Below are 143,709 nucleotides of genomic sequence, written 5' to 3'. Positions count from 1 at the left end.
CCCTCTGCTTTTGTCTTTTTATAGTCCCACAACTTAACTGTTTTGGTTCAGTCTTATGTCTCTCATCAGCCTTGTTTCCAGCAGCAGCTAAATAAACCCACTGTACACTACCTGCCACACACTAAACGACAGACAGACAAAGTTAGCGAGTAGCAAGAGAACATAGTTGAGCATTTAGCAGCTAAAGAGCCAGATATTTTCTCAGGAATTGGTGGAGACCAAAACAGAGCTAAAAAGAGATTTGTTGGGTGGCCAGAAACATGACTCTAAATGAATGCTAATGTTGCTCTGTGTCTGCTGGATGTGTAAATAGGTAACTGTTTGCTAATAGACTAAACAAATTGACTTTTTATGTTGATAATATGTCAATGTTGGCTGTTACTGTTTGTACTATTCCTGAATTCTAAAAACTGATCCACTGACCAAATAGCACAAAATATGTCCATATCTGGTTGATTAGACCTGTTTCTATTGAAGAATAGCACTGCTAATGAAGCACCGCTATACTGGTGACAAACACATTGCATTTCTTATAATTTCTTCACAATAAAAGCATCATGCCAGTTCGCCAGTGGAAAGCTTTTAATGTGAAGCATCAACTTAACACAGCCCTGATATGGCGAGCATCAGTAAACAGTAAAATAAGGCTGATGTACACAGGAAAGTACACAGGAGTGAAACTAAACTCCAAACCACAGAGACTCAGGTAAATACGGAGCCCCCTAAAGGTCACGGCGAGAATTATTTTGAGGACTACTTTTGCGTTCCCTCGCAATAAATTTTGTGTTTTCTCGCAATACTTTTCTTCTTCTATTCCTTCTGAGCCATATGTGTATTTCCGCTCAGCTGCTCCCAGCGCAACGCCCCAGTATATCAGCTCATTGAATTTTACTTTGAACTGGGCCTTAAGTATGCTGATATAGTACTACTGCTCAATAGGCATGCATGGTTATGTAATTAAACTTGAAAGTAAACTTGAACAAATTCTTAGATCAAGAGGTCTCTCCAGAAGAAAGCAGTGTGGTAATCTGCAGGATGCTGTTGGTTTCATTTGTGAACAGTTACTGTCCTCTGTTCTCTGTACTGTACCCCAGAGGGGTTTCACTGAAGAAAAGGAGACGGAGGTGATGTGCAGTTGAATCTACCTCATAAAGGTAATGTGTTGTAGGCCCATTTGTATGAGTCAAAAAAGCAACAAATAGGCACGTGACTGAAATGCTGCAAACAGAGTCTGTGGTTGTGTCACAGAAAGAGCAGACAGCATTGAACTAGAAATGAGGTTGTCTGACTCAGTGTCTTCGTTTAAGTCTCTTCTCAAAACACATTTTTATCTGAAAGCAGATCCTGATTTTACCTGAACTGGCTGTTAATTTTATTGCTTTTGTGTGTTTTATGTATTTATTTATATTTCATCATTCACTGTGGTATTTTATTTCTCTTGTTGTGAAGTACTTTGTTTTGATAAGTACTCTATAAATACAGTTTTATTATTATTATTATAACTACTTGCAGAGATACATCAGGAATGCAGACCAACTGCAAGTTGGAAAGCTTGACGCAAAAGAATTGCGAGAGAGCGCAAAATATTTCGAGATAATGCGAAACATATTGCGAGGGAATGCAAAAGTAGTCATTAAAAAAATTCTCGCCGTGACCTATAGGGGGCTCCACAGGTAAAAGCTACAAAAGTACTGAGAGCTGAACACAGAGAAACGTTTAAAAACAGAGTTTTCTCTCTAGTCTCCAACACAGACACACGAGTTTAGCTGGAGACTGTCACGGGCTGGGCGTAGTCCACCGTACTACCAAGCAGGATCACAGCACAGCACCGCAATCCCCTGCTGTTAGGCTGTAGTGGAAACACTTCATCACGAACAACGCTAAAGCAGACGGACCCGGGCTCATGGAAAAAACACTATAAGGCTGCCATTATTCTATATTTACCTTATCGCGAGCAAATTCCATGAAAAGACAAAGGCTGAGTCTGAAATCCTTAACTAGTCATTGTTTAGTCCACTTTTGTGTTAGCCATTTTGTCGTGTCAAAAAGTCTAGTGAGACTATTCAGTTTAATCAAACTATCGTATAATGCGTCATAAAAAGTAGTGTACAATTGATGGTCAGTAGCTGAGAATCAACCATCATTCATTGTGAAGTCATGGGGGGAAAGGCCCAATTTAGACGGCTTTAGGATGAAAGGAAAGGAATAGACCTGAGTAGTGTTTGTTTTTTATTTTGACACACTATATAGTGCGCCACATAGAATATGTGTATATAGTCAATAGTGACTAGTGAATGAGTGAATGATTTCAGACACAGACCAAAAGCAACAAGTCTGTCTCTCAATACTTTCCTACTCTTTCTGTGGCACTTACTGTAGCTCCACACCCATTCGTTACCAGTGAAGATGCAAATCTTTAAAAACTGCTCACAAATATAAAGTATTGTTGTTGCATTTTCTTTTTAAAGGCTCAGTAATTTCCTAAAACAGCTGGGCACAGTAGTTATGAGAAAATGTTACTCCAACAGGAGCAAATAGTGCATTTGTTGGGGACTATTTTGCGGTGGATTAATACACATTTGGGGCTCTAGTGAGTATTTCCGGCAGCAGGACAGTATGTGGAATTGAGTCAAAATAAACTAGTGTGAGTGTACATGGTAATAAAGGAACATGTCACCCAGTGCAACAGTGTGGCTCACTGATGTGTTTTCAATAGTTTTTGGACAACAATGGAGCTCTATGGCACACAAGAACAAAATATATCAGCTGTTGGTGGAGGAGGAGCATGTGGGAAGCCTCTCAGAGTGATGGTGACAGTAAAGAAGGTTTACGGGGGGAGGGGCTCAGGGGTCAAAGGTTATGAGGAGTATGACACCGGGTCACTTCTTGTAAGTGAATCAATGTTATAGATTGGAATGATGCACAGTCACTCTGAAGACACGCTGAGATGAAATTTTGTGGTTTAAATATCCAGTGTATTTTAATGACCCACATTAAGATCTTTCTGTTTTTGCATTTCTTTGTGTTTTGCCTATAAAGTTGTCATTTTTGACAGTATTATCAAGTTTCAAATTCCCAGAGTCAGCACAACCTCAGATAATGATATATATCACTCAATAAAGACTTCTATTCACTATAATAGGGGATATTAGCCCATAAAACAAAAAAACTGAACTTCAATTTTTACATATTTTATTGAAAACAGCACTGAAAACCATAATAACAAAATAAAAACTCAACATAGAAAGTTGCAGACATTTGTTTGGGTGGTTTGAAGATTCTAGCTTCTTGTGTTTGAGTTATGCCCATTTTTTGGGCAGTGTCCATGGGTGTTTTTGGCCAGGAATTGTCATTGTTTTCCCCCATCAAAACACACTGTGTTTACACTGTAAAATAGTTACAGTAGTATTTGGTTTATTTCACATACTATTTACATCCACCCTATACTATACTACAGTAATAGTCTTTACCATGCTATAATGATTAGTATTGCTTACAACGAAAACATACACACACACACGAGATATATATATATCTTACAGCACAAATAGTGTCCTAGTGTGTAAAAACAATATATCTGCAATCCAAAATCAAAAAACACTATTTTTTCCCTACTCTATAGCCTACATAATACATCACAATGTATTTATTTCATAATAGCATTACTTACTTGTCCTCTTAAGGATTTATAATCACGAAATTCCTTGGGCACATCATTGTCACTTCGACAGCTCCTTCAACATCTCCTTCAGACATGTGACTCTTACATCACCAACAAAGATGGTGGATAAGAACTGATCGATATACAGACAAAAAGAAAGAGCAAAGCGCTGGGCAGAGGGTGAGATTATTCATGTTTTGTTTTTTTTTTTTACAACTTTTCATATAGGTTTTACAAACGGAAGTAAACAGTTGAGGAGTACTGACGCTTTAAAGACAATAATGATATTTGGGAGCCTATACGCCCCTGTGGGTGTCAGAGGGTTAATTAATGATGTTGGCAGGGGTAGCCTCCCACAGCGTGAGTGGACATTCTATAACATCCTTTCAAAATTCTTATGACTCCATCCCATACAGTTCATAAGAGTTTTTTTCTCTTTTGTTAATCATTTCATACTGGATGAATTACGGCCTGCAGTTCCATGGTTGGGATAAATGAGAATAATGTTGATTAAACATACATCACAGCACCAGACGCTGCATTGATTTAACACCACTCTGAGGAAATTAGGACAGGTGCATGTGTGTGACAGAGAAGCATTAGCATTTCAAAGGGACTATTGATTCCTGCTGGCTGGAATAATACAGTGGCTGGAATAATACAGTGGGTGGTAACCATTTGAGTCTAATACTATTTATAAATCTCAGTAAAGCTAGTGATGTATTTCACCAAATACAATGTTTGTCATTTAATAAAATCATTCATGCTGACAGTCTGTTAAAGTGACTTACTATATTTCACATTTGCTAGAAAAAGGATCGTAACTATGGAGACACAAAGTCTTCTACAGTAAATTAATAAATAAGACATTAGGAAATCATCATATGAGTAAATACAGACAAAATATAGAACTGTGAAACTGGATTAAAAAAAAATCTAAATTCAGCTCATTATTATGAAATGTTATGTCATCATCACAGAATTCATTGCAGGTCATTTTTGTTCAATTCCAGTGCTTTTTATTTCCAAATGTTTTTTTTTTCTCTCCAAAGTCTGTTTTTATTTCACAACACCCATTTCCCCCATGTTTTATTTCATGATACCACTTTTTCTCTCAAGACAAACATTTGTCTTGATTGTAGGACAAAGCAGTATCAGATTACAAAGATGTAATGAATGCCTCTGTCAATTCACTGTTGGATTCTAGTCACTATGCAGCCTTCAGATTTATCACCAGCTATAATGCTTATACACATTAACTGTGTATTATAAGAGAACATGTGCTGGTTTCAAAGACAGATCCACTGGTGCTCCTACATTTATATAGGTATCTCTCAGGTTTCGTCACATTTACATTTTACAGTTACATTATGTCAGATTACAGCCTGCACTCTCACCCTGCTCTTGTCTGTTTGATAAAGGACTTTTTACATGGGCTGTTCCATTTTCTTGGTGCAAACTAATCTGACACTAGTCAATTTAAATGATCTTTAACATATAGTCATGGGAATTTCATGAGCAAGTGCAATAGTCTTCATGTGTAGCTACTCCTTTTTGTGTGTTGGTTTTATGTTGGATTATGTAACATAACTACTGTATAATGACTATAGTATAATGTCGAGACCAGGACTCAGATATTTCCATCTCACATGACGATCCTTCTAAAATTAAGATTATATAAAACAAATAAATTAACACATCCATAAAAGTATCACACAAAGCGTGAAATTTTCCTGTCTCTTCCTGTTACTGTTTTCTGGATTCTGGATTCAAATGTGGCCAAAAAGACCTTTAGCCGGCAAAAGTCTTTAGCTAATAAAAAACGTAATATTTTACTACTACTGAGACATGCCTTAACTGTTACTCCCCAATCATGTACCTTGATCATTCACATAGATTCACATCAACAGTATTGAACAGACATTTCTATTTAATTCTCATAGTTCAGATGATGTTAATTATTGAGGTTTTTAGAAATATTAAAACAAGTGACATCTGACTAAGATCCCTGCATTTCTAAAACACTGCCACTTGGCCTAATAGCAATTTTAGAACCATGAAATAGGAGTTGCAAGTTCTATTCTTCTTCATTTGTATGTGTGTGGCGTCTCCTAAATACGTCAACATTTTGAGAAAAAACATTCATTAAAACATTACACCGTGAGATGACTAAAATAGAGCTGAAATAATGATCAAATAGGGGCAGAGCGGGTCATCCACTAATCACAGCGTTGGCAGTTCGATCCCCCTGTCCACATGTCGAAGTGTCCTTGGGTAAGACACTGAACCCCATTGGTGTGTAAAGCTTTGATAAAAGTGGTATATAAATGTCTAAATTCAGACCCAGGGCCAGCCAGAGTGTAAACTGTGACTAAGGCACACAGTTGACATTCCAGATAGAGAAATTTTGACTTCCAATAAATACTATTTGCATACTGTATTGTAATGTTTATAAGCAATGCCTCGCTTCTGTATAGTTGTCGGAGAATTATCATTTCTACCACAATAATGTTTCAGAGGACTCATTCAATTTACATTCTTGATGTTTCACCTTTCGTAAAACCTGAAAGGTTACTGTTTTTTTTACTGTTTTGTTCTATCTTCTGCCTCTATATATATTATCATCTTTATTACTATTAGCATTATTATTCCTATCACTATCATTCCTATTATTATTATTTTATTAATATTACCACTACCATACATTATTACTATTTTAAAATTCTAGGTGGAATTTGCATTGTGCTTTTTTGTCTTTTGTACCCTTGACTTAAAGTTCCAGTGTGTAGTACTTAGCTGTGAAATTCCAGTTTGCAACCAATACCGCTCGCATCACCCTCCCCTTCCAAGCATATAATAGAAACTAGGGTGGCCGCAAAACTCGCAAAAAACGCGTACGGCCCTATCTAGAGCCAGTGTTTGGTTTGTCCTTTCTGGGCTACTGTAGAAACATGGCGGTGCAACATGGCGACCTCCGTGGAAGGGGACCCGCTCCCTATGTAGATAAAAACGTCTTATTCTAAGGTAACAAAAACACAACGATTCTTATTTTCAGGTGATTATACACTAATGAAAACATACTTATAAATATTATATTCCATTTCTTCCTAAATGTTACACACTGGACCTTTAACTGATATTGAGATAAATATACGTGCCTTTATATAATCAACAATTAACATCAAAAATGAAGGCATTAAAACACAGTGCAAAATGTCAAAGACTGAACAGTTGTGCTGTGATGACACTAGATTATATTTGTGTTTTTGGGGAATCCAATATAATACAATTTTACATTTAAACTCAACCGGTTGCAGTTAAATTCCTGTAGTAATGTAAAAAAACAAACAAAAACAAAACACATCTAGTTAATAATAATATAATTACCCTTCATAGCCTGATAGATAGTCCTGGGTTGAGTTGTAAGGGTCAATGCGAGTACTGACAGCAGGACATTTTTATGTCAAACTATGTCAAATTGAAACATGACAGACTTTTTTTCTTTGAATTCAGAAATTTATTATCATCATCATCATCATCATCATCTACCATATGTGACTGACAGAGGACCATCACCTTCAGTTTTTTTAACCACTTCATACATCCCAAGTTAAACTGCTGTTATACAGTGATTCAGCAGAGGTTTCTCAGTCTGTTCAGCACACTCAGTGCATTTAGTTTTTAAAGATATCGTGTGCAGTTATCCAAGCATCTGTAGTGTCTCTGCCACTTATTAACATTAACATTTCCAAAGTCAATCTTAGTTTTAATCAATCTATGAATGTTTTACAGAGGTCAAATGACATACAGGTAACAAAGAAACCTCAAAAACAGTTGAGTGGCTGTTGAATTATATGTGTACCACTCACACAAGTCGTTAAAGACTCTGGTGCAGTTTGGGCTGCTGCACCAGAGTCTTTATGGAGCCCCATTGAGTTGCCCTCTGCTATGATCAAAAGATTTAAAAAAAAAAAAAAAAAACCATCAAAACCACCTTAAAGTATACAAAACTATTAATAGAGTAGTTATTGTTCTTTTCCTCACATTATTTGATTTGAACTCTACACACTACACAGCTGTCACAGGAAAACTTGTCAAATCACTAACCCTTCAAAATTATACGTCATTTGTTCTCATTTATCCATCATAAATAACTTATGATAGTTATCTGAAGCCAAAAACATGATGAATAAATGATATTACAAGTTAAGTTTGTTAAGGGCTATAAACAACATGTCAACAGCAAGTAAGAGAGTTCAAACTTTCAAGTCAAACTGAAATTAAAATTATTTGTTGCTAAAAAAATCTGTATATATGTCTTTGGTGACTGACGTGTGCACAAAATTGTAATTACTGAAAAGAAGAAATTTGTTTTATTTATCTTTTTGCAGTTACAGCGCCCTCTACATTGGAATTGTTCAGGAAGCTGAATTTGTGGTTTTTGACTGATGATGTCGATACTGTAATTTGATTGGTGCAACATCTGTGTGGGCGGAAACTGTATTACTTCAATTTTAACTGCCACACAGGTAGTTAACCAGTTGGGGATCCACGTTGTTCGCATTTGCTTAGTAGGCTACTATCTATGATTTCAGCACTCCCTACGTTACACTGTGTCATGATTCAAAGACCCTGTCCTTTGTCGAATGTGGAATGAACAAAGCACTCAGTGTGCAGGAGTTTGACAGTGACCGAGCAGGTGGTGAAATAACATGAACTAAAGTAAGTTCTAGTGGGAATCAGTGTTAATGTTAGCAAGCTAACTAGCTTCCACTTACCGAATGGACTACAAAACTCAACAAACTAGTAGAGCACCATGGAATTTGACAGCACGTCGCCTAGCAACACCCATTCTCTGTTGTCACTCATCCATCTATCCATTTCTATCCTCTTTTGAAAAATGTGCACAATAGCTGCAGTATCATTGTTAGTTGACATTTCCTTACACAAAAACTTCAAATTCCAGTTCAACTTTAATAGTGTGAGCTAAACACTGTTTAGTTAAGCTGATACTGTGGACAAACAGAGAACCACCCTATTACAGTTTTGCATATTTTATGTGAGAACTGATGTGTCAAACGGATGTTTCTGTGCTCTTGTGATCACAGTGCAGGGTGTCAGTCAGTGAAGCTCCATGCAGACACAGTCGCAACAACCCCAGCCTGCACCAGAGACTGGGGCTGCTGCTCACACATGAAGCAGAAGAAATTATAACACCGCTTCAAAAAGTCTAACAAGTGGATCACACAGATGTCCATTCAAAGCACATCTGAAATTATGCTTGGTGATAAAAATACTGTCACACGCTGTCTGTAATGAACTCCAAAGAGCAGAAATCCAAACAGTTCAAAGTCACAGCAAACACGAGGAGAGAGGAGAATTATCAGCTCCAGGGTTTCCATGGAATGTCCTTGAGGAGAAACTCACAGTCCAAAAGAAGAGTAAAGAGTGCTGATGACTTCTTACGTGATGTCCTTCTGTCTGGGTGGCCTGTGAATGTTTCTGACCACACACTTCACCATCCACTCAATGCCTTCATTCACTCCATCCCTGTATCAAAACAAATTAAATAAGTCATTTAGCAGCATTTTAAATCTTCTGATCAAGGACATAAAAAGGACAAACCCCTTAGATCAACATGGCAGAGCATTTTTAACAGAAAGGTCTCTAGTTTTGCCGTGGTGTGGCATAGTGGTATGTGCTGGCAAAAAACAGCAGTGGTGGTATGTGCAAAGCAGGCGGTAACAAGACCGAAAAGCTGATTAAGAATAATGAGCTGTGTGGGTTGTTCCTTTACCAGCCATCTCAGCTACTGATACCATAAACCTCATCACAGTTTAACAGAAGTTTATCTGTCAGATCTATCTGGAAAAACACTCGCTCCATCAGCTTAAAGTAAGCAAATGTGTCCACTACGCTGTCTTAGTATCTCATTTTATTAAGTGGCTTATTTAACCAATGCCAGTAACACATGCACAAAAATAACTTTGTTATTGATTATGCCGAATATATTTCGTGAAGGCAACAGGAAGTGTGTTGTCTTATTCAGTAGGACTGCATGAAAACTTAAAGCAGTATGCATTTGGGAAACACTATGAACAAAGAATTAATCATTTAAAAAAAGAAAAAAATCTAAAGCAGTTACTGTATAATTTCAAGTAGGCATGCCCTGATCGTTATCACCGATATTCAGTAAAAATATGTGATTAATGCCTTCTAGTCACCGATCGCGAAAACCGATTGAGGACGCACATTGTATTTGTTTACTGGCGGATCTTGACCTCTCCAATATGGCGACCACGCAGACGCATAGCGACCTCTCCAATATGGTGACTGTGCAGACGCATCGTGGTGACATAGCAGCAGGCTCCCTTCCAGTCAGGATGGCGGCGACGCTAACGAAAACGGGGATTTATTCATCTCGTATGGTGTCTGACTGTATTGAATCATATATCAGTTAATCTGCAGAATCTCCGGTTCACGTTGAGACCAAACGTTTCTATGGATGTCAGTTTTTGAGCCACGAAAAAGGCCGAAATGTGGCCTACAACAGACTAGGTAGGACTTGTTTTATCCTAGCAGTTGTTGACGGCTTGCGGCCCCAACCAGCTGGTTAGGAGGAGTGAGGAGTCAGAGGTCGGTATAAAACCGAGCAGTCAAAAGCCAGCCGCTATAAAGATCAATTTCTAGCCATGCAATTTATGTTATGACTTGAACAAAACTTTGGACTTTTACAGCACTTTGTTAAAAAAGGGACTATTTTCAAGGTATTCCGGTACTTAATACTGCTATACCAGCTGCTATAAAACAACAAAAACGATCGGTATCGGCCGATACTCACAGATGATCGGCAATCACATCGGCGGCAAAAAAACATGATCGGGGCATCGCTAATTTCAAGCCATATTAAATATTTCTATAATATCCGTCACTAAAATATAATGACTTAGTGCATAACTTTAGTAACTTTACTGTCAGCTTAAAATTGTTGTATTCTTGTATTTAAGTTCTAACTACTTTAATATTTTAAAGTAGATTATATTTCTCTGTTATCTATGGATAGCCATTTCCACCAAGGAAAACAAAACGACTGAAAATTACATTATTAATATAAAAAAATACTCATGGTAACGAAAAATTCTGAGATACTGAGGTCAAATTTTGACTAGAGTATGAGTTTTTTGTTTGTTTGTTTTTTAAATTATCTTTTCATGCCTAAATTGTAAACTCAGACCACAACAACATGAATACATGTAAAATATAATGGAATCCAATCCAGTAGCAACACAACATACTAACAATAATAATAAACAAACAAAAACTACTAACAATACTATCTTTCATTAACTTCTACTTCAGATATCGAACATTGTAAACTCCACAAAGGGCTATTGTACTGATTATATTATTTGACAGGTTGCTGTTGTTGCACACACTCAGTGTACCATTTAAAGTGGGGGAGAGGGGTATGCGATTCTAATCCAATCCACGTCTTTTTGTCAAATTCAGCGAATATCTTGTCACGGTCCGCTAGCTGTCCGTTCAGTGTGTGGGCTGAAAAAAAAACTCTGGTGTTTGTACACAGCCCTGGCTCTGTAAATGGGAAATAAACAAAGTGGCTCGGACCGAGCCACACAACACTATACGTTATATGACTTGCCCGCGGACATTCAGCTTACTTTCTAGTTTGCCAAGATATGCCATTGTTGTGATGTTAGCTATAGCAGCAGGAGAGTTGTGAGTATCGCTGTCTGGAGCTGCTGTGCTGGCTCTGGGAAACCGTCTCGTCTTTCTGGCTGTTAGCTTCGCAGCAGCAACTGCAGGGACAGTTTGCTAACACACAACCTAGCTAACGTTAGTTACATTACCTGCTGTATCGTTGTTCGCTCTATATCATGGAATTTGTCATGGTATTGGATTTCTCCAGAATCGCATACCCCACCTTTAACGCAGTAGCAGTCTTACCCTGTGAGGGCAGTACAAGGTTGGACTAAACAATCTCTCTTGCCAATCTTCGGGGCAGAGTCGCTGAAGGCTGTTTTAATGTCCGGCACAGACAAACAGTTCTGAGAACAGAGCAGACACAAGACATGACTGAAAGCTGCAAAACAACAAGAGCACAGCAATTATTATCTCTAATATAGTTTTTGTCTTAGTAAGGGTGACTCGGGCCAAGCCCTGAGGTGACGCCTTCTAATTGCTGTTACAGTTCAACAAACAGTTCCAAAAATGTTCAATTTACAATTAAATAAACAGCGAGAAACAGCAAATCCTTACATTTGAGAATTGGCATTTTTGCTTGATATATGACTGAAACAAATTATCAATAAAATGCTGGCTTAGTGTGAATGCAAGGTCAAAACATAGAGAATAATCTTTGTTGTTTTAAAATGAATCTGCATTAACCTGAACATGGTCTTAGTCATTTAAAAAGATCATACAGTACCGGTACATCCTGCTTGTTGGCCAACACAAGGAGGGGGACACCTTCTAACACCTCACTGCTGATCATTTTCTCTGGAGGAGACAAGAGTGTAATTATTGATTCAACAACTAGAAACGAGTGTTTCTATCATCAAAGAATAAAAAATACCTTCTGATAAAGGCTTTTTTCAGTTCCCTATTATGTTACTGATCATTTTCTTGCACACACAACAAAGCCAACAAAATTCCCTTTTTTTTCCCCTATCCCTCCACTGCAGCTCAACACTGAAACACTGGCCTGCGAAACACAAAGAGAACATTTAATACTAAAAAGATTTTAACTTTGGAAGATATCCATTTGATTTGACTGACTCAGACTAAATCCTCATATAAGCTTCAGATAAACTTTGGAATGTATTTTTTCACAAAACAAGGACTGTGGATTTTGTCCCCCATCACTTCCATTGAAAGTGCTTTAGGAAAGGATCGTTTAATGGCTAGTATGAACAGAAGGAATGATTACAGGAAGCAAAACCAGTTTCAATGTACATATGGACACCTGATTATTGTTTTAAGACAGACTTGAAAAATTGTGAACCTATCCTTTGAGGGTTGTTTTAATCACAGGTACACACACATTACAGAGCATAGGGTTACATTGTGTTTTACTCACCAAAGGCCTCCTTTGATTCTGACAGGCGCTCTTCATCAGTTGAATCTATCACATAGATGACTCCATGGGACTCAGCATAGTACTAAATATAAACATGAAGAATACAACATAGGACATCAGAGCAGGCTCCTGGGCTGAAATAACCATCCATCTCTGTCAGTCAAGATAACTTTTGGTACGAAGGTTGCCTTCAGAACCAGATGACTTATTATATTTGGATGGGGTATGGGAGTAGGTGTACATGTTCCTGATAATCCATTAGGCTTGGGTAAGGGCAAGGTATTACGATATGCCAGAAATCCTGAAGGTATGATTTTCACTACCGTCAAAAGTACAGATGCTCCTCCTTCTATTAAACCGGCGCAGGTGTGTGCCCCCCCCCTTTCAGCTGGGAGATATGTGCGAGTGGCGAGTTTGCTACGTTCCACAAACTCTCTTAGCTTTACTAGTCTAATAAAGTGCACATATTTTCCTTATTAAATCAGAAAAATACAACCGTACACCTTCTGAACTCAAGTTTGTCTCTTTCTCCGAACTAAGACTAGCTTAATTGCCTTGTTAACTCATCGTAAAACACACTTCATTCAAACAGAAACGTAATAAAACTCACCAAAACCATCTTGGTTAGTCTTTCCACTGTTCCAACAATCACCAGCTCTGGTTTGGTCGAAATAAACCCTTAATTCAACATTCAAAGCTTCATTGAAAACCTCAATAGAAGCTTCGAATGTAAAATAACGACATTTGGTACAGCATTACTAAGTAGGCTAATTGGATATTGGACAACATTGTAGGCTAGACAATGTCATACATGCTCCAATGACTTCTATCACCAGTAGCTCAGCTTTTATGTTTTTGTTTTGTTTTTACATAAATACGGTCATATACCGTATACCCCGGTGAAATGTCAGGAAGGTATGAAGGCATGAAAAAATAGATACCGCCCAAGCCTATAATCCATATATACTTCAGTTACTATTTTTACTTGCAAAAGACCAGTATACAGCTCTAGTCTGTCTCCAGGCTGTCAACTCAGCGTCACCCCTCACTTGGCTCTTCCACAGGTTCTTGACATAGTCACCAAACAGGCACCTGGTTGCTTCCCTTTGAAAAGCTCAGGGCCATGGCTGTGTGCAGCACTAAAGGAGGTCGGGAACCTTTGCATGGACAAGCCACATATACACAGCTGCTATCCTAACCTCTGTCTAAGTGAAGCATAATCTCCACAGACAGCTGTTTAAGTCACACAAATCTCCTGCTGTTTATACACTATGTTCAGAAATGATTAATAGTAACTGTAATGATCGATCCAGTCTCCCAGTGATGCTATGAGTTTTCTGGTTTTCTGGGGAAATAAAATCAATGAATCTTCCTGTATAATTCTTATGCAGTTTACTTGAAAACTGTTTATACCCAGTAAATGTCTGATATCAGTCAGCCTGATAACAACAGCAGCTGCTGTCCTTTCAGCTCCTTGAGAGCTACTACTGACAGAAAGACAGCAGCTTCTGAGGACAGAGACGGCCGAACAGAGGTCTAAGTCGGTGTGGATTGAATGGACAGAGTGCTACAGTAGTGCTTACGCACTGATAAATTCTCGCTTTTACTGTAGATTCCCAGTAGGGCCCACTGAACTTCATTCTAATGCCACGAACTTGCACTCTTTGGCTCAGCTGTCTGGAGGAAACCAAGTTCCTACTGTGCTCCAGTCACTGCTTTAAAAAAAGGAAGCAGTTGCTGATTTCATTTCATTACAATATCCAAAAGTCTATGATGATGAGGTGCTTATTGGTGAAATTTCAGGTCATCCATATCCCTCATTTAACACATGAAAGCTGACAGCCTGCTCTCACCTGATTAAAATCTCGTTATACAGTATTATGACTTAATTATTAAAATATTGTTTGTTTTTTTGGAAATGTTTGACTTTGGGCAGTTATATGGTAAAAAGGTAGAACAGGGTATATAAAGTAATTCTGTCTTAGAAATGGGATATTCCTCCGCTCTGCTGCAGAGCCTTCAGCCCAAACATGAAGTGCGTGTGTCAGTATGCGGCTGGTGAAGAACACCCCTCTGGATATTGTTGGTACGTAGTTTTTAACTCACTTTGTCCCACAGAGACTGGAGCTCCTCCTGACCTCCCAGATCCCAGAACATTAGACGAGCCTTGCCCACATCAATTGTACCAACTGTGAAGGAAAGTGTCACATCGATAAGAAATGAGCAGCGGGAGGAATCAAGCACCTACTGCAAATTATAAGACAAGGCATCAGGTGATCAGAGTGTAGCAGTGAAGTGGAATGAAAAAGAACTGGCTTGAGTTTGTCTTTCAGAAAGCAGCTATGCAACAATATGATGTTCCCTAGTAATGATTAGTGTAGCAAATTATAATTAATCATTGCAGTTAGCCATTGAAATAACCCCCTTTAAGTATCACAATTTGATTGACTTTGGCCACAAGTAGTCATTGCCCACTCATCGGCCAAGGAGCTTGAATTGAACCCTGCTACTTTTATTCCAGGGTAGTCACTGTTTGGAGGAAACAAGCTCATTACTCTTCATGACAAGCACAACTGAAGACATACTAGAACATTCACTTACTGTTCAGACCGACTGTGGTTGTGATCTTCGATAAATTCATTCCCTTATAGTTCTTACTGAACTTTGTTTTGGTTTGTTCCAGAAAGGTCTGCAAAGAAAGACAACAGTGAAATTAACAGACAAGTCAAACTAGACCCATTTACATTCAATGATTCATATGACATTGCATAGGCTAATATGTATATATACACACAAAGTAGGTGACACTTCTGACTCATGAGATAAGGTCACAAAACTAAAGCATACCCAATGAAACGATATTATAATATATATTTGATCAAAGGGGCTTTATTGGCACGGGAAACTGACGTTTACATTGCCAAAGCAAGTGTGAAATAAAAACAGCAACAAAAAATGTAGGCTCCTACATAAACTGAAGAATTGTGATTTTGCTGTTAGAAATATATTAAGGTCATGTTAACAGTCAAGGATATTCTGAGTAGAACTCCACTGGGTTTCTATACAAACCTATTTACCTAATTACAGAAATGACTTATTGTTTTATCACAGTTTTAAAAAAAGAGGGAATTTCCTATGCATTACAATGGAGATGAGTTTATGTTTATTTGTTTTTTTAAAAGGCAGCCAACAGTAAAACAACTTCACATTCTATAAAGACATATTTAAAAGTAATCACTTGCTATCCAGGAATCTACTGTAGTTTTCGGGGGGCCTACAGACACCAATTTACATTTTAGGACGTTTAAGGTGGCATCACATTTAAACAAGATATATGTCATACATGATGTGTAACATGATATCATTTCACTAGGTATGGAAAACGTGAGAATTCATTGCAGTTAACTTTGTGCAAGTCGTTGCACGTCCGTCTGGCCGCTCCAATTACCGGTACCGTAACGTAATTGTATGAACAGACGCGCAACAACACACGAACGGTGGCTGGCTTGATCGCAGTAACTTAGAGAAACCGAGACTGACAGACGACAAAGCCACATAGGGATGAAAGCAGAACGACGCCGAAAATAACACAATCGACGCTAGTGTTAGTGTGGACTAACGAGTTTACGCTAACTAACTCAATTGTAACGTAATAACTTTCAAATTATAAGATAACTTAACTACCGTTTTCCCAGCGTTGTCCAGTCCAAGGATCAAAACGCAGTATTCATCCTTTTGGAACATGTACTTATATAATCCAGATAATAAAGTATACATCTTGGAAAAAAAATCGTAAACACAAGTAACTGTTAGCGTACTTACTAACTAGTCTTGCCAATATTAGCTTGATAACATAGTTAGCCTACATATGAGGCCAAACACAGCGACACACGCCGCTGTGGCTTCATTATAGTCAAAGTAAATAAATACGTCTATAAACACGAGTGAATAAAAATCGTAGATGCACAAAATACGTCTGTAAAACTCGTCGTTTGTAGCTATCTACTCCGAAGCGCTACAACACAGAAGTGACGCTACGTGTAATCTAACCAGGAAGTACGACTGTAGGAATTGTGGGAAATGAAGTAAACAGCGTCTCGTTAGGCCTTTCTGTTAACAAGCTGTAAATTCAACTCAAACTGCATTTCCCAGAAAGCATTTCGGAGCTTACGTACGTTTCGTGAAGCGTAATGACGTTAAAGGAAAAATCCACCCTAAAATAGAATAGAATTTTTTTTTTTTTTTCCAGCTGGAACTCAGCGCATTAAGACCATGATTAAGACATGAATGTCATCCATCAGCTGATGCTTTTTGGATCATGACAATGAGTTTGTGACTCATTCGAGGGACCATTAATCTCTATGAAGAGATATCTGCATATGAATGCAGAATCTGTTCGTAATCCATTTGTAGGCCGAGTAGTATTGACCAATCACGTTTGAGCAGGCTTTGTTTGCATGCAGGTCAGTGGTCCGTGTGGAGAGCAAAAGAGGCGGAACGCATTGGCCGAAATGCAATGCCGGATTATTATTAATAATAATAATATAAACTCGAGGTTATATATACGAAAATACTTTTTTGACTTACCTAAAATGTATGTTATGTATTTGGGCCTGAATGGCAGCTTTTAAAGGTTCACATTCTCATACCATTTTTTTCTTTCATAGTAAACCAGGTGCTTTACTTACAGTAAACATAGGCCGTACACAGCAACTCCACTCACTTAACAAATGGAATAGAGTGAAAAAAAACATTGACCAGCATTGAAATAAATCTTACAATTATAATGGTTAACACCAAAGGATGTATTTTAAAGGGGCATCCCACCAATTTTACACGTGAAATTCAGCTTACGCATCATGAGCTGTACTGCTCAGCCTGTGAAAACACTTGTGTAATGTCGTCTGTGACTCTGGAGAAGTATTGTCCGAGAGAACAAGACCAGACAAAAAGCCAAAGCTGAGATAACCCTGATGACATCATCAGAGTTACTGTAACTCAGCAGGAGCTTGAGACTTCAGATTTTTAATAGAAAACCTGCTTCACAAACTTGTCTGGGAATTTGGACAAGGGCATTTTTTGCAAGAAGTGAAGGTCTAATGAAAATATGGTATTTGTTGCATTATGGGAAATGTAGGATCCAGTGTTTTTGGATCTTGGCCTGTACTAGGGACTACACGTTTGGATATCTCCATCTCTGCTGTTTAGATTTTTCTTTTTTTCATCTGTCTCTTTTGAGACCCCCAACCTTATGGAACTGCAATACTAAATTGCTAGTTTCCACCTTTAAGTAAGCAATGATGCTAGATGAGGTGTCTTGATATAAGAAAGTAGGTTAGAGGCAATGAATGTTTTGCTTTAAAATGTAGATGTCAGATTTTACATTCTATCATTTAACTTATTGATGTGTCTTCCTTTTCACAGTTTCCATTATGTCCTTTCTTAAATTTAAGGACCTACAGCTGGTATGCCATACAAGGCCCAACTAATGGACCATAATTTGAGTTCTGATTGACCAGCAATTATTTTTTGGGTTTTGAAGAGGAGCCTCTCTTGTCAGCTGTCCAAAGCAGGAAGCTTATAACAGGAGGGAAATTAATTGTGAAAAAGAATATGATAGGAAGACACATTAAATAAAATAAATAAAAGGAAACTTCAAAGCCGTTTTTGTAAAACGTACACATTTGTGTATAATTTAAAGATAGAAAAATAGAAAGATAGAAAAATAAAACAGAATCTTTAACTGCATATTCAATCATCATTTTAAATATATATATATATATATATATATTTATTTATTTTTTACCAATAGTTTTGACACTACAGGATCAGTTGAAATTGTTACTAATGTCATTAAGTAGACTTCTCTGCTAAATGTAGCTATGTAAATGTACTCAGCATGGTCAGTGGGACCAGAGATCAATCTGCTGGGTGCAGGGCCCAGGGCTGGCAGGGCCGCTGACTGGAAAACCAATTAACTTCCTTGGGTTGTAGCTGTTATATCATGGTTGCATAATATCTAGAAAAGATCTGGAGCTGTCTAGTGATCAGGTCATGAAATTAACTTCAGGGGCACACAGTTGGTGGAGTCAGTTATGTTTAGACTATTTGATCCAAACATTAAAGATCAGCCTCTTACGAAAATATCCATCAAAAGGAAAAACAGCATCACACCATTCCTAGAACATCCAATGAACTATGGCACACAGATCTTAAGAAAGGAAGTGTTTTTTGCTTTTCCTGATGATTTACCGTATTACCCAAGAAATGTAGGTATGGAGCAACTGCAGTAACAGATTTTTTTGGCCACCTGGGGGCAGAGGAAACAAGACAGTGACATATCATCACCTTTTAGGTCAATATGGTGAACTTGTTAGCAAATAGTTACTTATTTACACGTCCATCAGTTACAAAGAAACACTCTTATTCATGTAGGGTTGTGTTTGTGTCCACCTGTAAGTCCAATATTCACTCTTTTTTTTAGCTCTGTTTTTGGTCTTTACCAACTCTTGAGGGAAATATCTGGCTCTTTAGCTGCTGAATGCTCCACTATGTTCACCTGCCAGGTGGGCTGTTGCAGATTCAGGTGATAATTCCCTGAGTGAGCCCTTTTACGTTCACATTGTTCTCACATTGTCATTTGATACATTGTTATCATAAAAATATTTATACTAGTCGATTTAACAATGTTAAATCAAACCCTATAAATAGGAGCATATATATTTAATGTGAAAGGTGACGCTTGTAGTGACAAACCCACCGATTTGTCACCTAACTCATACACTTCCCCTCAGCTCTACAGAGCTGCAGTGCAATGCAGCACAATTCACTTATGTTTATCAGCTTGCCTTGCTAAGTAGTGAAATATTTCAAGTATATGTTTATGTAGTTTATACAGTGCAAACAATAAATAATCCTGAAAATGCTGATATCAAGCTTACTTAAACCTTTGACCAGTACTGTACATGAAAGGTAGCACTTAAATTAAAAACTGGTAACTACTATGTTAGCATTGTTTTCAGTGTAGCGTGAGCTGTGGTGGGCTGTCACTTGATTTTGACCACCATGGAGGTCAAAAGTCTTAACACCGATGAAGTCCAGGTACTTAAACACACACAAAATCACACCCATAGAGCATAGAAAGAGGTGGCATTTAAGCATAATGTGATCATGTAATGGTATAGTGCTGTAGACCACTGTGTCTATTTTATGTTGTGTTTATGTTAAGTTATTCCCATGTAAGAAAGGCATGGTATTGAGACAGTGCACCTGGCTGTCTAAGCCTGTCGCTATCTATCGGTGGTGGTGCTGAACCATTCCTTAATCGATGCATGTAGCGCGCTGCATGCTGTCTTTGGTGCTGAAACAAAGTGGCTTCACTGTATGTTTTCTTCAACATAGGCTTGCTTGGCTTAATAAGAGACAATTTTATGTTTATGGACAGGATATGATATGGATATATCAGCTATTTTACAGTGCCGGAGTGTCCCAGCTGGTAATAAATGCACATAAATAATGCAATGTGATAACTTCTGTTATGAATTGGCGCTATATATATAAACTGAATTGTACTTAACTGCTCCTGATGTAACGTAGATGGACAAAAACAGGAAAATCAGGCGGTCAACAAAAATTACGGCTCCCCGTCCCTGACTCTCAACAACCTGGCCTCAGGTAAGTGCTCACCTTTACAGACATACGTGCACGTGCACCTGCTCCCGTGAGCTCCACCCCCTCAGCACCAGACCAACCCACACACATGCAGCAAACACACAGTGCACCCATGTTCTGTCTCCTACAGTACCTATGGTACATAGTGAGAGAAATTATAATAATTTTCTCAACATGTGTCTTGATTCCTTGACCCAAATATTGACTTGTCCAGCAGCCATCTTTGCTTACTTCAATGACTGGAAATGCACCCTGGGAAACAAACAAAAATTCTGTTTCACTGTACACTGAGAAACTATTTTTGTAGTGTCAAGACAGAACAGACTTGACACTACAAAGAGATTAGAAAAAAAACAAACCCATGGTATGTTTTGTTAAACAGCCTCTCAAAATTGTAATTCTATTTCTTTTTGAGGAAAACAGCATTTCCTTGACTCGAATGTATTTATCAATGCAGTGATTATATGAGAAGCACAAACTGTGACTAACATTCACCAATAATACAAAAAAATGTAAAGGAAAATGTAAATATGTTGTTTTTTATGTGTCATCAAATTGAATGTAGCAGAAAATTGCTGCTCACCCCCATTGCTTGGAATGTCAGACAAAAGGCTTGTATTTGCATTCATTGCAAGCAACACAGCTTTCACAGTGCATCGGTTTACTTTTTTAACAGTAAAACAATATCAAAATTCCATAAACAAAAAGTATAAGAGTAGTAAGCCTCAGCTTGAGCATCTCATGTAAACATAACTTTCATATTTGAAACCTTTAGACTGATTTTTAAATTTAAGCCACAGAAATAAGCCACTGTTTTAGTATAAGTATATAAGCCTTTGAAAAATGAAACAGGTTAAAATGGGAAAAAAACAAACAAACAAAAAACCTAGAAACAGAAAACACAACAGAAATTGAACAAATTGATTTTAGATGTTTTAGTCTATACAGTATCAAAACAATAATAAAGCACATCAGAGGTTCCAAGAGCCAAAAGAAAAATGCTTAATTTGCTGGATCAACACTAAAAACAACAACATTTTACTAGATAATTGAATTAAATATTAATAGATTTTTAATGTGGTTATTATTTTGTTAATTAATTATACTTGTAATAACTGATTTCTTTTTGGCTACGTGGGGGTGGCGGAAACAATTGTCAACACAACATATCATAACCTTTTCGCAAGCAGTTGCTTGCATTATAAAGCTCGGTAAAGCCGAGAGTAGCTGCAGGATCAGACGATAATTCTCTGTAAGTTCATCACTACGAGCAACCCCTTTCACATTTTTACATTGTTTTCACATTGTCATTTGATATATTGATATTAAAAAAAAATAGTGATTATAGCCGCTTTAAGCAAAAAAAAAAAGCTCCTCCAGATCCTCATGGGTACAAAACCTGAAACTCACAACTGTGCAATTACAACCAGTATTCCACCACCACCACCACCACTACTACTAAAGGCATAACATTGCTTGTGAAATGGGGGGGCACAATAAAGCGGGGGGTCTGGGAGCCCTTCCCCCAGGAAAAAAAAGAGTATTTGAATACCATTTTCTGCATTTCTACATGCTTTTATCATATTCCCCTAATGGATGTTACACCCTAGACTACTACTCTTGTAATTCTGCTACTAATAAATGTAAATCCTGCAAGTAATGTGTACTTGCAAAGAAGGCATAGAATTAAATGTCATATTAGCGTCAATTTACATTTCAAAAGTTACCTACGCTGACTTAAGTAGGCAATAGTCTGTCAAAATACCGGCAAGTAGTCATTCTTTACAGCCAAACCATCAACTTGAGAAAACAGTAAAATAAAACTGTTCCTCTGCAGCCATTCTTGATTTCTGTCAGAAGATAGAGGAGTTTCATTAGGAATTAACAACAGGGAATCAACTCACTGAGATCCATCGTTCACCTCTCCGACAGTAAAGTCTTCAGCCTGGGGTTTCTGTTCAGGTACACACAAAGAAAGTGACTAGCTAGCTGTTTGAACAGACATTACATTTTAAAATGTACATTGTAGGTAGGCCTCTACATCTTTTCCATGGACCAACTGTTACCTGTTCTTTAGGTCAGTGAATGATTTGTAGAAGCTTTTCTCATTCCACTCATACTCAGTGATCTCATTGGCATGGTTGATGATGGCGAAGGCATAAACCAGGTGAGTACAGAGGAAGGGGTCCATGTTTTCTGGCAGGAATTTCCCCACACCAGTTCTGTAACGCGACCAGTTGGTAAAATAACATACCAGTTTGGCTGTGGTTGCTGGATCAAGGAAAAAGATAAAACATAGCTTTGCACACAGTACGAAAGATTAATCAAAATGTGATCTCCTATTTCTGTTCTTAAAATGTGTTGCTTACCAATCTGAATGAAGAACTGGAGAGCCACTACAAGAAGCTCAATTCACATGTTATTACAGTTGAATTAACTGCCACATTTAGCAACAACAAATACAGTAATGATAGAAATATAGGGAAAACACATGCCGCGACCCGGCCCCGGATAAGCGGAAGAAGATGGATGGATGGATGGATGGACATGGAATTTCTCACCAATTATGCTTGCTATTCCTGTGTTCATCTCAGCTATTTGTACTATCTTCCCAATGGGAATCTCCCACTGTGTGGCACCTCACACTCTTTATGCTCACACTGTGGGACAGAGACAGAGAAGTATAAAATGTATACACAGAGTAACGTCACTCCAGTCTTACATCTCATATTACTATGAGTCACATGGTATAGTATTCAAGTGCTAAATACTTTTGCCTACATAGTGATGGGTGATGGCACAAATATAGTCATAAAATCTTAGTATATTGCAGGTAAAAGTGGCATGACCAACCCTTAACTGTCAAACTGTGTAATTTTAAATATAGCTTAGTTAAATATATATTTAAATATAGCTTAAATATAGCTATAGTTTGAATATAAAATTTTTCACAGCTGATGTTTTTCTCCCTTAACAGGAAGGATTGGATCAGGACACCGATCCAGTCCTCCGCTGTCCTCCACTTATTTCAATTTGCGTGACCTACTTCCAGTTTCACCTAAAGCATTTTTAACATGAAACCCATATTTGAAACTCAACGCCAAACTGTCCCTGCATCTTTTAATCTCCATCAATGTAATGATGATATGATGTTGCTGATAGTGCTTGACAGGCACAGACTGGCAGGACAAAGGACATGTCATGCTGAAGTGTTATGCTTTTACCTCAAGCCTAAAGTTGCTGGATGAGCGGCAAAGACAGTGGAGGATGCACAGAAAGAGTTGTTCTGTTGCTTTGTCGATTTCAGTGTCCTTTGTTTTAAAATGGAAAATCGTTGTTTGAATTTTGAAGGAAAATTCTGCTATATCGAAGTCCTCTGTCTCTGCATCCTTTATAACAAAATGGCAAGGTACCATTTCAGTCTTCTGATGTCATCTGAGGAGCTCAGTTACAATGTGGAAGTGTTTGAGTCACACCTGAACACACAAGTGAAATGAATGGTTTCCACAGCCGATGTGTTGTGTGGAGATGAGCTTTGGCAAATCCCCTCATGTGCCTCTATGGGCTGTAACACTGCTCACATTTTACATTGTAGAGAGAAATAAGGACCTTGCTGGAGATTTAACAATTAAGACATTCTCTGCTATACTCTTCAAGTATGTTTTAAAAGAAGCAGAGCTGTTAATTAAACCTGACCTTAATTTAGTGGAATATTCACATTTAAATCTTTGCATTTAGCTCACAACATGCACATAATGAGGCAATAAGCTTTAGCTCGTACACTTATGTCACTCATCTCAGTGAACATGAGGTCTGCACTGATATGTGTCAAAAGTTATTGTTATCATTGTGAGGCAATGCAGTTTAAGTGCAAACTGACTTGAAAAGCCAAGCGTACCATATGGAAATTAATGGAAACCAGTGGGTGCCTTTAACAAAAGAAAAAATGCACTAAAATTTCTAAAACATACTAGGATGGTTTACAAAATGCAAAGCTCTTTCATTGTGTTGCATCAGGGGGGCTGGGTTTCAGTTCCTTCACTGTTCATTTATTGTACTTTTTATCAATTCAGTTTATATTTTGCTAATGTCAACAACCACTATTTATGTTCTGAGAATGAGAAACCTCAAGATTCAAAACTCTCAATTGACCTTTGCCACATTTATTAATCATAAAAGTGCTTCCACAGCAGCAATTTCTGTACAATGCGCTTTTTCCAGTATACACAGTGAGAGCGATATACACATCTGTGCACCAAGTTGGGTTATTTCACAGTAGAGCTGGGTTTCATAATATTGTGATCATACTGTGTCCAGATTCACAGCACAAAGAATATATCAAAACTTTCATAGAAACTTCTCAAACTACTTCTGTAGCGTAATCCACTTCTCCTTTGCTCCATATGTTCAGTATGTTCCAAATGTTCCTCAATTCACCAATTGTTCACCAACAATTTACTAAATACGCTAAACTATTTGCTGTGGAGCAATTAGAAGCCAATAGCATGACACAAAATAAGTGTTTCGAACATACAGAACATACGGATCAGTGGTTTCTATGAACATATTGATCCTTTTGAGTCTGGGTTGCCAATGGACTCCATTCTAACTGTTGACTATAGCTGTTGACCTCTGTGAAGGTGCAAGCAGAGTAATGTTTTGAGCCTACAGGGTTTGGTATTCAAAAAATATATTATTCCATAAATGTTTAATTGGCATCATGTGGTCAGTGATGCAGTGACTCTTTGTACATACACTAATAATTAATTTTGATAATAAAACTGAACACTTATCAGTAACAGGGACACCTTTGTTATCTGTGACCTCTGGAAAGTTAATTGGACAAAGTCTGCTAAATCACTTTCATACTATAAATGAGTGTGCAAGGTTCCCTTCCTGCACCACTCTCCTTACAAAATTGTCTTTATTCTGGACTGAACTCAAAAGAAGTGCATTAAAGTTATTACTGAGTCCTACCCCCCCCTCACCTTTCTTATCTCTTTCGTTTTCTGATGGCAATGTTATGCTCTTTGTTATATTTATTCTATTATATATCAAGTTATGTCCTCTTTGTTTGAAGTGATTTCTTCCCCGCAGGGTTGCATCTTCTGATGCATCAGTTTGCATCAGTAGCAATTTCTATATCTTTGAAAAGTAGCATTTCAAGGGGAAGCAGAAATTCACGTTTTCAGAGTTGAAATAGTTCCTGTCATGAACAGAAATGGGAGATCACGTTTTGATTAAACTTTAGTACTGTGTGCAAAGCTATGTTTTATCTTTTTCCTTGATCTATCGACAACTGCTACTACAGTTGTTGTTATTGGCTTGAGTCTGGTTCTGTCCAAGGTTTCTGCCTCTTAAAGGAAGTTTTTCCTTGCCACTGTCGCCAAATGCTTGCTCATGGTGGGATTTGTTGGGTCTCTGTAATTAATATTATAAAGAGAACGGTCTAGACCTGCTCTATAGGAAAAGTGCAACTTCTGTTATGAACTGGCGCTATATAAATAAAATTGAATTGAATTGAATTGAATGAACCATAAAAACCTTTCTTCGGAGAATCAGTATCAGGCTAAAAGTGTTGTCTGGAGTCTGTGGTTTCTCACCACTGTTCTGACTAACTAACTACTGTAAAAAATCAAACATTCAGTGCTCAATAGGTGACTGACAGCATTTTATGTAAGAGCCTGGATTACTTCCAAAAACGTTTTCTCAGCAATAAAAACCTGTCATGATGCAGACTGTATATTCATTGTTTTTTTGCCAGTGAACATCTGTACTTTGTTGGTACTCAAAGCTGGGACTCAATGATTTCACATTGTTAGTCAGCATTTGTACTCAGCAAAGTAAGGTATTAAAAAAGCATTGTTTTGGTATTGGTACAAAAACTAGGATATCATACTGACACCTGTGCTGAAAAAATTGTGCAGAGCTCTACAGTTAAAGGAACAGTGTGTAGGATTTAGTGGCATCTAGCAGTGAAATTGCAGTTTGCAAGCATTTCAAACTGCTCACCCCACCCTCTTGCCAGTGAACTCGTGGAGAACGCGAAAGGCCCTACCTAGATGTTTGGCTTGTCCATTCTGGGCTACATTAGAAACATGGTGGTGCAAAATTGCGGACCCCGTGGAAGGGAACTCACTCCCTCTGTAGATATTAAGGGCTTATTCTACGGTAATGAAAACACAACAATTCTTATTTTCAGGTGATTGTACACTATTGAAAACATACTTATATATGTTAATATTATCACCATATTCTGCAAACAGAGCCCCCTGAACACTGAACATTTAAAATGTGTGGGTACATGTAGGATTGTGGAACAAAGTAGCAGATTTAAATGATGAGCCAGCACTTAACAATTTGTACCGAAGTACTTCAATGCTTTTGTTTACAATCTGCAATCTGTTACAAATTTAACAAGGAAATACATTGTAACTATACAACATTAACGATATTTACTAATTTAGGTAAATGTTTGTATTCACAGTGGATACAAGAGAACTTCTGTTTAATAGCTGACGTTTGCATCAGTTGTAATACACATTGTCTTCACTCCTGGCTCAGGGCCAAACGCAGCACTTGCAGCTGTTATCAAAGACAGATCCAGTTCCACATTGCCTCTCGTGGGTGATGCCACCAGCACACATGTAGAAGTTGGCCCTGTTGTCTGGGTGGGCGTACAGGCCGTCAGGTTTGCCGTTGCAGAAGCCGGATCCTGGGGCATGGGTGGTGGTAGTGGTGGTGGTGGTGGTGGTGGTCGGAGGGGAGATGGTGCTAGCACCGGGTTTGGGGGTGGTGGTAGGGGGCAGTGGGGGTAGCTCTGAATAGTAGAGGGAGAAGAAGTTTGAAGCAGAGAAATAAATGTCCATTAATGTTTGTCTATAATGTCTATATATCTTGACTTGTCTTGATTAATGAATAATCTGGACAGCACTGTACATTACTTTATTACTCCAATAAATTACTGAGAGGGTGGGTCATTCTCAAGGTAAGGCTGATTACAGCCCTCTCAAGATGGTATTACAAGCAAAATATTTTGAATATGCATGGTGGTAATTTTTTTCAATTCAATTCAATTAAATTTTATTTATATAGCGCCAGTTCATAACAGAAGTTATCTCATTGCACTTTTCCTATAGAGCAGGTCTAGACCGTACTCTTAATAATATTAATTACAGAAACCCAACAAATCCCACCATGAGCAAGCATTTGGCGACAGTGGCATGGAAAAACTTCCTTTATTTTATATGGTAAATGACTGTAGTAGTTCATTATATGACCCATCGTGTCATCTAAACTTTATATGCCCTTATTACAGAGATACCTGGTGTCCAACTTGGTGACAAAAATACCTGATGCTGATTTAAATTCTGAGAATATAAAATTAAACTCAGTGGGAATGTTTAATATGACAGCCAAAGAAAATTACTCCTATAGTCAAATAACTTTAAAGGAAAGTTTATATACAAATGCCTTGGACTTACCAATATCAAGAAGTTTGCGAAGATGAGCCAGCAGAGGGTGGCTGCCCTCTCCGCAGAATCGTCCAGCAAAGTCATCCAAATCAAGGGCCCACACAAAGGCACCACCAAACTTCTGCTCCTGCAGGTAGCGCACCTATTGAGACAAAAATTAGTAGAATTTGGTGTAAATACTTTGGATATGCTGTGAATGTGTCAAAATATAGAGCTGATGTTCCACCTACCTTGATCTCATAGCTCTCCCTGGTGTCGAATCCGACCCACTCATTGTTCTTGGTGGCATAGGGAACTTTCTGGTCCTCAATCCACTGAATGGTGGTGCCCTTCACAAAGCCACAGATCTAGACCACAGACAATATCATAAGGTTTATGTAGCTTTACAATAAATTTGTACTTAGTCTTTTCACACAGGCCATTAAATGCCAATGTAATTTATATGTACTGTACATCATATTTTAATGGGTTTACTCCAGCCTTATCTAAACTGTACCTCATAGTAGGACCAGAATCCAGCTTCACGTGTGAATGGTCCGGCTGATGCAGGGCCACTAGCTGGGTCTCCAATGCCAGTGTTTGATGATGTCAGACGGAAGGTACGACCATAAGCAGCGAATCCCATCCTCAGCTTCTCCACTGGGGCGCCGTTGTCTCTCCAGTACTTCATGGCATAGTCCTACAGAAGTTGATGAAAGAGGTGAAGTAAAAAGGTATCCTTCAAGTAAATTTTTCTTCAGTCCCCAAGTACTTACAGTGTTAAAGTAGATGAGGTCACCAAAGTCCTGGGATCCACGAAACAGTGGGCTGTTGTGTCCAGTGTACTGCTCCCAAGTTCCATGGAAGTCGTAGGTCATCACATTGATGAAGTTCAGTTCCCTGGAGATAAGGAAAAACAGAAATTGCCATTTCAAAAACCTTTGCAGAACTCCCAGTTTTCTCTCTCAAGAGGTATTCAAGGCAGCACACTCACTTGGCAATCTCAGCAATCTCATATCCACCATCGATGGTTCCCTTTCCAGCAGCCACTGCAGCAGTTAGCATGAGCTGAGGCTTGCCGGTGGCCTTGGCCTCAGCTGCATAGGCAGCAACGAGTTCCTGCAAATACACACCAAAGAGGAAGTAAGAAAGAAGTCGACATGATGTAAACCATAGAACAGTAGCTATGAATTGCAGCTAGAATTTCAAGCAATAGAAATCTGCGCACCCTGCAAAGCAGAGTGAACCTCTGTTTGTCCTCAGGAGGACTTCCACGGGCACCAGGGTACTCCCAGTCCAGATCCAGACCATCAAATCCATGAGTCCTCAGGAATTTGATGGAAGACTGGATGAATGTCTGACGGTTAGCTGGGGTGGACACCATGATGGAGAACCTGCAGTGAAAATGCATGTTACTAACACGACATCTTCTCTCTCCCATACTTTTGTGCTTTCTTGTCTCTCTCCTCTCCTGTCGCTTTCAGCACGTATTTCTGCCTCCAGAGTCTGGATCGGTGATGGTGGGACACCTGCTGCCCCCCATGTTACTGCTACTACAATTGTTATTATTAGTCTTATTACTATTATCATTATTATTCCTATCACTATCATTCCTATTATTATTACTTTATTAATATTAATATTACCACTACTATTACATTGTTATTATTTTAAAATTTTAGGTGGAATTTGCATTGTGCTTCCCCCCATATGTAAACATTTTTACATATGAGCTTCATAGCTAGCAAACCTCTGTTTAGTTATCTATTTCTAAACTTACAGTAAAATAAGTAGAAGCTAGTATTACAAGTGCTGTATGTTAAAGATACTGTAACAGCAGCTAAATGTGCCTGCTGGCCAGTTAGCTAGCTGCCAAAAAAAACTAAAACTGCTGCATTTTGTCACAGATAAGACTTCATTATACTTTCAGGATGTTTTAAGAATGTAATGGATAGAATATTAGTAACATAACTCTAAGCACTCTGTATTTGTGTATAGGCATGTGTTTTTATGGTTTAAAATGTTACTCACTGTCTTGAACCAAAGTTCCATCCACCAACAGCCAGCAGAGTCTTCAGATGAGGATTTCTGGAAACAACACAGAGGGTAGGTTAAGACTATATAACATTTCCACCACACTTTGTTCAAACTTGTAATTGCTTGTAACAGGTTACTAGAAAAATGCATCGTTTATGCTCAATTGGTGGATTTACATTTTACAGCAGGGAACATCTCTGAGCTTGAGTTTCAGCATAGTCCCCATTTCAGCAAGCATTACCCTGCTGCAAGGCACTCAACTTCTGCTAGCTCCAGAGATACTGTAGCTTAGCCTGACCTCTGACCTCTACTGTATGTGATACAAGGGTATCTCAACTCTGGCCACTTACTTGATCTTCAGGGCATTGAAAGACTTGTAGAGGACGTCATCATTCCACTCGTAAGTAACCAGCTCGTTGTTATGGTTGATGATAGAGAATGCATAGATCAGGGTGGTGCACAGGAAGGGGTCCACATCCTGTGGCATGTACTTCCCCTCACCAGGTCTGTACTGGGACCAGTTGGTGAAGTAACACACCAGCTGGGTGGCAGATCCTGTGTTGGAGTAAAGGAACATTAAAGAAGCATTGATTCCAGTAATTTTATATACTAGTGAAAATCCATATGAAACTGTGCTAGTTGAACAAAAAGTATTACAACTTACCCAGCTGGCATATCACCAGGCATAAGCCTAAGGAATATAGAAAAGAAAGGATGAGAGAAACAAAAACACACAATCTAAAATAAAATAAAAATATTAGTCTGTTAGAGAAGAGTAATATATACATATAGCTCAAAATGAAGATACACACCTGCTAGAATTGTGAGCCTGGTCATCTTGAATTCACTTCTCACAAATTCACTGGATTACTATAAAGACAAAAATGTAACCAGGGTCTATGATTGAAGTAAAAACAAAGCTACTATTCTCAAGATAATCACAATTAAAAATAATAACTTAGAGGGATAGTTTTCCCTTACAAACACACCTTGGGATCAGATGAGAGAGCCAAGAAACAGCAGCAAAGTTTGGACTTTTATACAGTTTATTGTTCACAGAGAAAGGAGGAGGTGTAGCAGCCTTTGATAAATTGGGGCAATAAATGTCATGATTATTAGAACATGTTTTGATATGATCCTGCAAAGTCTGAGTCACCTGTAGACAATCATTTACTCTGTTCACAGCATGCACTCAACACATGAACCAATTGTAATTTAGGTCAGTGTACATATCACTCATTATCATATTATTATCAGCCAAATTACAGAGTCCTGTGGATCATAGTTCTGATATTTTTCCTTCATTTGGATTCTTATTGTTACTGTTGTCATGGAAACTTGACTAGAGATTAAAATAAATAGATTTTAAATAGATTAATCAATTACATTCAGTCAACTGAAAATTAATATTTGATCATTAAAAAACAATTAATAGTTTAATTATCCAGTAAAACCTAAAACCTAAACATGAGCTGGTTCCAGCCCCTTTTTCGGTTTTGTTTTATTGAAATGAAATACCTGGGTTTGATTGTACTGTTGCTCTGCCAAAACAAGTAATTTGACAACATCACTTTGGGCCACATGGTGGTCATTATTTTACACATTTGGAATAGTGAATAACTGATTAATCATAAAATTAAACATGAAACTGAGTTAAAGGTCATGTTATCACATGCGTTTGTTCTAAATCTTATCATTATTAAATTAAACAAATTTAAATGTGTGAAAATGAACATTTTACTGTAACAACTGTGAGAACTTTTTTAAAGATGTTTTTGGCATTTTGCCTTCATTAGATAGTTTACAGTAGAATAGAGATACACTCAGGAAACATGGGGAGAGAGAGGGAGATGGCATTCAACAATGGTACTGACAGGAATCATACCAGGGATGTTGTGTTTACAGTGCATGCTATGTATTTTAGACCACTCACCAGGAAGACCTGGAATGTTTTATTAAGCAAGAGTTGTGCACTATCAAATAATAAATAAGTTAATATATTGACATTCATTAATAAATTAATTAATAAGCAAGAAAAACAAAAAAAGTGACTGCAACTGATTAACTCATCACATTTAAAATCATCACATTTAAAATGAAAGTAAACAAGAAATGAAGTAAAATAGAAAATATTCACTATTAGACACCTAATATGTTTTGACTGACTAAACAATAATAATCAAAACAAATGTACATAAACTGAGATGCATTATGAAATAACTTGGTTTACCTTGATACTCTCCTGAACTAGTTCCTAGATTAACAGCTTTGATTACTTTATCTCTTTCCTTTGTTCGACCATGACCATTGCTCGAGATGTTCCACATGGCAACTTGTTTTTTCCCTCCTCAATAATCCTCAGCTGACTGGCTGGGGCATTCTGGGACACAGGGAGGTGTGATACAGTCACGAAGAAAAAGGGGAAAAACTCAAACGTACAGGAGGTATGTGAACCCCTTCACAATCTGCAAGGCCCAAAGATATTAACTTTACAATGGTATGACATGGCTAAAAGCAGAAGCTAGTGATGAACTAGTAACATTTCAAATGATTGTCAATTAATTAATTAAAATCAATTAATTGACAAGCATTTAAATTAATTAATTAATTGAAATATGTTATGTTGCAGAAATTTTCTTCATCGTTTGAAATTGATGTATTAAATCAACTCTATGGTCATGAGTGTATTATGCAGTTTTGTATGATATAGGGGCAACAACATTTTGTCAGTGATAAATCTACATATTTGACAAATTCATTTAAAAGTTATATTGATAATATTTTATGTAGAAATGTTTTTTTATAAAATACATCCACAGAGCTTTTAGAAATGCGTGGAATAACAGTATCACTTTTCCTAAAAAAAAAATGTATTATTGTGAATTCATCTTTTTAATATTTTTGACGGGTCCAAAATGAATGTTTTGTTTATCTCTGTGTGAGATGTTTGACATTTGGTTCCTGCTTCTAACAAGGTTTGTGAGCCAAGAGTATAACAACTTTGGTATCACGTGGTATAGTTGCCAGTTAGTGTGGAAAACACGGACACTGACATTAGCACATATTAACCCATAAAATTAAATTTCCACATATTTAAACAAAATAAACAACAACTACCAGCAGTCATAGTCCTTACAACCTTAACTAATGTGTTGTCACCGCTTAGATTGTCAAAATTAGAAAAATAACAGCTTCAATCCCTGAGGAGCATTAGTGACGGTTACCTAACGTTGTAGTTCTCTCAAACAATTTAACGTATCAGACCGGATTTAGAAGTGGGCCAGAGTCCAACGTAACTGATGGCCCGGGGCCAGTACAAGTTTATGTAGGGCATGTTGATTGTAGCGGACTGGTCTGCTTATGCAAAGACGGTCGCTGTTCTTTAAGTACAGAGTAGAAGTGGGATCTTAGTATATTACCAGTGTGGCATGTCGAAGGTAAAGTAATTAATTCCAAAATACTGTAAATCTACTCATTATACTGTACTGTTTAGACCCAAAACGTGACTGTTATTGAGGGTGTCATCTGATATAGCAGTCTAATGTTAGCCCTATTGTGAGACACTTCGCCGAGGGTACTTGTGGCAAGCTAGCCATGTAGCCAGCTGCTTTAAGCTAAACAGCTACAGTACTCACGTTAATATAAAAATCAGAAAATACTGACATGATCATACAGTCGTCCTTTCTCCCTGTAGCCATTGTTGCTTTTTTTATAATGCGCTATGAGATTTGTTTTCAGTAAAAAAAACTTTGACTAATGTTAGGTCAACACTGCGCTAACACTAACACTAGCTAACGTCAACTTTTACTGTAGCTGTCTGTCTAATGTCGAGCACTGTGGGTTTTAATAGCATCCCTACAATACTGTACTCTTTGATTGAATTAAAATAAAAATATTTATAATGTCTTATAGTGTAAAGATAACTGAAATGTCATTTTATGATAAGTGTTGCAATTCAGGGCCCCTATAATTATTAAATTATAGGAAAAAAGGGTTACCCAGGGATTCCTGTGGAATGAGGTCCCAGTTTGGGTTCGGGAGGCAGACACCATCTCCACATTTAAGAGTAGGCTTAAGACATTCCTCTTATAGTTAGGCTTGGGTGAGTCCTGAACCATCCCTTTAGTTATGCTGCTATAGGCCAAGACTGCCGGGAGACTTTCCATGATGCACCTCTCTCCTCCTTTCCCTCTCCATCTCCATCTGTGTGCATTTTTATCCCATTAATGCATGTTACTAACTCAACATCTTCTCTCTCCCGTAGTTTTGAGCTTTGTCCTCTCTCCTTCTGTCGCTTTCAGCAGGTACTTCTACCTCCGGAGCTGCAGAGTCTGGATCTGTGGTTGTGGACCCCCTGCTGTCCCTGTGTTCCTGCTCGACAACTGCTACTACATTTGTTGTTATTGGCTCCATTACTATTATTGTCATTATTATTTCTATGATAATAATTCCTATGATTATTTATTTATTAATATTAATATTACCACTACCATTACGTAATTACTATTTTAAAATATTTTAAAAGTTTTTTCTTGAATTGAATATAGTTACATGTTGCAAAATGAATTAATTACTTTTTCACAAAAGATTCATCACTTGATTTTACTGAGTTTGAGTCTCACTCCACTCGAACATGAAATATGCAGGTTGTGCAACGAAGTGGCAACCACTGGAATGGAATGGAAGGGAGGAGGGGGAGTGCGTCATCTAGTGGCTGGATGTTATCAATGTTATCAATAGCACCTTTAACTATACCCCATTAATAATTTAGTCTAAGAATTTATTAAATGAAATTGTTAATACAAGCTTATGACAAATTGCCATCTAAAGTTACCAGAGCCCATAGTGATGACCTGCCTATAAACCTGCTTTGTCTGACCAGCAATCAAACCCAAAACCCAAAGTCCAGGATATTAAAGGTTCCCTGTGAAGTTTTAGACCTCTAGTAGCACTATGGAGCTGTTTTTCTATAAGTGGGTCCCAATTTTATTTATTACACAGGTGATGCCACATACGGTTTTACCAATGGTGTCATACTATTCCACTGATCAACAGGTGACAGGTGGTGGTGACATGCCAAGATATGCAGCTGTAAACAATGTTGGATTTAAAATACTTTAAAAAATTGCCTTTGCAAATGTTTTATGAGGAAGGAAATGCATGTTTGTTGTCAACATGTTTGTTAAACCTCAATGATACACACAATAAGTTTTTGGTAAGTAACAATGAATGTAAACATAACTTTTGTTTGTTTACAAGAAAACTCCACAGGGCACCTTTAAGTTTAAAATGATATGAAATGGGTAAAAGCAGCAGAGTGTAGCTGCATCACCTTGAAGCAGAGCCTATAGCCATACAGCTGCAACACCAGGTGCTGCTGCATAAAACTGCATGCCCAATTTGATTTGAATTTATTGTATACACTTCCCATCTGTCCATTCACCTGCAGTAGCTACTGCCTGCAGCTTCCAGTTCCTCCCAACCTACCTTAACAAAAATGTTGCTAGCAAACTACTGCAAAGCCTTCTATTGCAATGCCCAGAAACAAAATGGGCTTTCTATTTGGGTATGTTTTCATGATGTGCTTTGTTCCATAGCAAACTATCTTGGCATTCTTTATATGGGGAATATTACTCTCAAACTGCATTCCCCTTAAAAGAATCATCTTAAACCTTTGGGGATTATTGATTCAAGGCAATTAGTGAAGTGGTAAAGTGGCCCTTTGAAGCAAAAATCTCTACACAGCATTAACAGCAGTGATCTGAAGGTGTTTTTATTGCTTCCAATTTCTAGTTCCAAGCTGTTTATACAGTGTCGAAGGGCATGTGTGATATGGTGACAGGGAATGCCAAATACAAGGAAGCATATTCTGTCAGGCAATCATCAGAGATAAATTATCTCCATGTCTTTTGGCAATGACACACCTATCACTTGCCCGAATATATATGCCAGGATATGCTGTTGATATTTTACTATTTTACAAATGAGCAATGCTGTAGCCTAAGCCCAATACTACTATACAATTCTGCATAGACTATTTTATGGTGTATGAATTTTCCAGTTTGGGAGCCTAGCAAATCTATGCCAATTCTGCCCTGTCATGGTTGATAAAATGCAAAGGGTTGGTCCTTGGTTCATTCGAACCTGCCTGGCTTCAGCAAATGAAGCAGCAGAGAAACTGAAAAGGCAATATCATAGGGCAGTGCAGTTAAGAGCTTCAGGGGAAATCTACTACCATTGTATGAGCTCATGGTTTGTGAAGGGCGGTTGAAAAATCTTTACATTTCTATAAGTATACTACATTTCAAGCAAGCCTGCATGATACAGATCAGGCGGCAAAGGCCCTATTATCTTTGTGAACTTTTTACGAATGAATCACATTTTTGAGGGCCTAAAGGTGCTCGAAAAGTTGTGAAACTTTCCACACTCATCAGGACTGGTGAAAAATGTGATATTTTATGGGTTAAGAAAATTTGGGTGGCACATGTAAAGCTGCTTTTCCACCAAAAGTACCAGGAACTTTTATAAAAGGTTATTCAGCCCATTGATATGTGCGGAACACCACGATTCTACACCATTAACATTAGCAGTTGGCGTTAGCATGTAGCTTTTGTCTAGGGTAGCAAAAACATAACAGTTTGCGGTTATAGCATTTAACAAGCATCATGTGGGCCGTATGTGATTTACCTTCAACCGACTGGTGTCTTCTACCATGGCTTCAAGAAGGCCGGCCTGTGACATCAATCCAGACGGTCAAACCACCGCTGCTCCGCCAGTTAGAGCTTGACCAATCAGAAATGTTCAGCACAGCAAGCCCCACCCCGAAAATCCCAGTACTTCTGAAAAGTACTACCCCCTGAGCCTGGTCCTTTTGGGGGATAAAAAATGTTCCCAATACTTAATTTAGACCATGGTCCCTAGTGGAAACGCAGGGACTTCCTCCAAAGGTTCCTAGTCTCTGGGGAAAGTTCCTGCGGTCGAAACGCAGCTTAAGCTTAAGACGAACAAAAAACGTCTCTTAGTGACATGACCTAAATCCATCAGGAAGTCGGCCATTTTGATTTAATATTCGTATTTTTGGCGATTTACTGGGGTCGTACTTTGACAAACCCGTCCCAGACCATTAATCTGATCCACCTCAAACTTGGATACCATATATAATAGACCTTCACGATGAAAAGTTGCTCAGCGCGTGAGTTTTCGTCGAATGGTGTGGCCGTTATGGGGTTGCGAATTTCGATGTTTTGCCATGAAACAGGAAGTGGTTTGTAACACACCTATACATGGTCCAATCTCAACCAAACTTCGTATGTATGATAAGGGTCCCGCCTGTAACACATCTATATGACAATATTCAGTTATTGTCACAGGAAATGGCATGTTTTACACATTGATTTACTCCAGCCAACAGGTTGACTTCATCCACTTCAAATGTTGTCAGAAATGGACTTAAGACCTAGGTGATGCTTCTTTGTAAAGATTGTGAGTTTTTGGCAAACAGCCTTGGCGTGGAGGCACGGCTAATTTCGATGCTTTCTCATGACACAGAAAGCTGTTGTAACTTCACTTTACATTGTCCCAGCAGCCCCAAATTTCACTTGCTTGATAAGAGTCCAGGCCTGAACACATCCACATCCCCAAACTGAGTTACAGTCATAGGGCCACCTACTGACAACAAGAAGTCCCCCTTCAAAAATTAAGCCCCTCCTTGTGGTTTCACCCACTTGGCACATGTAAGATGCTAAGATCAACAAAAAAGTCTATTAGTGACATGACCTAAACCCAACAGGAAGTTGGCCATTTTTAATTCATTTTCACATTTTTGGCAATTTATAGGGGTCATATTTTGACGAACTTGTCCTAGACTTTTAATTAATCTGATCAACTTCAAACATACATAAAACAGGTTGCAGATGAAAAGTTATCAAACGCTTGAGTTTTTGTCGAACAATGTGGCTGTTAAGGGGTGGCGAAGTTTGATGTTTTGCCATGAAACAGGAAGTGGTTGTAATTTTACTGTACATGGTCCCATCTGAACCAAACTTCACATGTATGATTAGAGTCCCGCCCTGAACACATCTACTGTATATGACAATATTTAGTTATTATCAAAGCGCCACCTACTGACAACAGGAAGTCAGCTTTATGTGACAAACATAATCCAATTTTCATCGATTTTACATGGTGTGGTCTACACATATTATCCAGCAAGTGTTATTAGTGTGTGTTCTCTAGCGCCACATAGTGGACCCATCATGCATGGAGGTGCGAAGGCCCAATCATCGCTGCTTGCAGCTTTAATTGCATACTGGATTTTTTAATATTTTGGAACCTGCACTTTTTTACCTCCATACTTGCTGGCTTGCTTGCTTCTTCTTTGCCACCTTTTGCTGGCACATTGATATGCTTCTTGCTGCTTTACTGTACCGCCACCACTGTCAATCAGTGTAATAACATGAACCTTTGGCGGGATTGTGTATCATGCCAGATGCCACCTGTGTGTTTAGTAGAGTTTATGATTCCACTTGTCATTTTTTGCCAATAATTGCCTTTACTGCTGTTAATTTAGTTTATGATTAGTCATTTGTCTATTTTAATATCATATTATTTACTAGTTTACTTTTGTAAATCTTGTTTATAATGTATTATTTTTAGTTTCTCACTGGGACTGCTGTGTTGTGTGTCACATGAGCATCCTCTGCAGGGCCCCTGCAAACTTGAGGGGTGTGCCCCAAACTACATTACCAGTCTGCTATATCCTGCCCCTGTGGTAGGTTGATCTGTAATAGATAAATTACTTCAATAACATTGTTTTTTGTTGGCAAAAATGTGTTTTATGAATGCTGTATGTTAAAGAGGGCTTCGAATTACCAGCAAATGCTTTTGTGAAAATTTGGTTAATAACTTGTTGTCATTGGTTGAGGTCACCACACTGGCATTGACTTTGCTAGCTTGATTGAAGATTCATAAGAAATCTTTGTGGTGTAACTTGCTAACCAGCAGCTTAATTATTTTTTTCCTTATTTTAGTATTTTCTGGAGCTTGTTACCAAAAGGTTTGCTGTGGGAGACAAAATAGTGTTCGTTACCAGAATAAACAACTGGTTGGAGCCAAAACGTTTGTGCCCCATCCATCACACAACCTAAGAGAGAGTAAACAACTGCTACACATGCATATGCGTACAAACAAAATGGGAGGGTCATTCACCAAAACAACGGCCATGACTCTATGGTAGGTCAGCTTAGTCGCATCCTCTGTTGACTTGCTAACACTACGGAAAACAGACTGGATAACTTCCCACCTGGTAGATTCTATCTTATCAGACTACTTTCAACAATTTTAGAATGAAATCACCAAATGAGGTGGAGTCAACTTTGCTGCAGTGACTACATTTCCAAACCAGGAGAGGGTGTCTAATTCCTGTTTGAACCCCCCAAAACAGCATTTAGAGATTTAGATCTGCATTGCTGCCAACGTTCATACTATTGATAGAATTCTCAATATACAACATATAGAAATGTGTAGGGTAAGGTGAGAACATATTTTTTGCTTTTAATTACTTGTCAAACAAATGTTTGATTTGTCATAATACCTTTATTCTGATTGAACATACACATTTCAAATATCACTTTTCACTTCTAATTTACCAGCTGTTTTCTGAACATCACAATGTTACAGATTTTTATAGTCGGCACAAAAATAGATATTTTCCCTGAGGCATTCAGCTTGTAGAGTCAGTACTGAGATGTCAGTCAGTGACAGTCCTCCACTAGTTAACACTTAGGGCCACACACAGCACTTGCAGCTGTCTTCGAAGACAGTGCCGACTCCACACTTGCTCACATAGGTTCGTCCGCCTGCACACACGTAGAAGCTGGTCTTGTCATCCGGGATGGCATACATGCCGTCGGGCTTGTCTTTGCAGAAGTCGTGCGCTGGGATAGGGATGGTGGTCTTGGTGGACGGAGCATTGGTGGTACCGCTGGGTTTGGGGGTTGTGGTAGTGGCTGGTGCTGTGGTAGTAACACCGGGTTTCTTGGTTGTGGTCAATGGAAGTGGAGGCATCTCTGTGAGAAGTGGACAAAACAGAAAGCCAACATTATACCACAAGGTCAGTTTTGGAAGCATATGGCTTGTATAAAGGGTACCACTCTGGTTCCCAAAAACCTGCCAAGAACTTAACATTGCTCATGATAACTTCATTATTCTTGTCTTACCTTGACAAGCTGGGAATATATTCGCTCATAAAAAAGATGAGAAGCAAGACTTACCAACATCGATGAGTTTGCGCAGATGGGACAGCAGAGGATGGCTTCCCTCTCCACAGAACTCTCCTTTAAAGTCATCCAGATCCAAGGCCCACACAAAGGCACCGCCATACTTCATGTCCTTCATGTACTGGACCTGTGTATTGAACAAGAAGACAAATAAACCACAAAAGTAAGGAAGAATACATCCTATCTCTTGAAATCCACCCTGCAGACCAACCCTCAGTCTGTAATCCCTGTGTATTGATGTCCCACCTACCTTGATCTCATAGCTCTCCCTGCTGTCGAATCCCACCCACTCATTGTTCTTGCTAGCATAGGGAACTTTCTGATCATCAATCCACTGAATGGTGGTGCCCTTCAGGAAGGTGCAGACCTGAAAGACCACATTAAAGATATGTCATTGGATTGTGCCATGGCCCATCCCTTCTACTTGTGTTGGTTTTTCATTTTTATTTGTTCAGACTGTACCTCATAGTAGGACCAGAATCCAGCTTCACGTGTGTATGGACCAGCTGATGCAGCACCACTAGCTGGGCTTCCAATGCCAGTGTTTGATGATGTCAGACGGAAGGTACGACCATAAGCAGCGAATCCCATCCTCAGCTTCTCCACTGGGGTGCCGTTGTCTCTCCAGTATTTCATGGCAAAGTCCTGGGAATAGGAATGGAGGGGATGAAGGATACAGACACTGGGCCTGGATTTCTTTATGCATACAGTAGCAACTGACAGTGCTTGTCAGGAATCAAAGGGGTATTCTAGCAGATTTGATATTGCGCTTCCATAAAGTGGGGGGACTTGTGAGAGATGAAGCAGCCGAGGACAATATATCCTGACTTTTTTCAGTCTCTACATCCCCAGTTTGTAAGGTTGTGTTCAGACCGACAGTAGCCTGCGGAAAAAAACCCTCAGCCCTCTCATTCACTTGAATGGAGCCAGTTGGGCGGCGCGCGTGGGGACTGTGCAAAAGGAGAAGGCAAAAACAATGCAGGGTCATCTGGCAAAAAAGTTGAAACTGGCTCAACTTTTAAGGCAACTCAATGTGACGTCATCCAGCAAGGCGCTGTGCAGGCCAATCACGTGTGTGTGTGTGTGCCCCTCCCCGCAGATGATCACACAAAGCGATCCTTTTAACTTCATTGCTGCCCTGCGGAAACACAAAGCTTTAAGTTATAAATTCATGAGGTTAATATAAAGATCAGCTCTTTATTGTGATTAGAAAAGAGCAGAGGAGCAAAATCGCTTGTTGACTGACGCGGAGAAATGCACTTCTGGTGTGAACAGCCAGGCTACTGCTCGCAGGCGAAATGACCTAGTGTGGCTCTTCGCAGTGCTTCCACCTAACGTGTGTTCCCAGCGTTAGCCTACATCTCCTCCACCAATGATGTGCAACAGAGTGATGTGTGCAGGCATACCTGCTGTTGCGGTCCGATTTCATCCTGCGACTTTTGGAAGAAAGCAATACCACAGGGAAAGGGGCTGTGACTTTTTGAGGTATCATCTATGACATGATTAGAAGAATATGTTTGACTCATAATATATCATGATCATAACAACATGTTATAAAAACTAATAGTAATAAAATATAAAATAAAAATATAAAAAAAACATGTCAAAAATCTGGTGGGTACATGCCCCAAAATTACAAAGTAGTCCACCAAGAATGTGCGCTTGCTTCACACATGGAGTGTGTCTGCTCGTCTCTCTCGCTCTCAGAGACAACTGACAAATATGTGGAGTAAGTAATTTAAAATTCACAAACAGCAGTGATACTACATCTAATAAATATAGTGGATGGGCAGATCTTTATATTTTATCGGGGGGGGGTCACTCCAAGAGAACAGGATTGAGAGGGCCAGAGAAATCAAAATGGTTGGCAAGCATGGGATATTATTTATCAAAATCAGATCATTTACATCATATATAATATTAATTTTTATCATTTATAATAGATTATCAGTGTGTTTTCCGCAAAAAAATAGACCAAACTATCGCTCTCTGTCTGAACAGCCCTATTGGTTAACATGGGTGCCGAAAGGAAGCGCCTGAGCATCAATCCCTTTTTCAAATGTGTGAAATGCAATTAGGAAGTGAACTTGGAGAGAGTTAGGGATTCCTTTTGGAGTCTTGCAAAAAGACATTAAGGTAGGATGAAAATCCTACACTTTGGTATTATTGCACCCCCCCACCAGTAGGTGTGGTTACAGGTTATATGTACTTAGGCTAGTGGTGATGAATCTTTGAAGGAGGCTGAGCAGTTTGGAAAATAGGTTCCTACTGCTCATTCTGAGCTTTTATTGGTAGTTATTATTATTGGCATTGTGTTTGAAAATACAGCTCTTATCATGTATGCCCCTTAAGATTTTTGGGTGAGGCAGACAAGATTTAGCTCTTTTTCAGAAAAGTGGCAGCAGTGTAGAAGCTAGTGTGGACGTGAGTGAATAATTGAGTGTCATCAATAACCATAACAGCACAAATAATTGACATGAAAATCTCTAAATAAATAGCCAGATTTTTCCCTAATATAATGTGTGTGTGTGGGGGGGTTACTGAGCTACAAGTTTTAAAATAATCCCCCCAAAGTCTTTGAATATATATGTCGAATTGCAGAAAATTGCGTCATTCTTTTTTTTTCTGGGGAAAGACTGATTGATTTATGGATTACTGTGTCATTCGTGCTATAATAATGTTCCATAGCACCACTACATCTCTTACAGTGTTGAAGTAAATGAGGTCACCGCTGTCATGTGAGCCGCGGTACAGTGGGCTGTTGTGTCCAGTGAATTGCTCCCAAGCTCCATGGAAGTCGTAGGTCATCACATTGATGAAGTCCAGATGCCTGGAAATGCATTTAAAATACTGATTAAGATGAGCCACTGAGCCAACCTATCATCAGAAACAAAGACTAAAAATATCAACCACAACAAAAGAATCTGCAGTACTTGGCAATCTCAGCAATCTCATATCCGGCATCAATAGTTCCCTTCCCAGCAGACACTGCAGCAGTCAGCATGAGCTGAGGCTTGCCGGTGGCCTTGGCTTCAGCTGCGTAGGCCTCAACAAGTTCCTGCGAATGAAGATAACTGTTAAGACACAAAATATAGTGCTATTAATACATCTGTTCCCTATGGCTCAAGAGTTCATGACCCACCTTGCAGAGCAGACTGAACCGCTTCTTGTCCTCTGGGGGACTTCCACGAGATCCAGGGTACTCCCAGTCCAGATCCAGACCATCAAATCCATGAAGCCTCAGGAATTTGATAGAAGACTGGATGAACGTTTGACGGTTGGCTGGAGTGGACACCATGATGGAGAACCTGAGGAAATTTGGTTAACATGAAATAGGACTTAGTAACATCATCCTGAAATGCATCAGGGCTGTTTATCATGAATTTGACATATCTCATTCTTCTATTTTTGTCCAAATCTATGTTATATCATGCATTTTTTATGTAAACTAAGCTTTCATTCCGTATTCAACATTTGGGGTTGAATATGAACCCAAATTTGATAAACAAAGAAGAAATACTCACTGAGCTGAGCCGAAGTTCCATCCACCGACAGCCAGTAAGGTCTTCAGACTGGGGTTCCTTTAAAACATATATGTGGTTTGATGATTTGTATAATGCCGAATATTTGAGTTGAAAAAGGTTTGTTTATCACACACAGTGTGTGTATATGGCTAAAATGGGATTTTGAAACACACATTTAAATTTTGGTCATTAACACACAGATTTAAGTATAAGCTGCAGTAGCTGGGAGACTATTTCATACAGTGGAAAGACAAGTTCTTACTTGCTCTTCAGGCCATTGAAAGTCTTGTACAGGGTCTCGTCATTCCATTCATAGGTAATCAACTCATTTTTGTAGTCAATGATGGAGAAAGCATAAATCAGATGAGTGCACAGGAAGGGATCCACATTTTGGGGCATGTATTTCCCAGTCCCAGGTCTGTACTGGGACCAGTTGGTGAAGTAGCACACCATCTGGGAGGCAGTTGCTGGAGATCAGTGAAAGGAAATTTGTGGTCAGCATTGCAGGTAATCTCAATTATTTTCAGATACTTTAAGACAGCTAGCTCAGTCAGTGTCAACACAAACTTCAAAGTGTGGTTGTATGACCATGTCACAAGTTTTACTCAAGTGTAACTTACCCAGCTGGCACATCAGCAGGCACAAACCTAAAGAGAGGTCAAAATTAGAGATGAATGTTTTACATTGCAGAATGGATAGAATGGATTAATATATGAGGCACTGAGGCCTGATGACTGTTTACCTGCTAGAACAGTGAGCTTGGTCATCTTGATTTCAAAGCTCACAACTTCAACTTCTTTTTTTCTAGACTATAATAAACAGATTTGTCAAGGAAAAAACAAAGACAAACAAAATGAATTAAATATGATTGCTTATTCATTGGAATTATTAAGATGTATAACTTGACTGTAAGTATTATAACTCAAAACATATGGCCTATAAAACAACACACAACAAGTTAAGTGCTTCAACAATAACTCCACTAATGTCAACCATCTGGCTTCTCTGGGATCTTTAGAGATTTTTGAACCAAACAATATCAATCAAAGTTATTTTAGTAACCTTAAAGAGTTCATATATGAATGTAACTAACTGTTCCACATGGTGTCAGCTAGTCATAATAGCATAACCTAAATTACACTCAAAATTGTTCTTAAAAACATAATTTTACCAAAGAAATGTCTCAGTGATTAATATCTTGAACTTCAGTTTGTTGACTTTCAGTCTACTTTCCCTGTAAGCACAGTCTATTGTTTAAGCCCCAGGTTACAGGCGTAACATTTCCAGTCCAGCTCTAAACACAACTGCAGTGCTTTTTCCCAATTTACAGGAAACACTGTGTATACTTTTGTCTGATTTCATTTCCTAGAAAAAAAAAATAACTCAAAGGAAACTGAATCATACTAAACTGGAGCTGAATCTCTACAGTCTACACTGAAGTAGCTCATGGAAACACAAAAGAGGAAAAGAAGAAGGGATACTGAGAGATTCCCAGCACAAGCTTACCTTGAGATCTCAGATGGAACCAATATGTAGGAGTTTCCAGCTTCTTTTATACATCACACCACTGGAGGAGCGGGATATCAGTCTTCCTCACATATCACGAAAGGGAGGTGGGTAATAATGATGTGTTCTGTATATTGTAGGTACAGAATGGGATAAGATAAGTAACACCCAACCTGAACTGACAGATGATGATAAGCTGTAGTATATGGTATAGAGACAGTGTAACATTTCTGTACAAGATATGGGACTCAGTTTATGTCATGACATGACTTTGACTCAAGCTGCTCAGGGCTGTTTACTCCTAGAGAAAACTTATACCCTCAGCAATGTCCTTGAGCTGTCCAAGGACATTGTCATCTCACAATGACTTGTTTCAAATGATCCATCTTCATGCTTTACTATTCTTCTCTGATGGTCACAAAGAGCTGATGCAGTTGTTTATGTGTATTAGCAAAGACTGCAACTGCAGCATATATTAAGACGTGTAAAAGGCTCACTAATACAGTTTCATATAAGACTGGGCTGGTACATGGCATCACTTTTGTTTTTACATCATGATGGGGTCAAGAAAACATGTATTACACAAAACACATCATAACATGTTACAGTCAATTCATATTGTTAGATAAGCATACAAATGTGTGAGGCCCAATTAACACTGAAAAGGCAATGAGCACCTTTTCAAAATTATTCTTAAAACAGTAGGGCTATTAATGGAATTTTGGCCACTTGGAGGCAGCAGAACAATTAACAGACTGTTGATATGGTGAACATGTTAGCAAACATTTGCCTACTTACATATCCAGCAGACACAGAGCAACATTTCAATTTTTGGAGTCGTGCTTCTGTCTACCTGATGAGTCCAATATTCACTCTTCTTTTAGCTCTGTTTTGGTCTCCATCTCCAACTCCTGAGGGAAATACCTGTTTTTTTAGGTGTTAAATGCTCCACTATGTTCACCATCTAGTTGCTGACTATGTCTGTCTGTTGTTTGGTGCTGGGCAGGTACCATACAGGTGGTTTATTGGAGCTTTTTTGCTGAAAACAGCTGCCTGCTGCTGCCCTAAATGGCAGTGAGAGTGAATGAAAACAGCAAAGTTGGAGGAACGTAACACCAAAACAATAAGTTGAAAGAAATGCTCCGTAGAGCTGAGGGGAACTGCAGTTATGTGATAACTATCACTACGAGCGACTCTTTTGGTCCATTGTTCATACAAAAATATCGATTAGTGCAGATTTAAAGGAAATTGGCGTTCTTTTCAAGTGTGAGATGAGCAGATCAATATCAACCTCACGTTTGTGTGTTAGGACGTCAGGACGCTAGTGGCGGGGGGAATAAGCTGGTGGCAGGGGGGAAACAGCTAGCCTGGATCTGTCCAGTTCAAAAACATGTGAAACAACTGTGATTTGAGATGGAATAACATGTTAGAGCTATTTCGGCAACCAGTAGTTTACAGTATTTCTGTGCAGCATCTCTGGCTGTAACACAGGCTGCTAGATTCACCTGTTCACCTGATTACCAAACAAGATACAACGTGTTAATCAGTGAGCTTTAGCGGTGTAGGTTTCTTTCTTCACATTGGACAGAGACAGGCTAGCTGTCCTGTTTCTAAGTTAAGCTAGGCTAACCACCTCATGTCTCCCGAGTAGTTTCGTATTTTACTCACAGATATGAGATTGAGATCTCATATCTCTCTTATGAAAGAGAGTGAATAAGCACATTTCCCAAAATGTGAGCTATTCCTTTGATGCAGATTTCCACTGGCAAATCTTTTCCTTCTCCCTAGGACATAAATGGAAACTGAACAGTCCAAGGACATGTAGATAATCTGAACAATGATCTCTGGCTTTCCTTAAATGCTCAATGCATATCAATCAATTGTACATAAAGTTGCTGAAGTGTAAGGTTTGGAGCTAACATCTAGATTACTTTATCTCTCTTTTGTAGTCAGAAGCTGAAGAACATTGAACCATTAAGAAGCCTTCTTATTAGTCGCTAAATATTGCTGTGATAACGCATTGGAGCACAAATAAATGATTAATCTTTCTATTGATAACAGTTATATAACTCACATTTGCGTGCGTTGGGTGTGACACTGTAGTCTATTTAACATGGTTTTATATTTTTCAGAACTGTTTCATAGTGAACAGCCACCAATCACCTTATCACTGGAGTGGGAGTTCCTGCCTCATAAACACTCTTTGTTCACGTTTTCATTTTTGATATATACATCCAAAATACATACAAAACAACAACTCTAGACTCCAGTGTATGTCTAAGGAAAATCAGTTTTAAAAGCGGCTCCATGGTATGGAGATTATTAACTGCCATAAATCGACACGCAGCTTATATGGACATTACCACTATAGCCTGTGCAAAGTCCCTGCTATGTTAACTGTCTCATGCCCTGAAAAAGCAGACTAGTAAAACACCTTCACACTTCCATAGACGTAATCATCAGAAAATCTAAAGAGCTCATGCAGGCCTCACTAGAATAACTGGAGTCATACTAGCCTGTATCCCGATCAACAATCACATCCTGCGCAGCATGGGCATTTTGTGCAACAGAGTCAAAACTTTATTATTGCACCATTAACCCTCATCCTACCAACATATTTAACACTAATTATAACAGAAAAAGAAAACAATCATATGAAGTCATTAGGAACAAACTGATTGACAAAGTCATGAAAAAGTGGAATGATAGAATAAAGCACTGTGAGATATGACAAAAAGTATACTTCTGGGGTCTGCGGGTACCCCAGTCGGTAGGATGAGGGTTAACTAATAAGTGTCTTTGTTTAACCAACACATTACACATAACACTTTTTTTTTTTTTTTAAGTTTTCAGGTTTTTGTATTATAATGGTTTCTCCTACAACTCAGGTGTTTACATGCTGCAATAAGGCCTCACTCATGGTTGCACTCTGTATTGTAAATCTAGTCACTGACCTTCCCTGGCCAGGGGGTCCAGTCTGGGACTGTTACAAGATTCTGTAAGAATTTCCCTGGCCAAAATAGTGATAACCCTGATAACAGAGCACTTTGAACAAAGGCTTGCACAGCATTATTCATTAAGGTCACTATGGTATGTTGCAACACTAATGTTACATCCATTGGTTAAATACTGTCGATGTCAGGATAAATATACATTAAGTCTGAGAGTGCATTAACCGTCTTCCAAGAACAAAGTTCTCTTCTTAAAAACTATCCTGAACTCTCTAGATGAAACATTTACTTTGGCATGTTCCACAGTGGTGTTGGGTTTTGGTGGGGGGGGGGTGAAATGATTCTATTCCACAGCCACTATGAATGATTTTTAAGGGCAAAGTACAAAATTCTAAATCGCATGGAATAAAAAGTTTAATTTTATTCATTCATAAAAGCCTATCAATTACAGTGTTTGTATCATCATCATCCAAGACCATTATGGACTAATAGAAGAAGGGTTTGGCATATTACCAAAGAGTAAGCTACAATGTGATCAGAATGTCAAGTTAACTTTACAAAGTTCAACACTATCAACATAGTAAAACATTTCTGACCTGCTAAGAGTACCTCTGCCACTTCAACAGTATTTGTCTGGTGTTTCCTTTGTCTTAGTTAAAAAATTGCTGTAATTTCCGTGTATGTGTGTGAGCAGCCTAGAAAGTAATTACAATTACAAAAGAAAGTGATACAATTGCACATCATCAATCGCTGAACTGTTCATCATCATGAAACCAGCCTCTTGTGGTTTATCACTTAACAATAACAACGTAACAATCTTTTAAACAAAATCGAGAAGCATTGGAAAATGTTTCAAGAGTATCTGAGAGGTATTTTTCAAAAATAGTACTGTACCATCTGGCAATTCATTAAAACTTGTCTGTCTGCTACCACAGCCGCATACAGATAACTATTTGTGCTGTTAGCAGTTAAAAGCTGGGAGACAATCAAAAAGAGGTGAGGGAAAATTGGGCATCCATGTCTTACACCACGTGATGTGTTACATTGTGGGAATGTGCTGCATTTCAGTAACTGAACTGTAAATCCACTTTAAAATAAAATCATGTACAACTCAATTAGATGCCATATGATCATGATAAAACTATCACTATCAATAAGGCAAAAAGGTAATGACACACAAAAAAGGTAATGTTAAAATAGAGCTCAAGAACAAGAAGACCTTCACTTCAGGAGAGAATATCAATACGAGTAGTCTACATTACACAGCTCTGCAGAAGAAACGAAACTGTGAATATCTGGTTGCAATCTGGTTTCAATAAAAAAAAAACTTTTATCTTTTTTCTAATTTTTCTTATATCCCATCCTTATTTTTCTTAAGGATGGGAGAGCTAAAATCCAAAATGAATGAAGAGAGAGGAGAGACAGGGATGATAAAAAAAAATGTGGCCATTTAGCAAAACGATTACACCTGAAACACAAACTACCTAGTGACAGAATATGATCCCATCACTCATATACCTCCGAGACACGTGTTGCCCCCACCCTTCTGTGCGGACACACTGACAAACATAGGACTCACTAATGCAGTGAAAAGGACAGTTTTAATAAATTCTTCAATGAGCTTTGAAATGAAAATAATGATGGTCAGCAGGATCTGAGCCAGATTTTCTCAGAAGAGGTTAGGATAGGCCAAAAAAATCATTCAAACCACAACATGGCTTTCTCCTTAGACGCTTGAATGATAAATTCATTCCACTTGCAGATAGTGTTGTATGTAACACATGAGTGGATAATCCTACAAGAATCAGTGTCTTTCATGTGGCAAAACATTATTTTCAGCTAAGAAACATGATTTTAATCATAAAATAATGTTTTGTCCTGCGGCTGTGGCTTAGTGGTAAAGTGTCCACCAATCAGATGGTCCCAGCTTCCTCCAGTCCACATGTCGAAGTGTCCTTGGGCAAGACACTGAATCCCAAATTGCTCCTGAGGGTGTGTGAATGATTAGGTAGTTTCTTTGGACTGATGAGCAGTTAGCATCTGCCATCAGTGTATGAATGTGTGTGAATGGGGTGAATGTGATAAGTAGTATGTGAAGCGCTTTGAGTGGTCGGAAGAAAGGTGCTATACAAGTACAAGTACATTCCATTTACCTCTTATAAAAATCTTTGTGAAAAATATGATAGCTCAGTCAGAGACACATATGTCAAAAAATTTACCAATTTATAGAAAATTGTTGTACAGTTAGATTTGATGGGAAAGGCTCTGCTCTTAGGGTGCTCTTAAAGCATCCGAAAAGCAGGTAGGATTCTGCTGGGAGAACTAATCCCCATTAATAAGCAAATATATGAACATGAACTCTGTGGAAGTACAGTAGCTTGTCAGACAGTCTGTCCTGTCTTCCCTGTGTTAACAGCAGCTAAAGTTACACTGAAAAAATACTGAAATTAGTAGTTCATGAATAGGCCATAATTCATCCATGTGTTTGTACTAGTTTATGGATAGTTGTTAGTTAGCTAGCTAGTTATTATTGCTAACAGTTAATTTTAGTTAGTTTAGTTTATTGCAAGCTAAACTGCTAAAGTGCAGAAGTTCTTCTTCTTCTGGTGTTTTTGGTAGTTACCAAACATCTTCAGCTACATTACCACCACCTACTGGACTGGAGTAGTAGTGACTCTTATTTAATGTTGTCTGGGAAAACAAAGACAGATTGCAATCACCTTCGTGATCTTGCCAACAGAGAAGCACGCATATATGCGTCTAAGTGTAAACAAAAGTATATTAGACTAGATTTTGTCCGGATCCGAGACACTTGAAATGACAAGGTTGGGGATATAATGAGAAGTGTCAGGTTATAATGTCCATGCCACACACCTGCCACTGAATGAAGCAACTTGTGCTCTGCCTAACACTATGCTCCTGTCACAATGATTTTATTTGGGGTTTTCATCCCAGCACATCCATTTTATCCATACCTTACCTTACCCATTGTTAGAAAGCCTGTGGAGAGACATATACAAGAATATAATACTGTTGAGTGTGTTATTGTGGAGTGGATACAAATACTGGAAACACACCAGCAACCTTCACTTGAAACTAGTAAAATGAAGAGAAAATGTTCACTTTTCTTATAAAACACAAGAATGAAAAGTAAATCAGGCATATCTTTCATCAGGTCATGTAATGACAAGGTTTTGTTTATTTTGTTTGGGAAAGCAGTAAGCCAGCTGCAAAGAGCAATTTTCTCATTGGTTTACTTTCAGTTCCAGATGTAACCCAGCACCATGAGGTTAATCAGTGCAAGCTGACACTCTATGAAAGGATTTCACTGAAATATAATTCACTGTCTTATGTATTAATGGACTGTGTGTTTGTAGTTCAGGTTTCTGTGGCTCATGGCCAGTCGCAGCACTTGCAGGAGTCCCAGTAGATGAGGCCAGGCTGGCAGTGTTGCAGGTAGGTGTTTCCCCTGAAGCACTGGAAGTAGGTGTTCTTATCAGCTGGGTTCTCATACAGGCCATCGGGGCGGCCACGGCAGAAGTCGGCAATGGGGTCCCTAGTGGTAGTGGGGGCTGGAGTGGTGGTGGGCTTTGGGGGGAAGCCTGCAGAATCAGACATGGAGAAAGAAATGTTATAAATAGAATAAACAGAGGCTAAACCAACCTTTTCTTGACTACAAACTGCACCAAAACTGAAAAATAAACCTCATTTTTATTATCAAATACAGAAGAAGACAAATTTAATTAAATTTAAGTCAATTAAATAAGAAAGTAAAGGCCATCACAGTGAGTGGGAATGGCTTTTTAAGGTAGCTGAACTACGGTATTTACCCATTGACATCCTGAGGTGGTTGATGAGAGGATAAGTTCCAAGTGAGCAGAAGGATCCACCAAAGTCATCCATGTCCAGAGTCCACACATGAGCTCCTCCCAGGCTGTTGGCAGTCATCCATTGGGTCTACGGGACGACCACATCAGTAACAAAGGTGATTAAATAGCAGCAGCTACAGATCTATGTAATAGACCTAGAATGGAGAAATAGGAACTAAAAATACTAGAAATAAAAACGCTTGTTTATTATTTCTCTTTCAAAAACAGTTCAGATAATAAATACAAGAGCTTTACAACTTTTGATCACAGATCACAAGAGTGGGAATTTGTTGCCTAATAACATTATTATAACTGTAGGTAGTAATGGTTACCTTGGAAGAATAGCTGCGCATGTCATCATAGCCTACCCAGGCACTGCCATAGGTGGCATAAGGAACCTCCTGTTCAGCGATCCATTTAACAGTAGCACTAGAGATGAAGTCACAGATCTGATAACACAGAAACATAAACAGAGTTTCATCAGACAACACAGGGGTTGGGAGGGAGATACTCTAAGTTAAACTTACCGTATTTACTGATATAAATAGGCTACTTAAAGGAAAAGGCAACTCTTGTTTTAACATTTAGAATTTTGGATCTGCTTAGTCTTTCAGAGGTGTATTTTCTCCTTGATCAAATGTAGATGACTGCAAGTCATATTGATGTCGAGTCATGTTGTTACAGCGGAGTGGAGTAACTTTAGATATGTTTAGGTATAAAAAACAGGCAGGCGTGTCAGTTCCTCAGCATTTTAGGGGCAGAGAAGAGGCAGAGATGCCAGTGTTTTCACCAACAGTAGCAGCAGTAACCCCATTACTTCTTGTGTTCTCAGTTCAGTGTGTTTCTTTGATTACAGACATGCCAATGGGGCTTAACTCGCACAGTAATGTGTGAGATTTTACATTGTCATTTTAACATCAGTGCACACAGATGCAGTGGCCATTATTGGGGAAATATTGACTTTAAACACAAACTTAGCTATGCATTTTATGAATGTGCTGTACCTCATAATAGGCCCAGAAGCCGGCAGTGCGAGTGTAGGGTCCAGCGTCTGCGGGGCCATTAGCTGGTGCTCCCAGGCCAGTAGCTGCACTGCGAAGGCGGTAAGTTCGTCCGTAGGTGGTGAAACCCAGCAGCAGCTTCTGAGCTGGTGCTCCCAGAGCCAGCCAGTGGGATACAGAAGAGTTCTAACAAAAAGGACAAAGGAGATAAATACTAGAGTATACAACTAATATTTTTGATATTAACATTATCAGATGCCTCTCTGGAAATTAAAAGGTTTGCCAGTACTGCAGATACAACTGTGAATGAACAGCTATCTCTACAACATTCAGCTCATTATTTAGGTATAAAAGTCTAGCAGCTAAAAAGGAGGAGTTGGAGACCAAACCAGAGCTAAAAGGGGAGTGAATACTGGACTTATATTCAAATGCTGGATAGAAACATGACTCCAGATGAATGCTAATGTCACTCTGTGGCTGTTGGATATGTAAGTAGACAAATATTTTCTAACTAACACTTGATATCTATATTCAATATTATATCACGACTCATTATCCCAAGTTTTTGAGAGACCCTCTGTCCCCTAGTGGTCATAATAGTTAGTGTATCAACCCTAAATGTTGTTCTCATCAGTGAGATAAAAGTGAGATCTTAAACTGCATTTTGGACAATTTGACAATAAATAGTCAAATTAACACATAGACTAGTTTCAAAAAGTGTGTGTAGTTTACAGGTGTCTGTCTTTTGTGTCTTTGTGTGCGTCTTACGATATTGTGATGAATGTGTGAGCCGGAGTCCACAGAGCTGCGGTATAGTGGGCTGTTGTGTCCAGTAGCTGCCTCCCAGTGTCCATGGAAGTCATAGGTCATGACATTGATGAAGTCAAGGTGACTGTTGATTTTAAAAGTTTTTTTTTTTTTTAGATCAGCAATAGAAGTTTCACCATTGGTGAAGGACATAGTATACAGCACATGCAAACTATTTGGTTTAACAGTAAAGGTACAATTCTTTCTAACTGTGAACAATAAGAGGCACATTGGTTTAGAAAAGTCCAGTGGTCTTTCAAAGGCCTGTCCCATCAGTGAATACTGGTCTCATGTTCATATTTCCTACCAGATGTCCTGATACTGACACCCCTATCTGTCATTCACAGTAAGTAGGGCTGGGTATCATGCCTGTGTTTCACTACTGATACCAAACCTATACTTTTTTGGATACCTTACTTTTCTCAGCATAAACGTGCATTGAGTCCAGTGAAGTCAAACTTACGGTGCAATCTTGTTGACCTCATAGGCTCTGTCAATGGTGGGACGGAAAGCAGCAACGTTGGCTGACAGAAGCAGCTGAGTTTTCCTGTTGTCTTTGGCATCATCCTCAAAGGCCTTGGAAAGCTCCTGTAGGCAGAACAAACAAAAATACATCCGATCCTCCACATCTGAATGTTTCTGTCTGTCTCCTACTACCACACTAGTCTTTTGATGAAGACTTGGAAGAATGATGCATCTCAAAGCACTTTGGTTGTTCAGTCCTTCATTGTGTAATATCAACATTTGTATTGCATTTCTCTTTTTTTTTTAGTCCAGACTGAAAAATCTCAACTATTGGATGGATTGCCATGAAATTTTGTACAGATATCAATGGATGAACCCTAATGACTTTGGTGATCTTCTAATTTTTCATCTAGCGCCATCAGCGGCTGAAATACAGTATGTCATTATCTACTAAATGGACTGGCACCAAATTTTGGACGGATATTCAAGTTTCTCTAGTGGATGAATCCTGCTTTGATTATCCTGTAGTGTCCCCATGAGGATTCATTGTAATACCTTTGGAGACCTCCTGACTTTTCATCCAGCACCATAATCAGTTAAAACATTTAATTTGTAATGATATTCCCATCAGCCTCAGCTGTACTGTCATTGTGAGCATGTTAGCATCCTGATATTAGCATTTAGCTCAAATCACCACTGTGCGTAATTACAGCCTTACAGATCTGCAAGCGTGGCTGTGGGCGTGCCTTGTTAATTTGATCATTCGTTTGTCCCACAGTATCAAAAAGTAAAAGTGAGTACATTTTTTATTATTCTAAATAATGCTGTAGCCTCAGTGAGCTGGAGGTTTTAAAATTTGGTGGTGGTCTTTAAAGAAACTGTGTGGCAGATAGCAATGCATATGCCCCCATGGATCCAGCATGAAGACACTGAGATGAATAGATTGAAAGTTACATTGGATTGCACCATTTTTTCACAAACAAAATCTTATGCCATGAGAATAGTTTTGAAAATGCTACAATCACATAAAGGTTCAACACTAATGGCTTTTAGGCTGGTTGAAATGCACAACAACATCTATTGAATGGCAGAGGAAACACTTGGATACACCACTAATTTATAATAAGTATTATTGAAAAATTAAGTCCAGGCTAACCATGACCAGCAGAGTGAACTTCTCCTTGTCCCCCGCAGGGCTGCCATTCTGTCCAGGATATTCCCAGGCCAAGTTCAGTCCGTCAAAGTTATGGGTGCGCAGGAAGCTGATGGCTGACCTGATGAAGGCTGCACGACCCTCGGGCCTGGCAACCATGGCGATGAATCTGGTGGGATGTGTAAAAAAAATCTTGTGGCCTCCATTCTGGTAATACAGTGGCAGAGGAAGGTTTCTGTCCTCTGAGTAGAATGTGTGTCAAGGACATTGAGTATGTGTGTGGAAGACCGTGAGAACTGGGATAATATTTTAACTTACGGGCTCATTCCATTGACTGTGCCTCCAACAGACAGCAGTGTCTTCAGTGCAGGATTGCTAATAGCAGAGAGAGAGACAAACATAACCTTAAATGTAATTATCACATCATTAAACGCGTCATCTTCTCTCTCCCGTAGTTTTGTGCTTTCTCGTTTCTCTTCTCTCTCCTTCTGTCGCTCTCAGCAGGTATTTCTACCTCCGGAGCTGCAGAGACTGGATCTGTGGTTGTGGGCCACCTGCTGGCCACGTGTTCCTGCTCGAAAACTGTTACTGTTGTTATTGGCCTTGTTACTATTATTGTCATTATTATTCCTATGACTATTATTCCTATTATTATTACTTTATTAATATTAATATTACCACTACAATTACATTATTACTATTGTAAAATTCTAGGTGTAATTTGCATTGTGCTTCCCTCTCCCCTACCCCCCTTCTCTCTCTCTCTCTCTCTCTCAACCCAACACGGCAGATGGTCGCCCAACATTGCATCTGGTTCTGCCCAAGGTTTCTGCCTGTTAAAAGGACATTTTTCCTTGCCACTGTTGCCAAGTGCTTGCTCATGGTGGGATTTGTCCTGCTCTATAGGAAAAGTGCAATGAGACAACTTCTGTTATGAATTGGCACTATATAAAAAAATGTAATTGAATCCAACAACACATAATTTTACCTATGCTGATGACATGACTATTTCACCACGTAACCCATTGGCCTGGAAGTTTTAAACTTATTGATTTATTGCAGATAAATAGTGATGGGACTGAGGTCTTACTATAGTTCTAAGACCTAAAAGCCCATAGTTAAGACTCTTCTCTGTTGCACACATTCCTCCCGAGGGCTGTGAAAAAATAAAGAAACTTGGGATTGTTTCTGATTCTGATAACCCTTAGCTCCACATATTAATATTTAACTCTGATTGTAATTTAAATGTGCAATGTGTAAGAACTGAGACTACGCTCCACCTGTCATATTCATACTCCCAAAAAATAGGGTGCAACACATCACATATCAGGTCATAACTGCTGCTAACTGCTAGCTAGTTAGCTCAGTTAGCTATGCAGCTAACTTAGCTGTCCTTGCATCCAATTTTTTTCAGTGGCCACTTGCACAAGAAAAATTCCCCTGCAGCCCAGAAAGCTTTTTCCCCATAGGCCACTACTGTAAAAGAGACGTCTGTAAAACTGACTGGTCACCTCGAACTGACCTTTTCTATAATGATTTTTTTTTGATCCATAGAGGTTTTATATTTGTAAAACTCTCCATGAGCCGAGAAAAGTGATTTAAAAATCTGTGACGTCATCACAATGTAAAGACTATGGGCCGAGCAGGAACTCGAAGGCGGGGCCAGTGTGAGAAACACTACTGCGCATATTCAGTGGGCCGCATACCCCCAAAGTAAACCTGGAAAATAGAAACTTTTTTTGCCATATGCGCCAGGCTAGCAATTCTCATTGGACTGAATAGGAGCCAATTTTGGGTCCAGTATCTCAACACGGGCTGAGCTACATTATCAGACTATCGTCTCTTGAGGTACCAAGTGGTATTATGAGACAGGACGGGCTGGGGATCGGTTTGCATGCTAACTTCAGTAGATATCTCTGCAACACAATATTCAGTTCATTCATCTTTATATATATCTATATAAACATTGCCACTATTTTCTTAGATGCTGGATAGATATTCTTCACCTGAAAACATATCCAAAGGTTATTTTAGATTCTCCAGTTAATTTAAGTATCATAAATTTAACTTTATTACCAACTGATCAGATTACTCTAATTGGCTGGATTGCAGCTAATCAAGGATGCAGCTGTCTGTGTTACAACTCACACTATATGACTGTATTATTGCAGTCTTAGTGTCTCCACTGGCTGCCCGTCACACTATACAAGCGTTTCGTAAATGACCTTGCTCTGATATGCTTGTTAGCTTGTTAGCCTGTTAGACCACTCAGATCATTTGGTGCTAGGCAAAGAAAAGATCTCACGCTTATAGTGTTTGACCTCGCAGAAATGAAGCAGTCTGGCTGCTGACCTGAGAAGTGTCTCTGTATTATACTTATTTAAAACCTAAGACAGTTTTTTACAGTGCCTACAGAACATTTAAATAATGAATATGTATGAATATCTGCTAGTGCGGAAAATGCTTTTAGATAAATTAGTATGAAATGTGGACTATAAATAAATTTGAACTTGAATTTGAAACAGGTCAGACTTGTGCAACATCAGGAACAATTTGAGAGTGGAGGTTGCAAAGTCAACTACATTTTATGTTGTAGATTGTTGTCCCAAGCTCTCATGTACTGCAGCTCATAAAGTAATAACAAATTTTACTATCTACTGTGGTGTGTCATTTGTTGGCCCTTTATTCATTCTAAGACTGCTGACTGAATAGCTGATATGGTGATGGTTCCTCCCTGGACACCCATACAATGCTAGATACAGATAATGCAACATAATTTTAATGTTAGGCTTGGCCTCACAATGGTCTAAACGACAGGACTTTTGGGTCCCAAGGAGAAGAAGAAGAAGAAAGAAGCAGAAGGGGTCACGTGAGAGTTTTCTTTGATATTTGATTCTATAAAAATGCATTAATTGAATTAGAAATGTATCGTTATTTCTATATAATCAGTTGAAAGATCCCTCCATGATTTTAAAAATAGAACATAAATGTATGCCACATTTTACCTGATGACTTGACATTAATGTGTAGATTAAAGTGTTGGGATTTAAAAAATAGGATTCCAGGCTACAAATAGTTCTGTTCTAAAAGCCAACCCACCTGGACAAGAGTACAGCTCTAGGAAAAAGAATTGAATATTTGTCTTGTTTTGGCTTGAAAAAAAAATTAAATGTTGAATACTAGGCACTAAACACTATGTGTGTAATGTTATCTTGAATAAACCACATCAGCAGAATGTTGGTGTCCATATTGGCTGACTGTACAGACTGTGTTAACTCACACATTCTTGAGGCTGTTGAGCTTGCTGTACTGCTGCTCATCGTTCCACTCGATGGGGATGATCTGGTTGAAGCTGTTGATGGTGGCCAAAGCGTAGATGACATGTGTGCACAGGAAGGGGTCGATGTTATCTGATGTGAATTTGCCAGTACTGGGCCTGTACTGGGCCCAGTTGGTCATGTGGCACACCAGTTTACTGGATGACGCTGAGTGAAGACAGTAAGATATCAGCATTGAGACTTTAAATGCACTTGCGTTTGTTCTGAAATTTTGATCATATTAGTGTGAAGAAGAGCCAGTGTCTGTTGTCCTACAAAACTAATGCTTACCGATGTGCAGAACGAGCAGAATGCCCACAGCTGCAAAAAAACAGGAAGAGAAAACAGGAAAAGAGAAGATGTAAGACTTGAGGCATTATAGACATACCATGTAAATACATACATGTCTAAAAAAAGAAAAACAGGGACCTGGTGTGCAAATTAACAACTACAATTAAAATTGCTGCAAGAAAAAATAAATATATTCATCTGGTAATTTTAAACAACATCCGATTAGTACAATATCTTTTTTACTGAGAGTGCAAAAATAAAAAAACAAATGATGTTATATTACCCATTTAAGCAATTGTATTTCTCAATATCATATATCTGCAAGATTTAAATGTAGGATATTACTTAGATACTAGAGTTAGCACACATTTGAAATTTGTGAAACATGAGATAAATACGATGAATAAAATACTAAACTGACATTTTATTCAAATGTTCAAGACGGTTAGTAGCTAATTTCAGAATAATTTTCAATTTCAGGCTTAGTTTTAACTGCTTATTTCACTTATGCCTCAGGTCAGCAGGTGAATGCATGAATGAATGAGTGAATGAGAAGAGGTCTTTGTATAAGCTCTCTGCTTCCTACCTCTCTCTCCTGGAGTTTAAAAAAATGTACTATATATAGAAATATACTATGTCTATATAAAGTTCTTGCCGTCTTATTATGTGTATTTATATATATATATATACACACATATTTGTACTGTATATATACAGTATTTGTGTACACATAACTGGTATATCAAATAAAAAAAAATGAATGAGTGAATGCTATTTACCTGTGAAAAGTCTCGCCATTGTGCTCTCTGGAGATCCAATCAGTTTTCTGCTGCAGCAGTGAACCTCTGAATGATCAGAAAAAATTCACAAGAGACGATGATAAAATACATGAAAAACAGAAGCAGATATCATGCAGCTACTACTTAAACAATTAGTAAGTTATGTGATGGCAGCATTTCATATCATAGTAAATTAAATGGCTTCAGGTTTTCTTCTCAGACAGAATAAGCCATTCTAAGAAATCACTTTAGTCAGATGTCTTACGATGGACATTTGGCACTATTTATTAAAATTGTATATGCTAAACAAATTTTCAAAACAATAATCCTTAAATTAATCAATAATGAAAATTATTCTCATCTACTAATAATTTTAGTACAATGTAACCACTATTCCCCTTTTTAAAATAAAATATTAGCACATGAAGCAACTTGCAGATAATTGCTAGTTGCATACGACACAATTCCAAACATGGTGACAATCTCATTACCTTTCTTCAAGAGGAACAGAAGCAGAGTCCAAAGCGCAGTGGAGTTGGGTCAGATTTATATTTGACTGATTAATGACTAATAGCTGGTGTCAAAGTGCAGCTGATAAGGGCTCAGGGTGGCGGGTGTCTGGCTGACGTGCCTAATAACCCCACTTCCAGGTAAGATTGGGCGAAGCCATGAAAGAATTAGACTTGCTTTGAAATGAGCTATCAGTTCAACTTCTACATCACATCTACTGTAGTGATAGTGTAGTGAAGTGTAATCAGTGTGCATCTGCATGAATAGTCTAGCTCTGTCAAAAGTGAAAAAACACGTTGTCTGCCAACTCCAAAGCTGTCTTATTTATTGCATATGTTGCATCTTTTTAGCTATCACACTAGTCACCAATCCATCCAAGAGTCATCTGGGTTTGTACAGAGGCAACCTCACTATGTGGACAGGATTTCTGGGATACAGTGTCCAATCAATGCAGCTGTTGATGTTTATCAATTAGCTCCAATGCAACTGATCCCAAAACCACAATGTCTCATATTCGATTTCTACACATTTTAAAAACACTAACAGGAAACGATGCAAACTGTGGACCCTCGGACGTCAATATAAGTGCGACATTAGTATGCCACTGTCAATTAAATCCAAATTCTATTTAATTCAACTTCAGTTGTATTTTCTTCTTCCTGGATCAGTCTCACCACCATCCACAATTTATTAAAAAAAAAATTTAAGCTGTAAATATCGACCCCATTTTCTTTTGTGCATCCTATTGTGGGAAAATAGTGTCCATGAATAACATAATCAAAACATATATTATATTATATCAAACATATACAATATTTTATAGTATGAACTATATATTTTCTAGTATGAGCACACACCATCTTCAAAAACTGCTTAGAATAAGTATGTAGTATGGAACTACTGATAATATTTGCCTTGAAATTTGTTGTTGTTGTTTGGATATTCATGGTCCTCTAGCACTACCATCAATGTTACCTTTGACCATGGATGAACCCTGATGATTTTGGTGACCCCCTGATCCTTCCTGTAGTGCTACCAACATGTTTAATTGAGCACAAGAAATTGGGCTAGTTGCATTAATTTTCTGCACAGGATGAACACTTTTCATTTTCAGTTGGGCAGTCAACGTGCGATTTTATTAATCTTGTATTTTGTGTTTTTGTGTGTCACACAACACGTTTTAATCTGCACAGCCAGAAGCTGCGATTTTTATGCTCACACTATACAGATCAACTGAGAGACCACGATGTGGAGCTCACACTGACCATCAGCATATAACCCCCAGTTGGTTATGTCCAGTCATAATTCCAATGAAGTTTATTCAAACAAGATGGCTGCGTCCTCAATAATGACAAAAAGAGAGGGGCAGCGTTACTTTGTGCAATTCTACTATATCTACTTACGGAAAGTAAGAATAACGTGGAACTGCAGGTGTCTGGAAGATGCAGACAATATGATGTCTGTTCCGCAGTGAAGTTCAATTGTATATCACAGCAGTCTCAGTCAGGACTAAAGTTTTAGCCAAAACATGTGTAATACTACTCCAATCGTATTAAAACATGCTCACTACAGTTGATAACAGATCTTTTGACAGCAGCCATGAGAGAAATCAGACACTGCTCAAACTGCAGAACCTGACAGAAATCCATCAGATTGTCCGAGAGCCAGATCGTTGACCGTTCAAACTGCATGTCAAACGACAACCGATTCAGACATTAGTCGGGGACGACCAATTCGCAGCTAAAATCTGGTCGAATCCGTATAGTGTCTGCCTGTCTATATGTAGTATATCTTTCCTCTCGTGCCACCCTCACAGCAAAATGTCAACAGGACCTGCTGTGATCTATGTGGGTAGTTAATCAATAAACAGGATTGTGAATGTAGTAAACATTGTAGCACACATTGCTGAAATACAATCCCAAGGTGTTTATTTTAAATCATATTTACAAGTAGCACCCCTCCATCACATTTCCATTCAATCACAATTTTAAAAAGGCCCAAAGGCAACATTATCCAGTGCATTCAGTCAAGCCATATGAAACAGACTCGCTGTTACCACCTTAAGTGAGTGATGTAATCAGTCAGTCCGCCAGTCCATCAGCCAGAACATTCAGTGACTGAGCACCCAGACATGGTGAAATGACTATATGGCTCTTCAATGAATACTAAAGGCATTGAGAAAACACTTCTTACAGAGTAAAGCACAAAAACACAAAACCAGGACATTATTCAATGGTTCTGAAAGCATTTCCAACTTCTGATGAAGCAGCTGTGTGAAGCTCAACATTTCTGAGTGAAAGACAGTGATGTTGATTTAAATTCAGGTTTGGACCAATTTTGTTTTTGAAGGCTGATACCAATACTTCAGTACTGAAACAGACAGCAAACCTAGAATCAGTATTTAGACCGTTATGGGACACTAAAACCAAAGCCAGAGTATTGAAATGATTGTAGGCCCAGAGGTAGACTATGCTGAGATTAGTCTGCTCCAAATATCAGTACACTGGTATATTGGTCTAACCCAAATTTAAATCTCAGTTTTTACTAATCAAAGAACATGTGAGCAATAATAATAATGTGTCTACAGCTAATAGCCTACAAAGTACAAATGTTTTGACATTTGTGATATTTTGCTTTCCAGTGTTCATAGAAAATTATATTTCCTTAAGTTTGCCTAATACATTGTTTTTTCTACACCCAAACTAACATAAGTTAAATGATAATTTAAGAGCAATATTTTGGTGTTAAGTATGAAGCACGTGGTGAAAAGTTACATTTTCCTGACAAAATGAAGTACATCATTGTACAATCAAGTGCAAGTGGCCTATCATTCAACCACTTGCAAAGTATAAAATGAATACTGAAGTAACACAAAAATGTTTTGGTCGTCCAGAACATTACAATGTTTAAATACAATACAACAACAACCCCCCCCATAACAATAAAAGAAGAAAAGATAATTTGGATCTCCTATCCAGAGTTAATGGGTAACAGTGAAGATTGTTCACACATGCCGTCTCTCTTTAGTCTTCTTTCAGTTTTTTTCACGAGTGTATGAAAAACACATCCATGCAGACCAGAAAACAAACTGGTGAATCTGTATCCAACAGAAAAATCCTGGAGTTTCTTAAGTGATTCACCAACTTCTGATGCTTTGGCTTTGGACTAGTCTAAGGAGCAGGTGAACTGAAAAACATGGCGGCCGTCTGGCAGCTAATTTGTAGACACTGAGGACTGTAAGTAATGAACAATTTCTCAAGATTGAGGTCAAATCATCCAAATTTAACTTCATCAGAGTGGTCATAACATTTAGACTGGCTGAAAACTACAACATGCAACTTGCCTGAAATGTGTTTTTTTATGATGTTGGGATGTTTTGGGGGCTAGTAGAATTTGTGGGCACATCATATTGTGTATGTGTGCCAGCAATAAGCCTTTTCTGGTTCAGTGGTTCAGCTACTGATATTTGAGAGTTTAAAACAATCCAATAAACAAACATTTTGGATAAGAGTGCCTTAAATTTGATATTTAAAAAAAATGTGAATTGTAAAAGAATTGTTATTCATCTGTCATCATATGCACAGATAAATATATATCTGCAATAAGCTAGTATTAGCCAATATACTGGCCAGGCCGATTTATCGGTTCAGATCAAATACAAATCCTTTCTCAAGGAGATGCTGAATATTGTAGCTTCAACCAAGAACTATGATATTTGACGGCAATACTGCCCCTTTGGTTTACATTTATCAAACCGCAGTGGTGGCTATGCTAACAGCATTGCTATTCCCACAACAGATAAATAAAACTACTTTGTTAAAACTGCCATAAAATCATCAACCACATGTCACAGCTCTCCTCAGTGGATGGAGTTTGTTCAATTGTCACGTTCCACACTTCACATGTCACATGACAACTGAACTCTCTCTACATGCGCTGAGGAGATACGTCTGAAAGCTAGTAAGTGGACCTGGAGTTTATTTTCTTTAATTTCAAACTACTGTTTCACGTTTTACTTTGTTAAGATTTGGAATAGATTAATAATTGAATAAAAAGTAGACTGGGCTTTTTGTGTTGGCAGCTACAGAAAACCAAAACCATGTATTACACTTTTTGCTGACTATTGGACGACAATCTAAACCCAAAGCATCAGTTACCCTTTAACCTTATGTTAAACTGTTGGCAGCAAACAGTTCTGAGCAAATCAACCAAAAAATTAAGGCAAAAACAACAAAAGACACAAATTCTAAGCACTTGATGTCTATCTTTGACACGCTGACCAGACCTGACCTGGACAGGATAATTGTGGACAAAAGAATACCACCGGAATGAGGTCACATCCTTCCCGTAAACTGTAGCGAGCCGGACAAGTTACATAAGAGCTGATAGATGCTGACAGGATTACAATGAGGACGATATATGACACTGTTAACTGTACTCTCTGATAACCTTGGTGACCAACTCTTTCATCTCTACCAGTGATTCATACCTCTGGCCCCAGGCATTTTATATCAACCTACTAGCACAAAAGCAGCTGCAATAAACCCAATAAACACTTAACAGAAGCAATTTTACTTTGTTGTTGGAATTATTCAAAGAATGCAGGCACAAACAATGTAAAAAGAATCAAATACTCCCCCAAAATGAGACATAAAAAATAGAAAATGTAAACATTCATTTGGACCAGTGGCATATTGTATCTGTAGTTATAATTACAGCAGAGACAAAAATACAAACAAGCATAAAGACATTAGCAGGAGCTAAAAATCAACAACAAAAAGTTCTTCAGTGCTTCTGAATGAGTGACCCTTATTCTGTGTCCACACTGTGAGCAACAAGACCAGGCAAGTCATGTCAAGTTCAGTTGGGTAGATGCTCAAAATGTGTGTTTTCAGAGAAAAGGGTTAGAAACAAGAAACATGAATGTCGTGTCAGTAATATTTGGGTTACCAAGCTGGTTAATGTAGAAAAGAAATTGTAGATGCAATTTTACCATTGTTTTGGATTTGAAGCCATGCAATGCAAAGTAAAGACAGAAGAAGTAGTCAAGGTACAGAAGCCAGGATCTACCAGTCCAGGGAGCAAATGGGGGTGATGCTGCTTTTCTGGAGAGTTGAGGCAAAGATGTCTCCTGATACAATGGCATGCGTCCACCTGCAACAACGCGCGTCAGGGCACCACAGATGTGTGGGCTTACATGGAAACAATGGGTACGGGTGTCTTGATGCGCGCCCAGTGTGGGTTGCCCTCAGCTCTTGCTAGATAGTTGTGTTAACTCAGCAAATCAACAAAAAAAAATGTATTTATTCCCTGAATACCGAATCATTTTTGGGACTTAATGAGGATTTTGATATTAGATCTTTTTTGTGATCTTGTGCTGATGATTGTACATCATCTAGTATGTTGGGTTACTAATTGTGTTCTGATGTTGGTTTATTATTTTGCATTTTATTGTTAGTTAAATAAAGCTGTATCATTTCTTTAAACATGTTTTGCACTATTGTTGCGTGTCCAGATGTTCTCAGTAAGAAGGATTTATTATATTCATCATGTAACTATATTATTCCTTTTAGGGTTTTAAGTATTAAATTACATCCTTTTGATTGATACGTAACTGATATCTTTGAGTTTCATGTTGTAAACTGATGTAAACTTCGATGTGTACATTTTACACTTCTTTGCGTCTTAGAACATTTCCACGACATTGTCAAAGTCATTTAGACTGACAACATTCCTTTTTGTGGATCAGACCAGGGCAGTGTTGCAGAGAAAAAGCTCCATTTGAAGTCTGACTTAGCATAGATGTGGCAACTGCAGATCACATGATTTGAGAACAGCTGGTTTGAACTTTTAAGCAAGTCTATGTAGCCATCCTATTTTAATTCCAAAACAAAGACAAGTCATTTCTCTCAAGGGCAATGTGGTCACTTTTGTCATTTCCAATACTGGAAAGCTGCATTAATAAATTCCAGGTTTTTCAGGATGTGGGGAATGCTGACTGTACAATTATGACAGAATATACCACACAGTGAAAAATGCATGAGGAGCTTAATATTTTAGGTGCAGATCTTTACAGCTCACCACCCACAACCGAGACTTATCAGCCAAGTTGCTCTCAGTGTGAACAGGCAGACAGCCATCACATGTACACAAGTTATATACACTGATTCTATGAATAATTTACACCTGAAGTCTGTGTCTCACAAGCTACAGTTTGGAGGACGCAAGTATGAGACGCGTCAGCCACAGATGTAATGGTCCACATAAGGCATGGTTTTACTGACACACAAATACACAACCAGACAGGGCTGCCCTGCTCCCCCACCCCTTTCAACCCATCCAGACTTTTTTTTAAAAAGACCCTCGTTGTTTTTATTTTTTAAATGAAAACTGAAACCCTTCCTTCCTTCCCCACCCTTTCCAATCCCTGCAGTGCTACAACCTTCCCCAACCAGTGGAACCCACCCCAACCCAAAACACAGACTGAGACACAGGAGGGCTTAAGTTTCAAGCCATTAAAAGTAAAAAGTCCACCGACTGGCTGAGATCACAGGCCTGACGACGACACAAGAGTGTGTAGAACCAAGACAGTGAGGAGGTGGAGAGGCTGAATGGACGATGTGAAGGAGGCCTCATTCTGCACCATCATACCAGTTCCTATGAGAGAGAGAAAGAGACAGTATGTAACAACTCAATTTAAAAAACATAAATATTTCCAGCCCTGATAGTCTGCATCTCACACCGTGAATCAGTACACATCATAAGTAACTAGGGCTGAATATTAAACCTCAGTACAATACCATATATAAGTCTCACGGTCCTGTATTTGCTTTAGATACTGCTGACATATTTATGAGCAACATAATAGATATCCTAATGTTCCTGTCGCTAAGGTAACATGGCCTTGGATCAATAATAGGCTTCAGTCTCTGAGGAGGGGTTACTTTTTCTTAATTTACCGCCTACTATAACCTATAACTAAAAGTATTAGCTGTCATCCCATTGTAGAGTCATCACCATACTCACATTTCACACATGTCCGAATTTTACTTTCCAATGTGCAGATTAAAAATATTGATGTGGAAATCCAACAGATTGGTAATTAAAACCATGTCCACAGATTACTAGACTGTGCACCCCTCCTGCTCTCTGTGATCACCTATACTGTGTTTTAATACAGCTGAATTCACAATATTGCTAATCTCATTTGCATACTTTTCTGTTTCTGTTTCATTGTTGCAAATCAGGACTGTTTTATGGCATGTTGGATTTACAGGCTTGTTGAATTCGTGCAATAAAGTACCTTCATTAGTCAAGTATTTTCTTTGCTGGAATAACAAAAAACAGATACTTGTTTGTTTATTTTATCCATATAGTTTCTCAAATGATTTTCCATGATAATTTACAATATCACCATATATATATCGATATCAATTTTATGCCTCTATTAGATACCGACAGTAGGGAGATGACAAGAAATGAAGGGAGAGAGATGGGGAATGACATACAACAAAGGTCCCTAGCCAGATCTCAACTGGGAACATTGCAGTTCATGGTCAGTGACTCAACCAATAGGGCGCCCCTGTGATAGGGGGATTTTTATCTATATTGCCCATGTCTAATGTACCGTGTGACCATAATACATCCATGGGTTAAATGGCTCAGTCATTACAGGGCTTGGTTTTCAGATTTCTGTCTTTCAAATCTCACTTTTTAAACCAGTATTGGAATACATACCACATTTTGGAGCTTCAAGACTGCATCATTCCTGCTGTATTTGTATGTCTAACACTAACTACTGTGGGGTGATTTAAACAAACATAACAACATGCATAGCAAACTAGTATCTTGAGAACTGCCACAATAATTTTCTTCCACATGATACTAGTATATCAGCTATTAATGACAAACATAAACATAAACATAAATGTTTGTGTTGGTGCCAAAGTAGAACCTGTCTCGGCCACAAGTGACATGAATAAAAAATATAGGTCATCTTAGCCTGAGAGCAATGGAGTGCTGTAGGAGTGTTGGATCACGGGATTGTGGGCACTGTGACTTGTGGTGCAGATAAAATAATTTCAATTTGTCAATATTTCTGTAATTCCTCAAAGATCAGTTAATTTAAGCTCTACCAGTTGCTTTCCTATCATCACTGACTATTTCACTCTCTGTTTATTACTCTAAAACATCACTGTCACTCAGAGAAAGCTTTGGTGTGTGTTTCTTAGTGTCTCACCTGAGTCCCGGGACACAATAATCTCGTGTGCTGGCCCGTCCCCGCCCTCTCCCCAGGACCGAATCTCCAACACAACGTAACCGTTGTCTTTTGGCAGCGGCAGGCTCACTGACGTCTTTGCCTTGTCCAGAACCTTCAACGCTGTCTGGCCCTCATGTTTGTACAGAACCTGACACACAGAACGCAGCAGTTTAGTTCAGACCTCAACATTGCAACATACATTGAACTTCTTCTCCTGCTACTCGGTCAGGGCACCGCTGCAGATCAGCTGTTTGGCCGCATTGTTTACACCAGGGAACAGCTGATCGCGCCGCAGCTGAGCGGCATGGCGCCCAGGACAACCGATGTCTCCACAGAGATCTGGAGGAGGACACACCGAGGATGCAGAGGTGGAACGAAGCGGCGAGGGAAGAGAGAGGGGTGCAGACAAAAGAGACTTAAGAACAAGAGATTTAAGCCGTGTCTGCCTTCTCTCGTCATGGCCAACGTGAGATCGCTGGCGAATAAAATGTACTTCACTCTTACTTTATTTTATACTTATACCCACTTGGTACTTATTTTATTTTCTGACCTGTATTATAGTGTATTATATTTTTTGCTTAGTACTTCTATCCCTGTGTGCACTGACGTGATAGTGAGCTGCTGTAACAAAAGAGTTTCCCCTCGGGGATCAAACAAGTATTTCTGATTCTGATTCTGAAAAGGCATCTTTACAGTTAGCATCAGATCAGTGATTTTATTGATTTGTATACTGCAATGTCATTGTTTGTGTTCAAGTCAAAGGGCCATTGTTATAGTAGTTATCTTTAAATGATCATGTTTTCCTCATGCATGAGCTGGTACAAGGCTTATAAACACGATCTTTGATTTTTTTATACAGTCTTTTTATTACTTTGCATATCTCACATGCAGCGGAGATTACAAGTATCGTGATCTGACATTGCAAAAGCAAATCATCAGTCAGCATTTCTCATGCCAAAGCTATATGAGGGTTATTATTATTTAGCCTCTTAAACGGAAAATTTGGCAACTTTTATGTAGATGTCCAGTCAGTGTTGATGGTAAATGTAGTCAAATGAAGCAATAAATTCCTCAGTGCAAGCTATATTAACGGAGAGTTCTCCTGCACTGCCAGTGGAGCCGTGCTGGCAGTGCCTACGTGTACCAGGATGGAAGCTTCGGACGCCCACACTCACCCAGCGGGCTTCCGTAACAACAACAGAGCTTACCGAGTCTAGCTGCGCTTCCATCGTGGATATCACCACAATAACCGCTTCTAAACCAAAAAAACTTTGCCACTGCACATGTTCGAGTGGAAATCTGAAATCTCCGTATTAGCCTTGGCCTCACTGCCCAGCGGGCCTCTAACGTTGCAGCTTTATGGTCTGAGCAAGCGAGCTGCTGGGTGCTAATCAAAGTTACACAATGTTGCCAAGCAAATGAATTCCTGCAGTTTGACCATTTCTTTTTCACACATAGCTATATCGTTACCTTCAGGGCAATATTTCAGGGTATTTCTGCGATAACGATATTCTTGACGATATGATAAAAATCCAGAAATATATATATATATATGTGTCTATTGAAAATATAATATATATTTGAAAGAATACATTCGATTGTCCACTAGTTAATCGATCGCGGATGGTGCTGTTAATATACCTGAGCGGCCCGATTAAGTAAAGTCTATGTGTGGGAAACACTGATTGATCTTTTGTAACCAAACCACTGAAGTCGCTCCCCTTTTTGGAACCAACTCCTCCACCGTGGAGCCAGTACCAATGTTACTTTCGCTTTCAGCGATGCTTGTTGTTGCTGTGCATAACAGTACGACGTCATTACGTCAACAAGTCGGACTGTTGCCATTATCATGATATGATTTATTTTATTATATTAAAAATTATACAGGTATTATCTTGAACAATATGATATGGCACACCCCTACGTCACACACACACACACACACACACACACACACACACACACACACACACACAAGCGAGGATTGGAGCAGAACAGGTTTCCATATAACAACAATTCTAAGCTAGCTGAGCTAGCGTTGCAGTAATAAAGTTCCACAAAAAGCAACAGTTACCGGCATCCAGCCTACTACTCTCGTTATTTAGTTGGCATCAAATGAGGCTTAACGTTCACACAGTTTCTCTCAACTGTCAATATTACATTAGTCCAACATCGCCCAGATTACCACCCTAGCCTATAACGTTAGCTATTTCTTTGTTGCCCAAAACATAGCATTAGGTGACAAAAATCATCTGCCCTCTCAGCCCTGCTGGTCTTGGTTGTCTTTTCCAGTTTATCTTCAGGATCCTGAAGGTCTCCAGCACCCCTCTGTCCAAAATTGGAGTAAAACTTTCATGCATAGTAACGCACGCACGGGGGGTTCACATCGGCGACAGCATTGCACAAAAACTGCCCATGTTGAAATTTGAAATTCATTGCAGCAGAATTACTCAGTTTCTGTTTGCATCGAAGGGCAATTTGAGCGAAGGCACCACCAGTCGATGTTTGCTCTCTGCAGCTCAGGTTCTGCAGCCATATCCTCTTGCACGGCTGCAGCTGCAGTGGAAGCCTCAGCCTCTCTCCTTTTTCGCCCATATACTCGAATAAATATGGCTGAATATCCGAGTCAGCCAAAACACAACATCCTCTGCACACATACATATTTTGGGATGCCATTTTCGCTGTTGTAAACGTAGCTAGTTTGCAATACAAGCAAAGACAAAAAGGAAGTTCTGTCTTTGACTTTAGCTTCTAGCTTTGGCATCTAGCTTCATGGTAGCTGGAAATCCAAGCTGAAATCAGCTGTAGTTCTTCCGTGCCTCCAACTATGTCACTGTCACGTCAAATGAAGTCGCTGGATGTAGGAAGAACTACTTGGCGAACTCCGCTTTCTCGGTCAATATAGCATGCACTGAGGAATTTATTGCTTCGATTGACTACATTTACCATCAACACTTACTGGACATCAACATAAAAGGTACCGAATTTTCCTTTTAACATGAGCATCACATGATCATGTGATCATCACACATCTTGACAGCTAAATTTGTGTGTACATTCTTAGTAATATAATATCAAGCTACATAGAGCCCTCAAAAATGCAATTAATTAAATACACCATGATCTTCAATCTGATTTTTCGCGTTTTTAATGAAATCTGGTCTGACAAATGTTTTGAGTGTGTATGTGTCCATACATAACATACAAGTCAAGTCACAAGTCGCCAAGGACACACAGTAGCAGGTCAAAATGCAAGTCTTTCAAGTCTGAATGTTAGATATTAAAGTGACACAGCATCTGAACGGTTTACGTTCCTGTGTAAATAGTGATTTTTAAATACAAGAGGCCAAGTCCTAACAATAGACCTAATAATCAAATATTCAAGGCGTGCAGTTATTTATGCAAGGATTGCCTGGTATTGACTTATTTATGATTGATTGCTCCAAGATTTTACCAGGTGAAACTGTAAGACCTGAATATTTTTGCATGGTCTCAAGTCATGTTTCAAAGAGGCCAAGTCTCACAGCTGTCTCTCAAGTCTCAAGTCTTCATTTTTATCATTACAGTCTGACTCCAGATCAAGTGTCATTGACTTAAGCCAACACTTTAGTAAACTACTACCTGAGAACCCTTTTAGAGAACAATGCAGTCAAACATGCAGACAAACACATATACACACACTTTTAGCACTTACTTTGTAGCCCAGTACAGCAGACTCATTGTGCATGGCCTTCACATGGTCCCACCTCACCGTTACCCATGAGCCATCAGTCTTCCATGACACGTTGCCTGGACGACGATTAGGAGCTGTAAAGGAAACACAAGCATATTTTAAAAAAAAAAAAAAAAACAAACTGATAGCCACCACTAAGCCACAGGGGCGACTGTGGCTTAGCGGCAAACCAGAGCACCAGCCAGTCCTTGGGCAGATCTTCTTACCACACATCTTTTGCGCTGTGGCTTTTTGTTTCCTTGTCTTTTCACATTTTCATTCATCCACACTACTGACTTTACAGATTCATCCCATCTATTGGTTTTTGTCTATTTTGATTATTTTGTTGTAAATAAATTACTTTGTTATTTAGTTTACCCGTGTGTCTCCTGTTTTTGCTGCAGTCTAAGAGCCGGGCTGTGACAGTATAGAGATATGAGGGGTATGTTAGGACAGGTCTATGTGTACATGCTGACGTGGCTCCAGACAGAGGAGTGAATGCTGCTCGGAAATAGAGATCATGTCTAGTACCTACTCTTCTTCCTGAGTACTGAGAAGACCTACTGGTTGCTACAGCTAAAAGAGATAATCAATTTCTGCCAGGAGGAGGAGTGGAGAAGGAGACTGCATGGGTCATTTAACCTAGTTGTATCACTCATAGGATCTTAAAGACAGGACATGCATGAAGAGATGACTCCTGTGTGTGTCTGGGTGTGTTTGTGCATCTGTGTCTGTGTATATGGAAGTTAAATAATGACAAAACTACAGCAAGTCAAAAACAGCAAAACAGAATTGTAAATGTAGCAAAGTGATGGGATTTAAGCTTGTGCTTCAGAGCTGCTCTTTAGAGCAGCGTTAACTCCACCAGATGCCGTTACTTCCTAGTGCTCTAGCAGCTTTTTCTTTTGAGTACCAAAATTATAACACTGTTGACTTTTAGTTCTGGCTCTCTTTTTGTTGACACTGATTATTACAAACAGGTATAAGCATGAAGTCATATGGACTGATGGGTAACTCATTGATTGGGGAGAGGAGAAATCAAACTGCAGTGACTGACAGCAGGTCATGAGGCACTAAACTGAACATTATGTGTTTATTTATTTTCTCTGGCTTTCTCTGTCACAAAGACCTCATGAAGAAACAGGTGATTATGTCAATTATTAGTCTAGACTGAGATGAACCTCATTTGTCATAAATAAAGACAGACAGATAGGACGAATTAGGAAATTCTAAAATATCGGTACAGAGTAGGACTCAAACACAACACACATTTGTTTTAACCAGGGAAAATCCCTGCACTCACCTGTGGACGCACAAATGAGGTACCATGATTACTGATCCTGGGTAGATATATATACACAGCTTATACTGATCGCTTCCTGATGACAATAAGCAGCTGGATTTAACAGTAGTTTAACTTTTTAATTTGAGCCAAAGTTACATATCTACAGTCATACAATCCTGTGGTTGGTTTACTTTCACATCACAAACAAACCGAACCAGTCCTAGTCCAGTTGGAAGCAGACACACTTTTTCAAGTGGTCTCAGTATGGTTGTTTGGTCCATGTATGACTGACAACTTTCACAAACGGAAAAACGCGCCAGATTCCATCTGAACTGATTTAAACAGGTAAGCTATGAAAGCACCCTTATTAAATGTGGCATACTGTGTGGGATTTTTGTTAAGTGCACAAATGTTCAGACTCTTGCCCTCATTGTTGCTGAAGGCTGATTTCCAACTAAAAGCAAACCAAAACATTTTTTTAAAATAACTTTTTCTGTGAATTTGTCCCTTTCTGCTCATAAATCTTGACTTGCAGATTTCTTTTTTGCTTACTGAGTAGTTTTGTCCTTAATAAACTTCCACACATGTGACTGTGTATGCATGTGTGAGTGCTGCATCCATACGTGGTTTCCTGGTGGTGACGGTGGTGCGTGGTGAGGGCGGCCCGGTGCCGGCACTGTTGTACGCCAGAACGGCGACGTGGTATCGAGTGCTGGGCCGAAGTCCAGACACTCTGGCTGTTGTTTCCAGTCCTGCTGTCCGCACTCGGTCTGCTGCCGCTTCCCGTTCATGCTGCCGCCAGTACCGGATCTGAGGACACACATCATGTCAAAAAGACATTTACAAACCTAACCTGAAACACTGCATATGAACCTTGCAGTGCCAGTACAGATTTAAGATCAAACACCCTGCTTCATATTCAGAAATCTCCTCACATTTACAGCAGCAGATGCAGCAAATACATCGATATTTTATATTTGTATTCTGTGTCTCTGTGGTTGCAGTGGCTGTCTAATGAGGTCATCCATTTTCATCAATAAGGGAAAATGAAACTGATTATCTCTACTTTACCAACTAGCACTGAACGTGTTGAGTATGTTGATATCAGCCATCCCGGCACTAATAAAGTAATACATTTGTTAAGATCTTGGGGATCAAAACAATAAAAGTTTATAAAGTAAGCTAGAACTATGTCAGCTTGTGGACTAAGAACAGCTAATAAAATGATTAGAACTTTATGGGCAGGTCAGAGGACTATGTACAAATAAATATCAAATTTCTCTGTACTTTGTAAAACTGATTGGTCTGTATATATGACTTCATCAGGTAATTTTTAGTCCCTTTGAATATTGCTGTATCGCTTTTTTTATCCTATCCCATCACCTCGTATCCTCTGAGGATGCCATTGGCGCTGAGCTGCTGGACAGGCTCCCATGAAACCTGGATCTCAAAGGCGGTCAGTGGCGCAGCACTGATGTTTGATGGTCCTGCTGTTGGCTCTGTGAGGAGTCAGTGAGAGGTCAGGAGGTCAGAATATGCAACATACTTCATGATGTACACTGTGTCTTTATATTTTACAAACAGAGGCAAACTGACAGCCATGTTCATTTAATATCAGTGAATTCATAAGTGAGTGGCCTGTGGTCAATCTACTAAAAGATGTGGTTGCCCTCTAGTGGTAAGAGCAGGCAATGCAGTTGGAGACAGTGCATTTCTATCTCTGACAGACATAAAACCATTATTGATGATCGACAATAAGCTTATTGAATGTATTCTCCTCCACTTATATTATTATTGAGTAACAGGATTTCAGTGAGGAGCCAGATTGGGGTAATTTATGGTCTAATCTTAATATAATCTAATCTAAAAAATCTGGTTCACCAACTCATTAATTATAAAAATTATTATCCATAGAGCATAAGCTGCACCTTACAAAAGATTCCAGATGGAACTGCAACCCAGCTACACCGTTACCCTTTTGCAACTCTGACTCTCCAGGAATATTTCTTCACATGTTCTGGGAGTGTCCAGGGGCTGCCAATTTTTGGAGTCACATTAAAAGAGTGTTAGCGGATCTTATGGAAATTGTCAAGATACTCAATCTTTGTCTTTGTATTCTTAATGATGATTTTCCTATTAGTCTGAAGTTAACACAGTGGCAAATGTTATTTTCTGGATTTTACGGCTGCCAAGAAAACAATCTTAAAAGATTAAATCGAATATCTGTATGCAATCACTGTGGATAAATGTACTGGACATAGTAAATCTGGAATGTACGACAGCAAGACTGAAAAACACTCAACCTGTTAAAGTCCAGGCCTGGCATTCCGTATCGAGGAATATTTTAAGCTTCATATCGCAGAGGAACTGCTTGTGATCTGCTTTATTTTTGTTAATAAAATTTTGGAGAACTCCTGTTTATGGACCTCCTTAAACATCATTTTATTTAAATTGTCTATTGTCCTTCTCTTTGTGCTGTTATATGTTTTCTTTCTGTTTAATAAAAAACATCACTGAAACTGCTGGGCAGTAGTGCAAATTATTTGTGAGTAAATGTTTCCCAAATAGAAATGATTTGGACAGCCCACCCAAATAGATCAACCCCTACCCAAAAGGAGTTTGTACTTTTGTATTATTTCTTTCTTTCAAAAGTCAGCTTGTTTCACAGTGACTCACCTTCCTCTGCAGAGTGGACCACAGCGATCTGGCTGAAAGGACCTTCTCCTCTGCGGTTATAAGCCTTGATCTTCACCTCGAAGGGACTGTACGGTGTCAGGCTGTCGTTGTAGTGAACATATCGGGATGACTCCACGTGAGGAATACGAACCGCTGTCCAAGATATTGTGTCTTTCTTCCTGAATGCCAGGATGTAGCCAAAGCCATCACCATTCTGGTACTCTCTGGCCATGGGCTGGAAGGTTCAGCAGTAAATTAAGATGTGAACCTCTACAAAGACAAAAGGGTTCTAACATCTGACACAACTGCCTAGCGTGTGTGTGTGTGAGTGAACGCTCAGGGCTGTCCCTGCAATTCAGGGCTCTCTGACAAACGTTTTCATTGGACGTGCATTAGGAAGAGATCTCTTTATGATTACAGCAAGAAAAAACTATTTCAATGTACATATGGGCATATGAGTATTCTTTTAAGATAGACTTGTGTGAACCTAGGGACTCCTAGTGGAAGTATATAAAAAACACAGTGGTAGATGCTATAATCACATGAAAATTCTTCATGTAGATGAAGAATGTGACCTAACATACAATGACTAATGAAAGACGCTATCGAGATGCATATTGGAAAGTGAAGGATCCAGGGATTTTGACCATTCTAGGGACTAAAGTCAGGATACCTGGGCCTCTGCTGCTTCAAAGTGCCACTTTAAGTGAATTAGCAATAAATTACAGCTTTGTAACATTATCGATGGGGTGAGAAAAAAGCCTATATAAATGTCAAGTTAGCAACAAAAACTACAATTAATTAAAGATTAGATTACAGAAATTAGATTAGGCAATAGTCTACACACTGTTAGTAAGTACTGTCATTGAAATTGCTCTTTTTTATGTTGCATCCACTCACCGTCCAGGTAACAATGAGTTCATTGCGGTCTCCTCCTCCTCCTCCAAGTCCACTGGGGGCCACTGTGGGAGCTGAGGGCCAAATATACAAACACCAGATGATATACATGATATAATCCATAGACATGGATCAGTGGAAAGTAATATGGGTGCAAAAATCCCTTCAAATGCTTTCAAAAGATACTGTGCTTTCAGTTCCCTCACCACAAACCAAATCATTTTAGTTGTGTTTGTTAATGTCTGAGACTGAAAGGATGATTAAATGTGAAATACTGTACAAAAAAATGTCCAAGGATAAATGGACTTTGTTTCCATCTTATTATCTATTTGTTTGGTACATGCAGACGGACATGTATTAACAGAATGGATATAATAACATTTAAAGGGACAGTTCACCCCAAATCAAAAAAACATACTTTTCCTCTTACCTGTAGTGCCATGTATACATCTAGATTGTTTTGGTGTGAGTTGCCGAGTTTTGGAGATATCGGTCGTAGAGAGGTCTGCATTTTTTTAATATAATGGGACTGTATGGCACTCGGCTTGTGGTGCTCAAAGTGCCAAACTCAACAGCAATGTCTCTTTCCAGAAATCATGACCTGGTTACTCAAGATAATCCACAGATTTGTTGTGAGCAGTAGAAAGAAAATAGTTCCTAGAAAGAAGTGAACTTAACAGACCTCTGTAGCCCACTCTGCTTGAGGCTAGCGACTACATTAGCCATTTCTAGCATAACGTACCTAAAACTCCGACCGAATTGTCATCGGTCGAGTAGCATTATGCAGACGCCAGGTTTTGACAAGGAAGAAGAATGTGTGGAATACAAAAGATGATATCTCTGGATCTGCTGCATCAATTTTGATCCTGTTTTCTTTTTCATTGTTAGTCTGACAGTGTTATATGACTGCAATGCTAAGTGGAGTGCCCTTTTAAGACAATAAGAAATTCAGAGTTATGTCAAAAATCTGCCAGCTGGAAGGACCAGAAACAAAGACAAGATTTTGTACTGCCACATTTTACATGTATTATAATTTTTATTTATATTTAGCAGTTTTCATGCTTCTATTTGATCCTACTCTGATGAACTTCAGAATAAACCTATAACTCTTGTGCTCAGTAGGCGATTTATTCATTTTTAATAGGGGGGATGGCGGCAATATGAAGCGCCACTAGGAGACAAAGCACAGAGCATCTTTTGAGCCGGTTAACAAGGAGGACAGATTTTGGTCATGTGCTGCCTACTGGATGTGACCTGTGGCTCCTCACCTGCTTGCTGTGTGCGGATGGTGTGTGAGGGCATGCTGGGCTCTCCGCTGCCCAGGATGTTGCTGGCGATGACCTGGAATTCATAATCCACCCAGGGCATCAGTCCCATCACACGAGCCGACTCTGCGTTACCTTCGATGTTCACCGGGTCTGGTGTATAGTGAGGAGAGGTGTGTTTATGTTTTTTTTTTTTTTTTTAGCAATTTAGTCTATAAAATACAAAAAACTAATGACAAAATGTTCATAACAGATTACCACAGCCCTAAAATAATTTCTCAAAGTATTTATTTAGTCTGACTTCACATTTGAAAAGCAGTAAATGTATTTTTTATATACTGATCACAAGATCCTACACACCTGTCCTCATCTTCTTCCATTCTGATGAGAGCGCTGATCTACCCATGATGACATATTTGCCGATGGGACTGTGGTTATCGTAGCCACGACTCCACCTGAGCTCTACTGATGTCTCAGCGACGTTCTTCACCAGTAAACCTCCAGGAGGTCCCGGGGGGCCTGGACACAACACAGAAATGTTACTGTTTGACCGAGTAAATGAAATCATTTCTATCTCGCTGTGTATCTATTAACTACAGCAACAAGATTTTGATCAATACTCCATAATTGAAGATGTCCAGATGATTCACAGTTAGCAGTGAGCACATTTCTGCAGCTAGCTGATCATTATACAGTGAACAGCAGTAGAAACAGTGGTACAATCCACACAGGCTGGAAGTTACTACACCTATATAGTTCAACATTGCACTTACTGCAAGAACAACTGTGACACACCGGCATTTCTCCACAGTATTTCCATTTACTTTTCCTACATTTTGATATAAGTATCAAATATAGTAACTGAAGATTTTCCATTCAAAGCAAACAGCAAGATCATAAAATGTGATCAGATGTGACACCTCTACTTGCTCCTGATAATCGGTTTAAAGTAAAACTTGAAGGCTCTGTCATTTTTTGGAGTAACTCTTCTCTTAAAATGTGATATATTGCCAAAGTTTAAACTATTAAACTGCTAGTTAATGTCACATGGACCATCTACAACATTCATACTGCTGACACACAGAATAAGTACTTCACTTTTGATACTGACCACATTTTACTGTCATGCTCCTGCTTCTTTTACTTGAGTATATAATTTAAATGATTTGGATGGTCTTCTTTTCACAGCATGTTATTTATCTATAGCATCTGTGTACCTCACTCCACTACTATACAAGAGTGCCACATGGTACACTGGTTGCTTCTACAAACCTTACAATTCCAAAAATCAATGCAAATTCTAATTTCCACATAATTTATACATGTTGATGGTTGCAATTTTTATCAATCACTTTTTCACATAAAATATTCCAATTCAGAACCAGTGTTTGCCCTCAATAAATTAATTAATGTTAACATGTCTGTGACTTTTTGTCACAGTTGTCTCATCAGACAGAGCTTACTCCCACACTGTGTTTGGCCCCCCAACAAGTCCCACCAATTCAAAGTAAACCATGTCTTTCTCTCTTCTGACCTGATACATCAAACTAACCAGGAAGTGCTGGGAGCACTACACAGCCTGAGAGGCTCTCAGGTAAACCTGACAGGCTGAATTGAGGGCATGGCCATCAACCTTGCTAGTTATCGTTGTACAGACTAACAGCTCTAAAATGACTGCTCACCAACATCATATTTATCTACCACAACACTATATTTTTTTCCAAAAAAAAAAAAAAAAGTAGCCATTGGTATGATGGAATATAATAGGGAAATGGGATCAAGAGCTGGAATCAATGATATGTTTTCACATGGACTTGGTTTATAATCATTCTCCCTGTATTTTGTAGGATTGCGCGACTGAATTTGTTTTTAATTTCTTTGCTTTAAAGGATTTTCTTCTCATGTTTCTGCAATAGTAAATGCAATGGTCTTGAGAAAATGACATGCATCTTACCTCGAACCACTAGTTTAGCTGAAGCTGAGGCGCTGTCCACCACAGTCTGAGCTGTGCAGGTGTACATCCCTGCCTGACTCAGCTGAGCATTCACAATCAACAGGTCCCCAATGTTTTCCTTCTGAAAGGGCACAGACACATCAATAGAAAGAACAAAGCAAATGAGTTAAACACTCTGTTAGTCAGGAGTATAACAGACAGAAGAAAATACACTGAACAAGGGCTGCATGCTGCAGCAGAACATTATAGTGCTGACCATAACTAGCTGAGGTGAAGATTACAGGAGATCATTTTCAGCTAGACCCACAACCAGCTAACAGCAGCGTCTTATCACATCAACATTCATTAAACATTTAGACATGAAGGAGCAGGAACATGTAATGGATAGCTAATCTCATTTAGGAGCTTAATTCTCCCTCTCTCTGTGCTCAGATACCGTGAAATGTTCCACTTGCTGTTCTAAACTGAACTAATTCAATAGTTGTAAAATATCTTGCATGTAGTGGCGTGGTCAGTTTTGTCTTGCTGTTTAAGAAAATGCTGGGGGAACATTTTGTCTATTTTGGTAATGTCTCTCCAATCTTTGGTGTCAGTGTAACAGCATTTACTTTTGGCACCAGATCTCCAGAAAATAAATACAGGTGAAATCATATTAGCATATTAATGAACAAGTAAGGGCAGCCTCTACCAGACTCTGCACTGCATTTTATTTGGACTTGGAGGGAAATCTAGAGCTGTTCAGTACATGAAGGAACACATCTTTAACACCAGATGCTCAAGGTGAACTGAATCATCACTGTCACAGACTAAATCAGTAGTTGTTTGTGCTTGAGCATGTTATTTCCTGGTTAAAAGCCACAGAAACAATTATGAACCAATAACGAATGTAGATAGTTTTGTACTGAACTGAATTGAACAGTTCAAACCAGCAGCAGACTGAACTTACAATAAGAGATTAAACTACAGACAGTAAGAAGCAGCACAAGCGTAAGTCTGGTGATATTCTATATTTTTCTTATTGTCAACAAATTCTGAAAAAGCCCCAAACCAACAATGAATGCATCCTACTAACAAGTATTGTGTGTGTATTCAAAGTCTTTTATATCTTATTCCTCTGTGCCATAGAGCTCCATTGTTGTCCAAAAACTATTAAAAACACATCAATGAGTCACACTGTTGCACTGGGTGACATGTTCCTTCATTACCATGAACACACACACTGTAGTCTATTTTGATTCAGTCCCACATACACCTTCCTGCTGCCCCAAATACTCATTAGAGCACCAAATGTAGATTAATCCACCACTGAAAATAGTCCCCAACAAATGAACTATTTCCTCCTGTTTGAGTAACTTGGAAAGAGTAAAAGGCCAATGGAAACACAGAATCACAAAAAACTCCACTGTGTTTATCCTCTTCAGTAAAGCCAGATACAGAACATTTGATCAAAGAAGGAGCAATGTTTTTGCAGTCTTTTTTTGAGAATTACTAACACTAACAACACCTCAAAGCTGAGGTGGATTCTGCTATTAGTCGACCATGGTCTTATTAGTTGTTTGCCTCAACTATCAATGATACCCCCCTTCCCCTACACTGCCTCAGAAAACCACCAAATCCACAAATATGTTTACAAACATACTGCAATGTTTAACCTCCATGCAGTATAATTGTTCTGCAGGGTCTTCCAGTCCTTCACACAAAGTATCATCCCGACCACCTTCTCTCCACCATGTATCACAAAACTCACCCCCTCCACCCGGTGGTACGGCCCAGCAGAGTCCTCCAGGTCCAGCAGGACCCCGTTGAGGGCCCAGGTGAAGGTCAGGTCCATGGTGGGGTCGTGGGAGGCATGACACTGCAGCGTCACATCCTCTCCCTGATTGATGTCAGCGTTCGAAGGAGCCAATGTGATCTTAGTGGCATCTGCATGGTTTGGGCAAAAAATTCAGATTAGAACTAGTGGCAGGGGTGTGAATTTTCTTGGCTCTATGAGAACCTAATGTCTTTGAATACAAAAAGAAAGAAGAAAATCCTATAAAATGAAGAAAAAGTTGATGATTCTGATAGGTGAGTGTAAAATAATGAGGCTGATTTTCACACCTTTCAGACCTTTTTCACAGCAGACATTTTGGCTTGTCATATTAGGAAAAGCATAGGTGTAACATTCAAAATGACTGCATTCCATTTAGGGATGGGACAATATACGATTTTATTGTGGATCTGGATAAAAAACACTCAAGATAAGTTGATTGTGGTGAATTCCCATTACCTGGATAATCGTGAATATCCTCACATGAGTAACTTGAAAAGCCCAATGCCAATGCCAGTTGGACTTTATTTTTGTAAAAGGACAGTTCCTATATTTCTTAAGTCAGGGGTAAATTATATATACTGATGCAATTGATGAAATTGTTGTCTGTACCATTTGACATCATGGTAGCAAAGTGAAAAATATAGCCTGATTTAAAAAATACATGAATTATCATGTAAGAAAGAATAGACTCACACAATGTTGGTATTTTTTATTTATCCTTTATTTATGCAGGGGGACCTTATGATTTATGATTTCCTTATTTAAGATTGTTTGTTTGTTTTTCACTAAAAAGATGTATCCTATCTGTGATGCAATAAAAATATTTGTTTCTTAAAGGTGCTAGAGATGACGCACTCCCCCTACCCCTTTCCATTCCATTCCATTCCAGTGGTTGCACAACCTGCCTATTTCATGGTCGAGTGGAGTGAGACTCAAACTCAGTCATATCAAGTGATGAATCTATCGTGATAAAGAATTTAATTCATTTTGCAACATATAGATTTAGGTTACTTTGTGTGGTGGTGTTTCATGTAACATTATCTATGGTAATCTTAGCTAGCTAGCTTTAGGTAACCCTTTTCTCCCCATCATTCAATAATTATAGGGGCTCTGTATTGCAACACTTATCATAAAATGACATTTCAATCATCCTTACACTATAAGACATTAGGTAAATATTTACATTTTAATCCAATCAAAGAGTACAGTACAGTATATTGTAGGGATGCTATTAAAACCCACTGCGCTCGACATTAGACAGACAGTTGACGTTAGCTAGTGTTAGTGTTAGCGCAGTTAGTTGAAGTGTTTTTTTGCTGAAAACAAATTTCATAGCGTATTGTAAAAAAAACAGCTGAGCGCCACAGCAGCAATGGCTACAGGGAGAAAGGACGACTGTATAATCATATCAGTATTTTCAGATTTTTATATTAATGTGAGTACCGTAGCTGTTGAGCTCAACGCAGCTGACTACATGGCTAGCTAGCCACAAGTACCCTCGGCGAAGTGTCTCATAATAGGTCTAACATTAGACTGCTATATCAGATGACACCCTCAATAACAGTCACGTTTTGGGTCTAATCAGTATAATAAGCAAATTTACAGTGGTTTCTGAACTTTAATTTACCTTCGACAAGACACATTGGTAATATAGTGGGATCCCACGTCCATTCTGTTCTTAAAGAATAGCGACCGTCTTTGCATAAGCGGACCAGTGACTGGTCAATCAAGTTGCCCTGCATAAACTTGTACTGGCCCCGGGTCATCAGTTATGTCGGACCCTGGCCCACTTCTAAATCCCCTCTTTGTATAACGTTACATTGTTTGACAGCACTATAAAGTTATGTAACCGGACGCAAACGTCACTAATGCTAACGTAGCTCCTCAGGGATTGAAATTTTTCTAATTTTGACAATCTAAGCGGTGACAACTGATTAGTTAAGGTTGTAAGGACTATGGCTGCCCGTAGTCGTTGATAATTTTGTTTAAATATGCAGAACTGTCATTTTATGGGTTATTGTTGTTCGGATGATTAAGCTACAATAGCTAATATGTGCTAACGTCAGTGTGCGTTTTTTCCCACGCTAACTGGCAACTATACCACGTGATACCAACGTCGTTATACTATTGGCTCACAAGCCTTGTTAGAAGCAGGAACCAAACGTCAGACATCTCACACAGAGATAAACAAAACATTCATTTTGGACCCGTCAAAATTTTTTTAATGATTAATTCACAATCATAATATTTTTTTAGGAAAAGTAATACTTTTACTTCGCACCTTTCTAAAAGCTTTGTGAATGTATTTTTTTTATCTTCGCATCTACATAAAAATGTTATCAATATAACCTTTAACAAAATGTAAAGTGATTCCAGTTTTAGTGCCATTTTAAGAGTTTTAAGAATATTTTGATGATTATCGGGATAATATCGTGAATCGCAATTATTTTGGCCAGGATAATCATGACATGAAATTTTCATATCATCACATGCCTAATTCCATTTAGGTGAGCTGGTTACAGGGTCCTTGTATTGTGCATGCTGACTCACTGGCATTGCTTACTGTGACACCTAATGAAACTGAGCCATCGTTAACGAAATTTGTTTCACCTTTTCCTGCTATAACAAGTCTAACTGTCTTCTGAGAAAAAGGTCTATGAAAGTAAATCCCAACTGGTGACTTGTGTGAAAGCTGGCAAAGCTTTTCAAGTAGTGTGGCATATTAAAATGGGCAATCTTGAGCAACTCCTGTGGTATGTGGGGATGACAGACTGACTGACTAACAGCCAATGAGAGTCCAGTTTATATGAAGGTGTCAGTCTTTGGTAGACAAATTATGTAATGGTGACATTACTTTTATACTACCTCAAATATGTCTTTGAGATTTCTGTTCTGCAATGTCTTGGTATTTATCTGCCATATAGGCTGATACTGATATATCTGCAATAAGCTAATAAGCAATACTGTATATCAGCCTGGCAGATTTATTGGTCTAGCACTAGTTTGTGATATAGTTTATTTCGTATTACTTGGGATTTAAAAAATCTTCTGTGTGTTTTTAGCATTAGGACTTCAATTTAGGGTCAATGATAGAATAAAGTTTAGGCCATACACTGCAAAAAAGAAAAAAAGAAAACTGACATAGCATCTGTGATGTTACCTCTTATACCGGAGGTACATTTAAAGTCTAGATTGAGGTTCTGCACTTGACTCCATTTTGAAGCCAGAAAATCCAACTTCTTCAGGTGAAATAATATTATAAATTCATTCTTCAAGCATATAAATCGAAAAGACCAACGCGTATATAGACTCTAGGTCATCAGCTATTGACTGCCTATATGCTCGAAGAATACATTTCTAATATTATTTCACCTGAAGATGGAGTGTCTTGTTTTTTCTCTATGGTTATCTGCACCACTTAATATCAAGCAAGACTTCCTGGATCCTGTTTTTTGGTTGTTTTGTTTCAGTATATGTAATGTGTGTGTGTGTGTGTGTGTGTACCTCTGACAGACAGGTGTCCGGTGCTGTTGGCTTTGCCTAGGTAGTTTTCAGCGAAGCACGTGTATTTCCCTTCATCTGCCCTGCTGATGTTGTAGATCCACAAGATGCCATCTGGAGTTACTGCGACTCTGAGAAGACACAAGCACACAGACAGTAAAGAGCAGCTGGTACCAACTCAATTCATTCATGGGGATGGACAAAATATTGGAAACAATTCTCAGGTAATCCAATGCAACATCACAAACTATGGCTTCAAATATAATCACGTAACATGGACATTATAGGCATCCAAAGACAGTATTTGTGGAAGTGCTACAGTATTGGATTGTGTATTGTACAGGTGTTTCCATCATTGCGTCCGCCTCCTGTATGTCAGTTCTCACTTTTTGTGGTGTAGCAGTAATGAAGTGTTATGAAGCCCAATTTCAAGGTCAATATATCCCCTTCATGCTTGAACCTTTATACATCCATTCCAGCTGCATCCTGCTGCACATTCATTTGATTCCCCACTCTGAAATGTGAATGTTCACTTTCCCACCCACATATTCCCAGCAGGTCTGCTGGTTTCAGCCTCACGCCCACTGCTCTAACCTTCAGACTGCTGCTGTACAACTAATCAGTTTAGCTTTAACTATGCCTTAAAGGGAAATTCTGTTCATTTACAATTTAGGTTACAACTTGGTTTTGCTGCTTTAACCGTCATTCCCATAATTTTAATCTACAACTTAATTGATTAAATCTGGGGATGTGACTAAACTGGTAGACACAGCTTTCCAAGATTGCACAAGGAAACCATGTGAGCGATCAGAGCAAATCCACAGTTTAACTGAAATTTTTAAACCAATTCTTTGGAAATTATAAAATCATAAATGTAAGTTATTGCCTAAACTTGTTGTTGTAAATGTCCTTTCAGAGCTACTTACCCAATCACTTTTGACCTGCTCTCATGAAACAGTTACATTAGTATGTGAATACAGACTATGTGCAATTGAAGTTTGGTTTTAACACTCTGACCTCGTCAATCCCTGCAGCATACACTTAAGCGTGCACAGAGAGAGACTTGGGAGTGATGATAACAAACCCACCCTACAATTTATGGGAAATTTTGGAGCGACATGTTAGACAGCACTCTAAACCATCATCATCAAAACACTAAATAAGGGAAGAATGATGTTCATGCCTGGAGTAGAGTTTCAGAGAATCTACAACAAGGAGCACTGAAGCTGTTCTTGAAACTAATTTGTCAACTAATTGTAGCAGTGCAACTTGGGTTGTCTACCTGAACTAGCTTGCAAACTTTGGTCCATCTGTGCACACATGCTGTTTCACAGTGCAGTGGTCAATTAGAATGCAGCTTTGCGTGTCACTTTCAGCTTCACTGCCAAATAATTGGCTTAGATATTTCAGGCAAATCTGATTGTCTGACTGCTTGTGTTTTTGTTGTAAAGCTATGTCCCCACATCTCAGCAATGACTTTGGTGAGTAAATTATCAGAACAGCTAGGAATGATAGACTACAAGACAAGGGGTTCACGGGGTTCACGGCAGGGCTGGTGTTCCACTTGCCGTGATATGCAACCCCTGCTTAACTTTCCATAAAACTATCTATGCGCTGAATTAATGTCTTCTACTTAAAAAAATAAATAAAAGTACATCATTAAACATTCACAATTGAAAAAAAAACCTACAAAATTAATTTAAAGTATGTGTGGCCTATTTTTTAAAATATAGATATTAAATATAACATAATAAATAAATAATATATTAAATAAATAATAAAGCCTACTAACTTTTTCAGGACATTCAATCTTTGCAGTGCAATAATTAAAAACGTACATAGCTTGGATTAAATTGTTTTTAACTGATTTACTTTTATGTAATCAATATATGTTGAATTCCAAATAGTTAAAAATCTATAGTACTTTAAGAATCATCATGTGGTCTAAAACCAACAATGACGCCATAGGAGTTTTTTCCATCAAGTTCGGATGCACAGTCGCTGCTGACAGATCGTTTTTAGATCCTGAGGAGGAATAAACAAATTTGAAGTAAGTTTTCTAATTCATACATTCATTCATATATTAAAGACAAATGAAAATGGCTTTCAAACAAATAAAAAAAAATTAAATTTTCAATGCTTATATTTTCAATACATTTTCAGAAACACAAAGTTGTTTTCCTGACAACATTAGCAGAACATAGATCCCACACTCAACAAAGAGATTCTGGATTATAAAGCAACGGCCGAATATTTGGCGGGAATTTCCCGAACAAGAAAAAATGAAATTCACCAAAAGGCTTCAAAACATGATTTAGAATGTGAGTTGCATTTTTAATAACATTCATATTAAATAGACTGATGCTCGCCCTTACTGTTACTGCTCGTTAATGACGTAGTTATTCTTAGCGGTTATCCTCCGTATGCTAATTGCAACCTTAGTATATCCGTACGAATGTTTGCTATCTCTGTAACTCGTTTTATGTAACTAATCACTCTGTATCATTCTGTTTCTGTTGTTGTTGTCACATACATATTCACTTAGATTTAACTTTGACCGACGTTGCAATTTACACTTTTATTTCCACATTAGGCTCACACACCAATATGTACAATGGATAAACAGCTCCCAAACTGAATCCCTATACTCTGCATCCCTTTTATTTTCACCTGAGGATTAATACTAGTGTCCAGGAGGTAAAACAACCTAGTGTCAGACAGAAAGCAGTCCTAAGAGCTGTTAAATGATGACGGTGCAACAGTTTTCACAAGCAATATTTCCATGCTTAAGGGGACTCGTGTGGAAGAAAGGCTGCAATGTGTCAAGGTGGACGTGCAGCACCCTCCCTCATGCACATCAGCGAGATGGCACATCCTGCAGTGTCCTGGCCTTAAAAGGGAGTGTCCAATACATTACTTATACAATGTTGTCAACCTCAAACTCATTAAAACATTTAAGAAGATTGCGACCTGTTTTATACATTATCATAGATGTTTGTGATGTGTGCTGTAATGGAACTTTCATTTAGTTGTTTATGATTTCCCTACGTAATCATATGCTGGTTATGTAAAAAAAACATGGATCTGGTCGTCTTGTTAAACTATGTATCATGCTGATGTACTAATCAAAGTTCTCTTCAGTTTGCAGAGAAAATATTAAAAGGCAAGGCAATAAACATCAAGAAGCTGAGGCTAGATGTAGCCACTGCTCTCCTCCGAGAATCTGGTGTTTTGTTTTTAGCTGATCACTGTTAATCCCTTCATGTTAAAGCTCTTAGAAATGCATGTCCTTTCATAAAAATGACAGCATACAGCCAGTGAATTAGTACAGTGGAATATAAGTTATTTTACTTTACGCACATTTGTCGGAAGACAATTGACCGTTATTGTTTATAAATGCTGTTTGTCTTAACAGACAGTCTCAGCGACCTGTGCCATTAATGTGGGTTGGAGGAGCATGATGACACACAATGGGTAATTTATTCAACATTGCAAATTGTCCTAAAGATATATTTTGCAGCTTTTAGACTTCATCAAGATTATTATGATTGCTGTGGTAATTACAGTGCAGTTGTATTTCATTATTACTTGTAGAATAACAGTACCTGTGTTCTGATATTTAGCTAATTTTAATAAAACAATGTACATTCCAATACATGTCTTTTGAATTTTTTTTACATTTTATTTAATTATTTTTGATTCAATCACTATTATGCTGGTTTATTTACTTTTAAAATGATGCTTTTGTGTAACAAAGGCTTCCTTTCTATTTGGGGATTTACCTACCTGAGTGAGTTTGGTGTGTGTTCATATCAAGAGTTGGAATCCCCCCCCCCCAATTTTTCCTGTTGATCCCAGCATCACATGCTTTTCACAGCATACATGTGGGGCTAGCATGTGTAACTAGAGTGAGTTTCATGCATGACACTTTCCTAGTCAAAGTTAAGCAAGGGGCTATTTTTTTTCGACCTATATGAGTAGCCTATTTGCTACATGCGAACCCAATCATAAAGCACATTTGAACCTTTTATCCCCCGTTTAGTTACAATATTAAGATGAATTGCTTCACTTTTCTCACTGAGTGACATAAGCGCGCTCCCGCGAGGGGGGTGCATTTCACGACAGGGGTGCATACAATTGCTGCTAAATTCATCATGTTTCACTCTGTAGAACTTAATACAATCAACTGTTATAAAAATGTATAAACTGCGTCGTTAAGGCAGACGAGCACATTAGGCCTATCTGGGAAAAATTAACTTTACATGGAGCTAAAATTAATACCGAATTATGTTAAGTCATGTTCACCGAATGAGTTAGTGTCTGTTTATGAGTCGTAAACAGTAAATTCATCAAATTCAGGTTAAACACAACAACGCATTTGGTCTTTGCAAACGGAAATTATGTACGTGTTTATTTGCATATAGAGACTCGAGACCATGTTAATACCAGGTCTGAACAGGGCCTGTGATGTGTTTGGACTAATGGAGGATGGCAAGGAGTGCTAGTCCATTAGATGCTGTCAGTCACACACTAATGATTTCAACTGAATGGGCAACTGAGTAATTGCCACTTAAGCTCATCTGAAACTTTGACCAAGCAATGTAAGAGTGCTTTAACCCTTAAAAGGATGTCAAACTACTGACATTTAGTAGAAGATTTGCTGAGCATGGAGACAATGATGAATACACAGGTAGATAAACATTAATATGAGGTGGACAAAGGACCGAAAAACCTTTGGAATTCGAGACTTTTACTTAAACTCTTATTTTATGCCTTCTCTCCTCTCCATTGTGTGTTTAGCCTAAACTTTGATGTTTTTCCCTCTGAGTCAATATGACACACATGACTTTTCATGCAGAATCTGATGAAATCAACAGCAATAAATCCTCTGATACATACACCCAGCACTGTGGGAAGTCACTTTTGATCTCACCTCCAAGTAATAAGCAATTTGAGGGCTTGCTCATCCTACAGATGATGACATTTATTGTAGCTTCGGTTGTTAATTGCTTGAATCTGAAGAGTGGACAGGTGTGATTTTTATTGTTTGCCTGAAGCAGGGTGAGACTGAGGCATTGACCTCACTATCAAGAAAATGTAAAGTGTCTACTGCTATATGAGTAAATTATAGACATAGATGATATACAGTAATGTGTAATTCAGTCAGAAACATTCATTAGTCATCATAGTGTAATCACTGGCACCTGAAGCAGTGACTGTGTGTGCTCTGATGTAATGTGTAACAACACATTGTCATCTAGTAAAACACTGAGGTACATGGCCTCACCCTACAGTATATGATATACTAACCATCCACAATTTCCTGTATGCATATCCAGGTATCCTGTTTCATGCTGTATGTTACACTGTGCCTTATAGTTTCTCTATGTCATGTATATTTTATATTGTATGTTATTTGTTTTGCAATACAAGGAGTACCTGCACTTTGAAATCACAGCTCCCTTTAATTTTATTAGCGACTTATGGACCAACTACAAGTCTTCCTCAGTCAAATATCCACGTGAGGAAAATGAGGGATATAAATATAGCAAAATGACCAATATTTGTTTTACAAGTTTTTAAAATGTGAAGCAAATGCACTGCATGGCTTGAACTGAAGAACTTGAAAATCAGGTTGACTCAGTACTACCTGCTGCTGTTGGTGAGCAGCTCCGTCCCACGGCTCCAGAACAGGCTGGGCTTTGGGGCAGCTCGAGGGCGACACTCGATCATCACCTGCCCCCCTCTGGCTGCTGGGATCAGTTTCCTTACTGGATTCAACCTGAAGTCTGGAGCCTGAACTGAAAGGACAGAAGGCAGGATGGAGTCAGAATAACAGCACAGGGGGTAGAAAACGAGGAGGTTGATGGATGAGACACAGAGAGGAAGACAGACAGAGGAGAGGATGGAGAAAGTCATATTATGGGAGATAAAGAGGAGGAATAGTGAAAAGACAGTCAGAATGCTGTTCACTTGAGGCAAGAGAGCGATACAGAATTAAATCGTATTGAAATTCAATTTGCATAAATATAAAGAAAATTCACCAACACCTTGTGTTCTTTACTGATATAGGTCTAAATGTTTAATAGTTATTAGGTATAACTTGAGGCTTTCATTGTAAAATGTAATTTTGGAAATGAAAAATACATATAAGTTCAAAATAAATAAAAATCGGCAGTACGTTGAATGTCGTTTCATATAAGGGAAACTAAAGACAGTTCTCCTTGGACTCCTACCTTGGACTCTGAGCTCAGCAGTGGAGTAGATTGTGCCATGTTTGTTCTCAGCCACACACTGGTACATCCCAGAATCCTCCAGAGCCAGGTTACTGATCTTAAGACTAGCCCCGTTCACCACTACCCGGTCCTGGGGGGTCGGAGGGAAGGGTAATGTGGGAGGTAGGAAAAGAGAGAGAAAAAGGAAGTGAGTGAAGGTTGGTAAGGATGTATGAGCCGTGAAATGATGCATACATGTATTGTGCATATGTGTGCAGGGGTGTATGGGAATTAAAATGCCACAATGAATTCTACATCACCCAGTAAAGGGGAGAACTCCTATTCATCTTTACACTTTACCTGTGTTTTTCATGTGGTGCATGGACTGACACACAACTGTAGAAGTTTTTATTGAGCCTGCTAAAATGTAAAATGTTCCTTAACAAATACTATCCATGTCATTTGACTCATTATCCTTTGAGACTTTGCTCTTTGATTTGTACTGTAGATTTGTTCTTACTCCTCACAATGAGTATCCATGCTGAGCAGCTAGATGAATTCCCTGAAATTGTGCCCAAATGCTATCACAGCTCTCATTAATCTAATAATTTCCACTCTCTGAGAGGCAAATTCACACTGGAGTAATAATAACAACAGATGACCTCTGTATGGTGCATAATTTGTGGTAAAAATTATACTTAACAGGCCATGACATAGACAATTTACACGGGCTTGAGGACACAGATAATTTCTGTAGTTTGTGTAGGCTTCACACTGCTATTTCAGTGTCAGCAAAAACAGTCAATTTGCCAGCTAATTTAAATAAATAATTTGTGTGTGGTCACTCACTCCATTTCTAGTCAAATTCCATAATGGTAGAGTCATAATTGTGCTGTATGATACAAGACTCTTTTACACTGAGCAACTTTGAGATGTTTCTCAGCAGCTCGTAAACCAAACTATACCAAAACAAACAATCTAAACCTAACAAATGAGCTCAAAAGTTACCCAAAATTAAAGATTTACCCCAAAGAGGATTTCAAATCAGCAGTTTTATTTAATCATAGCTAATGATTTACCTCTAACACTGTAAGTTAGGATGAGAAATTTGATTCCCTGTGTGTACATGTAAGTTTGATAAGAAATAGCAGAAAACGTGACCTCTTCTGGGTTTAATGTATTCTCTAAATGAAAGGAAATGTACTTTCTCTGGGTGGAAGTATTCCTGTTACAGAGATTTTTCAAGTAAAAGGGCAACAAGAACATTAGACATTAACATAGTTTGGTTTCCTAGCCATCAGAACAAGAGGAAGAAAACTGCACATTTCTGAAGTGAAATGGTAAATAGAAAAACACAGCAGTGCTAGAAGGAGTATTTTAACAGAACTTTGTGGCTGGAGTTATATAATACAGTAAGACAGTATGCTGTGTGTGTTACCTGTGTGCTGAGTGGCTGTCCGTTGCGTAGCCAGCGTATGGAGGGTCGTGGTTTACCAGCAGCAACACAACTCCAGTGAAGCCCCGAACTGATCTCCACCTCTGAGTCGCTCATCACCTGCAACCACTCCGGCTGAGCTGGACGTTTGGAGAAGAAAGACAGAGAGACAGAAAATGGCAGAAAATGAACAGAAATGCATTAAGAAAGTAAACTAAAGGTGCACTGAAAGCAACAAAACTTAAGCCCTTTTCAGACATGGAATATGTTACATTACTGGCTTCATCTACCTTATCTGTTAAAGTGATGGCTTTTTGTCATTCAGACAGACTTTTACATGAATTTTCCTCATGGCTTCATTCAGACATGACAGCACATTTACGGAATGAGCTGTGTGCTTGCACAATGTTTGACACTTGGTGAGTGAGAGGGAGCGGGGTGGGGGGGGGCGATGAGTTAAAACTTTATGATAGCAAGAGGAAGAGGAGTGTTTTCTGTTCACTCACAGGCAGCATCACGGATGGATTTTTAAACCTTGAAGCCTTAAGGACCATCATGAGCATACTGATACATTTTCACATCAGTTTCATCACTTCATGTTTTTTGATAGCCAATTCTGCGCCTGTTTTATAATATCTGTCAGTGCACGAGCATTGAATGACAGGACATTAAGTTGGGACTCTCGTTTAATTCCTATTGGCTCACATGCTGTATGTAAAGTGTTTTGCTGAATATTCACTTATTCATTTCTATTCTATTCTATTATTCTACTTACATTTATTTCAAAATGTAAGTAGATGGCTATCAGATAATAGATTATCCCTTCACTTGGGAAAAATTGAAGCCATTCTTTTTGGATCTAAAATAAAATTAGTCACCGGGTTTTAAGGTCAAAGTCAGAGAGTTCCCAATAACTGCTAAAGACAGTGTAAATTTATCTAGGCTGCATTTTAAACAGGTTTTTATCAGGTGAAAATATGATGATAACCATTATAATTCAAAGAATGAAGCTTCTAGCAAGAAAGGCTGCCTTTCTGGACAGCTCAACTCTTCACACACTAGCTGGAGCTCTAGTTCAAATTCATTTTGATTATGCTGCTATATCCTGGTACACTGGATTATCTGCAAAAGTAAAAATAAATTGATAAGGGTTATATTACAAGTCCATCCACGTACACATCTTGATCCTACACATTTCAAAAAGCTTAACTGGTTGATGGTGAAAAAAAAACCCATGTATATTAAGATGCTGCTCACTTACAAAATTGTTAGAAATATGGTACCAGATTATGGAAGTTTTTATTGGACTTTATTATTTGTAACCCACAGAAGACAATCCACAAATGTGTACCATAATACATACAATAAATATCTCGCTATCCACAAACATGTATTTTTTAATTTGTGTTGTGTAAAGTTACATCCACAAAAATCTGGAGCGATTTGCAAATACGCATAACTTACTCTGTAAAAACATATTTCAATTTCACATAAAAATGAAAGATGTTTTACAAATGTAAATAGTTTCACCACAACAAATACATTTGTGGATCCATTTTTTAACGCACAAAACGGGTTTTGCACATTTGCCGATTGCTTCCTGTCAGCTTGCGGGCCACATGACATTTGTGACTTCCCTCCTATTTATTTGTGGAAGTTTGTCCAATACGTACCACAGCAGATCTGTTAAAAGCAATCTGTAAATTGAGGTGCAGTTACTAGCTACATCAGCAGGTGGTGAGATTCCCTCACATGAGCTGACAGAACTACAGTCTGTAAGCTACTGGAAGAAGGCTGAACAGGAGTCATAGTACAACAGCAGAAAACAAGCTGCTTTCTACCAGGAGGAGAAAGACAAGGTGGAGCATCTTTATTTAACCCAAAGGTCATAATTCAGGATCGGGTTCATCATTGTCATCTCCAGGTGAGTGTGCTGTGCTTGCTTAATTACTTACTGGCGTTACCTATAGTTTTCTAACATTAGTGTTAGCTAGCTGTGGCAGCTAGCTCATGTTAGATCATTTAGTTCGGGACCCTGACTCAGAAAGTGGGTTTAGTGAAAACTCTGGGTTTTAAACCTAGCCTGCTCGCTGCGGCATATTTTCTTCAACAAACCCTGAGTTTCTCTCTGTCTCCTCCCTCTTACAGAGCCAGACACACTGTTTCATTTCCTCATTCATTCAGTCCGTAGCAAAGCGTGTATCGAAGCACATTAGTTAGCGGAGGTTTACTGTTAGAACCCTGGCTAAATCCTGGTTGGATATTAGTTTGTTACTCGTTACTTGTTATGCGCTTTCAGTCATTTCTCTGAACAGCGGTTTTTGCCCTCAGTCAAATATTACAAAGCATCAAGTCAGCTCAGAATAAAATCTCTGCATGTTCTTCTATTTTTAGAACTGACTCTGTGCACACAAGACAGCTGTCAGTTTGTTAGAACAGTTTGAATAAATGTTTATTGCACTTAACAGTAATATAAAAGGGAAATGCTTTGTAAGCTATGATTTCTCTGGTGTGTTTCTACTACATGATTATGGGAATGATGTGACTTGTGGATTTTCTCTGGACCCTTTCTTTATCTCCGTCTTGTCAGCAGCACCTTGGCCTCATTCAATTCAATTTTATTTATATAGCGCCAATTCATAACAGAAGTTATCTCATTGCGCTTTTCCTATAGAGCAGGTCTAGACCGTACTCTTTATAATATTAACTACAGAGACCCAACAAATCCCACCATGAGCAAGCATTAGGCGACAGTGGCAAGGAAAAATTTCCTTTAAGAGGCAGAAACCTTGGACAGAACCAGACTCAATGGTGGGCGGCCATCCGCCTCTTCATCTCTCCTGTCCCGGCTGTTACCATCACTGGAGGGAAGTCACAAATGTCACGTGGCCTGCAAGCTGACAGAAAGCAATCCACAAATGTGCAAAACCCATTTGCTTGTACAAAAATTGATCCACAAATGCGTAAATATCACTTTACATGTATTTTTGTGGTGAAAATATTGACATTTGTTAAACCTTTGTGTATTTTAATTTTCTGTAAAATTAAAATACATTTTTACAGAGTAAGTTATGCATATTTGCAAATCACTCCGTATTTTTGTGGATATGACTTAAAAATACGTGTGTAGATAGTGAGATATTTGTGTATTATGGTACGCATTTGTGGATTTTTTCTACAGATTGCTACATTTGTAAAATCTATAACATTTTTATGTGGAATTAAAATATGTTTTTACAGAGTAAGTTATGCATATTCGCTGTGTATTTTTGTGGATATGACCTTACACAACACAAATTAAAAAATACATGTTTGTGGATAGTGAGATATTTGTGTATTATGGTACACATTTGTGGATTGTCTTCTGTGGGTTACAAATAATAAATTCCAATAAAAACTTCCATACCAAAATACTTAATAAATTATTACTCACCACTAAGAGACAAGCATAGCTATTTTACAAGAGGTAGCTTTACAGATTTCATATGTTTTCGAAGAGAGCCTAACGGGAAAAAACACTTTCCTCTACAGTGCAGCAGTGCAGTGGAATAAACTCCCCACAAATCTGAAATTGAGTGTTTCAAAGAGCACATTTAAAGTGGCCTTAAAGAAATGGTTATAAAGTACCATGTAGCATATACAACTTTAATTTTAACTTTTAATAACCATGAAAACATGAGCATGCTGTAATAGCCACCCCACCACCTGCTATTAGTTAGTTACTTTAGTTACTTATTAGTCATAAAATAAATTAATTTATTCATTCATCCACACTGTCAATATGAATGAACATTGGAAATACATGGAGAGACTGTTGGTCAGTTTATCATTGTAAGGTTGTTGTTTTTTTTAACCTATTTTGCCCTGGTGTTGCACTGCAAGGGTAAAATAGTTTGATCTGATATAAAAAGATTAAACTTAGTTTTTTCCCAGTGTTTCCTCATTTACTAAACTGATTTTGTGCACAATAGACGATGATTGAGATAATACATTTATTACAGTTAAGAAGGCGATTTACGACATGCATTTAATCTCTCTGTCTCTCTACACGTTTTACCCTGTCCAGCCTTTATGTTAATCTGATGGCATTCAACTCAGACTTGTTGAAAGTGATACAGAAATGTTACTAGTTACTGTACATACTTACTAATGTTACTCATTGTGACTTTTAAGTAAAAGCGACCAGGACGATTATTCAGACATGAGACTGACATGTTAAACTGCCTTCAAACTAACGTAAAGGCATGCATGTCTGAAAGGAGATATCAAAACATAACTCATTAACCTGACACAATACATGCTTTGCTGCAATACAAACAGATGTTCACAGAACATATTTTCCTTCACCTTGCACATTGATGCGTCCCTGGTATGTGTCACTTCCTTCTGAATTGTAGGCTTCACACTCGTAAACCCCCTCGTCATCGAAGGAGAGCTCTGGCAGGATGAGGGTGGGAGCCTCAGCACTGGAGCCCACCTTGGACGGCATCAAACCGTCCACCTTCCTCCATCGCAGTTTGGGGACTGGACTATGAGACAAAAAATAGAGAGCTGGAGGTGAAGTAAAGGAAGAGGATGTGAAAAATGAAACAGCACAGGGACCAGATGGGATAAAGTTTAATTAAAGAAGTTTGCACATTATGCAATGATTTCAGAGTTGGAAACTTACTTTCCATAGGCGAAGCACTCTAACTGAGCGGTGTGTCCTGCTAGGGCATAGGTCTCTGCTGGGAAGCGCACTTTGATGCTCGGAGCTGACTTCCTGGGATTGGCTGAAATAAAATACGATTGCAAATATTCAGATTAAATCCCATTCAGATCGTGCACCTCTTACCTAACTTAAGAACTGAATGGGAAACTTGCACTGTTACAGTAATGTATATCTAAATATTAAACACATGCTATTTGCATACACAGTCAGCGTGTTTCTTGTTCCAGTGTTGGTGGCCTGGAACGAGATACTACTGGCAAGATAGCCATGAAATTTGGTGGATAGTCATGATCCCCAGAGGACGGTTACTACTGATTTTAGTGATCCACTGACCTTTCCTGTAGTGCTGTCCTGAACCTGGCCAAGTTTTCCACTTGTTCCAATAATATTAAAATCTAATGGTATCATTGAAATTTTGTGAATACAATAAGTTCTTCAGATGATGAACCCTGTCCATTTTGAACACTTGTAAGCCCTAACAATAGCTTAATTGTCAGTATCTCGGTTGCCCCCTCCAACATTTTCATATTGTGGGGTGACATGAACATTGTAATTGCTAGGGTCTAGTAGAAGTGCTCAACACTAAGTCTTGTTAACACTATAAATGTTAACTGTCAGCTGTTCAGAAACTATTGAGAACAGCCTTTACTTGTCCATTTTGCATTGTTGTGTTCATACCAAAGTGTTGCAGAAAAATAAATAGTTCAATCATTTTAGGTCATAATGAAACGTAGAAAGTTAAGAAATGACTCATCCAAATTGCAGGTTGTCATTATTTTAGCATTATGTTAGTCTGCAAAAGTTACTGTAATACAGTTGCACACACATAAATGCACACCCCCTCATCTTCAATGGAGGGTTTGGGCTGATATAATGCACCCTCTGGCCATCTGATGAATTCAATTGAAATTGTATAAACACAATGTTTACTTAGTAAGCAGGAAAAAAAATTCAATTAAAATGTAAAAAAAAGAAAAAAAATCTAGTCAAAATGATGGAAAAGCTGGAAAATTCTAGCATCTGGTTTGCTAACCATCACTTTCTAGTTGTAAACACATTTGAAATGTCCTGGCCAATGTTACTATACTGTAACAGTAACAGATTACTGTAGTACAGTGACATTCGCATTATGGATGGGTATCAAACCTCAACAGTTGTTGAGTTTTAAGTATATACCCAAAGTTAGAATATAATTTTAAATATATTTTTATGAAATGTATTAGGTTTGTTTTTTTCAAAACTTTACTTTGCTGAATATACATATGTTAAATATTTCATACAAAAACTTGAGGTGTAAAATTGGAATCAGCATCGAAAACATTTGAACTCAGATAACCGGGCCAGATTAATAACCAGTTAATTGCTAAATAGCTCAGTTACATCACCACACCAAATCTGTCCAGATATCTCTCTGTCCTCTGTTTGTTCATATTTAGTCATCAGTTACACACAGCCAGAGTTTCTGCAGACCTCCATGGTGAAGCTACATGTGGCTGCTAGTAGATCAGTCATGCAGCTGCAAAGCCTTCATACCATCAGACAGCACAGTGAGCTGGTTGGCCTTGCTGAAGGTGCTCTTGGTGCTGATGTCCATGTTGATGGTGGTGAAGCAGAAGTAGTTCCCGGTGTCATTTGGCTCTGCTTTGGCCAAGTACAAGTTCCCTGTTACCTGCGACACAAACCAGCGGCCATCGTCCTTCTTGATGAAGTTGGGAAATTCGTTGATTAACCAGCGGTATGACAGAGCTGGAGAGGGGAAAGGTTGGTGCAAATCACATTAATCAGTAATACAGTCAGAACGTACTGGGTTGTACTTAATGCCATCCTGCCGGCGTCAGCAGAGTCAGTTCAATGTCAAAATTAGCATTTCAAAAAGACATTTGGTTTCATATTCATCCATATTCCAAAACAGGTTAATAATTCTGCTTATTTAAGACACTCTGACTTGTTAATCACCTTTATGATCCTTATCCCAACTGTCAGCTGCAGGCTGTTGCAGGTTTTCTGACAGTTAGTTTTCAGTGAAACAAAACTATGACAAAGTGAAAATTATATTCCAGCTGACAGCACACAACTTTCTATGGTATTTAACTGTTTGTCTCATCTTCCAGGTGGTTTAAAATACTAAATAACTAGTCTGAAAGTTTTCAGGTTTTCCAGGATGCGTAGGAACCCTGAAGTAGACTGCATACCTGGGTAATGTGGAGGGGGCTGGCAGGCCAGGAAAGTTCCTATGCCTTCATATGCTGTCTGAGGACTCCTGCTGTCTGGAGGGAAGTCATGGAGGTCTGGAGAAACGTGCAAAGGTGCAAAGTAGAAAAAGAGAAAGTAACAGAAAAAAGATTATGTCATACAGATGTAACAGATGCAGTAATAATACACAACTGATACTTTAAAGTACATTTGTGGAGAGTTATAGTAAAGTAAATCCTCTGAATCATTATCGATCATCTAATGCCTTCCGTCACTGCCACAGTGACCCACTCATGGCAGCTCAAACATGTCAAAAGGTTAAAAGGCCTTTTCTCACTCACAGCCAAATTTGAGGTTAGCTGCTCGGCTGATGATGGTGCCACAGCGGTTGATGGCCAGACACTGATAAGAGCCTGTGTCTCGAATAGACTCCGGGCTACTGATCACCAGGTTGCCGGCCACCAGGGTGTAGCGCAGGTCCAAACCCAGCGGGATCTCTGTGCCATTCACAAGCCATCTGCAAGACAAAGAGCAGGGCAACCTCATAAGAACGCAGCAAACAGGAGATAATAAACACAATTGACAATTACAAGGTCAAGGTCAAAGTGTTAGAGGCTGAGCCTGACACTTTAAGAAAGAGTCTCCCTTGTTGGTAAGCTGTGCTTAAGTTGTGGTGAAGCTAGTGTTGTGGTGGTGTGTAGTGTTGGTATGAGTCTGTCACGGTGAGTGTGGCAGGTGTACGCATATAGCCATAGCTGCGGGAAAGTACATGCCGTTAAGCAGGGGTGGAAGTAACAAATTACATTTACTCTCATTACTGTAGCAAAGTTGTTTTTTTAGGTACTTGTACTTTTTTGAGTATTTAGTATTATAGTAATTTTAATTTTACTTAAGATTTTCGATCTCAAATATTGTAGCACAGTTCAAGTCGCATCTGTTACAGAGTAAAAACAAAAGTCACATGAAAAAGTCCTGATAAACCGTGTGAGAATGGAACAAAAGAAAGGAGCCAAATCAGCAGCTGCAGCAGAGAAGAAGCTGCTGGTGTATCTGCGGCCGCAAGAGAAAGAGAAGAAGAGAAAACTTTGAGGAGCGCAGTTGGACAGAGAGGCCGAGTGGACTGGTTATATTATTCTTTGAGAATGAACGAGCAGAGAATTGAACGTAGAGCAGATTGCGGAGGACTTTGCAGTGTTCAAGACTCAGCATGATGTTCAAACTCACTGTGATGGTTGTTACTCTCACTCCAGAGGAGAACGTCAACATTGCTAGGCAACGTAGCGTTGCGTGCCGTGTGTGTGTGCACTACAGGTTGTGCAAAAACTGTGCAGCTCTGTTTTTGCTGTAATTTATGTGTCTGTGGCTGCAGCCGCTGTGGAGTTTTTATTGTCCATGTTGTCTGCCTTGGTGATGCTTTATTCTGCAGTTAATTCTATAAAAAGTGGCAGGATAGCCTAAAAATGCTTGTTGCACCCGCCGTGGCGTCCATAGCTCTTTTTATTTATTGTTGGTCATTTTTGTTTAATTCTCTGAGTTTTGTCCTCTTTACAGGTTATTTCTAGCAAGGCCACACTGAGAAAGATGGTCGTATATTTATAAGTGATAATCAGTTGTTTCCACAGGCTGCAGAAGTGCTGTCTAAAAAAAAAAAGGAATGAATTATTGGTTATTACACAATTATTGGTTTGGACACAAGCGCTCTGTGGTGTCATGTGTATATGTTGACACGTTAATGCATTTTTCTTTAATTTAATAGGTCTATCATGTAACATCATCATCATATACAATTTTTTCTTTACCCTCCATCCACCACCCCTTTCCCTTTTTAAAAATGTAACACAGTAATGTTTACTCAAGGGGCATTTTAACTGACCTACTTTTTACTTTTATCTAAGTACAGTAAGTACAAGTAAAGTTTCTTTAAAGTAACAGTACTTTTACTTGAGTAAAATATTCTAGTTTCTCTTTTTCCATCCATGTATGTGAACATAACTGTATCACACAGTATTCTCAGCTAGTCTATTGTTTAATGCTTATGGAGATCCACCTCAACTTAGACATTTGAGGAAAATACCTGTGATCACCTTTAGCAGGTGTTTGCATTTAGGTAATCATCACTATTAAATTCTTTATATGAAGTGGACAAATAAAAAATGCCACTGCAAAGCCGTGAACCAGCCATAAACATGTCCAGGCTGCTAACATGACATGTTGTTGATTACAGTTAGAAATGGAAGTCATGTTTTTATATTTGCCAGTTAACTCATACAGTAGATTGTTTTCCAGTGGTCTTTCTATTGAAGTACAATATCACAACTTGTAAACTTGGGTATCATGTAACTTCTGTTAGGTTTCTATTGGTATTTACCTGTTTGTCTGCAATTTTATGGGAACTCCAGTAGGAGATTTGGAAATTTTCCCAAAGCTCCTGAGGTCTCAATGAACTTAATCATCATTAAGGTTCTTTGAAATACGTGTTCCCTAAAATTGAACACAGTTAGAGAGAGCGTGTGGTGTGTGTGTGTGTGTATGTGTTACTTACCTGTAGGAAGCAGCTGGACTGGCTCTGGCCTGACAGCTGAGGGTCACCTTGCCTTCACTCAGGCCCTCTGGGTAAATTAAACTGCTTGGCTGTTCTTCAAACACTGGCCCGCTGTCATGACCTGATACACACACATCTCCACCTGGAAACAACATTTTTAACAACACAATAATGCCAAACCCTGTGCCAGAAACTTCCCAATGGTAAGGACCTACAGTTGTGTGCTGGACAATTCTATTGTGTACTCATATACAGTAATTCCTACCACCCATAACATTTCCCATCTTGTTTTTTATTCGTTTTAACCATATTTATCAAGGTTTTTTACTCCATGACTTCTGACTTTGAAAGAGATTTGACAATCTTCCCTACTTTTGTGCTGTTTCCTGTTACTCTGTATTTCTATCAAATAAAGAGGAAAGGTTCTCTCCTCTTAAAAATGTACAGTGTATATATAAAAATATACAGTATATATACCATTGCAACTTTTTATAATAATCCATTCAATGAGCTTTGAATAAAAAGAGGGTAAATGAAATTTGGACAAAACAATACAGTTGTTCTAAATTGATTTATGGGTTAAAGAATCACATAGTACTGTTGAAATGTATTGGATTAACTTCAGCCCAATGTGAAAATTTGATTTCATATGTGATAAGCTACAGTCCCTTTTCACTCAAAACTTTATTACGCAAAAATGAATAACCCTTTATTATGTAGTCTATGATAACTGGCTTTAAATTCAGGTCTAGTGGAAGACATGCATCTTTAAGAGTGTGGTCAGTAAATACAGGTGCTGCAGTCTCTCTTTGAAGCCAGATGCAAAGAGCATTATTGTCTGCAGGAATAAACCTCACCAGAGACACTGTTGGAACGCTACAGCTTAATCATTACACAATACTTCAGCTCAGCATGAACACTGCACCAGCAGCAAATGGCAAGAAATGTATAATACATTTGGATTGTCTAAAATAAAGGAGAGATATTTACATTGTTGGAAAGGTTTTAGGTACAAAGTCTAAAGTGATGGAAAGATAACCCTATGCTACAGCTTTGAGACATCACTATAGTGTTTTAGTAGTTGGTTTCATTTATGTTCCAGAGTAGGATAATCCAAGCAAAAATTGTTAATTTAATTAATTTCATTTGAACTTTTGATATCCTCAGAAAATAAGAGCTGAGAAAGATGAAGGTACCTGAATAGTCTAAAACCTGTGTCACATTACGTATTGGTAATTCCTCCCACAATTACCTTCAGCACAGAGGAAAACACCGCATATTTAGTTGTTAAGAATCCCGACATCAATTTACCTGTCTGTCTCAGAATAAACAACATAAATGTTCTCTCTGGCATGGAAACCTTTATTCAGCTTTCAAACTGAGCATACTACAATAATATATTTTCATCCATCTGTAGCAGAAATTTTTTAAACTATATTTCCAAAAAGTTGGCAAAAGAAAATGTGAATTAGTTTCCAACAACTAGTTAAATGCAAGTATCTCAAGGTGTATCAAGATTACAGACTTACTGTAAAGCATCAATAACTCTTGCAGTGGCGGAGTGTACATTTACTCCAGTACTGAACTAAAGTACAATTGTGAGATACTTGTACTTTTCTTGACAATTTCCATACTATTCTACTTTATACTTCTACTTAACTACATTACAAAAGAAAATACTGTACTCCTACACTCCACTAGTTACTTTATAGATTAAGATTTTATATACAAAGCATAAGATCAGTTTAAAAAATATGAAGCATTGTTATAGATAAGCTATCAAACAATGTTTAAAGTAGTTTAAATTAGCTCCATCTAAACCAGCTTCATTATTGAACCAGTAATAATAATCCAATAATATGATATGTAATAATAAAGCACTCTGTTCTGCATAATGAGTGATTTTACTTTTGATCACAAAAAGTACATTTTACTGAAAATAGTTGTGTACTTACTGAATCCAGGACTTTTTACATTGTTGTATTGCTACTTCTGCTTAAAGCTGCACTATTCATAATGCTTACATAAACTAATGAGCTAATGTTGCTCCGTGTCTGCTGCATGTGTAAAGAAGCAACTCTTTGCTAACACGTTCATCATAACAACTTCATAAAGTAATGATATGTCAATGTTGTGTTTACAGCTCGGTGCCCCCAAGTGGGCAAAACATTTTTGCCTTTTACCTGTAGTGCTGTTTTTCCATCTAGATTGTTTTGGTACGAGTTGCCGAGATTTGGAGATATCGGAATATAATGGGTACTCAAAACGCCAAAAAAATACATTTGAAAAACTCTTTCCAGAAATCCTGACCCGCTTACTCAAGATAATCCACAGACCGTGTTGTAGTTTCATGTAGGAACTATTTTCATTCTTCCTACATGAAACTGCTCACAAAAAAATCTGTGGATTATGTCACACTGTAGGTAATAAAACTCAATGAAAAAGAAGATTATTGCTAATTAGAGAAAAAAAAAATGTCCAGCCAGCTGGATTGAATATTGAGGCATATTTGTTTATCAGGCATTTCCAGTTTTCTTTGCACTATTTTAAACAGCACTTAAAAACAGGTGGATGGAAACCTGCCATCCCGCAATTCAAGGCCATAGTGTGTCTTTAAATTGGCTTTTGGTTTGACCTTTTCAATACTTCCCAAACATGAGCAAAACTTTCCGCAAGTATATTCTGTATTACGTGGCTGTTCTTTGAGCAGACGGTGAGTTAAACTAGGCACACTTATAGAGACTCAACCTGCACATTGTTAGGTATAATGTGTATTGATTTGAACAGGCAGCCATCATTTTAAAAGAAACTTGTTTCTTCCCTCAAATATTTCATCTGGCTTTTTGCCAGAGGGCAAAAAAAAATGTTCCAAGACCTTGGACATGGGCTGCGAGTGTGTACAGAGCATAGTTTTTTACCCAGTGAGTTAATAGCTTTGTCAGTGCACACACATACATGTTCAAATATCTGTGATAAAACAGTGACTCACTTCCTTGCTTAGTTAGACACTAAGTCACCTCAATAGTGTAGCTTGATGATGGCAGCAGCTGCATTTTGATGAATTAATTTCGAGGTATATTTGGCTTCACTATCGGTTCATGTTGTGCAAATATTCAATCGAACAGTGCGGACAGATGAAGACTTTTCACATCTGTGTCTGTGTGTGTGTGTTTGAGCATGAACATATGCTATTTAGCTCACCACTGATCCAATGATGATATTGAACAGCATTTCTTCTGCAGAGTGTATTGTGTGCCCGGGGGGACTGAGCACACGTGACCGCCCTTTTCATTACACTGGCAGAACTTGTTAAGTCCAACATAAGCTACACCCAGTCACCATCTATCAATCATCACATTGGTGCATTATTTCAAAGCCAAGGCCCGGTGGAGAAAAGGGAAAAGGGTATTCTTGGAGAAAATCGAATCCCCTGTCCAAAACAGACCCTAAAGGCCCACAGATGAGCCACAACCCCACACATTTAATTCACTCGCTCTATCTCTCACACACAAACACACACAAACACTTTTGTGAGTTAAATATTTTAACTATTCTTTTAAGGTATGGTTATGGTGCAGTGATTAAATTATTTCCTAGCCAAGAATACTTCCCAATAGTTCTGTGAACTGTGTTCAGATTCAATATATCAGTGAACTAGGAGGACATTTGGGGGCACTATTGGGTGCTAAAGCAAAATGAGGGAGAATATTTTGAACTTGTACTTTGGCTCAAAGCTATTACTAATTATAATTCCGTTTTGTGGCCAAAATTCCTTGTCAAAGTGTTGATTTTTTATTTTGTTAATATTATTTTATTATTCAAGGAAAGAATAAAAAGGTCTTTGGGAGTACATCAGAAATGTTCCTTTAGCCTCCAAGTCTGAGTGGGCAGGCTGGTGTATTTGTTGGATTGACAGCTGAGCTGGCAGATGCCATGTGTGCCAGTAACTGTAGCATAAAAGCAGAGGACACTCAGCATTTTGTTAGCATTGGTTCAAGAATTGAAGAATAAGAACCACATCATTTAGCATCTATACTGACAAGAGCCGTCACGTTTTAGCTGAAATTTGAGCTGCTGTTTGAATGTGGGGAAAAAAATTTATATTTGACCTCTAATCATTTGAACTTACAATGTGGATGTTGAATTCAAAATTCACACTGTATAAGTCGTGTCTTGTACTCCATCAGGGAACATGGCCCATTGTGTATCCTTGGCTACTGTTGTTCTCTACTAACACTAACAAAATGGGGAAGACTATAGCAAACTGTGTGGAACAAATAATCATGAGAGCTGAATAAATCATCACAGAATATGAACTAGGCTGTTTGCTGACTTCGTAAGATGCAGCTGCCTTACAGTAAAATGAGGATTTCACTGAATAAGTGAGTTTCCAAAATAGAAATAAAAAAAAGTCTAAATATTGCAAAAAAAAGTTGTTACACTGTGGTGGAAAAGTTGGTGAATACAAACAAAATGTAACAAAGTGCCATGAAAACAAAATTAGCAAATAAATCATGACGTACATGAAGCATGTGACTTAAACAGTGACCATCAAAGATGAGATGAAAGATGATAAAAACATCAGATCTCTCTAGGCCGATGAGGAGACTGTAACATTCCTCTAATTACATGAAATAAACAGAAAAGATTTTTCATCATTTGGGATTTGATTGGCGCTCTTTTAATATGTCATTTCATTGTGTCCTCTTCTTTTGCAATGGTTTAATGGCACCGGCTGGAGAATTAGCACTAAACCTAGTTCTGATGTTAATCAGAAACACCAACACTGATTCTGTGTGTGTGTGTGTGTGTGTGTGTGTGTCTTAACGTGGAGCTTACCGACAGCCTCCTTCAGGGCCACTGAGCTGAGGACCAGCAGACACAGCAAGCGCACCATCATCTGGATCCAGCTGGATTACAATAGGATCACAAACAGATCAGGAGCAGATGGGATCAAAACCTGTTCACCTTATCACACAGGAAGAGTAGGCAACCTGGGCCTGTGCAGGAAAAAGAAGAACAAGATTTCATGAAAACTCCTGTAACTCTATGGAAGAATTGAATCGGAAGAATTTAATTAATTAAGTATTGAGTGCTTAAATAAATGTAATCAAAGTTGACATCAATAAAATTCCCTGGTCTTCTTGAGCAAGGAAAGATTACAAATAACATTTTAGCCATTTCAGTCAAACTCTGGTCATAATAACACAAATCATTTTTATGTCCAACTTTGCATTCTGTTGAGGCAGCCTTGATGACTTATTACCACATGTGTATACATAGTAATGTAGCCTACATACATATTCTCCAGAAACATTAATATATTTTCCTTTCAGGTTGTTATTGTCATTCTTTATTATTTAATAATCCAATTACCCAAATAAATAAGATCCATTCGAGTTTTGTTCAACTACACCTTTTCCCAATGGTCAAGCCCCTCCCACCCCCACCTCCATGAAGACAACCCCGCCTTTATCGGCTCTGATTCACTCAATATAAAGAATTATTACAATTCTCCATGCACCACATGGCCTGACTGGCTCATTTACTGAGTCAAACACACACACTCACATCACTGTCAGTCTGAACTCTCACACAAACAGCTGAGAGAGAAGGGGAGGGGACAGCACTGGAAGAATAAAACAGGAAGGGGATGACAGAGAAACAGGGGGATCAAAAATACAAGTGGAAGATCTGACATAAAAACCATGGGAATGGAAGAGAAAGGGTGCACAAGAGGAAGCGTAAAAGCAGGAGCAACAGACGGATAAAGAGAGAGGAGGCAGGGAGATTAAATAAAATAGAGGGAGACAGAGATAGATATCATGTAACTCCAAATGACCCCTCGCTGTCTATGCATCACAGAGTACGATAGAGTGCCTTCAGCTCAGTGCTTATCACAGGCAGAAAGCACATTAGATATTTTGCTGAAGTAAAAGTGTGACACTCACCTGCTCACTGAAGTACTGAAAGACTTTGGCTAATATCACCACTGCAGGCCTCCATGCTGAATTCTGCTAAAAGTGTTTTTCATATCGGTTGTAGGATGTCACTATTAACATGAGCTGGCAGTAATGTTGGAGAGTCACATTTACATTTGAGACATTAAAGATACTGGAGCCACCATGCTTTGGTTTGGCTTTGGCTGGACTGGGTTTTGAGTGACAGGAGGTGAACAACAAGTTCTCATGTCTAATTGAAAAAATAGGTCATTTGTCAGTGCCATTTAAAATGATTCATGTGACTGTTTTCTCATACATGTGACCATCAATCATGCTACTTCCACCTCTGCTTCTGAGAGATCATCAATCATTGTTTGTATAACCACAAGAGGCTGCTTGTCAATAAAATGTAAACATAGTTCATTTTAAATGTTTAAGCAAACGACCAATGAGCAATGCTAGCAGCTCTATGGATGCCAAGGTTGGTTGGTCTGTCAGTGGGTCCACCACTTTGGTACAGACTGAAATATCTCAACGACTATTGGACAAATTGACGTGACATTTTGTACAGACATTCATGATGCCCAGAGAATGAATCCTACTGAATTTGGCGATTCCTTGACTTTTCCCGTAGCACCATTAGGAGGTTGACTTTTTTAGTTTTTAGTGAAATGTCTCAACGTATATTGGATGGATTTCACTTGGAACTTTGCATCAATATTCATGGTGCGCAGAGGATGTAGCCTTAAGACTTTGGTGATCCCCTGACTTTTCTTCTAGCACCACCACACTAATCCTAACATTCTAGAGCGCACGGACATGCTGTTAGGAGCTTCTTAAAGCCGGCTGTCTGTGGTGCTGAAGATGATGCTGAATACACTTTAAAGTAATTTCACATATGTAACATGCCCTTAAGACATGCTATATACTAAAAACACATACATCACAAAGTGTATATGTTGTGAACCATGCAATAGAAATGTTGTATACAATGTTGCTACAAAGCTTATTGTGCAGCTTTCATCTTGCTGCTCTTTACGATTCATGTTACTGGGTGGAAGTCAGTTTAAGAAAGTAAACTTTGATTTTTATCTCTATATACCGGCCCCTCCCCGTTGATTCAGTGATTTAGAAATAGTGATGCTGAAAGCGAGAGGCATCTCATGCTTTAATATAACTTCATGAATAAGATCCGTTTGCTGTTGTGACTGGAATCTTGATGTAGAAATACACACACACACACACACACACACACACACACACACACACACATTATCTCTCTCTTTCCATCCCACTGTGTTAAAGGTATCATTGCCATGCACAGTTAGCATAGCCAAAGAATCCGCAAACTACAATTTCACAGATAAAAGTGCATCATGGTGGTGTGTTGTATGCTGTTTATTTCACTGTATTATCACCTCTGTTACTGTGATGATATGCCTCAGAGTAGAAATGTGGCAATCCTGTTGTCACTATCCCATTACTGTACATAGGCGACGCAAATATGATTTGCTTATAAACATCTGCAACCGACAAACATCAAGCAAAACACCATGATCAGAGCCTGTGATGAGGCACTGTGTGGAACAACATGGTACTGTAAAAGGTGGTGCCGCAGTAAGAACCTGTTGACTGCAGCTCTTTTTCTAACAGCTCACTGGCTTCTCTTCCTTTTACCATTTGTCCATGCAATAGTTAAAACTGGAAATACAAGAAACACAACAGGAGGCATTTAGAGAAGGGCCGGGGGGGAGGGCAAATAGAAAGAAGAGTGGAGGAAAAGGAGTAAAGGAAGAGGAGGAAAAGGGCAGTGGTGGAAGAAGTATTCAGATCCTTTACTTAAGTAAAAGTATCAATACCACACTGAAAATACTTCACTACAAGTAAAAGTCCTGCATTCAAAACATTAAAGCAGTAGTTAAGCAGTAAAATGTTCCCTGTCAGTGTTATATACATATATATATATATATATATATATATATATAAATATATATAAAACTTTGTCCTTCACCCTTCGCGGGTGGTCTCATCCTTCAAGCTCGGGTCCTCTACCAGAGGCCTGGGAGCTTGAGGGTTCTGCGCAGTATCTTTGCTGATCCCAGTACTGCACTCTTCTGGACCGAGATGTCTGGTGTTCTTCCAGGGATCTGCTGTAGCCACTCCTCCAGTTTGGGGGTCACTGCCCCAAGTGCGCCGATGAGCACAGGCACCACTGTTGCGTTCACCTTCCAGGCCTTCTCCAGCTCTTCTCTGAGCCCTTGGTACTTCTCTAGTTTCTCATGTTCCTTTTTCCTGATGTTGCCATCGCTTGGTATCGCCACGTCAACCACAACGGCTTTCCTCTGCTGTTTGTCAACCACCACGATGTCAGGCTGGTTCGCCATTACCATTCTGTCAGTCTGGATCTGGAAGTCCCACAGGATCTTGGCTCAGTCATTCTCTACCACCTTTGGAGGTGTTTCCCACTTTGACCTCGGGGTTTCCAGTCCATACTCAGTGCAGATGTTCCTGTACACTATGCCAGCTACTTGGTTATGGCGTTCCATGTATGCTTTCCCTGCCAGCATCTTACACCCTGTTATGTGCTGGATTGTCTCAGGGGCCTCTTTGCACAGCCTACACCTTGGGTCTTGTCTGGTGTGGTAGATCTGGGCCTCTATTGCTCTGGTGCTCAGGGCCTGCTCCTGTGCAGCCATGATGAGTGCCTGTGCTGTCCTTCAATCCAGCCCGCTCTAGCCATTGGTAGGACTTCTTGATATCAGCCAGTTATGTTCCGGTGGTACATCCCATGTAGGGGTTTGTCCTCCCATGATGGTCCTTCCTCCAGCAAGTCTTCCTCTGTTCCCCATTGCCTGAGACATTCCCTGAGCACGTCATCTGTTGGGGCCTTATCTTGGATGTACTTGTGGATCTTGGATGTTTCATCCTGGATAGTGGCTCTCACACTCACTAGTCCACGGCCGCCTTCCTTACGGCTAGCGTACAGTCTCAGGGTGCTGGATTTGGGATGGAACCCTCCATGCATGGTGAGGAGCTTTCGCGTCTTAACGTCTGTGGTCTGTATCTCTTCCTTTGGCCACCTTATTATTCCCGCAGGGTATCTGATCACTGGCAGGGCGTAGCTGTTTATTGCCTGGGCCTTGTTCTTGCCATTGAGCTGACTTCTTAGGGCTTGCCTTACTCGTTGGAGGTATTTGGCCGTTGCCGTCTTCCTTGTTGCCTCTTTGAGGTTGCCATTTGCCTGTGGTATTCCAAGGTACTTGTAACCATCCTCAATGTCTGCTATTGTTCCTTCTGGGAGTGAGACCCCTTCTGTGTGGACTACCTTCCCTCTCTTTGTCACCATTCGACTGCACTTCTCAAGCCCGAATGACATCCCAATGTCAGAGCTGTACAATAAAAAGTACAATACTGGCTTCTGAGATGTAGTGGAGTATAAATACAGAGTTACATAAAATGGAAATGCTCAAGTAAAGTACAAGCACCTCGAATTTGTACTTAAGTACGGTGTTTGAGTAAATGTAGGCTATTTAGTTACATTCCACCACTGAAAAAGGGTACGAAAGAAAGAAGACACATTCAGAACGTCAGAGGAAGAAGTAGAAGAACGAGGAGGAGAAGGAGTGAAAAAAGGACTCAGCACTGCAAGCCTTCAGGACCAGTAACTCCTTCCTATGTCCCCCTCAGTTTTCAAAATCGTATTTTTGTCCCCCTTCTCTTTTACTGTTTCAGGGTGATTTTCCTTCTAAAATCTCTCTGAACATTGTTCTCTTACTGTCCTGCCACCACAGTCCAGATGAGAGAAGCTCTTATAATAAAAATGTTGATACATTCATCTGACTGTGTCAACATTTGTGTGATCTTCAGTTATTACCATGTGTTCAAAGCATGAGCTTAACGACGAGCAGCGAGTGGTGCAGCCAGTGCTTTGTGGACTTTGTGGTTTTGCTTTTCAGGTTACACCACTTCATTGGTGTACATATATATATATATATTCTAAAAAAATAAAATTGAATTGAATTGGTAAAGTTTGTTAAGGTTATATGCAATCTGAAAGGAATACATGCAGACACTAGTCAGGGCTGAAAACAGTAGTCAGTGTTTTTGTTATTTTTTGGTAAAAGAAAATGTATTTGATATATATTTTTATTTTATTTAAAGTCAATTATATTTTGACCTAAAAAGATGCCAGGACTAAACATAAGTCAAAAATAAGATAGTTAACCACCACAGTGCTTTTGTAGTAATGTTTGCAGTAAACATTATCTATCAGAAAGTTATATTTATTTTTAAAAATACTTTTCACTTAATTTAATAGAGATTATTAAAAGGTCACATTTAAAGCTTGAGTTAAATTTGACGTGACATAGATGCAGTAGAGATGTCTTTGCTAGATGTTTGTTACTGAAAAGCTGAACATTTCTTCAACTTGCTTACTATGGTCTTCACTCTCAACAATCTCTACCAGCATCAGAAACTTGTAGGAGAAAACACAAGCAGCCAAAGTGGACCAATCACCATTCTTGCAGTCACAAAGTGGTGTCTCCATAGCTGGCATTACAGTTTTGAGGAGGTGGAGCTATGCTGTCAGCTATGGCGTAGCTACAGCAGATACTGTACATACACAGATTAACTGTTTATGTAGCTATGTCATAACCCCTTAAACCTGCAAAAAAGATTTTTTGGGGGCAGCGGAAACAAGTTGTGAACACAACATTGAAATACCATCACTGTTTAAGTTGATATGGTGAACTTGTTAGCAAACACTTGCTTATATACACATCCAGCAGTTATGGAGCAACATTATCATTCATTTAGAGCTGTGTTTGTTTCCACCTGATGAATGCAAGTCCAATATTCACTCTCTTTTAGCTCTGTTTTTGGTCTCTACCAACTCCTGAAGAAAAAATCTGGCTCTTTAGGTGCTAAATGCATCCACTATGTTCACCCGCTACTCTTTAACTATGTCTGTCTGCTGTTTAGCATGGGCAAGTATTGTATAGTGTTTTTTTAAAGGAAAAATGTGTTTATACTCAACTAAATTATAGTATATTTTAAAAATTTATTATTAGGGCTAGAGCATGAAAGTGCCCTGAAAGTGTAAGGAACCTATTGTTTTTTTTATTGTAGGAACCTACTCACGAAAATGTGCACGCGTCAGAACTGGCGAAAATTGCAAAGTTCTGTAGTGATTGGGCTCGGGTGTGGCAAGGGGGCTCTATAGTGCCCCCAAACGCACGCCATGGTTGAGATAAACTTGCTTTGATCTTCATGAGATTTGGGGGGTCATTGCTCTCATCATAAAGAGCATACTTCAGTTTATTTTAAGAGAGTTTGCCCAACAGGAAGTCAGCCATTTTGGATTTCCTGTGTCAATTAAATTTTTTTAAACACATATTTGAGGCCTTTAGGTTTAGGTTTAGGTTTAACTGGTACATGCTTCAATTTTATGTCACATTTGAACTTGGGGGTGGCACGTCGGCTCTATAGGTTAGGGATGCTTGAAAACTCACGAAACTTGGCACACGCATCAGAAAGGGGGGTTTTGTTGTTTGATATAGTCTGGGGCTTGGGTGTGGCAAAATGGCTCAATTGCGCCCCCTACAAAATTTCAACGAAGCAGCTCTCATGGTACGTTTCATCTAGATTTACGAAATTTGGGAGGCAGATGTATCATCTCTATACTTGCATTGTTATGCTATTATATATACATATATATATATATATATATATATATATATATATATATATATATATATATATATATATATAGCATAATAATGCAAGTACACCCTTTCAAAAAACAATGAACTTTTAAGCTGCCTGAGCCCCGCCCATGGTGAAACTCAGACACAGAGAGCAGACGACGAGAGGACAGAAATGACAGCAAAACATGTCTCAGACTCATCATAGTTTTTTTCTGTTATATTCGGCTTAGGTGCTGTGAAAAAAAAAGTTCAGGAGTTGTGCCCAAGTCTTATACTGTAGTGTAATCTAATGTATAATGTTATTCTTCATGTTGGTTAAAATGTTGGTGACAATCTTATCCAAATAAACACGGGCAATATCCTACGATATATGGACATAACCTCAATAATTTTAGCTGACCTCGATAAGTCGATAAAGTAATTATCGTGACAAGCCTAGTTATATTGTGTGATCAACACTTGATATATGGCAACATCATGTATGATTAGTGTGTGTTCTCCACCGCCACATAGTGGACGCAGGAAGTGATATTTAACTCCTCCACACAGTGCCCAATAGTCATGAAGATTAGAGCCATGTGAGCAGGTCTCCGGTGACAAGACCACGGCTGTCACGCCCCCCGAGGTGCGTGTGGAGGCGAAGGCCCGTTCAACGCTGCTTGCAGCTTTAATTTGGTATTATTTTGGTATGTTCCAATACCTATTTTCTTTGCCATAGACCTGCAGTCTGTCACACAAAGTCACTGTAGTCAAGCCAGACAATGATAATGATGGTTATCAGCTCACTGCAGATCTCATTAATTAAAATGTTGCCCTCTGTGGTTAGAGGTGCCCGTGTGGTGCTGGGCCCAGATTCCACATAATGGAGCAGCCTGGTGTCTGACTGCATCTAATGTAGCTAGGTTTGTTGTTATCATCTTCTGTTTTCTCTTCTGTTTGTAAGTGCATCAGAACCATTTTATGTTGCCTGAGTGAAATACAGTATATTGTGATTTTTTAACTTTTAAAACTGATAATTGTACCTTCACTTAAAATCACTACCAAACTGCCCTACTAATACTGATTTAAACACTAGTATGGCTACATGGTGGACCAGCTGCCATCTCTCATACCATGCAAAAGGTCAGCAAGATGCTCAGTTCTGTTCATCGGAGCCATACTGACCGTATGCATGCACTGTGGAGAATGGGTATACATGTGTGCTTGTGTGTGTTTAAGGAATAGTACAATTAGGTACCAGAGTTAAATCTCTCCTATCAAGCACTGTTGTGTGAATTTGCCCTTTTTAAAAGCAAAGAAAATAAATACTTGACCTTTGAAAAGTATGACTAGAGGGATTCTTTTGCATTCAGCTCAAATGTCTGTGAGGTTAACTGTGCATCTGACCCCACCTTGGGGTTTCTATCTTTGTGAGAATACTTAAATTCTCCATCTGAAAAAGCAAGCAGGGACTCCTGTGCCTATTTCAAGAATCAAAATGTCAGAGTGCTCAATGATATGGAGACTTTGTAAGATGTGCAAGTGTGTATGTGTATTTAAATTTAAATTCTCTCTCTTGTTCTGAGGTTGACCTTCACACAAGGCCCCTCCATGGATTTTCAGAAACTAGCTCTCTACACCTCTGCAGCAATTCTGTTGAAAGCACAGTATTTGTATCCTTCAGCTTATGCAATGGCACAGCATTACAGCCAAAGCAGAGAGATTCTCTTTGTTTTTGCTTTTTTTCTTACACTTGTATTCAGAGTGGCCGGTAGACTGCTTGTGCCTTGGAGCTGATTTCACAATTAAAGATTAAAACCTTGCCCCAGACCAGGGCCCGGAGGACTGTTCTTTACGGTCTTACAGTGTCCTTTAGACCCTTTTATCTTCCTGAAGAATTTGGCCAAGTGACTTCAATTTTGCTTTTGTAAGCCAGGGCCAGACAACAAGAGAGCTACAACTACAATCTCAGAGCGCTCAGTGGCACACTGATGTTCTCAATTGACCACATGTCAAATTAACAAACTCATGTTGCATTGTCTGCTTTATTTTGTGCCGTTTTAAAACATTTATACCTTATTTTGTGAAAACGATTTATCATATTACTACTATGTAGATGTGGACCTTTCTTGCTGATGTTTTAACCTGCCAAGTCATTTTAACTGATCTCCTTGCTTGCTTTTACAGAAGCTATTTTGCATTTAGGGCATGGTTTGTGCAGTTACATGGCACTGGCACTAAGCCATCCCTCTGAGTCAAGTCTGTGTATCAGTACAGAGCTGCTTGACCTCAGTCTGGCCTTTGGCATTACTAGGCAAAAGTGGGGATAATGGAGCACACTTTCAATCTCTAGTGTTGCACTAGAATTGTACAAACAACAACTGATGTAAGTAGCTGTTTGAAAAAACAAAACAAGAGAGTTTCTGAGAGAGAAGTTCAAACCCTCCATATTTTTTCTCCTCCGCAAAGCTGGCCAAGACTGCCTAGACAGAAATCCTTATCATGTGCCATGAACACCTCTCTAACATACACTGCTGTTACTTGGTCTCCTAACATTTAACAACAAGAATTTCAGTCTTTTCCTGCAAATTTGAACTTTGAGCAACATAAAAAAGTGTCTGAGAAACTCATATCTGTCAATCTCTAAGGCTGGAATTATAGTTCTGCAAAATTACACCTAAATGTCTCTGCAGATCTACACAGAGAAGTGGGTTATGGGTACCCGTAGGTGAGATAGGCTCACAGAGAAGTCAACGCACATACCTGCCAAATCTCAACAATGCAACTACGGCCCTGTGTATCAAACAAGCTGATTGGTTGATCCAACTTCCTGTCGGGAGGCGAGTTTGGAACGACCCCCGTGCATGTTTTAACCTCCTGTACTCTAATCATAATGTTGTAATTAATGTATTGCTATCACTAACCACTACCACACAAGCAAATGTTACAATTAATCATTAAAAAATAATGAACAACAAGCAGATCAACCATCTAATTAGCACCCCAGGGTACACTGCACTTTAGTGTACACCATGTTCCTGCCGCCACTTATTAGGCATTAATTGACTGACCACATGCAGGGAAAAACATGATTAATGCAACATTAATGGATGTAAGAAATGAGCGATCATATTGAGACATGCTGAACTGTTCACTAAGTACCTAGATAAAAGTCGAGGAGGCAGTGCATAATAAGGAGTCCGGAGCCAGTACCCACGCAGCCAACCGAGGGGAAAGATAAAAATCTCCAGGCTCCCCGCTGCACCCTGAACCAGCTATTAGTTTCCCATCCACTAACAAGGGGAGTGTGGCATCTGAGAGCAGGATGACTTCATGCACACTGTGGCTGACTTCATCAGGACACAGAGAAACACATCTATTATCTGTGTGTGCCTGTGTGTGTGTGTCTCTGATCATTAGGGAACAATAGTGGGTCTATGAGTCCCTTTTGCCACTTCTGGCCCTGTTAAACAGAGAACCATTTATTGAAGTGCTATCCACACTTAGAACACTGATACACATACACACACACACATACAAAGGGCACTTAGACAGCAGCCGACTACTATACCACTGCAGCAACACTCACAGAACCCACTCAAATCACAGTCATTTGACATGACGCGAGTGCAGAACTGGGAAACAGGTTCTTTGTCCTCTCTACCTTAGCACATAAAGGACTCACATAAAGGGACACACCTAGTTCATAAAGATTAGTCTGTAGTCAATACTGTCACTAAGACAATACATGAGTTTTGGTAGTGATTAGAGGTCCAAAGTTTTGGACACGACCAAAAACAAACCCATGGAAAACCTTGCATCTAGACTTGAAAAGGAAGGATAGTCAGACTCAATCCGGACAGACACGAACATAATTAGGCTTGGACTCTCGAGCAGACCCAAATAGAGAGATCATCAACAGTGGCAGCAGCATGATGCGCTGCAATTTCACATTCGCACTTTCCGTTTGCCTCAAAAAACACATTTTTCTCCTGTGACGATTATGACGCACCACGTGATCAGAGCTGAGAGTGGGTCTGCTTGGATCCACTCAGGTATTACACTGATTGACACACATATCCAAGGCTTGCAGAAATACAACTGGACCCTACCCAACCAAATTAGACAGAATATAATTTGGACCTGACTTCAGCTGAAACAATTAGTCAATTAGTAGATTTTTCTATTGATAGGAAATTTATTTTGATAATCCATTAAGTCACACATTCACTAGTTACCGCTCTTCAATTGTGACGATTTGCATCTTTTCTCTGTTTTACATAATTGTAAACTGTTGGTCAGACAAACAAGACATCTGAAGATGTCAACTAGGCCTCTGGGAAATTGTGATGGGCATTCTCCACTATTTTCTGACATTTTATAAAGAAAACGAATCGATTTCTCAAGAAAATAATGGGCAGATTATTCCATAATGAGAAATAATAGTTAGCTGCAGCTCTGGACCTGACCCGACTCGGGTCCCAAGTTGTGTCTCGGTTACAAGTAACCAAGTGGACCCGTGAAGACTTATAGTACTGCTGCCAAAATTATACTTTAATTGAACCTTTCTTTGCTGGGCGGAAGCATGTTTTTTTAATTGAATATAGTAAGCCAAACTTCTTAAATGCAAAACAAAAAAGCAAAGATATCAAAAAGGCCTAAAAAAATACAGAATGAAATGAACTAAATTCTGATTTAATTCAAGAAATACAGCAAGAAATACAGTGTGTTATTAAGTAAACGAGACTAAGAACCTGACCAAGCACTCAGTGCCAACTTTCACTGCTTGAGTTTTATGCACACAGTTCGGTCAGTAAACAAAAAGCCCTAATAATTAGAACACACACACGTAAAACCACACAAACATACATTACACATAAACAAGCATACACCCTACTCCACTTGCTCCTTTCTGCTTCACAGCATTCTTCCTGGTTGAAGGACAAACTCCACAGCCTCAGTGTGTGTGTATAATCTGATGTGAAGTGTGGCCTATAGACGCCGGATGCGTGACCTCAGATAAGTGCTGCCTCTAAGTAGTCATCACCATCTCCTCTGACTTCCTGTCCTGACTGCTGACAGGACTGCCTTATAGCCAACTTCAGGCCAGAGAAGGCTGTGCAATAAGGTCAGCGGTGCACGCAGGGCCATGGATGGACAGCTTGGCCATTGAAGTTCTTAAGAGACCACCGTGGACGTTCTCTCCTTCAGGGGCTTTGTTTACCAAATGTCTCAGAAAAAGAAAACCAGTCCAAAAAGTGACCCAAAATTCTCTGAGTGACACACATTTGGTCCTACTTTTAGACATAAGAGTAAGCTTATGCTTTCTTAACCTTGGAAAGTCATCCGTCCTCCTTCAGGATTTATGAATTACCTTCAAAGATACTGACAAATATAAAGTCTTGAGGACTGATTTCGTCCAGGATGCAATCACATCCATTCAGTCAGAGAAATAAACTGTATCCAGTCTGCACAAAAGGAGTTCTTGCAATTGTGCTTAACTGGCATTTGGAAACGAGAATGATTTGAATCCTTGTAGGTCAGGTTCACATTTTTTTCAAGTCTGTCTTAAAACAATACTCACATGCCCGTATGCACATTGTTTGTGGTTGATGTAAGCATTCCATACTGGCCAGACCAGTGGCGGATTCAGGCAGTTTGAGGGGCAGAGGCAAAAAAAAATAAAAAGGGCACCAGCTGTATGTGGTGGGGCACCAGCGTGCAGAAAAAAACAACAGGGGGGCACATTGTCTCGCACGTAGGCGTGTGTGGAGGCCAACTAATTTTCCAGCATGTAGGGCAGCATATATGGCACTGTATTGCATTTTCTCCACTGGCACCCATTAGTGCACTGGATCATGTTTTCTCCACTGGGAAGGCACCCTAGAGGGCACTTTATCATGTTTTATCTACCATAGGGGCATCCAAGAGGGCACTTTTGGGGCGAACATGCCCCCCCCCAGGTGGTAAGATCAGCAGCATAAAGGTGGATGATCACAGTAAAAAGAAAGTATAACCAGGTAGCTAATTACTTTACATATTGTGATGGGTATGCAAGAGTGCTGAATATTTTATATTTCAACCACTATAGTATGCCTATGAAAAGGGACTTGCCGTAAAAGCAGCTAGTGGAAGAATGCAATGGCTATTTTGAACACATGTCCTGGCCTGTTTTCTGCCATCTTCTTCTCTCCCTCTAGGAGGTCGAATGAGTTTCTTTAAAGACTGCCCATTGGAGGAAAAATGTATCAACCCTCTCCTCGGACATATTATATTAAATGTTTTGGTGAATGCAATTGGTTGCCTTGTATATTTTGCACTATTAACCAAACTTCTTTCTTTGCTTAAATTGAACATTTGCTGACATTCATTGATATTCACTTGTGCATGTTTATGTGAATGTCTTAACATAAGAAAACATTAGGATGTAAGTAATTATGACCACAGAATCACGAGAAATTACACATATGAATGCATACATACTGTAAATGTATTCTATTATGGGAACAGTCCCCCTTCCCTCCCAAATTAAACACAGAAAAACAGATTAAGGCTGTCTCTTCGCCACTCCCCAGAAAAAAATGCTATTATATACAGTATATTGAATATAAATGTAGTCAGCACAATAATCAATACACATTATTATTAATATTTATCTAAAATTGCTGCAAATATAGTCGCTGCTGCTGTCTGTCCCACTGGAAACCATTCAAACAGGGCACAGTGCAGATTTGTTTGGAACTATTGAGAGAGCTACATGAACAACGTGACGTGTGCGGCGGCGAGATCAAAGTGCGTTGCAACGCTCTTTTTCCATAGCACTGATACTGGCCATAAAGAGATCCCTTCCTAACACAGTTCCAATGGAAAATCCACCGTCCTCATTATGTGTAATAATACATTCTAAAGGTCAGCTGAAGTGAATATGAAGCTTTGATAGTCTTAGGCAAATCAGGTGGGTATTCTGAAGTCTTTTTAGTGTAAAATTCCTCTTTGTGTTACTATCCCTCCGCTACAGCTCAGCAAGGAAACACCATTTTAAACTATAAAGACAATTTGGAAGATATCCACTTAATTTGTCAAACACAGACTGAATCAGCCTCATATTATCTACAGCTGAACTTTAGAATGTATTTTTGTACAGAATGAGGGCTGTGGATTTTGTTCCTCATCACTTACATTGGAATCACATTAGGAAAGGATTTCTTAGAGGACAGTATGGACAAGAGGAACAATTAGAGCAACCAATAACTCTTTTCTCTTGATTTGTCAGTGTCATGAATGTTCAAATAATAACATGTCACATTTTATAGTTACAGAACATTTTCCCATAATTATTATAATCAATTGTTTTTCTTAATTAATGATTTGTTTCGTTTTTGGTTTTTAAAATTAGTAGATTAACAAAAACCTTAGGGTAACATCAGAGTTAGGTCTAAAATCTCCTCTTCCATAATTCTACTCATTAAAAGTGTGTATTGTAGGGGTGTGTATCTCTCCCTCTTAGACGATGTACTAAATCAAAAATAAACCAGACAATTACAGCATGTCTACTGTCACACCAAAAATAGTTAACATGGGCAGTGATACATTGGATAACATTTTGGCCAGGATTTTTTCACTGAAATCGTGTCAACAGTGTTTTATTTAGCTCAGTTCCCAGGTCAGTGTCTGAATTTGGCATTTTCAACAACCACTTATTGCTTCAGTTACTGCCTTCAAAGGAGAGAATCTGTATCAGTAAATCTTTCATTCACACTCCCAGTGTATTGATGCACCAAAACTCTGAAGAGTATGCAGCAACATTGTAAAGCCCTACTAGTATTCCACTGATACTGTACTGTATCAAGACACACAGTTATGATCCTGCTTATCTCTGTGTCCCCGTGTCCACATTAAAATAGATAAGTTACCCCACCCACCCTTTCCATCTGGAGGCACCCAGGCTCTCCTGAGACCCTGACGCAGACACCATGACCTCTGGAGTCAGGCATTGGCGCCAGCAGAGTCCTTGTGGAGAACCAGCCCTGGTAATATTGTCACACTGCACACAACCAGTGCCAAGAGAGATGGAGCGAGAAGAAGACTTACAGGGACAGAGAGGCAAGAGCTGGGTTACACTGATGTATGAGGCACATATTAGCCTTTCAGAACAATTCTGATCCTAAATCCAGTAGGTTTAGCCAAGCATGATGGACTGTGCCATTTGCTCTTTTTTACCTTTTATAGTTCTAAGCACACATAGAAACACAAGAATAGATTATAGTCACAAGCAGCAATTCCGGGATTCAAGCCAACACAGACTATTAAAAGTTTAAAGCTTTTGATCAAGACCTGGTCAAATGTGGCCTAGTCGTGACAAAAACTGTTTTTTGCATTTTCACAAATAGAATCAAGAAAACAAACAATTTCTGATTCATAGTCTGATTCGTGTTTGCCGCACACATTTTTTTGCCCTTGTAGTGACCCCTAGTGGTCGAGTTTGAAGGACACTTTCAGGGCATTATTCAGGTTCTTATGTGGACATATTCTGGAAGTTTTGTGATGATGTGTTTCTAGCTCATTAAAGCTCACGGCAATTTGAGCTGCGGCATAAGACAAATAATAATAATAATAAGACAAAATAGATGAATAAGAGCATTAGTCCAGACTGAGAGCATGTTAACCAAAGGTTAGTCTCATCTATATCTTGGCATTTTTACCTACTTTTGTCAGTGTATAAATTCTATTTCATTCTTCCTGATTGCCAGAGGCAGTGCTTAACACTGGATGTTATCTGAGTATTTAATATCAACAAAGTCACATGTGACCTGGGATGACATAGGGAAGCCCCGCCTATATAAGTCCACTTCATCATGACAAATGATGACGTGCATCTTGCATCTTATTGTATTTTATAATATAAAATACAATAAATTAATTTTTATCTAAAATTATAAAAAAGCTTATCTAGCCCCACCATGTTAGGGTCACATGTTTGCCTTACCAGCATGGTTCCAATGCTAGCAGCATATGGCCATGACGAATGCCTCACATGTCTCTGTGTTGTACACCTGAGGGAGGGGCTGTCTGACAGTTAGTGCATGAATTACGGTTTCGTGCCATGGGGGCTGAAGGTAGCCCGACTAGCTGAGGTGGAAGGATTGAGCGCGAGCTCAAGTCTGGGTCCGGCGGGGCCTTGGCTTCCATGCAGAATGCCAGCAGCTGCAGAGCCATCTGCTCCTCCCTCACTGTGTCACCCGATGAGGTCTTGAGACCTAATGCTGTCCTACTCTCTCTTAGGTGGGAACTCTCTTTCCCACCTAATATTAGCCCTGTCGCAGTTCCTGCAATCCCCCAGCGTGGATGCTTCTGTCCAGACCCTCAATGATGCATCTCTGCAGGCATTCGCATTGATGACCAGGGAGCTTGGCAGGCTAATGTCAATGTATACCCTGACTCGCCGTCAGGTATGGCTGGCTCAATCCCCACCACAACTTTCAGAGCCATGCCGGAGGGCCCTCCACACTGTCCCTGTACTTCCGGGGGAGCTGCAGCACAGCAGGCCTTCGAGCGGGGAATCCCAATTTTCAGTGGGGTCAGACTGACCTCAGTCAGTGACTCTCAGGAAAATATCCACCCTGTTGGGGAAGTGCGCCATCGAAGGCATAGATCTTCAGCTATAGCAAGGTGGGTTCTACTCAGGTTATTTTTAAATTCCATAAAAGAGGGTGGGTTTCGCCCTATACTGGGCTTTAGACGGCTGAACAAATTTCTCATTTTTAAGATTTCATTTTGATTTCTCAATCTCTATCATATAAACTTCTCACATCAACAAAACAGACCCATATAACAGAAACAAAACAAAACCAATTCAAAACAAACCTAACCAAAACAACAACAACACACATTTACCCACATATAAAACAAACAAGCTCAACCTCAGTATCTTCATATCTGAAGTTAAATGAAATACATGAAGAATAAAGATAAACACTAATATATATAATATAATAACTCTGTCCCTGACAACCGTCACGTCACTAATGATTATCACCTTCAGATCCTGTCCATGAAAATCAAAAACAGAATCAGTGACAAGGGACAACTCTGGCAGGGCCAAAATGTGTTTGACTTCCTGCAGAGAATGTGGACACAGCTCTCACTCCGGAGAGGATTGGGACCAGATGGATCATAGCAACGGCCTTGGTACGCTATACTCCTACAGTACCACTCCACAGGGCTCCCCGGGGGACATGGTCGTAAGCCTTCTTGAAGTCCACAAAACACATGTAGACTGGATGAGCAAACTCCCATGACCCCTCCAACAACCCTGCGAGGGTAAGGAACCGGCGCACTGTTCCACAACCACGACAGAATCCGTATTGCTCCTCGTGGATCTGAGGTTCAACAATCAGTCGGTGCATCCTTTCCTGCACCCTGAAATATGTTTTCCAAGGGAGGCTGAGCAGTGTGATATTCCGATGATTAGAGCACCCTGTCCGGTCCCCTTTTTAAAAATTGGAACCGCCAATCCAGTCTGCCATTCTGCAGACATTGTCCCTGACCTCTACGTGACACTGAAGAGGCATGGCAACCAACACAGCCCAACAATGTCCAGAGCCTTCAGCATCTCAGGGTGAATCTCATCACCTAGCACCTTGCCGCTGAGGAGCTTCTTGACTACCTTAGCAACCTCTGCCAGGGATATGTGTGAGGCTTCTCCTGAAACTCTGCCTCCTCCACAAAGAATGTGTTGGTTGAAGGAGTTCCTCAAAGTGCTCTTTCCACCGTTCAAGAATATACCCAGTCAGGGTCAGCAGTTCTCCTCCCCTGCTCAATACGGCTTAAGCCAAGACCTGCTTTCCCTTCCTGAGTCAGTTTGCCTTTTCCATAGCTTTCCCAAATTCCTCCCACACCCGGGTGTTTACTTTGGTGGAAAAACTTTGGTTTCCACCAATATTTGCAGCATCACAATTCTTTCTGAAGGTAGGATTTATGGCTTGCACAGCTCACCTTGTAAATACCCATTCATATTCTTCAACAAAATGTACTGACTGCTGTCAAACTGTGTAGAAAGGGAAAACAATAACTCAATGTTGATCAGGATGTCAAGTCAAATCAATTTTATTTATATAGCCCAATTTCACAAATCACAATTTGCCTCAAGGGGCAATACAATGTGTACAGCAAACAACACCCTCTGTCCTTAGACCCTCAATTCGAATGAGTAAAAACTCCCCCCCAAAAAAACCTTTTAACAGGGAAAAAATGGAAGAAAACTCAGGAGCTCAAGAGCTACAGAGGAGGCATCCCTCTCCCAGGATGGACAGACATGCAATAAATGTCATATGTACAGACTAGATTCACAACAGAAAATCATAGCACATAAAATTAGGATGACATCCCTCCAAATGCCCCCTCAACTCGAGCCCTCTTTACAGCTGCATATTAATGACACAAAATGGTGAAGTGACAAAAACAGTCCAACAGCCAATTAAAAACCCAGCTACAAGTTTGTGGCTGTGTCCAGTTTATGACAGGAACCATGATATGGAAAGAGGGACTTAAAACACCCATCACAGGCTTCAGAGGAATTTCAGAGACAACTGGCAGAGATAGCTGTGGGTTAATATCCATCTATCTGTTGTGTGGATGTTTTCTGTCCAGCTTTTAAACTGTAGAGGTTGTCATTGAAAACTTGTACACACTCATGTTGGTACTGTGCTGTTTTGCTTCAATCTAGCTCAGTGCCTGTGTGGCTCACTGCCTGGTTCCCAGAGTGTAGGCGGCTATATTTATATAAAATGGAGTTATTAAAGATTTCAGGTCGGACAGTATTGGCTATCAGTGAGACAGTCATTATGTGTGCGACTGCACAAACAGCAAATGCTAAGAATCTATTTTTCTTTATTATGTCACAGATTACATCTTAATTTAAGTCATGAATTGTAAGTGTGAAAATGCTGAAATGAATGATGCTCGCCAGTGGGAAATATGAACCATGTTTATAGGAAACCACTTGCAAAATGAGTCATGTGATCACATGATTAGGCCTGTCAAAATAATTACGTTATCGATTTATCGTACGATATATACAATATGTAATTATTGCCTGTCGTGATATCGACTTATCATATATCATATTTTTGCTGACCTCGATATTGCCCATTGTGTTTACATGCATGTTTTGCTTTTTTAAATAAAAATGTCACCAACATTTTAGCCAACATGATGCCAGAATAAACAGCAGGGTTTTCCCTACTATTACTATATTGCCTGTTAAGGAATGACTCTATAGCCTACCCCTGTGCCAAATGTTTAATAGTTATTTAAGTGCATTTTTGTTAACAGAGTCCGAGAGTCCATTTTATTTATTGTTTTGCTTGTTTGATTTTATTTGTTTTTATTTAGGATGTTTTAATATTTTTTTCACATTCCAATTTCAATGTCTGAATATTCTTAGGAATGTTAAGTTAATTAAAAGGCAATTTTCACTATTTACTTATAGCTATATGCCAGATGAAAAAAGCATCTGGCATTTAGCTCATGATTGTCTGTGTGTATTTTGATGTAGAGCCAGATGCAAATCAAAACATTTTCTCTTAATTAAATAGCTAATTTACGGTTGCACAGCTTTAGTTGGAAGTATGCACTCTGAGTGCTTTCTAGTATTTTTTTCTTTTAACCATGCACATTTGTTACAGCCATATACATATTTTAGAAAGTACCAATCTTGTGTTTTGAGTTTTGGTAAGTTTTGTCTTAACTACAATTCATGAATATAAGAATACATTAATAGTTTTTATTTATATAGGACGTGTTATTAGTCTTCTTGCTGCTGCCATTAATGCAGTATCTGTTCGATATATATATCTGATCTTAACTGCATAAAATATTCTTATACAGTAAGACACTTTATTAGATTAACTTTATTGATTGTCACCCACATGAGCCCATTAAAAACCTTTGTAAAGTCCTCCTTCTGGAAACTGTCTTCTGATGGCAGACACAGCACATGAGGGAAAGGGCTTTCTAATGTGCCTGCCCAGAATGCCAACGGCCCAGCAGAGAACCTGCCTGTAAGATATATAGCAGTATTGCCTAGGGATAGGGACACAATATTTACAGTTAAAGGACCAGTTTGTAGGATTTAGTGGCATCTAGCAGTGAAGTTGCAGATTGCAACCAACTGAATACCGCTCGCCTTCCGAGCATGTAGGAGAAACTACAATGGCTGTGAAACTCACGAAAAACGCTAAAGGCTCTATGTTGTTTGGTTTGTCTGTTCTTGGCTACCGTATAGTCCATTTCTGCCAATATATCCTCCTAAGTGTTACACACTGAACCTTTAAACTTGATAGTCTTCTTATTAATATCATCAAAAAGTGTGTAACAGAGAAACAGAAAATGATTCACCCATTATTAAATCATTGAGTATATGATTTAAAAACAATGACTTCTAGGTTTAGATACCTCCTGAACACTCAACATCAATTTGTACGTTTTTAACTTGGTCCTAGGATTTTCTTCTAATTGTACAGATAATCAGATAATTGAGAGAACTCAACCAAGTAAAATAGTTTACGTTATGATTACAAATTTCTCTGTCTTCACTTCTCCACCCCCCCAGGAAGAGACAGACCCATGATACTAATATTGACCTAATGCAGATATATCAGTGTATATGTACATGAGACAATATGGAACTAGATTCTTTTCAGAGTTTAGGCAAAAAGAAGGGACTAGGTTAAATTGATAGGGTTATTACAGCTTTCATCAGGCAAAATACACCATCACAAGCAGAAAGCCATACAACACTGGCAGTGGGAAATTTCATGCTTATACAGCTGGTGTCATGAAATATAACAGCCACCTCACTAATGGTTATAACTATAAACCAGCATAAAAATAGCAACTACCAACATAAACCACCATTTTCTGAACAGACACATTTGCATTGCATTGCATTTTGGAACATAAGGCAGTTAACTTTACAAACTGCTTTCAGCACTAAGCAGTGCATGCTGGGAAATGTGGGCCGTCGCTATCATACTCGTAGCACCGCGCAGCACATGTAGTAGAGTGCTGTGTGCACAGCTGAGCAGACATAGTGGAGTCAAAGTGGTGTGTTCACGGTAAGTTCCTAACTAGTTTGTGTTAATTTCTGGAAAGTTAACAAACAATGAACTCATCATTTTCCCTTTTAATATAACTCTAATATAACTCATGCTTATCACAACTGTTTGCTGTATTACCGAGTTAGGTGGCCAGCTATAGTTTGTCAGTCAATAGCAGAGTGAAAGGCTAATAAATTTCCCCCACATGATCAAGCATCACGTTGTGTTTCTCGGAAGAGATCAGACTGTAGAGACAGACTATCTGTGCTGACATGCTGCTATGGCTTTAGTGAAAGGACTGAAAAGGATAAAAATGGCCGTTTAAGTCATTTTATACCCCCAGGACTGAACTTGTTCCATACGCTCATATTACTCTTACCCTGTGGTAAACTGAGACACAAGACCAGTTTTTATGTGTCAGGATTCTAAAACTGCACTCAGAAAATGCATTGATTTCAGTGAACACCTGATAACCTTGAGTTTACAGTATATTGTGATGATTAATTATAAGATTTATTTTGCCATTCTAGCAGAAAACGTGAAATGTGACTAATTTTTAAATAGAGTATTTTTCTCATATTCTACTTTATCTTCAACTCTCCCAGCTTATGTTGTTAAACCTGAAATCTGTAATCAAGCCAGACCGATACATCAGCCTGGCCAATGTTATTCGCCAATTTTAGCTTATCACAGATATATAAATATTGGTGTATTTGTTGCTAGTGCAGTATAGAAATGTCAAAGATGTGTGTGAGGTAATTTAGAAACAGTGTTGCTGTTACATAGTTTGTTCACCAGAAAGCACTTTATTGTTTAACAGCAAACTGTCCTAATCATTTCTTATCATGGTCAAAATAACCAAATAAAAACAGATAACCAAATTTAAGGGATTCTTACGGAAAATGTATTAAAAGTTTGTTCATGTTATGTTTTGTTAAAAAATTAATATTAATCGATATATCATTAGCAGTCTAAAATATCAATATTGATATCGGCCTCGATATCCAGTCCAAAGTCCAAGTCCATCGGTCAGGCTCTATCTGTTACATTCCACAGGTGAAACTATAACAAAGATAATAGAAGCTGTTTACCTTGTTGTTGTTGGTCTGGAACATTTCATAGCTTGAAGGTACCTTTCGAGGTATACATTTAATTTACTGAGGTAATGACGTTAGATAGTGTTGGTGTTGACTGCCAGACAGGTACTGTGCAACGCGACAAACCTGATCAACATTTCACAACAGCAGTGTAGACAGAGCATCTCCAAACACAGAAAATGTTTAGTGTTTGAGCACACTCTATACTCTATACGTGACACCGTGACAACTTTCTGTGAAAGTGAGGGTGTCACAACACCCGTAACCCCAGCAGGTGTGACGCGCCTGAGTTCATGCCTGTGTGTCAATGTCCTTTGTTGGTATGTGTGTTGTCTATATGAAGTCAGACAGGAAGACGGCAAGTTGAGGAGTGACCACACACCACACTCCATCTTGTCTAATGAACATTTTGGGGCTCTGTAACTCAGTAGGCTGTTGTTTCTGGCTGCAGCCCCTCACTGCAGATGTTAAGAGTTCAAACAGGCAGTAAATACCAGGCAAGAGGCCAATAGATGTAGACAGATGTAGACAAGACAATGTGTGTGTGTGTGTGTGTGTGTGTGTGGTTGAAAAAAACATTAGCAAGAACAGACAGAAAGAGAGCAGAAGCAGGAGATGAAGCTTTCAAGCAATCAGCCAATCAAATATTAAAATGATCAAATCAAAAAACCTGAGCAGACAAAGACAAGTAGCTTAAAATATGTACACTCCACGCTGACTGTGGGGTGTTAAGGAGGTTATTTTGTGACAAAACAGAGTTAACTTTTTGGATATATCCATATTTCCTCAACTAATCTCCTCTGATTCTCTTTCAGTTGGTGATTTCTGCAAGGGCTGGATGATAAGACAGAATTTATTGAATCATCGACATTGTGAATCTCTTACTGATCTAAATTTACTGTCATCGCTGTCAGTTTTTGATAAATAAAAAAAATCGGAATCCCATATACTGTAACTGAACTAAGAATAGCTGCAACAACCTGTAACTATACGATGACGTGTAATTATATGTTCAACCAACCAGTCAGACCAAAGTCCAGTCCAAAAGTCCAAAATCTGTAACTCATCTTACTGTAATTTATCAACACAAATACAGAACGTAGATATAGATTGATACAGATTTAAGTTCATATTGTCCAGCTCTGTTTCCTTCATTTCCTCAAAATTCTTTTCAACAACCCCTATGTTACTTCAGTAAAACATGGGTATATAAGCATATTAGTAAGAAAGTGTGATCATTCAGGACTCAAAGCACCAACACAATTCACCACATTACACATGCACAAAACTGGTGAGAACTGTGAATGGACAAACTGGTATCTGCTGCCACCCTGCCACCTGCTATTTCTGTTAATATGTTGATTGTATTGTCTTCGCTTGCTGTCTGTCTGTTGTTTTGTTCCTACCTTGTGGTGTGTTAAATGTTATACTAGAGGGCAGCAATGGAAATAAGCCTCAGGGCTTAATTGTGTTTTCATCCTCTGTGATTTTTAATGTATGTAATGGCATTTGATAATCACTGACTAATATTATTTTACATCACATGCAATTTGTTCCTAATTTCTATGATTAACTTTTGTGACTGTTGAACTCCATTGCAGCTGTTCGAACAATTTGCATCTAAAGTTACAGTAAGATATATTTGGCCTAGTACTTAGAAAAACACACCACCAAACAACATAAAGCTGTCCTTGTGTCTTGTGTTTTAGGGAGAATTTATGAATGCCATCTGTGTACTATAAAAGAAATGCAAAAAAAAGCTGTGGAATCTGACTGTGGAATTTCACGTTTTAGAAGATGCTGTTTCCCTTGCAGATGTGCTCCTAGATCAGCTATCAGGGTGATTTCTCTGAGCAAAACAAAGAATTCTCCTTCCTGTCAGCCCCATATCTCCACATCTATCCGACACTTTGGAGCAGCAGAGTGTTCAGCAGTCTTGACAGGGTGCTGTGGCTCATATCTTTTTGAGATGGAGGGATTGACCTCTCTGGTCTCACCCCTTATTAGAGCACAAAGAGCTGTTGAGCAAGCTGGGCACACTGATATGAATCTTCTATCAGTAGAAAGGTTAGAGTGAAGGCTTTACTGTTCCAAATGGAGTCTGGTTCATTCAACTGCTGGATCGATAGCAGCCTTGATTTGGAGACACGGAGCAGCAGAGTAGCAGACAGTATAAATGTAAGAGTGAGGGATTTGGGGAATAAAAGACAAATACAGCAGATAGCACTCTTACAGAAGCCGACAACCCAACGCATTCTCATTCCCAGGGCATCAAATACCGATGTTTTCACGCCCCTCTGCATCATCAACACGCACAAGGTACCCTTTGGCGTCAGTAGGAGACACCTTCAGAAATGATGTAACGTCACTTAAAAGTGTGGTTAGGTTTAGGGGGAAAAACACTTCATTAGGCAGTAGGAAGTCACATTACAAAAGTCACGTGACTTAAAACTTTAAAGTCAACGTTAACTTTTGCCTTCACCCCGGGACACAAACCCCGGTCTCCTGGGTGGGTTTGTTTGACCCATCCAACCACCCCACCTTCTCATTAAGTGGACTTTGTCGCTCTTTGCCACACATTTCGTCACCTGATTTCATAAAGGCTAATACAAATGCTAATACCTTGCGCGTGTATATTTAATGCAGAGGGGAGTGACAAAACGTCGGTATTTGACGCACAGGGATTGAGAATGGGCTGGTTATCTCGAGCTCATGACTTAACCATCTGGGTTAATCTTAAAATAACAAGCTGTTGTGTCATGATCAAAACTTAATTGTGTCATCATCTCAGAATAACAAATGGTGCTTATATTAAGTGTTATGTTGAGAGTCATTCCTCTCAGCCTTGAGAGAAAGACGCGTCCCAGAGGGGACAGAGCAAAAGTCAGGAGAGCTTCAGAGGAGAAGGATGTCAGTCTACACATTACCATTATGACCACCATTTGTTACAATGAAATAATTCTGTTCTGAAATAACAATATAATCTAATTGTGATTTCAAAACAATGGGCCTACGAAATGATTGGCAACCACAACTGCTTTCAGCTTCTGTGCACTGCTAAAATCATTAGCAAACAGCTGATTCCAGTCGCTTTAACTAAAACTGAGCGTGATGGACTATTCTGCGGTCTTTGCAGTTATTTACCTCCTCTGGTCTTCATACCAGTTAATTACACATGAAGAAATGACTATATGAGTACCAGATACCAGACTATATTTTGTTCTTCTGTACACTAATAAACACCTACTGACTATCTGAAGGCAATACAGGTCTTTATGTAGCCTAAAGAGAAACCTGCTGAGGCTATTTCCCCCAGCAGAGCAAGGAATACTGTGATTTCAGTGTCATAAACAACAGCAGGTACAAAACAATTTACAGACTTCTCATCACATTATGTGACTTTAACAGAATAAACACAACATTAAACATGGAAATAAGACAGCTCTGGAGGTGTTGAAAGGTGTGTTTTTTTTCTTTTAATGCAGATATGCTAGCAGTTTACGCCTGCTTCCTTTCTTTGTGCATGTCAGCATGTCGCTGACCAATCGCTGTACTGGATGCACAGAGATGAAACTGATTGATCTGACTCTGGATTAGAAGCCTTATGCCTGCCTCTACAGTATTAAACTATCACACTGCCAAATTCACCCCTAAGCTCATAACATCTCTTTACATGTCTTCTCCAGCTTTGCATCTTTGTTCTGTTTTTACAGCGAGTACAGCACTGATTTTTTTCTTCTAGGATCTGCCAAGTCTCTAACAAGTCAGCTGCTGCAAAATGAGTATGTGATGTCTCATTTGTCTGTTAACTGAAATCTAAACTCAGGGCTCCAGACTGCGACCATTTATTTTTGGAGACAGTGCTCCTAAATTTTATAACTAGGAGCACCAGGGCGACATGCAAATATGCTCCCGTTTTTGTTGTTGTTGTTTAAATCATCATCGTATATCATGTGAAACAACAGGAGGGAATGATAATTGGTGTGTGTGTGTGAGTGTGTGTTACTAATGCTGTGGGGACATAAATCTGTTTACACAGTCACATTGTGGGGACTCGCCTTCGCCTATCAATTCATGTTTCAAAAGAAAAAAGAAAAGATCATTCAGACCCTCCCATTGTCGGACTGGCCATCGGGAGCACCGGGAGAAATCCCGGTGGTCCTGTCCCTCTGTGGGCCGCTTCAGCAACCCGTTATACAAAAACAAGAGCGAGAGAGATGCATCGTCGGCCCACTTTGATTATGCACCAGGCCACATCGTCCTCCTCAAGATCTTCAATACCAGTTCAGCTGTTTGTTTGTTTGGCAGCTGAAGCCGTAAGACAGAAGACAATAGGGATAAGATAAGCAAGGTTTGAGTTTGGCTAGCTGGCTATTTAGCTATATCGTAACTGCCTTCTGTTGAAACGTTCAACTTTTCATAACATCGATGGGCTCGTCAGTGTCACTTTTTCGTGAACCGACCAATCACAGCCTGGATGGGGAGGGACATTTAAAAAAAAGGTTAACGTGCTACAGTAAACTTTCAAATGTTGAACTCACTGTTATGCATGAATGATTATAATAATTGACAAGTTAGTACTTAGCATTAACAAATTAGAGACTAACCACCAATGTGAACCATTTTTCTTGCACAAGGATTTAATGTTGGAACAAAACCTAACAACAAAAATGATAAATGTTGTATTTGTGTATGTGTATTTCTTAAACAGCTGTATTGTCCTACTGGAATTAATATTATACTAGTGGTCGGCTATAATGTATACTACTATACAAAATTATAATGAATATAATAACATTATATAATTAATACAATAATATTATGACTATTATATTAACATTATACTTTTAATTTAATGTTATATATTAGTACTTTACACTAATTTATACTAGTTACTCATACAGGCTGCATCTACAGTGGACAGATGTAGATTTAGCCAGAGCCAGGATGTTAGTGCCGTTGTGCCAATATGTGCTCCTTCTTGCCAGCCTCCTCCTAAGAGCAACATGCGCCGTTATTTCTGTAAATTGTCTATTTATTACCAAAGCATTTATCAGTAATACAGTTAAGATGGAAAAAAAATATGAATGTGTTGTGTTGCATGTCGATTTAAGTGGTGCTCCTAAATTTTGTGCTGGTGCTCCTAAAATTTTCAGTAGGGAGCACCAGTGCTACTAGTGGAAAAAGTTAGTCTGGAGCCCTGAAACTACGAATCATTCAATTCAGGTTAACTGCATGTGCATAGAGTGGGTGCAATAAGGAAATGTGAATATAACTGAATCATGAGTGACTGATTTCTGGGAGGTTATAAAGTGTGTACATCTAAATGGCTATACACATAGCATAAAAACAACTCTCAATTGTTTTCCTTTGAGGAAACAAGTTTTAACATTTAACAAGACTCCACTGATACTAGTTAAGGGCAACAACATGGTCAGTTTTCATCAGTGATCAAACATCAAATGCCAGAATATAAACACAAATGTATTATAGTAGGTGTACAACTAAATGGTCATCAAACTAAAGTGTCATATAAACTGCCACATAAAACAATAGTTACTGTCTACTTTAGACGTGGCCTTGTCAAATCATTTCTCTTTTTACAGTAATTGAATATATAATAGCATGTAAAGCTGGTGCAATGTTTTTTATTCTAAAAATCTTTAAACATACATCTATGTGGTGGAGTATTTTAAAGCACAAAAACTAGCAGATTTATGCTCTCCAAAGTCTACATACAGTACATAGTCTATATAATTGTTGATCCTGGTTTGTGGAGTACCAGTCTTGGCTGACCGTGCCAGTGAAGTCCATCAGATCAGGCATGATGCACTTCACACAAAATGAAGCATAAGCCGAGTACTCTCACTCTTCAGAACTTTTAGATCATTTTCCAAGTTTTGAAATGACTGATTCTAGAAATAAACAGCCGCTTCCACATAACCTGCACATCATTGCTGTAGACCTCTCGCTGCAGCAGAGGGCGACAACAGGTGGAAAGTTCAGAATTTCAGATTTAAAGGCTGGGTGGATATCATAAAAGATGATGAGGGTATCATCTTCCATTTATAACATTACCACAGTAAGCCACCAGTGAGTAGGTAAACCCGATATAATAAATCTTTCTCATTTCAATTCAAATATAATAAAGCTAAATCTGACATCCCATTGGTAATCTTTATACTATATTATTAAAAGAATATATAAGAGATTTTAAAATATACCAGGTAGTAATAGGGTCACCATACTGTAAATACACTATTGTGAACCAAAGTGTAAGACCCAATAAGGCAGTATTTGAGAAAATGAGCACTATGCAGTTATTATATTATAGCCTATTAAAAGTGTGTAGTACAGTGCACTATAAGTAGAAAGAAAAGGGTGTAACTGTATATGAGGACAGTGCACAACCTTCATTACCACAGCATCAGTGCCGACACATGTGATTAATGAACAAGACGTGATGACCCGATCTATTAACTCAAACCTTTAAATGCCTCAGAACTCCAGACAGACTTATTTAAGACCCCATTTAGTCCTAAAAGTTCACAGGAGTGGAATCTATTACTGCAGCACTGAATATAGCGGTCTACTCCATACAGAGGATTACAATAACCCGAGCCTTGAGATTATAAGAGTCACTGATGGGGTGGGGGACAGAATTATGTAGTGATATTTATTACAGCATTATCTCAGCACAGATACCTTAAGCATTCGCAATTACATGGGGAAAAAACATTGCGTGTAACTACAACCACATTCTCAAATTTAATAATAAAAATGCTCATGCTGTAACATGCATCATTCATGAAATACATATCAAAATGTTTTCACACAGACTATATAGAGGCATAGTAACAGATACTACTGAATTATCAACTGGCCACCTAATCACTCATCCTCTAATTCTTAGCCTTTAGTGAAATTAATTATTTTTTTGTGATTTTGCTGTGGTCCCCCTCCCCAGGACCTCTACACACACCCATGGGCCCCTTTTTGGCAAGCACTGCTCAAACTGGTTCAGTTCCCAAAATGAGCCTCAGCACAAACCGTAAAGACCTGAGCCACCCACTGACAAGTTACAAACCCACCTTTGCCAGACTGAGTACAACACAGTATCCTGAAATGCTCGCAGCATGCATATGTATAGAGTCACACCAAACTGGCACGAATAAGGGAACTGTAGAATATAGAATTCACATGTAGGATAACATTATTTAAGCCTAAGTGGAAACAGTTAATTTAGTGTGTTCGACATGCAAGCAGCAACTTATCTAATTCAATAAAATGTCAGTTCATTCACTAACGTTACACATATGCACACATAAGGTAATTAAAGACGGCCCCAGCGTGACGATCACGACCTTACATGGGAGGAAAACACGTTTTGTAACGTTAACTGTTGGTATTCTGGGTCTGTCCGAGGTACACTCGTGCTATTGCGTCAAAAATAGTAATAAGCGGGATACCCATCCGTGTTAGCCCGGTGAAACAGCCGAGAACAGCTTTCAACAACATCCCAAAAACCCGCTTCTGCCGTTATATTTTTTAGCGCTTATCGTGCGAGAAGAGAGGGCGAGATGTAATTAACAACACGAGGGGGAAAAGAAAATGGTTTTTGGTGAGAGGTGGGTTTGTTTACCTTACTGGGATGCGGATAGTCTTCTCCCCGGGCAGCGGCGATGCGGAGCCGCGGATGGTGCGTAGAAGGCGAGGTGATGCTGCACGCTACGTCGGTGAAACCGACACCGTGTTTCAGATGATAGAAGCGACCCGGGCTCGTTTCACATAGCTTTGTTACTCACTTCCCCTCCTTCTCTCTCTGTCTTGTCTTCCTCCTCTGGATACCCTGTCCTCTCCTCTCCTCCTCTGCGCTATGAAATATTAAATTTAGCCGGGGCGCATTCAACGGCGGGTCAGCCTCTCTCTCTCTCTCGCTTCCTCTCTGTCTCTCTAATGTCTCAGTCTCCTCCGCATCCCTGCTTCCCTTCGATCACCTTCTGGTCTCCTTTCGCCAGTGTCAAGCCCGCGAAAAAACAGCAAAACTACTTCCGGTATCCATATTACATAAGTAAACGTCTCCCGAAAAAAATTTGGACGCAACAACTGCTCAGTCTATTAACTTGCGCTTGAACGTCCAGCTAGCATCACCTCTAATGTTTAATAGCATTTTTAAAGCTACATTAATCAGTATTTTTACATTTTAAAGTTTATTTTAAACTACTACTACTAATGGCAAGCCCACAGAGAATTATCACCTTCACCTTTTCAAGAAATCGCTGTTGTTGTTTTGCATGCCTTTGATGGTAGGCTATCTCACCTGTTTCCAGCAGCAGCATGCAGCCATTTTCAGCAAGTTCTGAAAAAAAACAAACAACACCAAATGGCAGAAAGCCAATACTAGCTTCAGCTGGTGAAGAAGGTTCGAAATATAATGCTCATAGAGGTGGTGTAGACCAAAGCACAGAAAAAAGGAGAGCCAATATTAGAAATGTGTTGGGTGGCAAACACAACTCCAATGGTATAGGAATGTTACTCCATGGTTGCGGTCGAATGGTCTTTTTTGCTCAGGAAGGTTCCTAACTGAGTGAAATGACCTGGAAGTATCTAAGTGTCAGCCATGAAAAGACCTGGTTGAATTCTCTAAATGCTAAGGAAAGGTGCTTCAATGCTTCCTTTCTTATCTCCTTTATCATAGGGTACACTGGACCATCCTTTACAAAAGGAAAGAGATAATGCCGCCCCACCATTCCTTGCAGCGGCGACGCACCATTGTAGTTCCACCATGGCAGACCTACATAAACGTAGAAACAACAGAGCACCTTTTTTATGCTTGTGACACGATCCAAAACTTATGGAAATCCTTGCATGATTGGCTGCGCTCCAAATCCATAAATATAGATTTCTTCTCTTTTACATCTATCCAGTTAGGAGTAATAACAATAACAAGTAACAAGCATATTGAATTTCTAGTTAACAACATCATCATCATCATCATAACAAAATAGCTACTATATGCATAAATGTTGTTTTGCTAAATCCCCCCACTAAAAAATGAATTTTCTCTACTTAACAACTGTATAAAAAGTCAAAAGCATCCATGCCAGCAAACTCTATATTTCCTCTAACCCCTTACTCACAGTTACTTATTTGTGTTTAATTATTATTTTAATGGCTTAACTTTCTCTACTTGTATATTCCTTTTATGTTATTATGTTATTTACTAACCTTATTTGAATTGTAAAGCACTGAGTTTGTCACTGTACTTATCTTCCATGTGTTATAAATAAAGCTGGTTTGAAAAAAAAAAAACACACGGCAGACCCACAAAATGCAGTCGGATTCTCTTAGCACATCAGTTGTCTTTTCAAGGTCAAGGAAAAGTGTTTAGGAAAAGACAGGACGTAATTTTTTTTGACTATTCGACTGCAGCCCATGTCTACTAGTTGTGCAAGTAGGCTATTTTTTGTTATTATGTTGGCCAGAAAAACTTGACAAGGTGATAGCCTAATGTGTCAGGGGTGTGTGTCTATCATTTTATTTTGCAGGTTGTCTTCCCCCAAGTGGCCAAAAGTGGATTAATGCAGCTTTAATGGAATGTCAGTGGATCATACCTGTCAATACAGAAGCATGTCACTACCTTGAAAAAACCCACAACAGTTTTTACAATTAATAAGCCACACCCCAATCAGTGATCTCCCACCAGGTGTTTCCCCTCATCCACTATCACTGATGGGGGTGTGACCAGAAGTGCAAAATAAATAAACTGTGCAGCAGCGTGTTTAAATGATGCATTCTGTCTCACTGTGTATTAATATTGACAGCACTGTTTTTGGTTGTTTTCTCAGTCGTAGTTTTTTCAAACTTGTTTTTTGTTTGTTTCTTTGTTTGTTTGTATGTCTTGCCAATTTCAAAGCTTTATGAAAAACAAGTAAAATATTTTCCAAGGATTTCTAAAATGTTTGTTTCTTCTCATATCACATATCTGCTGTGATAGTTTCTTTTTAAAATACATTTTTAAAAAATGACATTCTGGTGTCTATGAACAATCAGTCATACAATTTTTGTCTTCATGTGCATGTATACTTTTTTTTTTTCCAGTGTTACGTCGCAATATGAGCTATAGCTGGACACAGGGCGCCTCTTTACTGTAAATCAAAGAAGGTAATAGGATAAGGCCTCCAACCCAAACCTTTTATTTTGAAGGCAAAATCGAGTATCTTCCGGTAACTGTCTCGCTCCCTCCAGCAAGCTTGACGCAGCACCACCGTTGTCACATGGAACGGCGGCAGTTTACATCTCCTTTTGTTGTGGGCGCTCGGCTGCCTGGAAGTGAAGCACAGAGGCGGCAGGTGCTTCTCCCTGCCTCCCTCCATAGCCCTGCTCCCTGGGGACCAGCGAGAAGAAAGAGACCCCTCTAATAAACACTGCATGGAGACAGACTGGGATCAGAAGCAGCTTGGCCAAATATGATACAAGGAATTTGACTCCGGATTTTCGTTGCTCTCAGTGTTACAGTTCCATTAGAAATAGATATAGAAATAGACAACAAAGACAACAAATCTGAACAAAGATAGGTAAAAATAAACATATAACTATTATATACATACAAGTAGCTGAGAAAATAGGTGTATATATAAATATATATATAAAAGCAACAATGACCAACAACATCCAAAGTCAAGTGTTTCTGTAAATTGTAAACAATAAATATAGTGCAAGGAAAGTAAATATTGAAAGGGTATACATGAAGTGGCTGTTTATGTACAGTATGCATGCATACATGTGTACAGCGTGCAGGGTTTTTATTTGACAGTAATAGATGATATGTAGCCTACATGTTATAAACTGTAAATATATCATTTATCATTTGGTAAGTGGATGTTTTATTGTTACAGGGTTATTGACACGATATGACAGATTTATATGTTCATCACAGTGATGTCCTGTGGAAAGAAACTGTTGTGTCTGGTTGTTTTGGCGTACAGTGTTTTGTAGCGCCTACCAAAGGGGAGAAGTGGTAACAAGTGGTGTCCAGCGTGTGATGGTTCAGCAGTTCCGTTTCCTGCCTGTTTCCTGGCTCTGGGCTTGTATAAGCCCTGAATGGAGGGCATGTTGGCACCAAAGATTCGTTCTGCAGTCTTGACTCTCTGTTGCAGTCTGTTCCTGTCCTGTTTGGTGGCAGTGATATACGTACAGAGAACAGACTGGATTATTGCGGTGTAGAACTGAGGCAGATGACCGTTGTGTCATTAGCAAACTTCAGGAGTTTAACATGCTGACTGCTTCACCTACTGACCTGTTTGCCCGGTAGGCAAACTGCAGGGGGTCCAGCAGGAGGGCTTGCGATGTCCTTCAGGTGAGCCAACACCAGTCTCTTTCATAATCACAGATGTCAGGGCGACAGGCCTGTGGTCATTGAATCCTGTGATAGAGGGTTTCTTGTAGACTGGGATGATTGTTGAGCTTTTGAAACAGGAGGGGATTGCACACAGCTCCAGTGATCTGTTGAAGATCTGTGTGAAGATGGGGGCCAGCTGGTCAGCAGAGGCTTTCAGACAGGAGGGTGACACACCGTCTGGGCCTGGTGCCTTCCTGATCCCCTGTCTCTGAAAGAACCGACACACATCCTCTTCACAGATGCTGAGTGCAGGCGGGGGAGTCAGTAGGGAGCAGTGTTAATTTCGTTGACGAAAACTGGGACGCAAAATGTCCGTCAACAACCTTTTTTCCCCTGACGAAGACAAGACGCTGACAAGCTAAAAATAGATCTTTGATAATAAAAACTATGACGAAATGTATGTTTTGTTTTCGTTGACGAGACCGGACTAAAATGTTAGTGGTGGGCTATCGGACATTCATGAAATGCATGATATTTCCCCCCAACTGTGTGTCTAGTCTGTCTGTCAAAATATATCGTAGAAAAGGTTTCAGTCGTAGTCATCTGGACACTGTTTTCAGAATCAAGACGTTTCGGCTCCCATCCGGAAGTCATTCTCAATTGTCTGGCTGCATCTACTTCAGAGAACAATAGGCCTGATTACTGATCACTGGGCCATCTTGAAACTATTAGTTTCAGGTGAAACTAGCTATTAACAGATACTCAGGCAGATTCCCTCCTGAGGGCAGGGCTTATGTAACTCAGAGTAGCTTAAATTTCCAGTTCCCGTCCAATTTTTTCACAATTGAGAATGACTTCCGGATGGGAGCCGAAACGTCTTGATTCTGAAAACAGTGTCCAGATGACTACGACTGAAACCTTTTCTACGATAGAACACTCCTGGACGAATGAGGGACGACACCGTCCTGTCAAAATATAAACAATACATCCCTGTCATCGATTGACAATGCTTAAAAAAACTGTTGGGATTTTCATTTTATATTTAGCTTTATTTGCTTTCATCATTTTCATTACCATCACATACATTAAATTGATAATGGGATTAAAGTGCAACAGATTTTGTTTTCATTTTAACCATTCATGATTTGCTTCTAATATAATTTGTTGTATCAATAAATAAATAAATAAACAAAATAAAATGATCTGTGGTTTCAGTGTCTCTTTTACAAATGGAACAAACATTATTGTCAGAAATGGATGTTCCCTACACACACACACACACACACACACACACATATATATATATATATACAAACACACACATTGTTGCTGTGATTGTGACGATGTTTGGTCGCAATACTGACACTGTTTTGTTGAGAATTTGTTATTCCTCTATATCATTGCAACCAGTAAAAGGGAGACAGGACCATAGTACATCAACAATGAAGCTGATCATCCAAAGAGAGAAACAAACAGTTTCTGTGAGCGTGACAGCATGGCAGTGGAATCTGTTGAGTAATGGATTATTGCGTTAGTAATGTGCACTCATCCGGATTTATAATTTCATATTTCACCCTCAGGGTCATTAGAGCAGAGCAGGCAACATGCAAAGTGCCACCAATTAAACAGACAGGGTCATATTATGGCAACACACAGCAACAGACAGAGCCATGCATGATCAGGTCCTGGCTAATTGGTAATTAACTGAAGTCACAGTGCCTCAGTCTGATATGTGCTTAATTAATCAGCAATAATTCACACTCTTGTTTTGGTCGCTGAATAATTAGCCTGCATGCTACTTCCTGCATCCAAAGAACTGGGGTGCACTGAAACAACACAGTTCATTTTAAAACACAGGGTTGCACAATGAAATGTAAGTTGTAGCCCCTTCATGCTATACACACATCGAACATATATACAAATATTTAAATTTAGAATAGAATAAAATGAAAAAAATATATAGTTATTTACGCACATATATACCCATAAACTTGATGTATACACCCAAAAAGTAATAATTCTGTAGTGCGTTTTCTGAATTTGCGTCAGGGGAATGTGGCAGCAGCAACGAGATAGTGTTGATAATCTCGTCGGCATCTTAACATTAAACTCAACATCTGGAAACTGTCTGGAAATTGTCCATCAACTTTGACTACGTTTGAACACCAAGCATCACTGACGCAAACACAGAGTCCACCTCCCCTCGTCTCGCCGGAGTCTTGCGCTCTGTCGGTGCGGAACACGGTCCGCCTGCCCGTCACTGTGGCCTGTTCGCACTCCTAACGCGTCAAATGCGGCAACTTGGTCATTGGATGGGTCAAACACACTTTTACCCAGGATACTGCTGTTTGTTTACTGTGCAAAACCAATAGTCAGCGTTGACTTATTTTTAACTTACATAAGTACATAAGTTACAAAACTAACACACTTATTTTAACCTAAACCTATCCAAGCAGTTTTGGTGCCTAAACCTAACTGAAGCAGCTGGATGGAATTCAGCCATCATTCGTTTTATTATTGCCATCTGTGCTTTCTCAACTGTGGCATGTCAAAATGTCTTCTGTGTGAAGAAGTGAAAATTGAAAAGACATTTCATATAAAGCTACTCCAGAATATAACAAGCAAGTCCATCAAAATTAAATATCTCTTCTCCAACATACCACGCTTTATTCGCCAAACATTTCAGGCTGTCTTGTGCAGCTCCATTGTGCCTA

At 39.0% G+C, this 143,709-nt stretch overlaps 5 protein-coding genes and 1 long non-coding RNA gene across 12 annotated transcripts; 1 reads left to right on the top strand and 5 right to left on the bottom strand.

Moving 5' to 3' along the window:
• Positions 1 to 7,155: 7,155 nt before the first annotated feature.
• arfrp1 (ADP-ribosylation factor related protein 1) lies at positions 7,156 to 16,831 on the bottom strand. 3 transcript variants are annotated; one of them, XM_044213044.1, is made up of 7 exons: positions 16,443 to 16,831; positions 15,360 to 15,447; positions 14,865 to 14,947; positions 12,759 to 12,840; positions 12,108 to 12,178; positions 11,604 to 11,727; positions 7,156 to 9,211 (listed from the first exon to the last, which is right to left on the bottom strand). In XM_044213044.1, the coding sequence occupies exons 1-6, from the start codon at positions 16,533 to 16,535 to the stop codon at positions 11,623 to 11,625; spliced, it is 522 nt and encodes a 173-aa protein (XP_044068979.1). In that variant the 5' UTR covers positions 16,536 to 16,831; the 3' UTR covers positions 7,156 to 9,211; positions 11,604 to 11,622. The 3 variants fall into 3 exon arrangements, with proteins under 3 accessions (XP_044068979.1, XP_044068988.1, XP_044068970.1); XM_044213053.1 differs by having other exon boundaries at positions 11,627 to 11,727; positions 16,581 to 16,829; XM_044213035.1 differs by having other exon boundaries at positions 11,627 to 11,727; positions 16,443 to 16,827.
• A 9,252-nt stretch (positions 16,832 to 26,083) lies between these two features.
• LOC122883904 (acidic mammalian chitinase-like) lies at positions 26,084 to 30,968 on the bottom strand. 2 transcript variants are annotated; one of them, XM_044213012.1, is made up of 12 exons: positions 30,910 to 30,968; positions 30,733 to 30,790; positions 30,585 to 30,611; positions 30,271 to 30,475; positions 29,915 to 29,971; positions 29,112 to 29,277; positions 28,878 to 29,002; positions 28,660 to 28,783; positions 28,401 to 28,583; positions 28,135 to 28,251; positions 27,914 to 28,046; positions 26,084 to 27,249 (listed from the first exon to the last, which is right to left on the bottom strand). In XM_044213012.1, the coding sequence occupies exons 2-12, from the start codon at positions 30,755 to 30,757 to the stop codon at positions 26,990 to 26,992; spliced, it is 1,422 nt and encodes a 473-aa protein (XP_044068947.1). In that variant the 5' UTR covers positions 30,758 to 30,790; positions 30,910 to 30,968; the 3' UTR covers positions 26,084 to 26,989. The 2 variants fall into 2 exon arrangements, with proteins under 2 accessions (XP_044068947.1, XP_044068956.1); XM_044213021.1 differs by having other exon boundaries at positions 30,733 to 30,932.
• Positions 30,969 to 39,494: 8,526 nt separating this feature from the next.
• On the bottom strand, positions 39,495 to 45,499 carry LOC122883897 (acidic mammalian chitinase-like). The gene is made up of 12 exons (XM_044213000.1): positions 45,228 to 45,499; positions 44,464 to 44,530; positions 44,342 to 44,368; positions 43,984 to 44,188; positions 43,722 to 43,778; positions 43,340 to 43,505; positions 43,131 to 43,255; positions 42,904 to 43,027; positions 40,660 to 40,842; positions 40,448 to 40,564; positions 40,192 to 40,324; positions 39,495 to 39,987 (listed from the first exon to the last, which is right to left on the bottom strand). The coding sequence occupies exons 2-12, from the start codon at positions 44,486 to 44,488 to the stop codon at positions 39,701 to 39,703; spliced, it is 1,449 nt and encodes a 482-aa protein (XP_044068935.1). The 5' UTR covers positions 44,489 to 44,530; positions 45,228 to 45,499; the 3' UTR covers positions 39,495 to 39,700.
• A 5,841-nt stretch (positions 45,500 to 51,340) lies between these two features.
• chia.1 (chitinase, acidic.1) lies at positions 51,341 to 60,381 on the bottom strand. Its single transcript, XM_044212973.1, has 12 exons — positions 60,352 to 60,381; positions 59,861 to 59,926; positions 59,082 to 59,111; positions 58,754 to 58,958; positions 55,792 to 55,848; positions 55,477 to 55,642; positions 54,319 to 54,443; positions 53,817 to 53,940; positions 53,052 to 53,234; positions 52,380 to 52,496; positions 52,009 to 52,135; positions 51,341 to 51,780 (listed from the first exon to the last, which is right to left on the bottom strand). The coding sequence occupies exons 2-12, from the start codon at positions 59,877 to 59,879 to the stop codon at positions 51,572 to 51,574; spliced, it is 1,362 nt and encodes a 453-aa protein (XP_044068908.1). The 5' UTR covers positions 59,880 to 59,926; positions 60,352 to 60,381; the 3' UTR covers positions 51,341 to 51,571.
• On the top strand, positions 56,151 to 68,733 carry LOC122883890. Of its 2 annotated transcripts, XR_006379756.1 has the most exons (4): positions 56,151 to 58,342; positions 66,804 to 67,049; positions 67,822 to 67,925; positions 68,602 to 68,733. It is a non-coding gene; the product is annotated as an uncharacterized LOC122883890 (long non-coding RNA). The 2 variants fall into 2 exon arrangements; XR_006379757.1 differs by lacking the exon at positions 67,822 to 67,925 and having other exon boundaries at positions 68,602 to 68,720.
• Positions 62,282 to 137,670, bottom strand: cntn2 (contactin 2). Of its 3 annotated transcripts, none has more exons than XM_044212946.1 (23): positions 137,297 to 137,670; positions 107,669 to 107,829; positions 102,830 to 102,971; positions 100,629 to 100,804; positions 100,287 to 100,382; positions 99,628 to 99,840; positions 98,053 to 98,155; positions 97,731 to 97,912; positions 93,387 to 93,523; positions 91,970 to 92,099; positions 91,384 to 91,534; positions 85,737 to 85,864; positions 82,167 to 82,342; positions 80,420 to 80,540; positions 78,826 to 78,984; positions 78,469 to 78,618; positions 77,204 to 77,274; positions 76,304 to 76,538; positions 75,011 to 75,126; positions 74,251 to 74,437; positions 72,325 to 72,437; positions 68,610 to 68,778; positions 62,282 to 67,027 (listed from the first exon to the last, which is right to left on the bottom strand). In XM_044212946.1, the coding sequence occupies exons 2-23, from the start codon at positions 107,727 to 107,729 to the stop codon at positions 66,918 to 66,920; spliced, it is 3,126 nt and encodes a 1,041-aa protein (XP_044068881.1). In that variant the 5' UTR covers positions 107,730 to 107,829; positions 137,297 to 137,670; the 3' UTR covers positions 62,282 to 66,917. The 3 variants fall into 3 exon arrangements, with proteins under 3 accessions (XP_044068881.1, XP_044068892.1, XP_044068885.1); XM_044212957.1 differs by having other exon boundaries at positions 107,669 to 107,739; XM_044212950.1 differs by having other exon boundaries at positions 107,669 to 107,739; positions 137,302 to 137,670.
• Between the last annotated feature and the right edge of the window lie 6,039 nt (positions 137,671 to 143,709).

This window comes from Siniperca chuatsi, linkage group LG2 (genome assembly GCF_020085105.1).
Source record: "Siniperca chuatsi isolate FFG_IHB_CAS linkage group LG2, ASM2008510v1, whole genome shotgun sequence".
NCBI classification, from domain to species: domain Eukaryota; kingdom Metazoa; phylum Chordata; class Actinopteri; order Centrarchiformes; family Sinipercidae; genus Siniperca; species Siniperca chuatsi.
Note: the sequence above shows the minus strand (reverse complement) of the source record. Positions and strands in the feature narration are given on the sequence as shown.

What these genes read in the sequence shown, in the direction of transcription:
- arfrp1 (XM_044213035.1), bottom strand. Translation starts at nt 16,535, where the DNA reads ATGTATACTTTATTATCTGGATTATATAAGTACATGTTCCAAAAGGAT. An exon ending in AGAATCAAAGGAGGCCTTTG is followed by an intron (nt 12,179 to 12,758) that starts GTGAGTAAAACA and finishes TGTCTCCTCCAG; the next exon opens with AGAAAATGATCAGCAGTGAG. An exon ending in CCAACAAGCAGGATGTACCG is followed by an intron (nt 11,728 to 12,107) that starts GTACTGTATGAT and finishes CTCTGTTCTCAG; the next exon opens with AACTGTTTGTCTGTGCCGGA.
- LOC122883904 (XM_044213012.1), bottom strand. Translation starts at nt 30,757, where the DNA reads ATGACCAGGCTCACAATTCTAGCAG. An exon ending in TTCAATGCCCTGAAGATCAA is followed by an intron (nt 29,972 to 30,270) that starts GTAAGTGGCCAG and finishes TGTTGTTTCCAG; the next exon opens with AAATCCTCATCTGAAGACTC. An exon ending in GGTTCACTCTGCTTTGCAGG is followed by an intron (nt 29,003 to 29,111) that starts GTGCGCAGATTT and finishes GTGTATTTGCAG; the next exon opens with GAACTCGTTGCTGCCTATGC.
- LOC122883897 (XM_044213000.1), bottom strand. Translation starts at nt 44,488, where the DNA reads ATGACCAAGCTCACTGTTCTAGCAG. An exon ending in ACCTCATTTACTTCAACACT is followed by an intron (nt 40,843 to 42,903) that starts GTAAGAGATGTA and finishes TCCTATTCCCAG; the next exon opens with GACTTTGCCATGAAATACTG. An exon ending in GCGCAAACTCATCGATGTTG is followed by an intron (nt 39,988 to 40,191) that starts GTAAGTCTTGCT and finishes CACTTCTCACAG; the next exon opens with AGATGCCTCCACTTCCATTG.
- chia.1 (XM_044212973.1), bottom strand. An exon ending in GAGGTCAACAAGATTGCACC is followed by an intron (nt 53,941 to 54,318) that starts GTAAGTTTGACT and finishes TAAAATCAACAG; the next exon opens with TCACCTTGACTTCATCAATG. An exon ending in CCACCTCAGGATGTCAATGG is followed by an intron (nt 51,781 to 52,008) that starts GTAAATACCGTA and finishes CTGATTCTGCAG; the next exon opens with GCTTCCCCCCAAAGCCCACC.
- cntn2 (XM_044212946.1), bottom strand. Translation starts at nt 107,729, where the DNA reads ATGATGGTGCGCTTGCTGTGTCTGCTGGTCCTCAGCTCAGTGGCCCTG. An exon ending in TGCTGAGCTCAGAGTCCAAG is followed by an intron (nt 91,535 to 91,969) that starts GTAGGAGTCCAA and finishes CTGTCCTTTCAG; the next exon opens with TTCAGGCTCCAGACTTCAGG. An exon ending in ATGGAAGAAGATGAGGACAG is followed by an intron (nt 78,619 to 78,825) that starts GTGTGTAGGATC and finishes ACTATACACCAG; the next exon opens with ACCCGGTGAACATCGAAGGT.